At 35.0% G+C, this 144179-nt stretch overlaps 7 protein-coding genes and 3 non-coding genes across 10 annotated transcripts; 2 read left to right on the forward strand and 8 right to left on the reverse strand.

Annotated features, from left to right (window-relative positions):
• Window positions 1-565: 565 nt before the first annotated feature.
• On the reverse strand, window positions 566-1749 carry LOC132062523 (uncharacterized). Its single transcript, XM_059455073.1, has one exon. The coding sequence runs from the start codon at window positions 1591-1593 to the stop codon at window positions 1000-1002; it is 594 nt and encodes a 197-aa protein (XP_059311056.1). The 5' UTR covers window positions 1594-1749; the 3' UTR covers window positions 566-999.
• A 21113-nt stretch (window positions 1750-22862) lies between these two features.
• LOC132063358 (RAN GTPase-activating protein 2) lies at window positions 22863-26087 on the forward strand. Its single transcript, XM_059455865.1, has 2 exons — window positions 22863-23018; window positions 24162-26087. Exon 2 carries the CDS (start codon window positions 24173-24175, stop codon window positions 25832-25834), a length of 1662 nt encoding a protein of 553 aa, XP_059311848.1. The 5' UTR covers window positions 22863-23018; window positions 24162-24172; the 3' UTR covers window positions 25835-26087.
• Window positions 26088-26615: 528 nt separating this feature from the next.
• LOC132063357 (probable ATP-dependent DNA helicase CHR12) lies at window positions 26616-31700 on the reverse strand. The gene is made up of 7 exons (XM_059455864.1): window positions 31280-31700; window positions 29972-30231; window positions 29624-29842; window positions 29092-29299; window positions 28820-28973; window positions 27914-28516; window positions 26616-27619 (listed from the first exon to the last, which is right to left on the reverse strand). Exons 1-7 carry the CDS (start codon window positions 31580-31582, stop codon window positions 26973-26975), a joined length of 2394 nt encoding a protein of 797 aa, XP_059311847.1. The 5' UTR covers window positions 31583-31700; the 3' UTR covers window positions 26616-26972.
• Window positions 31701-31702: 2 nt separating this feature from the next.
• On the reverse strand, window positions 31703-39130 carry LOC132061923 (probable ATP-dependent DNA helicase CHR12). The gene is made up of 5 exons (XM_059454598.1): window positions 38909-39130; window positions 35622-35778; window positions 33405-33469; window positions 32352-32540; window positions 31703-32004 (listed from the first exon to the last, which is right to left on the reverse strand). The coding sequence occupies exons 1-5, from the start codon at window positions 39128-39130 to the stop codon at window positions 31849-31851; spliced, it is 789 nt and encodes a 262-aa protein (XP_059310581.1). The 3' UTR covers window positions 31703-31848.
• Window positions 39131-44025: 4895 nt separating this feature from the next.
• LOC132063359 (uncharacterized) lies at window positions 44026-51954 on the reverse strand. Its single transcript, XM_059455866.1, has 11 exons — window positions 51687-51954; window positions 50987-51034; window positions 50667-50843; window positions 50178-50244; window positions 48455-48519; window positions 47152-47230; window positions 46505-46623; window positions 46345-46424; window positions 45207-45276; window positions 44780-44857; window positions 44026-44653 (listed from the first exon to the last, which is right to left on the reverse strand). The coding sequence occupies exons 1-11, from the start codon at window positions 51888-51890 to the stop codon at window positions 44588-44590; spliced, it is 1053 nt and encodes a 350-aa protein (XP_059311849.1). The 5' UTR covers window positions 51891-51954; the 3' UTR covers window positions 44026-44587.
• Window positions 48845-48906, reverse strand: LOC132065872 (small nucleolar RNA snoR101). Its single transcript, XR_009416835.1, has one exon. It is a non-coding gene; the product is annotated as a small nucleolar RNA snoR101 (small nucleolar RNA).
• LOC132065874 (small nucleolar RNA snoR101) lies at window positions 49120-49180 on the reverse strand. The gene has a single exon (XR_009416837.1). It is a non-coding gene; the product is annotated as a small nucleolar RNA snoR101 (small nucleolar RNA).
• On the reverse strand, window positions 49422-49481 carry LOC132065873 (small nucleolar RNA snoR101). Its single transcript, XR_009416836.1, has one exon. It is a non-coding gene; the product is annotated as a small nucleolar RNA snoR101 (small nucleolar RNA).
• An 11896-nt stretch (window positions 51955-63850) lies between the features above and the next one.
• LOC132063360 (protein phosphatase 2C 70) lies at window positions 63851-76124 on the reverse strand. Its single transcript, XM_059455867.1, has 13 exons — window positions 75707-76124; window positions 71924-72113; window positions 71653-71850; window positions 71373-71548; window positions 71080-71238; window positions 67458-67598; window positions 67318-67379; window positions 66781-66916; window positions 66356-66450; window positions 64911-65026; window positions 64692-64821; window positions 64186-64240; window positions 63851-64104 (listed from the first exon to the last, which is right to left on the reverse strand). The coding sequence occupies exons 1-13, from the start codon at window positions 75908-75910 to the stop codon at window positions 63943-63945; spliced, it is 1824 nt and encodes a 607-aa protein (XP_059311850.1). The 5' UTR covers window positions 75911-76124; the 3' UTR covers window positions 63851-63942.
• A 56791-nt stretch (window positions 76125-132915) lies between these two features.
• On the forward strand, window positions 132916-134297 carry LOC132063361 (protein FANTASTIC FOUR 3-like). The gene has a single exon (XM_059455868.1). It carries the CDS (start codon window positions 133066-133068, stop codon window positions 134086-134088), a length of 1023 nt encoding a protein of 340 aa, XP_059311851.1. The 5' UTR covers window positions 132916-133065; the 3' UTR covers window positions 134089-134297.
• Window positions 134298-144179: the final 9882 nt, after the last annotated feature.

Below are 144179 nucleotides of genomic sequence, written 5' to 3' on the forward strand. Positions count from 1 at the left end.
AGTTTGCAGGGGATGATAAGATATATATTAGAGATATCCTATGGTAATCCTGAATATTATTCTTAATTTAGGATCTACATTAATTATAAATTATTTTATTTTATTTCTTATTTTTCTTGTCTATAAATACCGATCAGCTCTCTAATATTTTTATCAATAAATAGAGATATTCATTCGCTAATTTCTCGTGTGTTTTCTATGTTTCTAAAAATACGTATGCAATTGCTTGTGGTTTTGTGAGGTTCTTGGAATGTGGCACCCGATTGAGCTGGTTCTTCTAGTTTCCTGCCCGTTGGACACTGGTATATGCCTGTTATTATATTGGGGCGCTATATATATATTTCATTCTTTTAGCTTTAGCCATGTATATTGGACTCATCTAAAAGCGCTTTCATGATTGGAGGTCCCATAACCAACAATTGGCAGATACGGAGTAGAGATATTTTTAAAAAGTGAAAATGCAAGTGTTTGAATTTATCCCAGGTTAATTGGACTAGACAACTTCTTACACAACTTTATGAGTTAAGCCTTGCTTCCTTGATAATATAACATAAAATACCTAACATGGAAAAAATAAAATTTGGACATATACTACAATGCTGTAAATCCATGTTCTGCTTCTGGACCCAAAAGGGTAAAATATTCAGTCTTTTGAATATGATCGAGCTTGGATACATAATGCAGATAAATTGGACGATTTTACAACTGAAACCAGTAATAAAGAGTACTTTGATAAATTTCCGCTGAAACAAGAGCGTCATGTTTGGTCAAAATTCTTCTCTTTTATTCTCGTCAATGTTTGTTTAACAGTCGGACATATTGATGCAGAGTTACTTCGAAAAGAAATGTATTTGTGACCTGCTTTTATCAGTGGAAAAATGGAATATCTCTTCTACGTACAAAAATCCCGCAATGCCTCCTATATAGAAAATACTACTACTACTACTAGTAGCTACTAGTACTTAACGTCTGCAACTCTCCGGCAGTCAATTTGTATCTTTAATTAGCGAGTGTCTCATGGTATTGTAAATATGATATTTGTCTTTGAAGCTTTATTTGCTCATAGAACTTTGCAATAAACTCCTCAGCCTTCATATCAATTGCTTCATCGCCACCACCAGCACTGATCTCATCCTCAGACACCTCGCAGCTTACATACTCATCCTCCTCTTCATCATAATCATCATCCGCACCCTTCAAGAAACTCCTCCTTGGAACATTGTCATTGTTATGATGGTACGTTTCATCGTCATAATCATTATCGTTATCAAAATCAAAGTCAAAGTCGACTTGAGGTTTGATGCATGGAATATTTGGCATCTTGAAACGCAAGGAAGCAGGGCGATGCATTTTAACGTGAATAATAGGAGTTTCATCAAAGGAAAACTCACGCTCCCCATAATGTAGTGCCCCATAGTGATCATTGGTATGACGGAGGCTTTTAATATATTTAGGAAGCAAACGGAGATCCACAAGGTGCCTGTTCTTGAAAATGCCACCTTTTCTAGCCCATAACAAGGCTAAACGTAGAACGTTCCAAGCTCTACGAGCAACCACTGATCTCTTGCTCTGCATTCTCGACTTTTCCTGCATGGTTGCAGTTCTGTTTTAAGATTAGAAGATAGCCAGCAACGATAGTTTGAGATGACAGCGGCAAATTATAGAGAACTTGTGTGTACTTTTTGGAAAATCTCTTATGCTTTTTGTTCGAGGTGATCTTTATGAGTAAAGAGCTTTTGAAATGGTTGTGTTGAGAGAGAGGCAGAAGCTATAAAGCTATATATACCACTAATGCACAGCTAAGAAGTTTGAGAAATGAGAGTGAACTCAAAGTTACGCGGTTTGAGGGAACCATGTCAATTAAGAAATTAAAAAAAAAAAAAAAAAAGAGATGAATTGATAGGGGCCCCGCCCCCAACCCCAATTGACCAAGTCCAACTCCTAAGGCTAAAGCTGGCATAGGGAAGTGTGTGTTGTTCTGCGGGCGGTGCAAACTAGTGGGGCACACGCCTTATACGCTGCGGAATCAGGGAAAAACGAAAGAAAAAAAAGCTTACTACTCCTATATTAGTTAATTACTACTAACCCAGTACTACATGAAACTAATAAATACATAGGAAGTTCTTTAATGTAAATAAAATTCTATGACTTAATTATGGTTAATTAGTATATATGTATGATCTCATATTGATCGATTTAAGGTGGTCTATAATTTACTAAAAATTCGATGTAATTCACACGATTGTGTACAAACCAATACAGACGAAGTAACACGAATATTTTCTCAGCTGACCGGTGACTTCTACTATCCAGAAGTATTCAGAAAGTGAACAAGATGCTGCTTCCTTGGCCTTCCGTCTTTCTTTTCATGCTTTGCTAATCTTCGACCCTCAAACGTGGGTAAAGTTTGTTGCCACACGATAAATTACTGTAGTCTAGATGTGAATAAGTATTTTCTAAGGAATCAACCTCGCTCACGAGCCCTAAATTGTCTCTCCTACTTTCAATTGACGTGCATATCCTTCATTCTGTATTTCTACTTCCATAAATTTATCAACAATTTAATTGCTGCCGCTACTCATCTATTATGAGTACTACTCCCTCTGTCCCAATTTATATGACACTTTTCGCTTCCTGAGATTCATAGCTTGTTTGGCCTAGTTTTCAAAATCAGCTTATTTTAAAAAGTACTTTTCTAAAAAACATTTTTGCCGAAAAACAGTTTATGTTTGGCCAATTAATTTAAAAGATATTTTTGAGTAGCAATTTGTATTTGACCAAGCTTTTAAAAAGTGCACTTATTGAAAAAATAAGTACTTTTAGGAGAAAATAAGTGTGACCAAACAGGCTATCAAACTATATGAAATTTGACCATCATTTTAATATGTATATTTTCATCAAATTGATAAAAGAAAAGTTGCAATTTATAGTACTTTTCGTGTAGTTTTCAAATATATGAATTTTAATGTTAAAATATCGAGTTAATCTAATCCAATTTAGCTTCAAATTTTAGTCAAATTGACTCTAAAAAGCGAAAAGTGCCACATAAATTGGGACGGAGTGAGTATATAATCATAGTGTGACTTATTCTACTTATTAAGTATACATGAGGTAGAAATACCCATGCATAAATATGAATATTTAGAAAGATTTCTGTTCTTATTCTCTTTATTACTTCTGTTGTTATATTGAACAGAGTGAAAGTGAATCTTCCTCTAGAACTTAAAAAAAATTCAAATCAGCTTTTTACATAGGTCAAGATAAAAAATAACATGTCCTATATATTTTCATCAGGAAGATATTGTTACGACACGTAAGGACACAACTACTTTTTCTCTGTCTCTTAGGCGGGGATTCAGTTTATGTTCAAGAAAAGTATGAACGCCAATTGTTGCCAGCTACATCTTAATTTGTCTAACGTTAGGTAATCAATTATGAATACATTTTGCTCCAATCATGTATGTAGTAGCCCCATTACTGCCTTCACATTTGTTGGCTGAAATATTTTTGGCTCCCAAAATCTGTTGCATTTTTTGACTTAAGCATCAATAGCACCAAGTGACACATTATTTGTTTATTACTCTTAAAAGAGTTATACAAGATGAGATAGATTTAAAAAAAGAGAAAAAAAAAGGAAGGGGCTTAATTTGTAGCCCTTTTTATGTTGTTAGATTACTTTAGAATCAATTATAGGTAATTTGATATATTAAGTATGTATGACAACTTAACAGGAGGATAGATATTATTTATACCTAGCTAGCTAGTTAAATGAAGTTTCTTTAGTCAACATTTTTATATTGTTAGTATATAATTTAAATTCAAACGATTAAAGGTCAACACGGTCATTATGGGCGTTGCAAAATCAAAACCAATGATTAACTTAGGGCCCCAATGTTGATAATGACAAACTTTAATTTGATCATTTGTTATGGTGAAACTTTGTTTTCACACTAGATTTTTGTTCTTAAACTGCAAGCAAGTCGAGACAACGTTTCCCTCCTCCAAGTACACATTACGTACTTTCATTAATGTTTTGTTTGAAAAACACAACTATTAGTATGTACTTAATTTGGCTTGACTATTCGACGAAAACAAGCCGATTAATTTGCCAATATTTTCTTTGTGCTGGTTCACCTACAATTTAATTAAATGCTGGCATTGTTGTTTTGTAGTGGCTACTGGCTAGGAATGAATGATTGAACAACAAAGAGTATTTTAAAAAAGCGAATCTGTGGAGGTACTCAAGTCAAGCTTCACAGAAGTACGTAGGAATACCAATGACCAATAACAACCTAATTAAAAGAAACCAATACGTATAATTCAGCAACAAATTCCCCCTGAAATTAAAGAAGTAAGATGGTATTAATGATTTTGGGTTGTTGGAGGGAGTGTATGCAGTTGATTGTGGGTTTTGTTAGCTTCTTGGAACTTAGTATGTAATATGTAGTCCCTCACTTAGCCCTGTTTCCTGCCCACTGCTATGTTTGGAGTCAGATTTTTTGTTTAAGGTTCTGGAACATAATTATTTTTGCATACTCATTCTTGATAGATTACTCATTCGTGTTATATGAACTTTTAGCACAAAATAAAATTTGAGTCAAAATTATTGGTTCTGCTCAATCCGTAATTATTGTTGTGCTTGCGGCCCTGATGATAGAGTTTAACTGAGCACGAAATTAAGGAATGATTTCTTTTAAAGCTTGTGATTTTGAACAAGCTATAGACATTTGTGCAACTAAAAGTCATCTCATTAAGATCAAAGTGAGAAATTCAAAATTAATTAATTGTAAAATATGAAAATGCATATTCTTTTTGGGACAAAAATGATGCCATCACATAAATTATTTGACCATTTTAATATGACTTGTATTATGCACCATTTTAATGTGCAATGTAAGTGTTGATTTGACAACACACCACGCATGACAATTTCAGGAATCTATTTAACAGGAATGTTGGACCAGTGAAAAACTCATCAATTTCATAAGTCTAAGTCTTACAAGTCATTGAAAAAAAAAATCAAAGTTCATAGAAAAAATGTCTCAAAATGCTTCAACTGTTAGGGTTTCACTATTTTGGGATGGAGATATCGTTGAGGACAATTACTCCGTTCGTTACAGTATCAAACCAAAAGCCCATGTTAAATTTTCAACAACTTTAAATTATGAAACACTAGTCAGTTACATGCACAAACTATGCATTGATGGGTTTGCTCACTGCCGGCCAGTGATATCCGTAGATGGCACGCATGTATATGGTGCATATGACATCAAGCTCCTAATTGCAGTAGGAATGAATGCCAATGGGTCAATATTTCCTCTTGCTTTCGTAATTGCCGCTAATGAGAGCAACGACACATGGGGTATCTTTTTGACCCATTTGAAGACTCATGTTATTAAGGATCGTACGGGCATATGCGTGTTGTCTGATCGTCATAAAGGCATATTGCACAATATGGATAATTTGTCGGGGTGTCAGCCTTCCCTTGTTTACCATCGCTATTGCTTAAGGCACTTGAAGGCAAATTTGCAATCAAAGTTTCACAATGGCACTCTAAACAAATTGATGTGGGGGGCTGCGATGGAGCAACAACAAAGAAAATGGGTTTCGCAAAAATGGATCGATCGGGTGCGATTAGTGAACCCACATACATTTGGTTGATGAAGCTCGAAATTGAAAAATGGACGCTTCATGCTGATGGAGGCAAAAGATGGGGCATGCTCACAACAAACATCTCAGAGTCTTTCAATGGCTTTCTAAAATCTGCTCGGGGACTACTTGTCATCGCAATGGTGAGAATGACTTTCAAGCAGGTTGTGGAGTGATTTGTGGTTAGGACAAGGCAAGTCAGAGCGATATTAGCTGAAGGCGGGACATGGATGCCAAAGCCCTCCAAAAAGATAGAGCATTATAGAAAAAAATGTGAGCTTCACCAAATGACCAAGTATGACCCCATCCAACATGTGTATGAAGTTAGGATGGGTTATTACAACTGTAAGGGTCGAAACGTGCATACCGTTTATGAGGCAACAAGAACATGCACTTGTGGTAAATGGCAAACGTACCATATGCCGTGTTCTCATGCTGTAAAGTGCTTCGAGAGAATGAAAAAAACGTTAACAAGTTATGGGGCGGGGGAATACAAGGTCCGCAGTTACCTTAGAGCATATTCTGGCCAATTTCACCCACTTGGTAATGAAGCTTATTGGCCAAACGAGCCGTTTTCGATGGTTGCTATCAAGGATTACATCAAGAAATTGGGCATTAACTCACGGAGTCGTAGACCCATCAAATAGATGTTAGTGAAAGAACTTACTCTCGTAAGTGCTCTACATGTAAGCAATATGGCCATGACAAGCATTCGTGTGGGCAACAAGGCCGTGGTCGTACAACCACGTCTCGAAGTAATAGAGCCTCTAGAACTTGAAGATTGTATTGTTATTGTAATTTAGTATTGTATTGCTTTGAATTAGTATTGTAATTTAATGGAATGAATTATTTTTTAATTAGTATAAACCTCTTGTATTGGATGAATTATTATTAAATAAAATATTTAAATTTGTACATTCAAATATAATATTTAAACATAAAGATAACAAGTTTCCAAACAATACAAAATACACATTACATTAAAAAAAAATGCGGATTACACAATAGACATAAAAACAAAAAAGACAAAAGAAAAATAACAACATAATATAAAAAAATTAAAGGTAGATCAAAATATTTTTATTTGTACATTTGATTTGACTAAATAATGAAATACTTAAATCAAAACCCTATAAAATATGACACTTAAACTTAATGATGACAGGTTTTCAAACAAACAAAACTTACGTCGGGGCACTTTACAACCCCTAAAACGACGATCCAAACGTTTAATTATACTTGATGTAATGAGCCGACATTATTGTACGCAAAAAAAAAAAAGATATTAAGTTCTATATAAAATATTGATATTTTGGGGTTTTGAAACATGACTAATCTTTGCCCAAAGTATGGAAAAAAAGTGATTTTGATAGGTTAAAAAAAAAAAAAAAAAAAAAAGCAGCCTCTTTCGCCAAACTCAAAATGTTACAGTTTGGTCCTTTCACGCACAGATTATGTGCGTGAAACCTACTTATGTAATTTTATTTTTTTTGTGTTAGTTTGATTTTTTTTTTTCCATACTAAAAAATTCGCGGACTCAGAAGTTTGAGTACCAACATAAAACAAATACTGCTAACAAACACTTACAGTACTTTTTTTAAGGAAAAAAAGAAGATGTTGGTTTTTTATTTTGTTTTATTGAAGGGAGAATACGTATGTGTTATGATATATTAGAGATATTCTACATTAATTGTGAATATTTTTTTTCTTAGTTTAGGCATCATAGAATATTACGTTTGGTTCAATTTCTTTTTTCTTGTATAAAAATCGATGAATTTTCTCTTTTATTTTTTGTCAATGAATTGATTTATTCATTCTTTTGAATTTCTCGTTTTCTATATTTCTAGTATAGTACAGAGCTAGGACCCATAATGTTATGCACAATTCGTTGTTCGCGACCGAGTAAAAATCATCTTTCTAGTGAGAATCTTGGTTGTTGGTGAACAAATAAAAACTGTCTTTTCCGGTAAAAAAAAGGTTAGAAATCCTTTCCATTGTTAGTGAGCAAGTAAAAATCATGTTTTCGTTATTGGTTAGGGAGTAAATACATCTTAAACATTCGTGGTTAGCATGCTAATTCATACATCGGTGGTAAATGTTTCAAATAATTCTGGGAACTTGGTCAGTCTGATTTTCTATTGCATACTTGTAGTATCTCTCTCTCTCCTCTCTCTCTCTCTTACCCCTTCTCCCCAACGGTAACTTCCACCCCACCCCACCCCACCCCACCCCCTCTCTCTCCCCCTAACGGCATTACCGACCAGGTACCTCTCTCTCCCCCTCTCTTGACCATCGAGCATCGGCGGCAAGTTTCCGCCGCATCTCTCCCTCCTCTCTTCTCTTCTCTTTGCTTCTTTTTTTCGTTTCTGCAATCGAAAATCCCTCTCTAGTAGGTTTTCGGTCGGTTCAGCACAGGTACTCAATTTTTCCGGCAGAATTCGGCGTGAACAAAGAATCTCGGCGGTGAACAGTAATTTTTTTGCTGCGAACATGTTCTTTCACCTGGAGTTGGTACCTCTAGTGGCCCATAAAAATTCTGTACTTTAGCCTTGAATTTTTTTGCCTGCTGCTTTTTGCCTCTTGACTTGCATTTTTCCCTTTATTCCTCTCACTTATAGTGCTATCATTCTTGGCGTAGTGGCCCGACTTGCCTATAGTTTCTTGCTAACTTTTGCTTTAGTGTTTATTCCTATTTGTTTTAGATAAATTTTTGATCAACTTATTTTGCCTTAGTGGCTTTAGTGAGCGATGGTAGACTAGGGTCATGTTCTCGGTCGGGTTCGGGGGCTAGGGTTAGGGGTGGTAAGTGGGTTCAGGGAGCGTCTAGATTAAGAGTAGGGTCCTGGAACATTGGGACTTTGACGGGAAAGTCCATAGAGCTAGTTAAGATTCTTAAGAAAAGGAGGATTAATATAGCTTGCGTCTAAGAGACCAATGGGTAAGATCTAAAGCTAAGGATGTGGACGGGTATAAGTTATAGTTCTCGGGTAAGTCGATGTATAGGAATGGGGTAGGCATTTTAGTAGATAGTGAGCTAAGGGACCAGGTGGTAGAGGTTAGGAGAGTCAATGATCGGATGATGGTGATTAAGTTGGTCGTGGGAGGGTTTACATTGAACATTATTAGTGCTTACGCACCATAGGCAGGCTTGGACGAGGAAGAGAAGAGGCATTTTTGGGAGGATTTGGATGAAGTGGTGGGAGGTATACCGATCACCGAGAAGTTATTCATTGGAGAAGATTTCAATGGACATATTGGGTTATCTTCGGGGGTTATAACGACGAGCACGGTGGTTTTGTCTTCGGGGACAGAAACGGAGGAGGGGTCGCACTCCTGGATTTTGCAAAAGCTTTTGGATTGGTGGTAGCCACTCGAGTTTTCTAAAGAAGGAGCAGCACCTGATAACTTTCCGTAGTTCGACGGCTGCGACGCAGATAGACTTTTTGCTCCTTATGAAGGATGAAAAAGGTCTTTGTAAAGACTGCAAGGTCATTTCGAGTGAGAACCTTACGACCCAACATAAGCTCTTAGTGATGGATGTGGAGATTAAGAGGAAGAAGAAAAAGAGGGTCATGGATGATCGCAGATCAAAGTGGGAGTCCGACTTTGTCTAGTGCCCAGGAGATGAGGGAGAAGTTTATGGATATGGGGGCTTGGGAGAGTAAGGGGGACACGAGCAGTATGTGGGAGAGGACGGCCAACTGTATTAGGGAAGCAGCTAGAGATATACTGGGGGTCTCGAGAGGTCGTAGGCACCGAGGGGACTGGTGGTGGAATGGAGAAGTCCAGGGGAAGGTGGAAGCAAAGAAAGTGGCGTATGCGAAGTTGGTAGATAGCAAAGACGAGGAGGAAAATCGGACAAATAGGGAAAGGTATAAGATTGCGAGAAAAAAAGCGAAGTTGGCAGTTTCGGTGGCAAAAACTGCAGCTTTTGAACGCATATATGCAGAACTAGAGGACAAAGGCGGGGATAAGAAGTTTTTCAAGCTAGCCAAGGTAAGAGAAAGGAAGGCACGGTATCTGGATCAAGTAAAGTTCATTAAGGACGAGGATGGCAAAGTATTGGTGGAGGATGCTCTCATTAGACGGAGATGGCAATCATACTTCCATAACTCTTGAACGAAGAAGGTGACAGAGACATTGTGTTGGGAGATTTGGAGTACTCTGAGGGGCGTCGCGATTTTGGGAATTGTAGGCGTATAAAAGTAGAGGAGGTTAAGGGAGTTGTTCGTATGATGCGTAGAGGAAGAGCGACCAGGCGTGACGAGATTCCTGGGGAGTTTTGGAAGAGTGCAGGCAGGGAAGGTTTGGAGTGGCTGACTGGGTTGTTTAATGTCAATTTTAAGACGACGAAGATGCCCGAGGAATGGAGGTGGAGTACGATGGTTCCTTTGTACAAGAACAAGGGTGACATTCAAAGTTGCAACAACTATAGAGGTATCAAGCTGCTAAGTCACACTATGAAAGTGTTGGAAAGGGTGGTGGAGATGAGGGTGAGAAGAGGCATGTCCATTTTAGAGAACCAGTTCGGATTCATATCGGGGCGCTCGACTACAGAAGCCATTCATCTTGTAAGGAGACTTTTGGAGCAGTATAGGGAGAAGAAGAGAGGCTTACACATGGTTTTCATCGATCTAGAAAAGGCTTACGATAAAGTGTCAAGAGAGGTTTTATGGAGATGCTTGGAGGTTAGAGGTGTACCTGTGGCGTACATTAGGGCGATCAAGGACATGTATGAGGGAGCCAAGACCAGTGCTTAGAACAAAGGAGGAGACTCCGAATACCTCCCAAAATGAGATGGAGTTGCATCACGGATCGCCTAGCTTTTTTTATTTGCCTTGGTGATGGATGGTTTGACGCAGCAAATTCAAGGTGAGGTGCCATGGTGCATTTTATTCGCGGATGACATAGTCCTGATTAACGAGACCCGCAACGGAGTGAATGCTAAGCTGGAGGTTTGGAGACAAACTCTGGACTCTAAAGGGTTCAAGTTGAGTAGGACCAAGACAGAGTACATGGAGTGCAAGTTTAGTGACGAGACATACGAGGTCAAGGCGTGTTTAGGCCGATCGGGTACCTGGCCATCCAAAAGAAAATAAGTTTTAAGTATCTTGGGTCTATTGTACAAAGAGATGGGGATATTGACGATGATGTCACGCATCGTATTGGTGCAGGGTGGATGAAATGGAGCTCGCTTCAGAAGTGCTGTGTGATAAGAAGGTGCCACCAAAGCTTAAAGGCAAGTTCTACAAAGTGATAGTGAGACCAACTTTGTTGTACGGGGCGGAGTGCTGGGCAGTCAAGAACTCACACGTCCAGAAGATAAAAGTTGCGAAAATGAGAATGTTGCGATGGATGTGTATGTACACAAGGCGAGATAGGATTAGGAATGAAGATATCCGAGATAAGGTGGGAGTGGCATCAGTGGAGGACAAGATGCGGAAGCGCGGGCCGAGATGGTTTGGGCATGTGAGGAGGAGAGACACGATGCCCTGTGCGGAGGTGTGAAAGGTTGGCTATGGACGGTTTGAGGTAGAGGTAGGCCGAAGAAGTATTGGGGAGAGGTGCTTAGACAGGACATGGCGCAGTTGGGGTCCCAATGTCAAAAGGCTTACTTTTTATGCATGCTCTAATCAAAAGAGAAAAGTAATTTATTTTTATTATATAGGGGTGGTTTAGTAAAATTTACATTGCATGATTGATTTCTTAATATGCGTGTTTTTGGTTAAGGTGACACTTATTATGAGGCGGAGGGAGTAAGAAATGGTAAAGGAAGGTGCAGGTGAAATTGTTAGGGGGACCCACGTCCTAAAACTCCAAGGGCTGGGTTAGCCAAATGTTTGTTTGAGTGTGAACTCTGTGGAAAACACGCCAGCTGTGGGCTCTGGACAAAATTTACTTAATTACTTAAATACCTTATTTTAATTAGAAAAATTAACCCCACGTGAGTAAAAGTATGAATGAACTTTGGCTCCTACATTTCCTATCTCAGTGTTCATATATCCCTATCTTTTATTTCTGGATTTTTGTTTCTGTAAATTCATCAGTGAATTTTTTAATAATGTTCATAGTTTCATTTCAATAGGGAAAATTTTCAATGACACGCATAGAACCAGCTGTTTTGTGCTTATATTAGATGGGATTTCAAGTTATGTTCATGAAAAGTTTGAAACCCAATTGGTGCCAGCTAAATCTTTGTCTAAAGTTAGGTGCTTAAATATGAATACACTTTTGCTCCAATCAGTCTTAACAGTTGTTGGCGGACAGATGTTTGGCTCCCAAATTCTTTGCATTTCTTAAAATAGCAGCCAGTTATATTACTTGGTTTATTACTCTTTAGAGTTCCTACTTCCTGTACTAACGAGCCGCTTGGACATGATTTGAAATCATGAGATGAAACCATGATTTGAAATCATGTTTGGACATGCAATTTAAATTTTTTAAGTTGTATTTTTTCTTATAGACATAAAAACCCCATAAGTTGTGAAAACTATCAAAATATTCTCAATTCTTATACAATCTTACCAAATGAGGAAGTCATAATTCATAACAAAATTAATACGCTACTAGAAGACCTTTCTATAAAATATAACATCAATTGATCAAACTTTAATTTGGGTTTCAAACTAAAGTTTATATTACTTGGTTTATTACTCTTTAGAGTTCCTACTTCCTGTACTAACGAGTCGTTTGGACATGCGATTTGAAATCATGATTTGAAACCATAAGATGAAATCAGCGTTTGGACATGCATTTCATCTCATGGTTTCAAACCATAGCTTGAAAAATCCCAAATCATTCAAAAAGGCATGATTTGGAGTTTCAAACCATGGTTTCAAAAAATTTAAATATAAAACTTGACCCATAAATTTATATTTTGTAAAAAAGACCCATAAGTTGGTAGATATTTTTAACAATTACTCCCACCAATCATTTACCAACTTTTATTTATGTCTACTATGTGGGAGGATTATATTAAAGAGTAGTTACATTACTATTCATGTTAAATTTTCTTTTTTATTGAACTAAAGTTTGATCAATTGATGTTATATTTTTTAGAAAGGCCTTCTAGCAGCATATTAATTTTGTTATGAACTATGACTTGCTCATTTGGTAAGATTGTATAAGAATTGAGAATATTTTGATAGTTTTCACAACTTGTGAGGTTTTTATGTCTATAAGAAAAAATATAACTTAAGAAATCCAAATTGCATATCCAAACATGATTTCATCTCATGGTTTCAAACCATGTCCAAACGGCTCCTAAATTACTGCAAAATCAACTGTAGGCAATTTTGAATGGAGTATTAAATATAAATTGACCAGTGTTTTAAAAAGCGAGGCATGAGATTACTTAACGGGAGCGAAGCGTAAGCCTATGAATCTTTAAATGTTTGATTATAAGTTACTCCCTCCATTTACTTTTACTTGCCCACTATACTAAAAATAAATTTTCACTTTTACTTGTTCACTTTAGCATATCAAGGAAAGACAAACTATTTTTTCTTGTTTTACCCTTAACATTAATTACTCATTTCCAAATCATTCTCCAAGTTCAATGAGATTATACACCAGTTAATATGGATATTATAGTAAAATACATACGTCATTTATTAATTCTTAAAGGGCGTGCAAAATCAAAAGTGAACAAGCAAAAATGAATGGATTAAGTAATAAAATAACATATATTTTTGGAAATGTTATCAAACTACACATTTACTAATCCATAAACTTTATCATTATTAATTTAAAATATTGCACCTTCATAAATAAATACTTATTCAAATAAGAGAAATAGAAAAGGCAGGAAGACCAATAGTAAGTGAATATACAAATATCGGCTATCTTTCTAGAAGATGTTCAAATGATATTCACATTCACGAATCACAATGCTCTCAATTAGTACATATACAATACTATGACTCGATATTTGAATTGAGTTACTCACCATCTTCATGTTACTTAGATGCATAGAACTTTTGGATCATTTCGTTAATGGATTTTGAGGATCTACAATGTTAATTAGATAACTCAACATATGACTTTCAGTAGAACTGTTGGGCGAGCACCGACTGCTGAGTGTTGGACATATTTAATGTGCAAAATCAGGCACTTGTACATAAGCTTCAGAAAGCAAAGCCGCATACATGAGTCTTAGAACATTTTGCAAGTGCTCTAAAGTCTTTTGAAACATTGATAGTGACAACCTAAGAAGAATGACAAATAATCTCAGCCAAACATTTGCTAGTAGATATTTATACTATAGTGGATACAATTTAATTTCAAAAAATAAAAGGCAAATAGGCAATGGAAGGAAATGTCATTTCAGACATTGCAATAACCTTGGAGTACTCCTTCAAGGTTTCTCTCTCTTGGTGCACGTTAACTTCCACGAGTTTATCGTGCGCCCACCATGGGTAAGAGGGCGAAACCACCAGTGAAGACGGATCCAAAGGCACAAAAGGCCGACGGAGCCAAGGCGATTGCTCAGAGTGTGGGATGATTGAGTGATGAGTTAAGTGAGGGGGGAATCGAAGGCTCTGGTGTTCAATCCCCAGTGGAAGCAATTAAGAATCGGACTGACAGGCGGGCAGCTATGGTTAGAGCGAAGGAGAAATTAGGGGAGTGGCTTGATATTATCCACTCTCCGGTGCCGAAATGGAGTCATTCATGGGCTGATGAGGTTGAACAACAAGAGGAGTCCTCAGGTAAAATAGCTGAAACTCGAGCTTCTGTATGGGACAATTTTGACATTACGAAAATATCAAATGCGGGGTTTAAGTTGGAGAATGTAAATACAGAAGTTAGCGGGGGTCATCAAATTGGGGAAATTGAGCTAGAAGATATTGCTACTGAAATTGAATACTGGAAAACAACAGTTGTGTGTTATGTTTTGGGGGCTCATCCTCCATTTTCTGTCCTGAATGGATTTATCCAGAGGATGTGGGGAAAAATAGGCATAAATAAAATAGCGATGATGAAGAATGGAATTGTCTTGGTACGGTTTGAATCTGAGGAAGGTATGAATGAGGTACTGCAAGGGGTATTTTCCACTTTGACAATAAACCCTTTATTGTCAAAGCTTGGAACCCTGATATGGAGTTCTCAAGAGAGTAATTGTACACTATTCCCATATGGGTGAGGTTGCCAGGCCTAGACTTCAAATATTGGAGTGCCAGGGGACTTAGCAAAATAGGAAGTTTGGTTGGCAAACCACTTATGGTGGACAAGAATACCGAAAGAAAAGTGGGATTGAATTTTGCAAGACTTTTGGTGGAAGTGAAGCTAGGTGAAGCTCTACCAGAAGTGATTTATTTTAAGAATGAAAAGGGAAATATCATTGATCAAAAAGTCACTTATGATTGGAAACCATCTTTGTGTTCCATATGCCAGGAATATAGGCACACTGATGAGGTGTGTAGGAAGAATAAGATGTAGCAGAAGGACAAAACAGCTAAAGACGAAGTGATGCAAAATGGAGAAAGGAATTCTCAGAAGATGGCAATTGCAATTGTATCGGGCATCCAATCTGATACAGTGAATGTGGGTACTGGTACATCTAAAGGGGTGGCACAAGGGACACCGACCGACATATATAAGGGAAAGGTACCAGACAAGACGTAGAAGGTCGATTCAACTCGCTAAGATCGAAAATCTCCAGGTGGTCGAGAGGTGCTAGACGTGGGCTAATGCATTTCATGAATCGGGTAGGGATGGTGAACATGGAATCGTGTGGAGACAAATGGTGAGGTATGGAAAAAGGGTGGCACACAGATGCTATCCTCTAGTAATGGTTAACATCCTAAGTTGGAATGTGAGGGGCCTTAATGGCCCTAGTAAGCAGAAGGAGATTAAATTCCTCTGTAGTAAATATGATAGTGGACTTATAGGTCTTCTGGAAACAAAAATAAAGTGCAATAGGATTCAATCCATAGCACAAAGTATGTGTGTGGGGTGGAAATACATTACAAATCATGCACACCATTACAATGGTAGAATTTGGATAATTTGGAGACCTGATCTCTATGAAGTGAAGGAAATAAAGGGATCTGCTCAGGCAGTTGCATGTCTGGTTCAGTTTATCCCAATGTAGCTGGAATTTTTCATTACGTTTGCTTATACATTCAATGTAAAAGAAGAGAGAAAAGAGTTGTGGGAGTTCTTGACACAATGTAGTGTGGGGTGTGCTAGGCCATGGCTTGTGCTAGGAGATTTCAATAATGTGCTGAGAATGGAGGATAGAGTGGGGGGCAATCCAGTTGCTCATGCAAAGTTCATAGACTTTTTTGATTGTTTACAAGTATGTGAGTTGAATGAATTACCTAGCTCTAGGTGCCAACATACTTGGATTGATAGGCAAGACACAAGAATTTTTTCAAAAATTGATTGGGCTTTTATAAATGGTGACTGGTTGGATAAGGTTGATTCTTGTTCAGCCATATTCCTGCCAGGAGGTGAGTGATCATTGTCCACCGAGTGGTTCTTACATAACAACAGTAGGAGGAGTAAACAAACATTCGAGATATCAGTAATATTTGGGGAGAACATGCTTCTTTCAAATAGTTAGTAGAAGGGGAATGGAAAACCTGCATGGAGGGGTGTGAAATGCTGAAAGTTGTAAGGAAACTTAAAATGCTTAAATAGAAACTAAGAGGACTTAATACCACACATTTTAGAAACATCACAAAAGAAGCTGATAATGATAGAGAGGCCCTCCTTGCAATACAGATTAGATTACATGATCAGCCTTTTGATGTTTCTCTACTACAAGCTGAAAAGGAGGCTAGGATTAAATTCAAGAAATCCTCTTACTTAGCTGAATCCTTTCTCTAACAAAGGAGTAAAGTCACTTGGCTGAAGTTGAGAGATGATAATTCGAAGTAATTTCACTCAATCATCAAGCAAAAGAGGCTGAAAAGGGCCATTACTCAAGTGCAAGATGAGAAGGGTGCAACTGTGAACTGTCCTGATGCTATAGCTGAAGTGTTTGTTTTGTTTTACAAAGGTTTGCTTGGGACAACAAAGTGGCCGAGGAAACAGCACATCTTTGGAATTTTGACCGGTCCAAGATTATCGATGAGCAATACGAGTCTGAGTCCGTTGCGAGACTATAATGCTGTATGATGTAAAAAAAGAGTATGGAGTATAAATATGAATAAGAGTCCCGGGCCGACTTGAGCATGGGAGTGGATTTTATCGAGCCACTTGGGAGGTGATAGGTGGTGAGGTTACTGAGGCTGTGTTGACCTTTCTTAAAAATGGCAAGCTACTAAAGCAGCTTAATGCCACAATAATAGCTCTGATCCCTAAAGTTCACCAACCTTTAAATGCAAAGCTTCCGCATGTACCAATTTCATGTTGTAATGTCTTGTACAAATGTATTTCCAAGATGCTTTGTACAAGATTAAAGAAGGTATTACCAATATGGTGTCTAGTACACAAACAGCCTTTGTCCAAGGTAAATCTTTAATCCACCATGTACTCATTTGCCACCGATTTACCTACATTACAATAAACTACTTGACCTGAGGTGTATAATGAAGATGGAAGGAAGGCATATGACATGGTAAAATGGGGATTTTATTGAGAAAAATGCTTCAGGGTTATGGTTTTCCACATAAGTTCATCAAAATAGTGATGACTTGTGTCACAACCACAAAGTTTTCAGTGAGTTTGAATGGACAGGGGCACAGATATTTTGATGGAAGGAGGGGAATAAGGCAGGGGGACCCCATTTCACCATTACTGTTTGTCTTGCTGATGGAATATCTTTCCAGAACCTTGGGGAAAATGGCAATGCTTCCGGACATTAGATTTCACCCAATGTGTAAACAGCTGAAAATAACTCATCTTGTTTTTGCAGATGATCTTATGATTTTCTGCAAGTGTAATATGGCTTCTGTTTGTAGAGTCAATGGAAGCATTAAAACATTTCTCTAAAGCGACTGGTTTAATAGCAAATCTGGAAAAATCAAACATATACATTGCCGGGGTGAATGATGCTACTAAGCAAGAGGTATTGAATGTTACTGGATTTTCCATTGGAGAGTTTCCAATGAGGTATTTGGGGTTGCCACTATCCCTTAAAAAATGGAGCAAACAAGACTGCCATCAACTACTGGAGAAGATCACTGAAAAGATTACTCCTGTCTCCTCAAGGCACCTTTCATATGCCGGAAGTCTACAAGTAATAAATTCAATTCTATTCTCAATGCATAACTTCTGGGGTGCTGTCTTTATTTTACCACAAAGCATTATCAAGGCTGTGGATAAAATGTGTAGAGACTATCTGTGGGGAAGTACAAAGGATAGAAAGAAGACAAATTTAGTTGCATGGGAGCAGGTTTGTCTTCCAAAGAAGTTTGGAGGACTACATGTGAGGAGTTGTAAGATCCGAACTCGTCATTGGAAAGATGATTTATCGTTAATTAATACCAAAAAAGATATTCTATGGGTAAAGTGGATACATGGGGTCTATATGAAAGGAGGTGGAGATATGTGGGAATGGAACCCTCCAGCTGACTGTAGCTGGTATTAGAGGAAAATGAATAAGTTTAAAACTGTTATGGTTCAGTGGTATGGCAATGGAATTTTCTCTTTGACAGCTTCTGGTAGGTACTCTGTATCAAGAGCATATGTGGAGTTACTAGGCCCTAGAAGAAAATTGGATGTGGCTGCGTTGGTATGGAGCTCTATATTACTCCCAAAAGATAGGGTCATTACTTGGCTGGCAGTCCGGGGAAAATTATTGACCAAAGACAGAATGGCTGGAATGGGTCTCTCTTGCGATAATCCTTATTGCTGTCTATGTGAGGATGAGATTGTAGAGTCTCCATTGCATCTGTTTGTGCAATGCAAATGGAGTGCTCAGCTGTGGAAGGCTATAACAGGTTGGTTGGGTCAGGAACTACAACTAAGTAGCATGTTAAAGAGTTTGCAGATTATCAAAAGGAAGCATTGGAGACAACTTAAAAAGGAAATTATGGCTGCTGTAGTAGGAAGCATGCTTTATCATATGTGGGAAGCTAGAAATGGAAAGATTTTTAGGAACCAAAATGTAAATATAGAATACACTTTAGTACAGATACAACTTCAGATTAGGGAGAGAATAGGTAACTGCCAGAACTCTAGGAAATATAAAAGGTGTAGAGATTTCATACACAAGATCATGTAATTAGTTTTGATTCCAGAGGCTGCATTACTTAGACACTCTTCCTAGAAGGTGGTCGAGGTGTGTAGTGCTCTTTAGGTGTATTTTTATTTGTTGGTATGGTAATATTTCACAGTTGTTACAAAAAAAAAAAAAAAAATTTAGACTTTGCATTCAAAATCAATGATTCACACAGGCCCTAATTGATGGTGATATTGACAGCTTAAAAACATTTGTTTGGGTTTGGGTTCAGGGCAAGCGTTTTGTTCTGTATGCAAGCGCTGCATTTTTTCCATCCCACTCCAAGTGCACGTTACTATTTTCTTTCGTTGTTTGTTAAAACAAACTGCTTAATTTGCTAAGATTTTCTTTATGGTACTTCAATTAACTACAATTTAATTATATGCTAGGATTGTTGTTTTGTAATAGGATGTTTAATGTGTCGATTGATTGAACAAAAAAGGAAAGTAGTGTTTCAAAAACGAATATGTGGGGCCAAATGAATACGAACACCAATCTGTGGGGCCAAATAAATACGAACACCAATACTTACTATAATTTGAGACACTCAAAAAATAATTTTTCCCTAAAATTAAAGAAGACAAAGGTGGGTATTGATTTGGTTTGTTGGAGGGAGGGTATGCAGTTGATTATGAGTTTTGTCAGATTCTTAATGTAGAAGCTGCTTCTTTTGGTTTCCTGCTCACTGCTCTGTCTGTGTTATATTGTGGCAATATATTTATTCTTTAACTCTGTCGTGGACTCACCTAAAATGTTTTCATTCCTAGAGGGACATTATATCCGCATATATAGTTTAGAAATGATAATACCTATATATAAAGTGTCATATAAAGCATTCAATTTGTATTAATTTGTTGAATTGTCCTTTTGATGATTAACAAGCATGATATTTGTATCGGGTTGGTTGTTACAAGCTGAAGGATCTAGTTTCATTAGGTGATTCTTTATGATGTCTGGCACTTAATTTTAGCAGATCTACGGTTCACTTTCACGCGTAACATTAGTTTATATGATATTATATGACCGAGTAGCAACCCAAGTAATAGAGAATCTCGAAAGACCTATATTATCAATGATGAGTCTAAGTTTATAAGTAGAGTAATAATAGAAGTTTATTTTAAAGAAAGACGCGTGTTTTCTATGTACTTCCTTTATTCTATATGTTAAGATCAACTTTATTCTCTTCATGTTTATCTCTCTAACCTTCGCTACTAATTGTGCGGCCAAAATATTGTTTGAGATAATTTCCTTGCATATTTGCGCATCTCTATACATTGAGAGCGCTGCGAGAGTAAAAGCAAGAAGATAATTTCTATTGAGCAAGAGAGAGATCAAATTGAAGAACCAAGTCTTACTATTGATGCTCCTTTTAAGTTCTATTGTTTGTCTAGAATATAATCTTGTAGTTGGTGTTTTTGAGTTGTATCCTAATTTGCTTATTCTAGAAACAATTTTGTTAGATATATAATTCAAAGAAACGTTGTATCTTTGAGCTAGAGTTAACTTGAAGGTGTTTGTACAATCACGATGATTGTAGGTAGAAGAGTGACTAGGATTTAGTTTCTTAGGTTACAAAATTTGTAATTTGTAACTGTTCATTATGTTTTATGAAGTTTTCAGAGAAATCCCAGAGATGGATCGTGATTTTTACTCCCTTGAATAAGAAAATGTTCCATGTAAATATCCTTTGTTGTTTATTTTCGTACTTTATTTACAAAGGGAGTAGGTTGAACCAGTAAAAACATGGTCCTTTGTACTTAAATTCAACAATTGAGGGATTTATTCTCGAAAAATGTTTCATCTTTCAGAAAGTTGTTAGGCCTAAATCTGTACTCACTGTGTGGTTGAATTGCATGGGAGGTTACTACCAATTAATAGCTTGATCAGTTGGGGCATATTTATGAATTCCAGATATGCTTTACGCGAAGAATATGATGAATTAAGGGACCATTGAGGTGTGGACAATGATTATGCTATGGATGCAGAAGCATAGTTCATACCAAATGTTTGCTAGGAACATCATCTGAAATGGACTATTAAACAAGCTAAAGGCGAGTCATAGAATGTTAATATCTTCAGGATAGTAATATGCTGAAGTTGTCCATAAATATGAGCATCTTTGAGAAAGTATACAGAGGAAGTGAAGTAATCACAAGGGAGTAGTATATATGACAATGTACGAGCAAAGAAATTGCACGGTTTGCCCTTCAATAGGCTGGTCCTTAATTTTTGTCCTTCAAAATCGAATTTATACCCAGCAGGCATAAGTTGTTGTTGGAGTCAAGGACTTTAGTGCAGGAAATATTTTTTAAAACTGTAGAAATTTAATAGATTGTTGCTATAGGCTTTTGTTTTTTCTTATTAAAGATAGCTGGCTTAATGAACTAGCCAGGCTATGGTTTTGTACAGATTCACTGGCGATTAACATATGAAAGTTAGTTTTCAAAAGAAATTCAAGTGGTGTTTGGGCACATATTTAATTTGTCAAAAATAGAAGTTTTGTGAGCGTGGAAAAAAATTACACTTGGTTGTTGTTGTTGGAAAAAAAAAATTCACTTAAAAACTTATGAATATCACTTTTTCAAATTTAAAACTTGTCTTCAAAAGATCCGTCCAATGTATAACCAAGCGTAGTTTTCAAAATTAATTTCAGCAAAAATATATGTCCAAACGAGCCTTAAGTATTTTGGTTTTACTTCACCGTGTTCGTAAGGTCAATTGATTTATAGTCTTTTATAAATTTGTTCGTTTTAGTTCTTTGTACAAGAAATTTTCATTTTTATGTGTAAGGAATCTGAAAATAACACACAAGAGATCTAAAAGATTATTTTATTTTTTTCAAAATTGCAAGTGGTGATAAGAGATCAATTCCTCTATTCTATTCAAGTGTAAGGTGGAAGTGAAGATCAAGAAACTAGTCATATCCAAGAGAGGAAGCTTCAAGTATCTTGAGTTCATAATTCAAGGAGACGGGGATATTGACGATGATGTCGCACCTCATATTGGAGCAGGGTAGGGGAAATGGAGGCTCGCTGTGCGATAAGAATGTGTCACCTAGGCTTAAAGGTGAGTTTTACAGAGTGATGGTTAGACCAACTTTGTTGTGTGAGGAGAAATGCTGAAGAGTCAAAAATACTCACGTTTAGAAGGTGAAGGTAGCGGAAATGAAGATGCTCAGATGGATATGTGGGCATACCCAGAGAGATATGATTAGGAATGAAGTTATGGGGGGAAATATGGGAGTGACATCAATGGCGGACAAGATACGTGAAGCGAGATTGAGATATTCGTCCATGTAAAGAAGAGGTGTGAGGATGCGCCATTAAGGACGTGCGAGAGGTTAGTGGTAGTAGGAGTTAGGAGAGGTAGGGCGAAGAAGAATTAAGGGAGGTGATTAGACAAGATATGACACAACTTCAGCTGATTGAGGACATAACCTTATATAGAAAGGTATGGAAGTTGAGGATTAGGGTAAAAGGTTAGTAGGTGGTGGAGTATTGTCGCACTCTCTATTTGTGGGGAGAGGTGGGCGGGGGGGCTAGCCTCCTCGCCTCCCCTTTTCTTTTAGTAGTAGTATTCAATTATCACCTAGTCTCTTATTCTTCTATGTGTATTTACATGTATTGCTGCATTTGTTTTGCCTCTTGTTATTAGCAATATCATTTACTCTACGATGTGCATTACCCGTTGTTGAACATTTGCGTTTTATCTTGCTATTTTGTTGTTATATTTTTTGTACCCGCTTCAAATTACTTTTCTATTCCTTTCATTTTCTTTTATCTTTTTTCTTCTCTTTTCTTTTCTTTGAGCCTAAGTGTCTTTCGGAAACAACTTCTCTGCCTCACAAAAGCATTAATAAGGTAAGCGTACATCTTACCCAAGGTATGTGTACATCTTACTCAATTCAGTTGTGAAATTACTGTTGCTCTATTCAAGTGTAACGCTAATTACTAACTTGGTCGTGTCGTATTCAATTAAAATGTGCCATTTTTCATTTCAAACTAAAATATTCTAGAGAGTTTGCGTAATAGGTTATCCCCCAGTAGAAAATATAAAACATTGTTCCCACTTCCCACACACACACTGGTCACTTCACTTCCCTCCCCCAACTTGTTTCATTTCAGATTTTCTTCATTATCCCTGTCACACTCTCTTCGGCGGCGCGTCGAACTCACGCATTCTCACCCGCAGTTTTCCGGTAAGTCACAACAGATACTCACACCAAACATGATTTTTATTTTTATTTTGCTCATTTCTAGGGTTTTGCGCATATGTTCTGTTTGTGTCTACTTTTTTTTTTTTTTTTTGTCATCTGTTCATTGCTAAAGTTCATGTTTTTTTTTTGTCATAGATCTGTGCTGGATTGTAGTAATTTTTTGTTTGTTTAATGTGCTTTTCATTTGTGGTTTTATTCATGTTATTATTTGGGGTTTAGAGATGAATCGATGATTTTAAATTAGTGGGTGCCAACATAATACCATTGTGACAATATGTGCAGACTTAGTAAAAGTATTTATAAAGTTTTTGTTTTTTTGGTGAGGTTGTTTGTTGGGGAAAAAGAAGGATTTTGTTTATTAGTACAAGTTTTTAATGTTTTTTTGAGCAGCTTTGTAAATTGTATATTTATTGCTCTGCTCATAAATTTTTCTGTGATGTGTAAGCATTTTTGTATCCAAGAAAGTTTCAATGTGTTATAGTGTGGTGAAATGGAATACACCTGGTGGTGAATATGACGTTTTTGGTTTTGAATGTTTTTACATTGTTGGATATGATTATGGTCCATCGCAGGATGGTTTATCAAAAGATTAGAAAATTTAATCTTCTTGTTGTTGTTGTTGTTTTTTTTTTTGGGGTAGTGTCTGGAGTTTTTAACCTTTTCTCTGTAAAGCTTTTTGCATCTTCTTGATGCCTTTCTATATAAAAACTTACTTCATCAAAAAAAAAAAAAAAAAAAAACACTAATGTTGTTTTCGTTGATGGATGACTGTGGAATACTCAGATTCAATCATATAAACAACTTCGTCATTCGTTTGACACTGGCTTGGTGTTCTGCAATAAAACTATTGACTTACCAAAAAATTATATGTCATTTCTCTATTAGAAAGAATTTGAACTCTTGAAGTTTGTGTTTCCGTATGATTTGCATTAATCTGTTTCATGTGAAGTAGGTCTGCAAAAATTCGTTCCTGCCCTGCTACTTTTTTTTGGTTGTTTTGTCCGTAACTACCAGAGATGAGTCTTTTTAGAAGTTACCATTTATTGAAAGAGAATAACTACTTTATTTTTCTATAGAAATCGAGGCATGCTTCACTATATTAACTTATGCAGTTCTTGATTTTAGGTTTTCTTGCAATGGATGCCACAACACCGAATTCTCAGCGCAGACCATTTTCAATTAAACTGTGGCCTCCAAGTGAGAACACAAGAAAAATGCTGGTGGAAAGAATGACGAATAATCTTTCTAGTCCAACTATTTTCACCCGCAAGTACCGCAGTCTATCCAAGGAAGATGCTGCCAAAGATGCTGAACAAATTGAAGATGCAGCTTTTACCATTGCTAATCAGCATTATGAGAAGACGCCAGATGGTGATGGGAGTTCGGCTGTACAACTTTATGCCAAGGAATGCAGCAAGCTTATCTTGGAAATTCTAAAAACTATCCCCAGATCAGAGGACAAGGAGACTTCAATTTCTGAGGTGGTTCCTACTGTTCAGGTGACCTTTTTCGATATCTCCAAAGGTAAAAGGGATTTTATTGGAGCGGAAGAGGCTGAAGAACTTTTAAAGCCGTTAAAAGAGCCTGGAAACTCTTACAGCAAAATTTGTTTAAGCAATAGAAGCTTTGGTATAGATGCAGCACGTATTGCTGCTCCTATCTTGGCATCCTTGAAGGATCAATTGAAGGAAGTTGATTTGTCAGATTTTATTGCTGGAAGAATTGAGGCAGAAGCACTTGATGTCATGAATATATTCTCAGAAGCTCTGGAAGGTTCTAACTTGAAGTCTCTGAATCTCTCTGAGAATGCTCTGGGTGAGAAGGGAGTTAGAGCATTTGGAAAACTCCTTCAATCTCAAACCAACTTGGAAGAACTACTTTTGATGAATGATGGGATCTCACTGGAAGCTGCAAGGGCTGTTAGCGAGCTAGTTTCTTCCACCGAGAAGCTTAAGGTTCTTCATTTTCATAATAATATGACAGGTGATGAAGGGGCTGTTGCGATTGCTGAAATTGTGAAGCGCTCCCCTTTATTGGAAGATTTCAGGTGCTCTTCTACCAGGGTAGGCTCTAAAGGAGGGAGTGCCTTGTGTGAAGCACTTGGGATGTGCTCCCATTTGAAGAAGCTTGATTTGCGGGACAATATGTTTGGTCCAGAAGCTGGTCTTGTGTTGAGTAAGGCACTCAACAAACATGAAAATCTTGCAGAAGTTTACCTGAGCTACCTTAATTTAGATGATGAAGGAGCAATTGCAATAGCTAATGCTCTTAAAGATTCAGCCCCTTCACTTGGTGTCTTGGAGATGGCAGGTAATGATATAACTGCTGAAGCTGCTCCAGCAATAGCTTCTTGTATAGCTGCAAAGCAGCTTCTTTCCAAGCTAAGCTTGGCTGAGAATGAACTGAAGGATGAAGGTGCAATTCAGATTGCTAAGGCTCTGCAAGGTCACAACCATCTGATTCAAGTTGATATGAGCATCAATGCACTAAGGAGGGCTGGGGCTAGAGTACTGGCTCAAGCTGTGCTGCAAAAAGATGGGTTTAAATTACTAAATGTCGATGGAAATTTCATTTCAGAAGAAGGCATTGATGAGTTGAAAGACATGTTTAAGAAATCTCCTGAAATGCTTGCATCCTTGGAAGATAATGACCCGGAAGGAGAAGACAATGATGAGGAGGAGGAAGAGAAGGAATCTGGAGATGAGGGCAAAGACGATGAGGATGAACTAGAATCAAATCTCAAAAACCTTGATGTCAAGCAAGACGAGTGTCCTGACGCACCAGATAGCAACAATTAGAATCCAGTACTTGTTGACTTCTGCATGCTGCAGTTTTGGTTTTGCCGTTTTCTTTATGCCAAGCTGGCCGTATTGTGTTCCTCCAGCAGGTGTTCTAACATATAGTTCCATCAGTCATTTAAATTTGGTGGAATGAACTGTTGTCCTTATTGGTCAAGTTAGGTCTAGCTAAATTATGTAGCCTACCGGAGAGAACAATTATTTATGTTGAACTCTTTTGTGTTGTTTAGACTTGATAATCTTGCCCTTCTTATCCCTGTGATGCATTTGACTTGTTTTATTTTGTTGGGGAAGGAAGTACGTGTGCCAGTTTTCGTCCCTTATTTATGAGTATGGTTTATTTAAATGACTGGCAAATCACCGGGAAAATAAGATAAGCAAGCTCGCTATTGCTGAACTCACTATTGCCAGTGACATTTTTCAAATGCTACTTTTATTTGAAAATTGTTAGTACTATTTGAGAATGCTTATTTTCATTATTCATTTCTTATTGTGATTCTTGCCTTTTGTGGATTAGGAATTAATTGAGTTGGAAGCACTTTTGTGGATTTCCGCTATGTACCTCGTCTCCCCGTGAATTATCTTGGTAGAAAGTTTAGGTGAATCCACTCTCTCACTCAAGTTCTGCAAGCGTGATTCAAGGCCATGACTTTTGCCCTGGGACCAATCAAAAGCTCATATTACGAACTTATTATGATTATGCTCCTTTTATTCAGTTGGTAGCACTGCAATGCCACAATTCTGTGTCGGTTAAACACTCAACAGCAAGTACAGGGATTCGTTGCCCTTCGAAATAGTAAACTAGCTCATAACATCAACTTGAAAATATACTTTACATGGCTGCCAAGTTGCTGAAACTTGATCCAAATAAGAATAATTGGGAATTGTAGCAAAAAGGTTATGGTACACCAGTTGACATCTCCAATTTTCCCACTACTGCACAATCAACTAGTAGCAAATAAAAACCTAAAAACTATGAGATGCTAATATACATGTAAGACACTGAGCCGAACAGACGACTAAACCCATAGTTATTAGCTCTGAAATGCCTGTAGCCAAAGCTGTTTTCTTTCCCTACGTCCACCACCACTAATGGCTTCACTGGCCAAAATAATTCCTAGGTTCTAAAGGGGCAACCTTAGGATACTAAGCTTGATCTCTTTCTCTTGTGGGCCTTCCACGATAATCCGTCCAAACAACTGCCAGTCAAGTCGTGATAATCGTTTCTCATGGAACTTGCACTCTCGGATTTGAACCTTTGGGGAGTTATTCCAAAGGTATCTTCACTTGTTGCCTCGCTCACCACAGACACAGTTTCAGGCTTCAAGTCCTGTCCATTCCTCTCCGCTTCAGCAATGCCACTACGCAATTCACCATTTGAGACTGACTGATGGTCCCTGTTCCTACCTTTACCTGATTGCTTAAAGAAATCATCTCCATTCTCCACAGCCTTCATCCACTGTACGTCACTTAAAGTATCAGCATAAACCACTTCTTTTCTACGTCGCTTTCCAGTGAGATTAGCGCTCTCGTATAAAAACCCTTTTCCCTTTTCCTTAGAGTCAGGTGTAGCATAAGCCCAGTCTGGTACCTCGTGATCTTCCATGAGACGAGATCGGTAACACTCTTTTTGCCTTCTCTCGTGATCCATTTTCTCAAACAGCCAAAATTCCTCATCTGAGCGGGCTGCAAGACGATTAATCTCTCTTTCGCTTGGCACATCCGTTCCAAGGGTGCTTGTACCTTTACGCATGATTTCTTCCAACATCTCCCTTCTTTCTTGAGCTGCATAAAGAACAACGAAAGTCAAGTTGGAATTGATTATGAAGAGGGTCAAGAAGCAAGACCATGGATAGAAACGTCAGTCAGCATTCAAAATACTAACACATTGAAACTACACAGGTGGAACTTGGTAAATGCAATTTTTTCTTGTAATCCATCCTGATTTTAACGTTCAACCTTAGGAAAATAAGGAACTGGTGCATAACTATTTGTTTCTTTCCCGTAAGAAAAGTACAGAAGGCTTGGGCCTGAAGGTGTGGAGGATTCTCTAAAACTAAATTAGTGTACACGACAAACCTGTAGAAGTTGTATTGAACAAGCCAGCCTGGATGACCTTAGCATCAATGCCCATCTTCTGTTTTGCACGCTCCAATATGACCTCTTCAATTGATCCAACACTAACCAACACAAAAACCCTAACTTCTTTTTTTTGCCCAATCCGATGTGCCCGATCTTCTGCTTGCTGGTCCATTTGAGGATTCCAGTCACTGTCAAAAATTATCACAGTATCTGCTGTTTGCAAATTCAGACCGAGTCCTCCCGCACGAGTACTCAAAAGAAACATAAAGTAAGGAGAGTCAGGAGCATTAAATTGCTTTAGCAAAGTCCCTCGTTCCTCTGTTTTGGTTGAGCCATCAAGTCTAAGATACTTGAAGTCATGAACCTGCAGATAGACTTCAAGAATGTCCATGAGGCGGGTCATTTGTGAGAAGAGAAGGACCCTGTGCCCAGCTCTGCGAAGTTTGGGTAGTAAACGATCAAGAAGCTCAAATTTTCCAGATGCTCTGACTATCTCCTCCTTTCGATATATATTGTACTCGCTCACAAATAGGTATGGATGATTACAACATTTCCTTAGCTGCATGGTGAGATTTTGCAGACTCTTAGACCTCCCAGTTCCTGCGAAGTCACATTGTCAGCAATTTTATTCTATTTGGCTAATATCAGTCCCTGATTGCTGATTTTGCAAAAAACCTTATCGGGGGGACCCAAAATAAAAGAGCACAAGAGTTATATAAGGCATCGGTGAGGATGTAGATTTCAGAGCAGTGCATCTGTAGAGGCCCAAAAGAGAGATAGAAGAGGGGGAGGGGGAGGGTACTATACAGTTTTAAAGCACAGTTGTTTATCCCCTCCCCTCTCCCCATGTATAAAGAGGAACAAATTAAAGGCAATACTTTCTGGAGGGCAGTTACTACTCACCAGAATCCAATCCAACCCTCCCAACATCCGTGACCTGCTGGTAGTATACTTTCTGCCATGCAGACATATCACATTTTAGAACAACTTGTGTTTTCCCAGGAAGAAATTTCTCCACTTCATCTTTCTTCCTCCTCAATATAAACGGCCTTATCACCTAAAAGTAGTCAAAAGCATTAGATGAGGCAAGTAGAAAAGTGCATTTGTAAAGGTGCAACAAACACTAAATAGGCATGACAGAAGTGTATATTAGCGAGTAATTAACCAAGACCTACATGGTGCAACCGGCGAATAACCAATAATTCCTCTTCATCAGTTAGAGAGACATCACACTTATCCGCAAAGGGGGCATTAAACCACTCCTCAAAATTCTCCACTGAATTAAAGATGGTTGGAAGAAGAAAATTGAGAAGAGACCACAACTCCTGTAAGCTGTTTTGGATTGGGGTACCTGTCAATAGGAGTCTCCGTCGAATCCGATAGCTGCAAATATTATTTATATTAGAGAATGCTTCCAGCATCCGATTTTTTATCCTTGAAAAATTGAACTGCCAAGAATAATGATTTCCAGATTTTGGCATATTCCACAATTATTATTTTTAAGATAAAACAAATTACTCATTTAATTATGTGTCAGTGTGTCAGATTATACATTCTGCAGCTAAGATGAGTGCTAAAAATAAGCTGAGAGGAGTAAATCTAAAACTCACAAAGAAAAAGATTATCATTAGCTATTATCCCTGCCCTTTTTGGTTAACACTCTTATACAGTAGCAACTTGACAAACAAAAAACTACATCTCACATACCCTGACACGAGAGTCCGTGCAAGAGCACATTCATGATTTTTCAATCGGTGCCCTTCGTCAATTATCAGATAGTTCCAATGAATTTTCTTCAGAAATGCTTTGTCTCTCATAATAAGATCATAATGTGTGATCAGCACACTGAACCTCCCCTCTCCTATCAACTCCTCCCGCAGTGCCTTTCTTTCCTCCAGACGACCATCATAAAGAATAGCAACAATGCTGCAACAAGGAAAAAAGGTCCCATGAAATGTGATGCACAGTGCACCTATTAACAGACAAAATCCATGTGTGTGTTTCTGTGTTCCCTGCATGAGAGAGACAGAGACAGAGACAGAGACTGGTGCATACCTGGGAGCCCATGTTGAGAATTCAGTAATCCAATTAGGTAGTACAGCTTTTGGTGCCACAATCAAGTGGGGACCACTTACACCTTTGTTTTCCAAGAGGTAAGCAATTAAAGCAATTGTCTGGATGGTTTTCCCGAGTCCCATTTCATCCGCTAAAATTCCATTTAAATTGTTATTAAACAACGACAACATCCATTGAAGCCCCTCCAGCTGGTATGATCTTAATTCTCCACCCTGAAGCATAGCCGGTTGCTCCGTTACCTACAAATACGAATACTACATTAGATTTGCTGCATCAATAACACAAAACAAGGGATGGAACTACTAATAAGATTTCAGTAGTAGGAAAGGGAAAACAGCTAGTATATTGCAATTGCCACGGGGTTAGTTGGTGGAGATCATATAAGATATAGATCCTTGTACATCAGCATTAAGCCATTCAGCTGAGACAAGAAACAAATAATCGACATGCGAACATTTTATTTTGGGACTGGAGAATAGAAATCAAAATTGAATGTACAGTGGTATGAAATTAGTACAGATTCTTAGCTTCTTAAAATTAAAGAAAAATATATTATAAAACCTGAATCGTGGTGCGGGGATGGAGGAAAAATAGGATGATGCCACTAACAAAAAGAGGTAAGGCATTCTTCGCTTTTGTTGGCTCAGTTCCACAACGTAAAGTGGCGGTGTGGGGATGGAGGAAAAACAGGATGATGCCACTAACAAAAAGATCTATGCTTTTGTTGGCTCAGCTCCACAACATGGAAGTGGTGAAACGTAAAAATAATCTCACAACAACATATCAGAATAGTCATTCAGATAATTTTGGCATCTTGCTAAGGTCTAATCTTTCCATCAATCAAAGGAAGTGAGATCAGAAACTCAAGGGGTGAATCAGTTTAACGATGTATTCTCATCACACGATAGAGCTGCAGAATCTAATTACTTCCACTTAAATAACATTTGTAATTACATTAAAAATGGATTATCTTTTGTAATAACCAAACACAAATCTTGAGTAACAAAACACTGACGAGATCATCTGACATAATCAACACCAAGTCCCAAAATATGGAAAATCTGCTGTGAAATGAGAAGATACTCGGTCGCAATCAATAGGAAACTCAAGCACATTGACCAAAGACCTAGAAGAAAGGATGAGAATCTAAATCTAGAAAACCTCTGGAAGGTGCAATTTTTGCTACTAAACATCCATTTTATATCTGAAACTTAGGCACAACTCTTCAATAATACTCCCTGGAAAATTAAAAGAAAAAGATAACACAGAAGAGGCATGCCTCTTTACCTTCTCCTGGATTGAATGTACAGCTGAATTGTACTTCCTCTGACCTTCAAGTAAGTCACTAGTCTTCACATCATGAGTGGATCCATCATCAAGTACATCCTCTTCTTCCTCAGGAAGCGATTGCCCAGGAGTACCAGTCTTAGAAGCGGTCATTTCAGCATCCGAGCCTTCCAAAGATTCAATGCTATAATGATCAGCATCTTTTTGCTGTTGAACAGCAGCTCCCAGACGACCCAGGAGCTCATTTGTTTTCTCTAGAAGCATTTTTAACCTTCCGTTCTTGCTTTCTTCCACCATCTTCATGTAAGCTTCTTGATCATCAGCTTTCAGTGCTTGTAACCTCAGTTTCTCAGTACGAGTAGCCCGTTGCCTTTGCCTTCCATGCCAAGCCTATGAAATAGAGATTGACTTCATTTCAGCCAAGTAAGACGAAATCCAGCGCATGTCTAAGAGTATAACAGGTGAAGACTGCATCAACTCTCTAGGTCACGCTCATGGTATTTGTCAATTATGCACGGGGAGTTGAAACATGAACAGACAGTAGAATAAAAAGGAGAAACTAAATAATGTCATGCCTGAACGTTATCATTTCTCTGTTTCCGCCGCTTCTGAACAGCCTGTACTTGTAATTGGAGTTCACGTGCTGCATTGAGTACATCCGCAAAGAACCTTCTTTTCGTAGTTTCCACACGGTTTCTTTCCTCTTCTTCTAATCTTGACAACCTCTGCAAAATTTTGTTGTTATTACCAACAGTCTTCTGACATCAAATTCTGTAAATATGCATTTGAAAGCTTCCTATCAAGGAGTCACAAGAATGAAAGGCAGTGGACTGATTCTTAAGATCCTAAACTGTCAGCATAGCTCTCTTCTCAGCTTTACCAATAGATAGCAGACATGACTAAAGACCGTTTGTACTTAACCATATCAAGATCAAACCTCCATCTCTGAAATTTGGAGGAAAAAGAAAGCATCTAGCCGGTTGTGCGTAAAAACATTAACTTGACGACTGTAGATATCATATATATGGCACAATTGACAAAGGCTCCGAGGCGGAGCCATCTATCACTTTACCTGGGCATCACGCTTCTTCCTTAACGGATCATCAGATTCGACAGCAAAGGCATCTCCTATACCATATAAAGGGCGTCGCAATCGTGTCATCCCCCAGTCAAACAATTGCTTGTCAGGATGAGCACAACGCAGGCGAAGCCAGTATTCAGAACTCACTTCAGACCGAACTTTGTGTTGTAAATCTGCTAACTGCAAAGTAGAAATAACGATGAGAAAACAATCCGTTGCTAACCACCTACACCACTTCTACAGCCAAATGTTAGAAGCTCAAATAGGTGGTGGTTAGACTGTCCACACGCGCAGATGATGCAGAAAACAGAGAAATGCTCCCAGGGTATTTGATCCTCTCGGACCAGCTACTGATTATTTGATCCTCTTGGACCAGCATCATCGCCTTGGTAAGCTATTGTCTCACCAACTAGCTAATCAGACACGAGCCCTTCTTTCAAGCACTACCCGAAAGGCTTGCTTTCTTTGAAAAAAGCTTTTTTTTAATCAAGATTCCTTTCTTACCCCATGTTGTAGGATGGATCTAAGAAAGATATGAAAGATCTCATTGGTAGACATCAAAGCTTTCAGGAAATTCATTAAATCCCACCCCCCCGCCCCCCAACCCTCAAATTTGTGTATAATATCCCCATAATTATCAAAATTTCTGTATTTTCATTTTGTGCTCACAAGTCATATAGAGTATAACAGTTGGATCTGTATCATGCTACATAAGATAACGGCTTCATATACTGCAGCAAATCTTAATACTATTTTTCACCGCGGACATATTTCCAGTAAATCATAGTTAGAAACACACATTTATGCTTTTAAAATTCAACAAAGAAAAGTCAGAAATAGTCCTGTTTATTTCACTGGCAAGTATTCCCTTGAAGCGGCAAGGATATCCTGAAATTGATTTGCAAGATGACAGGGTGTCGTTGAATACAATTAGACGAAAATGTAAATCACAAAAGCAAAACCCTTATACATCTTTGCAATTGACAGATCATGAATAGCAGTCATATGTCTTATTAGACAACACCACTTCACATGTACGTTTACCTTTAATTCATAAAGTTCAAGCAAGCACTTTGATTGCAAGTCCTCGCCTCTGCTGGTTGGCAAATCTGGTAATAGATGAAAGAGTAAGTTATTTCCACATGTAAGAAGTGCTGGCATAAAGGGCATACAACATTACTGAATATAAATATATCACAACATGTTGAGTGATTACCCTTCATATTTGTTTATCCTTTCATATTAGTAGTCGCATTATCGCGATATAAGTTCTTGTGCTTTGATTTCTGCTACTATCTGTTATTTCCTGTACTTTGATTATCTTATTTTATCTGTGATAGCTCCTGCCCTTTGCAAACTGCTTCATCATGGCTTAGTCGCTTCCGTTATTTTCATTTCCATATCGCTTTGAATTTCTTGGCTTTATCTGACCTCTTTTTATGCTTTCTATTAAGCCGAGGGTCTTTCGGAAACAACCGTCCTACCTTGGTAGGAGTAAGGTCTGCGTACACTCTACCCTCCCCAGACCCCACGTTGTGGGATTTCACTGGGTTGTTGTTGTTGTTGTTATTGATGTTGAGTGATTACCCTCTATAGTAAGCAAGAAATCCTAAATTCAATTTTTGTGCTACTAACACTTGGGGGGGTTACTTATAACTAGAAATAAACAGTAGAGAAGTGCAATTGGGTAAATTTCAGCAAATACCTATACTGACAACAACCAAAACCTACATTAAGTCTAGTAAATGCATAACCTGCGTCAAAAGACTATGCTCAAACTCATATACTCCATAGTCTTATATAAAAATTAACAACGAAGATAATCAGGGTTTTAGTATCAAGAGCTGTATGGTTGCCATGTTCAAAGAGAGCATCGGTAAAAGCTAATGACGTGGTCATATATATATATATATAGAATTTAGCTAACCTGCTACATGAAGGTAGTAGGTTAGAATTGTGCCCACTTTTGATTTTCCTTATATACCATTAATAGTAATTTAAGAATATATTAGTGTGAGGGGCTTTGTGGTTTTTCCATCAGAAAAATAAACCCCTTTCCTGTTCCTCCTTTCTCAATCTATCGTTTGTAATTTCTTCGATCTCTTCTATCCAAGAAGCTTTCAATTTAGCAATGCAGCTTAAAGATAGAAAATAAGCCTCGATCTTCCATATGAATTAGCAAGTAATCTCTATGTTTAGATAATTTCATGAAAGAGCGAATATAAATAATGAAATGGAGTATCTTTAACAAGAAATGATTAATTGACGTCGCAGTATTTTCGACTAGATCGAAGTAACGTGTTCTGTACATATTTTTATGAATCAAAAACTGTTCACCCTAACTTTTTGATTTATGATTAAACCTAATCTTTCCATTTCTGCAATTTGATTTGGAGTCCTTGGAGATTATTAAAAAAAAAAAGGTTAAGGGGCTTCATTTGTGGGGGCTTAATCCTCACAGAAAACGTGATTTGGAGTTAGGCCCCTTTTTCCAATTTATTCTTCACAAATAACTTTTTGATTATGACAAACGGGTCTCCTTATCTTTACATAATTAACTTCCAAATTTCAAAAGCTATCTTCATTCATGGTGCTTGAGAGTTAAGATGAAAAATCAAAAGATTTGAAATGTGTTGAAGTCATGAACGTGATTCTTGGAGCAGTAGTATGGGACTTGCTATGAACGAAAGAAACGGAGAGAGATTTCTGATGGTGGGTTTAAGTGAAAAAAAGGCCCAACTAAATAAAAAGGTAGCAAATATTGATAAGGGTAATTTGGGAAAATCAAAAGTGGGTACAATGCTAACCTACTACCTTCATGTATTAGGTTAACAAATGCCCCCCCCCCCCCAACTCTCTCTCTCTATTTATTTATATATATATATATATATATCCTTTTTCTCATAATCTAAGTATCTAACTAGATTGCCTCTGATGAATACTATGACAAATCAAATCTATAGAATAATATATCTACTTTTTTTTTTTTTTTATAAGGATAGAATAATATATCTAATAAATGGAGTATACGTACTAAGCATTTGAATAAAGCTAATATTATATTACTACCAAGAGGATTCAGCACCTCAAGTTCTATAATCTCAAAACGGAAGGCAAAAACATTTCTAAAAGATATGAACGCAACACAAAAAACTAATGATGCTATGAAAAAATATCCGCATCTTTCTCAAAACAGCCTTGAGTATACGCAGAACCATATCAAAGGAATCTAGGGGAGCCATCAGTCTAAGCTACAATTACCTTCAAGTTCAGTTAGGCGATGCTGGATATGGCTTCGGAAACGATCTTCCTTTAATTTTGTCAAACGAGAACCTGATGCACAACTTGACCGTTGCCTCAACAACGATTCCTCAAAATCTGCCATCAGGTCTCCATAACTTGCCATTGCTGGATCATTCTGCATAAAAAGAAAAACATATTGGTAGCATTAAAAGCTAATTTAAAAAAGTGAAAACAACCTCTTTCTTGATGCAACTCAATCATGCTCCAGATCCCAAATCAAATAAATGAACAATATATAGCTTGAATACTCAGATATGCTTCATCAAAAGCTTCAATTGTGCAAAATTTAAAAACTCATCCTCTAGGAAAAAAAGGTTCCTCTTAAACAGCATACCTGGTTCATCATGCTTACACATATAAAAATCACATATCAATCAACACAACTGCATAATTTAGTACTTCACAACTCAATTTATTAACTTTTACCCAAATGACCTGTATTGAGACCTTTACCAAAACAACAACAAAAGCAAAAATCTTGGAGAAAAATAACTTAACTTTAATAAGAAAAGAAAAAAGGTAATTGAAAAGCAAATAATATATCAAGACCTAGTATTGTTTTAACTTCTCTAAAACCTTGAGAAAATTATACTTTTTGCCTATATGCATCTGCATCTAAACGTATAGAGCGCTGTGCAACTACATGTATATAGTCTAAAAGTATAGTTCACATGTACAAATGTGTGTATGTTGCGTGTATAATATATGTATGTATGGACAGGGGAAGATTATGTAGAAGGGTGGGGGTGCCACGGCACCCGGACACCTCGATTGAAACTCTGTGTAAAAGTATACATGTATAAGATATTGTGTAAATACTAACAGTGGCACCCGGAGTAACAAGAGGGGGACGGTGCCAATCGTAAGAGTCAAGTTTTACTAATTTGGGAGGCGAGTTCGATTCGCTTCTGGTGTGCTTTTGAACTTTTAAAGTGTATGCACTTAGGAAAAAAAAATTACTCTGTGTGGCCATTATACCTTCGACACCTAGATTTATGTGGACCCTGTCTCACAGTCCTCCCTTCTCCTTACTCTCTCTAGCTTATTTATTTTGGGAAAGTAACTTCTTTTGGGACCCACCACGTTAGAACACTCTCACCTCCTCTAATCTTTTTCCTTTCTTTCAAATTTTCCCATTCTCCTATTTTCTATTGTGGATCCTATTATCTGTAAATTATTTTTCCAGAAAAAAACATCTCTATCTGTCCATGTACACAGAAATTTTACTTCTTTTTTTTTTTTTTTTTTTTTTTTTGGATTTTCCATAACACCTAAGAATATATAAATTTCTCTTGGTAGAAATAAATTGACAACAACTGAATATATAAAGCATTAGCCTAGTACTAAAGTTGATATAAAATTGAAAAGTTAAGATTCAAGAACTGGAAATTAATTATGTTAAGATAGAGTTGCGTAGAAGCTGATTTAAATCCTTTATTAGCAGTTACGATAGTATTAAAAACGTACAAGTCCTATTCGAATACATAGCATTTTATCAAAAGAAAATAAGAGAATTATAATACTAGAGGGTCTTTTGGGCATCACGTTGTGGAGCAAATGGTGACGATGAATGTTCAAATCAATCTATAATTTTGCAGATATCAAAAGCTAGTATTAGAAGGGAAACAAAAAAGCATTAAGGTTGTTTTGCTTAGTAAGAAGACTTTGGAAGGAAAAAGTGAAAAAGTGAGAAGAAAAAAGTGGAAATACCTCACGATCAGACTACAATTCTTTTTCTTTTATATATCTCTACCTAATTGTATGTGCATTGTGTCTCTTTTGTATATTAATAATTAATAATGTTGAAAAAAGAACAATAAGAAAAAAAAATGAGGTGTATGCCACTACACACACGGATAATATATTTTCATTTAGACATCAAACGTTATTCATTGGAAGTTACTTCTTAACGCGATGTTTAATTCCTATTTTTAACCAATTAATTATTACTAGATATTAACCCTTCATGTGAACCATCTGACCTTGTGGTGTTACACTTGAAAACTTCTATAAGCACACAAATAAGGTGCCTCCTGAACTAATAAATAATTGTTTAGTTTGTTACACAGAATGTGAACTATTTATGAGTATAAGTAATTAAGCCATCATTGAGTGTTTCACAAAAAAAGGAAAACTTGTGATTGCGATTATAAATGAATGATATGTATATTTGTGACATTAGTAATATTGTCAGAAGTACTTTGTTTTGCGCCATGTTGTCCATATAAATCGAAAAGACAAAGACTCCGAACAGAAGCTCAAAGTTGATCAAACCGACCAAACATTTACCATATTTGGACCGCGTAAATAACAACTTGTCTATGTTCAAAGCAGTGTGGCACTCGGAACCTTAAAATCCTGGATCCGCCTCAATGTATGAATATGAAAAGTAAATAATGTATCAAGCCCTAGTATTGCTTTTCTTCTCTGAAACTGAGAAGATCATACTCTATGCCCATGTATCTACATCTAGCATCTAAAAGCATGGGCTGATCTAGGGTACTGGGAGGGGGTCATCCGAACCACCTTCGTCGAAACATTACACTACATATACAAGGTCAAAATTACTTTTTAGGTTTCTATAGTAGATGTGAATCCCCTTAACTTCTTTGTATATTTACTTCTTCATATTTTTTTAATCGCCTTAGTGAAAATCTTGGCTCAAAATTACTTTTCTCAAAATTACTTTTTAGGTATATAAAGTAGACGTGAATTCCCTTGACTTGTTGGTACATTTACTTCTTTATATTTTTTGAATCCCTTAGTAAAAACCATGGCTCCGCCACTGTCTACAAAGTATAGTGAACTTACACTATCCTTCCACAAGTAGAGCGTACATGTACAAATGTGTCTGTATATAATAAATATATTACTATATGTATATAGATATGGATATGGAAAGTAAATAATGTATCAACCCCTAGTATTTTTATTTTTTGATAACCATGGTGTCCAAACCAGCTTGCGCGCACCTCGACTAATCCCAAGGTATACCTACGACCTCCCACTCCCACCAGCAACAGGTACCAGGTAACTCTATCCACCAAGGCTAAGGCTAAGAACAGATGCTGGAAATTGCCCTAGTATTGCTTTTCTTGTCTAAAACTGAGAAGACCATATTCATGTATCTACATCTAGCATCTAAAAGTATAGACAACTACAACAACATTCTTCATCAATCACCATAATTCGAACGATTAATACAAAAAAATAAAAAACTCAATGAGGAGGGACAAGAAACTCACAGTCATAGACATGTTGTCCACGTCAGCATCAACATCGTCGCTGGTATGGTAGATTGAAGAGACGGCATCGAAGACATCAGGCGGTAACGGAAGGTTACGTGAGAGGAAATTGAGAGCGCAAATCAACGTTTTCGTCTTCTCTAACTGACATTCATCAACAGCGGCGGCGGCGGGCGGAGAACTACCAACTCCTCCACCGCCGTTCTCTATCTGAGCCACCATACCGGTGCTGTGAGCGCGCGAAAGAGGACTCTTTTTGTATTTCTTTTTCGAGGATTTTGAATTTCTTTTTTGTTAATTAAAACTACTATATATTAAAACGATAAACTTTAAAACGAGCTTTATGTTTTCTCGCCTTGTTATCTCTCTCTCTTTTTCCTCTCAAACCCTTTCTATTCGACTCGGTTTGGGCTTCTCATTTGTTAAATCTATATCAGATATGTAAATTTACCTTAAACTCCCTGCCTATTTGTCTAATGCCGCTCAGCTCCTTTTATTACGTAATGACTAGATTAACCCCCCCACCTCCTTTGTGGTACTACTTTACAATTTATACTCTACTGATATCTTTTTTTCTTTTAAATAGAATTTTATAAATCCCATTACTTGACTACTTCTTTTATTGATGGTTTATTTAACCAAAAATTCTGTAATCATCAATCACATATATTTGATTTAAATAATATGTACTTACAAGACATTTAATAAAATTGAACCTAAAACATACATGAGATAATGTTAATGTTAGCGAGCTTGATAAAAAAAGCAAGTAATTAACGTGGTTCGATCAATGTGATCTAGCCCACGAAAAGGCCGGCATTTTTATCAACATCAAAGGAGAAAGTAAGTTCAAAATTGAATCCTCTTAGGTTCTATGTTCTGTCCTTGTTCTATTTTATTTAATAAATCTTAATTAGCATATATTTATACTACTATGTCTAATCATTTCCTAGAAAGGATCTAAATCTTAATAACACTCAAAAATCAACAAAGAAAAAAAATTCATTTTATTTTTTTCCGCTTTTGAGTAGGAATTGACTTAAATATCTTCTCAACTTCACAGTTAACTTTTTGGGTGGATTTGACCTTCACATTTAACTTACAATTATCCTCCATAATGTAGATCTCTGTTTTGCACTTTTTTCGTAACCTTGTTTATTTTTAAAACGGCATAGTATCATGTTCTAATTTCTATATTTTTAAAATTCAAATACTAATTCTTGTAATCATCAATTGCCAAAATCCGACTTAGATAATATATCCTAACGAGGCATTCGATAAAATTAAAACGGTACCTAGAACATATATGAAATAATGTTAACTTTTTTGGGGGGATTTGACCTTCACATTTAATTTACAATTGCCCATCATAAATGCAGATCTCTGCTTTTTCTATACTTTTAGAATCTATACTTCTAAATTCTAATCATCAATTGCCTACATCCGACTTAAATAATATACTCTTGCAAAGAATTCCATAAAATTGAAACGGCACCTAGAACATGCGTGAAATAATGTTAACTTTTTTTTTAAAAAAAAAAAAAGAAATTTGACATCACATTAATTTACAATTGCAGCACTCCATAATGCAAATTTCTGCTTTGCATTTTTTCATAACCCTATTATTTTTAAATCTAGTACCATGTTCTTATTTCTATACTTTTAGAATCCAAATATTATAACATAAAATATTTATCAATTTTAACTGGTCAGAAAATAATGCTCGTGAAAAAGATCTTTTATAATGAGTTAGTGACTTTGTCTAGTACGCAATTCTTTTGTTTTAAAAAAATATTTTATTCAAATTTTTACTTACAATAAATTCTTGTTTCTATTGCAATGACATTAAAAAATAAGAACAAATAATGGATATTTCTTTATAATGGTCCTAAGTTAAAAGTTGATGCAAATGAGAAAAAACTCTCTATTTTAATCTTTTTTTTTCTTTTTTTTTGGAATGATAATGTATCTTCTTCTCTCCCCTCCTTTTGTTTTCAACCATTACAGCGGAATGTTACAATTAATTTATATAATCGACTTCAATTAGTTTAAAATTAAAGTATAACATTGTTGATCTATTAAGTATTAATTCATAGGTTTTTTGGACTCTAAATGAGGAAATAGATAAGTAAAACAACATTAAATCTTAAAGTTCATGCCTACTAGCCTACTATTTTCCCATTTTTATTAAGATGATGCAGTAAGTGCCTTATATAAAATTTACTAGTCTCTACGAACGTGCTTTGCACGTTATTTCCTGAAAATCATTACCAAGCAAAATTAAATTATAAGAATATCTTTCAATTTTAAGAATATTTAGTTATTTATTTTAAATAAATTTAAGTTGATTACAAAAGTAAATAATAATATATATGTTTTTTTAAAAAAAAAAAAAACCAAGCCGGAGAAGCCCTCCGTCGTCGTAAATTTTCCTGACTTCATGGTAGTTTTCATGATGAAATATTTATACAAAGATACAGTTTCAACTATTTTGATTTTCTTTCAAACATAAAAATTATATCTTCTGACTTGCAAGATAATCAATTAATTTTATGATAGTTATTCTTGTTTTTCCCCATATTACTCATATTTGATTTAAGTATGTGTGTCTTGATTCTCATAAAGACACCCTAATCGATGGTGATTCAACTTTGAGTTTGTCACTTTTGTATTTTTTTCTTACATAAAAGTCATATAACTTAAGTTTATCATACAAAAACACGTTTCTATTTTTTGTTACGTAAAAGTCTTCCAACTTAAAGTGTCATGTCATATTTTAAGAACACGCTATAAAAGTTCAAGTGAGATTACTCTTTTGAGATAACTCTTTTGTTAGCTTGGCCCAAGTTGGATGACTTTTATGTAACAAAAAATAGAAAAATCACTTTCAGGTGATAATCTTTATGTTAGATAAATTCTATATAAGAAATAATAGAAAAATGACTTTTATGTGCTTCAAAAATTATAATTTTTTTTATTATACTCATTATCTTAAAATAAACACGTTACTTAACTTTAATGAACTCTTATTCTACCTTTTAAGACCAAACATTTGAGGTAACTTAAAGATACCTAAACCTATTAAAAATATGAACTAATAATAACCTAATCACTGTCTATAAAAATCACTTTCGTGTGATGTAGAAAAATGACTTTTATGTGCTTCATTTTTTTTTAATTATACTCATTATCTTAAAATAAACATGTTACTTAACTTTAATGAACTCTTATTCTACCTTTCAAGACCAAACATATGAGGTAATTTAAAGATACCTAAACCTATTAAAAATATGAACTAATAATAACCTAATCACTGTCTATGTTAAATTTTTTAGTTTTAAACGGATAAAAGCAACATTTAATAACGAAATTACTCATAGGCAAAACTACCACTGGTTGGATATTTCCAAAATATTTGAACTTCATAGGTAAAGACTCTTTAATTAATTAGATTTAGAATCGGAATACAGACGTAGTATTTGTTTTAAATTCTATTTTTATTTATTAATATTTTTATATTTACCAAAATAACCAATAGAAATATGGTAGAATTAAATGAAATGGGTAAAAAAGCCGTTCAATATTTGAAACATTTTTTGGTCAACCAACATTGTTACTCATGTTTGGATGGCATAAATCAACACTTCGAAGATTTTTTTGTCCATAGGAAAATGACTATCAATTCAATTAATCTAATTCATAATGAAATAAAAAAAATACTTATAATCACACAATTGAATGACAAATCAAAGATGCACACCCACAATGGGTGCGTTAGCATTTCTACATAAGAAAAAAAAAAAAAAAAAAAAAAAGACAAATCAAAGGAGTACATTAGTGGACGATACTTAAAGGGAAAGAAAAATGGAGATTTACAATTAGCTTGATAGACAAACAACTCCCAGGTAGAATTAACTTTGTTTGGTCGGTATCCAAGCAACGTGAATAAGAGGAATACATGAATCCTCATTGGAATCAATTTGACTTGCTAACTAAAAGCAATAAAAAATTGAATTTTAAAAATCTACCAAAATTCTCAATGAACGAAATTCTAGTTGAATCCAACTCTACTATTAGACAAAGTCTAAGACATTATAATTTTATCCATCGTTCAATTGTTTTTTAAAGACATAATTTAGCTTTGAAAGGGTATAAAAGTTGTTTAATATTTAAAGGATATTTTGGTCAACTAACATTTATATTCATGCTTTTATAATATATATACACACAAAATAAACAAACCTATTACTTTATTGCTATAAATATTTTGTTAGTGAATCTTCAATCTAGTTAGAAATCTACAAGTAGAAACTTTTAGAGAACTTATAGTATTAGAGAAATTAATACTAGATTTCGAAAACTTAAATAGAGCAACATGGACAAAATGGTCGTTCAGTTAAAATGCGAAGGGATTACAATACTGAAATAAAATGTGGGTTAAAAATCTCATGCTTGGTAGATATTTAAATTTTGGAATTTACTATATTGAGATTATTTATACCACAATTATGTCATGATTTTATACCACATTGTATGTGATTAATAGTCCAAGGGTACTAATCTCGGAATTAAACAACAAATTGACCCATTTGCCATTCTCCAAAACTTTTCTCCCTAAGTCTTCTAAAAAAGCCAAGGTTAAAATTAAAAATTAATATTTATTCAAGTTTATCTAATTTAAACCAAATTCATGTTTTATATTATAAACTATTAATCCGATAGACTATATATCCATGCATCGATAGACTATATATCCATATATCCTTGTGCCGAGGGTCTCCTGAAGACAATCTCTTCCTCCCAAGGTAGGGATAAGCTTTGCGTATACTCTACTCTCCCCAGACCCCACTATGTGAAATTTCACTAGGTATGTTGTTGTAATTCAGTAAACCAAACATCTACCAATAAAAGTATATCCCTTATTTAATCCTCATATCATAATCCTCACCTTATGATCACAATATAACTTGTTCACAAATTAAACGATACCACAAGAGTTCTAATAACCGACCCCGCCCTGGATTTGGGCCGGGGGGGGGGGGGTTGGGTGTTAAGACGTCGTTGTTGTTGATGATGTGTTATTATACCACCAAAATATTATTTATGACACTTGCTAATTTCCGTTCATTCAAAACTCCATCAATTTATAAATTACAAGAATTATATAATGGAAGCTCCCAGCTACTCATGACGTTTACAAAAAGAGGTTGTCAATCAGTTCAGCTGAACCTGAATATCAACTGACACAAAGCCTACCGAACCCCAGAGCTCAAACTTCTAATCATGTTCCACCTACCTTTTGTTAGATTTATGTCAAAAAGAGGGTACAGAAGAAGAAACTATTAATTAAATGGGAACTATGGTCCGAAAAAGTAACAGAACTTGAGGACCGGACAACTCGATTTTCGCAAACAGGCTTTGAGGTTGGAAGTTTGGGTGGGCTGCCATTGTCAGAAACTAATAGCAGCATCGGCAGAAGAGTACAGTCAGGTGAATTCTCCTTGACGCATTCAAAACCAACTCAGAGTGAATTCCCCAAACCAGGAGGAGCCACCACCAACTGCAATAACCCGTGATTTCCTCGCTTTGAATATCTTCAATATCTCAGCTCAGAAGAGGTCATACAGAAGACTCATCATGTATCCTGGGTTCTTGAGATGGTTGGTAAATTCCAAGGTACTAAATCTTCTGCAAAACACCGTTGACTGGCTCTTGTAAGTATTGCAGAGAAATGAAGATGGCTTCCTGTTTGAGGAAAGGTTGGAAGTACAATTAGTCGACACATCATTGGTGGCAAAAGAGTTGCTCTGATGTAGAAACTTGAGACACGCGGGCACACAGATACACATACAAAATAGCCTGAAGAAGTACCTCTGTTCGAATTGTCCTGCTTCCTTGATGTGGACATGTATTCAAATATATATCAAATATCTCCTTCGCTTTTTTCCCCTAAACAGTAGAAGAGCAAATTAGTAGCAGCTCATCTGCTTCTACCCCCGACTACACGCTTACAGTTCTATTAGCACTCTAGCAGTTAATGTCCTGGAATATATTAAATATGGCCTCTTTAACTCTATATACGTGCTCCAAGTTGATCCGAGAGTAAGTGTGACCTAGAAGATAGTCACAGAAACTACCACTTGCCACAGAAAAAATACTTCTATGTTGATGAAGTTATTAGGATATCATTTGAAAAAATCTAAAACAAAGCAACACCTTTATCCTTTGTTTCATGATAAAGATTCAAACACTTGGAGACTTAGCATATCCACATTAAAGAAGTTTGCATAAATAGTACCTTTAAGTTATTGTCTTCTTCTATACACTCTTCCAACCCCGCAAGTCCACCAAAAGCAATTAGCAGGTGCCTAAAGAATAAGGTAAAACAAGACAAAATCCAACTACATTAACAGATGAAACACAAATATAATCCCAATGTTCACATCAAGTGATAAGCCAGTTACATGAAAAGCATTAAGGAAAGGAATCAAGAAAGCATGGAGCACTTCCGCATTTCTATTTAATGTGTTGATATGAAATAGGGCAATATGAACTGATAACGAAATGAACATTTGACATAACTCAAAGATAGAGCAATATGAACTGTTAAATAGATGAATATTGCACATAGCTCAATACTAAAAGCTAGCCCATGAGGTGAGGATTGCCCAATGCATATAAGGAGACAACAACAACCCATACCCCATACCCTCAAGCAATACTGGACGCTCTTACGGCTGTACATCTGGAGTGTGTACCATGTAACATAAGATCCCAACATACATTGGGTAAACCGAGAATAGGAATGAATCTAACTACGATACCATGTTAAAAATATAGATCTTGAACCTATCTCACCAAAAGCTAGCTCATGAGGTGAAGGGAGACAACAGCCTGTAACCTTCCCACAGTGTTAGACCTCTAACATGAACAACTAGCCAGGATTGAAGAAAAGAGTCCTGGCTGCAAAGCTCACTAGATTTTAAGTTGTGAATTGGTAGCCCCAAAAAAAAAAAAAAAAAAAAAAGGGAAACATTACATAGAGAAATAGGATAATTGTTAATAGAAAAGATTTTGGTTATGACTTGATTTAAGAAACTCAAAGGCCGGACCTATTTGAGTGACAAAAGAACCCAAAACCTACTGTAGTAGATGTCCTCTAGTAAAAATTCAGCATAACACAAATGGCATTTAAGAAGTTCTCTGCTATCATGTCCCAAAAGTGGAGAAGTTATCTGTTCTCACTTTTTTTTCCCTGTAAGTCATTGCGGTGAAAATGGCTCTCCACGTGGTTAAAATGCATTTAAAATAGCATTATTCGATAAAAGACGAGATGGAACTGCTTTCCAAGGAACATATTCTGATTATCCATTGCAGAACAACTACAGGGTGACTGCTTACGCACAAAAATTTCACCACCAACTATTGAAGCATACCTGAATGATGGGAGAGTCAGATCTGAGGACTTCATTACAACACCGTGCTCTGAGGTACCAATCAAGTGATCATACCCTTCCTAATCAAACAAGAGACATTACACAGTTATTATTTATGCATTGCTTCTCAAAAAGTGGTTTACCACAAAACCACAAATACCTTGTATGGGCAATTCTTGAATACAGAACTGATATTTGGAGCATATCGTACTTTATAACCCCAATACATCCCTGCATCTTCCCTAGGTGTGGAAGAAGAGACGACCTGATGCGGTATGTCTGAGAATTGAAATGCGGAATTGTGAACTTAAACAGCTAACAGCCATGTTAAGTAAATAAAACAGTTCTTGTGGCAATATTCTAGGTTTGAGACTGTTTTCTGGAAATATTACTATTTGCATTCTTGGTTGGTTTACTAAAGCATCATGTAAGCGAGTTCAATAAATATGAGAAATCGAGGATTTTGTAACATTACAGCACATTGTGTTGGGGTTAGCTACAAACTATATTGAAGTCCACAAACATCGAGAAGGTTTGAGAAGGTGCCCTTTCAAACCACATATCAGTGTTGGGAAAAAAGATAAAGACAATATGTCCAAATTAGAGAGTGCGGAGCAAATATGTCTAGAACAAATACCAACAATGCAAAAACAGATTTCATTCAATCAGATGACTTCATCAATACCTCCTAGGTAGTCACAACGGGGTCGGGATTGGAAATTAAGGTAACAATTAAATAAAGCAGAACTACTGTTGAAAGGAAAGCAAGATATACAGCTATAAAACTCGTATGATTCTGATACGAACCTGCATTGAAGTTTCTCTCTGTTCCCATGGATACTGTCACCCTTATTCCTGGGTCAATGACTTGATCAATTGCAACAGGCTGCACAGTACTAGCAATATAAACTGATGGCCAACAAAAACAAACTTATAATTTTGATAAGGATAGACAAACTTATACTTATAATAAAATATACCAACAATATTTCAATTTCTTGATCTTTTTTTTTTTTTTTTTTTTTTTTTTTACAAGATCAACTCTTGTTTATCAAGGCTACCGACATCAGCAAAATGCTTTTAATTGGCACACAGCAGTAGTAGTTTACTTGAGGAGGAAACAAAATTCCAACATGTTATTAATGACAAATAGAACATTTTCTTTTCAAGTGACCACACCATCTTGTCAGCGAGTATGCAAATAGGAGAGGCAGCGACACCCATTGAAAAACAAAGGGCAAAGGAAACAGCAACGAAGCACTGCATGCCCCAATAATTCAGTCATACAGTGTTGCAACCTCATGATTGAACATCTAGTCAAGTGAATCTATACTGAGCTTCACATTCCTTAAAAAACGAGAGAGAATCTAGGTGTGCAAACCATATGGGCGGACCATGATCCTACTCTTTCTAGCAAACTTTACATTTTGAAAAGAAAAGAGCTTGGAGATGGTAAAGTATTACCTTTTGAAAGCAAATATTGATCAATAAATGGAAAAAGAATAACAATACCTAATTTCATCACAGCTTCTATCTGGTTCTTTCTCATAACCTATATCTTAATACCGTGTTACCAAAATCTTTAAACTTCATTGCAGGTCAAGTTGTTCTCCTTCATATCTAAGCCCATCTTACCAATATTTCATTAAAAAATGATAACAAAGGGAGCATTCTAAAGTCCCCGAGAAGCCAATCGCATTCCACGAAAAAATCTACATACTATGTGGTACAAGGGATTCCCAGCATCTCGTAGAAAGAGTATGTAATGCAGAATTTGAAGAAGAGTATTTGACTTTCATTATTTTTATTTTATATTTTTAATAGGAGTCATTACCAGTTACAAATCATATCTATAACAGCCAATCTCGAGAATATGAACAGAAAAATATGAGAGTAGCTCCATTTATATTACTGTTACAAAGTCTGCAAAAGAGAAGATTCTTCTTTCATTTGCATACATATGCTTCTTAACATGCAATGTGAATCAGGATAACTACAGAAGAAACTATATGAGTCATGATAACAACAGCTACGCTACAAGGAAAAAAGTAGCAACCACATGAGCGTTATACAAAATAAGACAGTATGTTGAAATTGGAAAATAAAATACCTTGCTAAGCCCAACGTCAACAAGTGTTCTCCCAGATGTTAAATTTCGATCCTTTAGTGTGACACCTACAAACAGAAAAAGATGTCTCAAGGTGTTACCTATCCATCAAGAATGTCAAGCTGATATTTAGATCACCACACAACATGATCAACAAAAGGGACATAACAAGATAACAAAAGTATTTGAGCAATTTTATCAAAGAGGCTACAAGAACAAGAAGGATAATTTAATAGACAGATATGAAATCAGACATTTAAACATCTAATGTGAGATTGTATTGTCAAACAGGCCCTTAGTTTTTAATGTAGCCATCTGGAACACTTTTGTGTAAATTTAACAGATAGATGCAATTTTTATTTTTTTAAATTAGGTAAATAGGTGCAAAGTTATAGCATCAGTAATATGAATTTTTCAACAGAACTTACCTGAAGTTCAGCGATCAAGTGTAAGCCATCATATGCAGCAAACTTGCACCATATTCCATTTATCATATATATTTGAAAACAAACCAGAAACATGTTTGGTTTGTTAGATCTGGATTTGTTCTTTTTGTATTTCAAATCTTATACTAAGGTAACTATATAAAACAACTAGTACAACTTCAATCCCAAACCAGATAACTATTTTTCACATTAACAAAAGACAATATATAGGTGCAAAGTTATAGCATCAGAGAAGTAAATTTTCAACAGGACCTACCTGAAGTTCAGAGATCAAGTGTAAGCCATCATATGCAACAAACTTTGCACCATCACACTATTATATAATGATATTGTATATTTGAAAACAAACCAAAAACATGCTTGGTTTTTTTAGATTTTGATAATAGTCTTCTAGAATTTTTGTATATCAAATCTTATATTCAGGTAACTACACAAAACAGCCACTACAATCTGAATCCCAAACCAGATAACTATTTTTTGGCCAAAATACGTTAACTAAAGACAATCTATAGGTGCAAAGTTGTAGCATCAGTGAAGTAAGTTTCAACAGGACCTACCTGAAGTTCAGAGATCAAGTGTAAGCCATCATATGCAACAAACTTTGCACCATCACACCATTTATCATATATAACAAATATAGATATTTTCGAAATATAAACCAAAGCCATAGAGGATGCTAAAGTGGCAAGAATCCAAATCCCCCAATAATCAAATGTCATTGCAATAGACAGAAGCAAGTACATGCACACAGCCATGCAAGCATCATTATTTACGTATAGGCCAAAGAAAAGGCCATCACCTTCATGTATAATCATTTGAATATTCACCTTCCTGTATGATCATACTCTTGCAAAGAGCAACAACATTATTAAAAAAAAAAAACGAAAAAAGATTAACGTACTTATTATATCAGTACCATCTGAATCGGACCGTTGCTGATCCAATGGTCAAAATTATGTGCGCCAGACCTCCCCCAATGGAGGATGCTGGGAAACGGAAATCAAGATACTGATATTCTGAGCTTCTATAAGGAGAGCAACATGAACATAAAAGATTTATTTGCTCCTCTTTCAGAAATCAAGATTCCGAATTTGTAGCAGGTCAAAGAAAGTTGAGGATGAGCTTAAGCTTTATATTGAAACACATTCATTGTAGGAGTGTTTAGTAAGAAATGAAAGCAAATAACAAGCGATTGAGAGCAAGGTCCTTTTAGTTCTTTTTCTGAGTGAGCTAAAGTGTGCTTGACATGCAAACGATAGAGGTATTCTGTAGGATGCTACCTTCTCGATAGGGTGCCCATTCATGCTTCCGCAAATGATGTGGGGCATCAAGTGGTGGCAACGAACCCTGAAGACAATAGTATATTTGAGATCAGAAATCACAACATTGAATCAATTTAAGCATGTTTGGTTTGGACAACTTCACTGAACTGAATTAGTAAACCTCATCAAAACAGTATATTCTTTTTATCAGTAAAATAGTATCGTTAATCATAACTGCTGTTGGTTTACTGTACTAAAATAAATCAACTAACCAAGTCCCAGAGCTAATAACCAAGCACAAGGATAATTCTGAAATAAATAAATTCGACTACACAATAGCAACCTTTTTTTAAGAAAGGTAAATATGTTATATATGCAGCACTAAGAAAATGCAGAATTTGTACAGGTGAGCAACACACCAGAAAAAATGGAACTAGCTTTCATATCCAAGCTAATCAAACTGTTAACAATTAACATTTCATCATAATTTCGAGCGGTGATCCTCACCACATATCTTAAATTGTTGTGCATGGGGAAAAGACTCTTCCGAAGATATTGAGGTGTCTCCATATACTTCAAAATCCTTAGAAGAAATGCTGCGCCACTTTCATCGTCATGTGACCCGTCCTCCATCGTCAGATCTGAACTGTCCACTGAACTACTTAAGTTGTCAAATACAACAACCTGTTCAACAAAAAACCTTCCAACTCATTTCAGCACTCAAAATCACAATTCATTTCTCTCTTTTGAAAACACTTAAGCCTGTTAGAGAGTTTGTATTGTATGCATGTAGTCAAACATATAAGTAATGATGGAAACATGAGCACCTCATCTATCCGAAAAATGGTGGAAGCACGAGCAATCTGGCCAGCCAACTGTCCAAATAAGACAAAGATAATACTAAGTGATAATAAGATGAGTAAGACAATAAAAAAGACCTGGATGATAAACACTCATAACTTGCAAACAAAATACGCACTCTATGCGTTAATCAGTTGCAACTTTTTGTTTCATCTCAAAAACATCATTTCTTCTAACTCCATTTGTGTGAGCTTGGTATTACCAGTCCCAAACCCAGAGAAAGGAGGTGGGGTGCAGCACTAAAACTATGAAATTAGCTGATAAGCAAGCGATCATCTAGGCACACACAATAACCTAGAAATGAAACAGGCCAATGGAGCGGAATAGCTACAAATTAAGGACCCGTTTGGCCATAAAAAAATATTCACTTTTTTCCAAGTCACTTTTATTTGAAGTTGTATTTAAGGATTTAAGTACATTCAAACATGCACATAATTCCAAGTATTCTTTGCAAAAAGTATAACCAAATACAAGTCCATCTTCAAATCTATAAATTACAAATAAAGTGAAAAATATTAGGAATCTATGGGGAAAAGCCTAGTAAGATAAATACCCATAAATGAAACAGGTCCAAATGAAGTGGAAGGGATAAGGATGATTCATATACTCATAGTTGTTGCGTGCATTAAAGATTGTGTAATGTGAAAGAGAGTGTAATGAAGTTACCCTAGTAGCGAGTTCGAGTGACTGAGTGTTGTCAATGATAGAGCCAGGTAGTGCTATCGAAACTGTGGGTTTTTCCTCCTCTTTCCATTTCTTCTTCTTTTTCTTTTTCTTCTTCTGCGAATCCCCGTTCAGATCATTTTGCTCTTCTTTGATGTTGTCTGTATTGAGAGGTTCCTCTTCGGCTCTCTTCTTCTTCTTTCCCATTTCTGCACTCAAGATTTGGAGAGGGTTTAGGGTTTTACCCCAATGACTGCTATTTATGTCTTTCACTATGTTATTCCCCTCTATATTTTCCGACCCTTTTTAATGGTTTATTTATTAATTAACCAGGGGCGGAGTTAGCCTTCTGGTGAGTTCGGCCGAACCAGTATTAAATTTTTTGGTCAAATATGTATAAATTATTAATTTAGAATTCAGTAACTTTAAGGAATTAAAATTCCGAACTCACAAGCTTCAAATCCTTGCTCCGTCTCTATTTATTATAGCATGTTTGGTCTATAGTACAAGACAAGAGCCTGTCTAGTAAAGTCTCGTAGATCGGTACGATGAACTCTCTACTTATCTACGAGAGGCTATAGGACATTTAGGAAACTTCGCATTCTTTCATTCTTTTGTGCTACCTTATTCTAATTGGTATTTGGAACAATCGAATTGGTATCTGATTCTTATCTCTTCTCTCGCAGATGGTGAGGACTCGAGCCACGATAGCCAGAAATCAGGTGCCGGAGCCCGCAGCTGCGGCTGGGACCAGGGGACGAGCGACAGTTAGAGGACGCGATCGAGCTAGGCGGGGGGTCGCACCCGGCGAGGGCTCACCGGTTGGGCGGCGGCGTACGGGTCTCCGTCTCTGAGCACGAGCTGAGATTCGGTAGCAGTACGAGACCAGGCCGTCGGGGATGATGTGGCTCCTGCACGGGCACACCCCGAAGCCACTTCGGATCGGACATTCGGGACACCGCGACTCGCATTATTTCATTTGGATGCCCGGCGGTGCCGTGGTGTGCTTTACTCCGAGCGGAGGATCACAGACTAGAGTTGGGGCACAGACCCCTGAGCAGAAGCAGACTCGTGTAGCGCACCCTGTTGCAGCTTTAGCTCCACTGATAGATGCAGTGCCGGCCCCGGGAGATGATCTCAGACCCATGGCAGGCCCTGTTATGACTTTGACCGATCAGGGGCTGGTAGGGAGGTTCAGGAATAAGGATCCGTCGAGATTCGCTAGTACTTCTGGAGAGGATGCATATGAGTTTATATTAGACATGCACGAGTTATTGCACAGGATGGGGATTGTTGAGATCCACGGGGTTGATTATGTGTCATACCAGTTTTTCGGAGACGCGAAGACATGGTAAAGGTACTTCATTTCTGGCAGACCAGAGGGTTCTCCTCTACTTACTTGGACACAGTTTTATCGGGCCTTCCTTGAGAAGTATTTGCCCCGTGCCTTGAGAGAGGCACGTAGAGATGAGTTCCTCCACTTGCAGCAGAGGGGATTATATGTTGATGCTTATGTTGCTATTTGCATTTGGCTCGTTATTCAGCACCCCTGATTCCTACTAAGCCCGACAGGATTCGATGATTTGTTGATGGGCTCATTACTCTCTTCAGATTCCATGCCTTCAGCTTGAGGCCATGGGTGCTTCCTTCCAATCCATTGTTGAGCATGCGTTATTAGTTGAGGCTGCCAAGGCCCGCTCGTTTGGAGGGGTTAGTGAGAAGAGGCAGAGATAATTTGGGGGTTATAGTGGTTCCAGCTCGAGAGGCACGGACGATTTCTAGGCGATGTCGGTCTACTCAGCCCGCCTATACGGTCGACATTGCGGACTTCTTCTAGTAGGCTATCCGAGCGAAGAACACGAGAGCTCGTTTTCTCGACCGATGAACATGGTTGCTCCAGCTGGATCTTCAGTTTCGGTTCATCAGGCTTCGCTTTCTAGAGCTTGTTTTTCGTGTGGATCGCCTAGTCATTTTGCTAGAGAGTGTCCTCGACCCGCGGGGGTTATCGGTCTCGGAAGGATTAAGCGTCTTCGGGTAGGCGGAGGTGGTGCTTCTCCGAGAAGTAGTGCTCAAGCCGCGGTGATTCACAGACTTCTAGGGGTAGGTCCCAGTCTGGTAGAGGTGGGTCCCAGAGTTCAAGAGGTGGATCACATTCTGGTCGTGGTGGGGCCCAGTGTTATTCGTTCCCAAGTAGACCCGAGGCGGAGGCCTCGGTGCGATCGTGAGAATGCTTGTTTCGGCGTCGGGGCATAGGCGAACTTATGTTATTTTGATCCTGGATCCACTTATTCACATGTGTCTCAATATCATGTTGTTGGTTGGGACTTGACTTGTGATAGTATAGCCGTACCTATTCATGTGTCTACTTCAGTCGGAGATTCTGTTGTGGTTGATCGAGTCGATCAGTCGTGCTTGGTTACTTTTATAGGTTACGACACGTAGGTAGACTTGATGATACTTGATATAGGGGATTTCGATATTATTTTGGGTGTGACCTGGCTTTCTCCTTATCATGCAATCTTGGACTGTCATGCCAAGACAATCACTTTAGTCATGCCGGGCATTCCTGGACTACAGTGGAGGAGTACTCCTAGTCCCGCTCCAAGAAAGATTATTTCCTTTCTTCAGGCAAAGAAATTAGTCAACAAGGGTTGTTTAGCTTATCTGGCTCAAGTGCGTGACACAACTGTTGCATCTCCACCCCTTGAGTCCGTTCCAATTGTGAGCGAGTTCGCGGAGGTATTTTCGTCCAATCTGTCAGGTATGCCACCCGATCGCGATATTGACTTTTGTATTGACTTGGAGCCGGGCACCCGCCCTATTTCTATTCCGCCATATCGGATGGCACCCTCCTAGTTGAGAGAGCTAAAAGGGCAATTGCAAGATTTGTTGAGTAAGGGGTTCACTAGGCTGAGTGTATCCCCTTGGGCGCTCATGTGTTGTTCGCAAAGAAGAAAGGTGGATCTATGAGGATATGCATCGGTTATCGTCAGCTGAACAAGGTTACTATTCTTAACAAGTGTCCTATGCCTCGTATTGATGATTTAGTTGACCAGCTTCAGGGTGCTTCAATGTTCTCGAAAATTAACTTGCGTTCAGGCTACTATCAGCTGAAGATCAGGGCCGAGGATATGCCGAAGACAGCTTTTGGGACGAAACATGGGCATTATGAGTTTTTGGTTATGTCATTTGGGCTTACTAATGCCCCGACTGCATTCATGACCTTGATGAACGGCATCTTTAGGCCATTACTTGACTCCTTCGTGATTGTGTTTAACGATGATATCTTGGTCTATTCCAAGAGTAGAAAGGAGCATGAGAGCCATCTTCGTACTGTGCTTAGGTTGTTGAAGAAGAATAGTTTGTTTGCTAAGTTTTCGAAGTGCGAGTTTTGGTTGGAGTTGTGGCATTCTTGGGCCACATTGCGTCTAAGGACGGGATCATGGTGGATCCTAAGAAGATTGAGGCTGTGAGGGATTGGGCGAGGCCCACTACTGTGATCGAGATCTATAGTTTCGTGGGTTTGTCCAGTTACTACCGTCGATTTATGAGGTGGGTTTCACTGCTATTGCTTCGTCGTTGACCAGATTGACCCAGAAGCATGTTTTTTTCCAGTGGTCCGATGATTGTGAGGAGAGCTTTCAAAAGCTCAAGACCCTTTTGACTTCAGCCTCGATTCTAGCATTACCCGTGGAGGGTAAGGATTTCTCAGTCTATTATGATGCATCCCGTGTGGGTTTGGGTGTTGTTTTGATGCAGGAGGATAGTTTCATAGCCAATGTTTCCCGTCAGTTAAAGATCTATGAAAGGAATTACCCCACCCATGATTTGAGTTACTAGATGTGGTCTTTGCTTTGAAGATCTGGAGGCTTTACTTGTATGGCGTCCACTGTGAGATTTTCACCAATCACCGTAGCCTTCAGCACGTGTTTACCCAGAGAAATCTTAATTCCAGGCAGCGCTGATGGATGGAGCTCCTGAAGGACTATGACATATCTATTCTTTATCATCCAGGGAAAGCCAATGTTGTTGCTGATGCCTTGAGTAGCAAGGCCGCGAGTATGGGGAGTTTAGCCCGTTTGGTTGTTTCCGAGCTGGCCAACAGTTTCGTTCGCCTTGATATTTCAGCTCCAGGCAAAGTTTTAGCTTTTGTGTAGGTGAGATCGTCCTTGTTAGATCAGATCAGGACTCATCAGTTTGAGGATTCTTAGTGGAGCAAGATTCGAGATAGGGTTCTGAGAGGTGAGGCCACGGAGGCCATGATTTATTCTGAGGGTACCTTGAGGATTAAGGGCGCGTGCATCCCTCGTGTTGGTGACTTGATTCATTTGATTTTGACTGAGGCCCATAGCTCTCGATATTCCATTCATCCAAGGCTGATGATGGATATAAATTATTCATGTATTTCAGTATAAAAGTATAATATTTTAAAATAAAATATGAATAATATATATCAAATTCTCGCACTTTTCTAACAAATATTGCAGGAAAAAGAATACATGGAAAAAGAGAAAGAAACAAGAAATAAAAGTCAAGAAAGGAGGATGCATTCATGACAACTTCACCAAAGACTACAAAAAGTCAAGAGATACTAAGTTGTAGCAAATTGTCACCAAGATTTCATGACAAATTATCATGCCAAATTCTCACCAAGATTATATGATAAATTGTCATGTCAAATTCTCATCAAGGATATAATATTATATTGATATTCTCTTGCAATTTCTCACCAAAGCCTTGTAGGAATTCTCCTATAAATAGGCATATGTTTGTAGAAGAAAAGTAACCAATCTTTCATCCTATTTGCATCCAATAGTGAAGAAGACACAAGAACTAGTCTTGGTGTCTCTCTTGGCTCTTTCTTGTAGTAAAAATATTCTCTTAGTCTTTATTTCTATTTAGTTTTTCTACTCCATAATGGAGTAAGTTTCCTTGGTTGGGATACTAGATAAAGCTTGATGAAGCTAAAATAATAAACATCTTTATTTTATTATCTTCTTATGTTGGGATTTTCTCTTTATCATCTTTATACACCAAGGTGTTTGATATTAATTATATCTATTATTGGATATAATTATATCTCTTTACAAAAATCTTTATCTTGTTATTTTATTTCTTATTCGGGAGAAGAGAACGATTTAAACAAGTTTATTGATTTAAATGATCTTTATCTTATTTCTTTTAGTCCTAATTCTTGCGGAGGGATTAACTCAAATAAGTTTATTGATTTAAATTATCTTTATCTTATTTCTTTCAGTCCTAATTCTTACAGAGGGATTGATTCAAATAAGTTTATTGATTTAAGGGATCTTTGTCTTATTTCTTTCAGTCCTAATTCTCACGGAGGGATTGACTCAAATAAGTTTATTGATTTAGCAAAAGCTAATCGAAAGAGGCTTTTGTTCACTTGGTGCACTCAACTAAGATAATTCTTGTTTGAAGCCATTACTTTAATTGGTTAACTACACCAATCGAAAGAGGTGTTATTAACTAATTATTGTTTAATGTCACTAATTAATTGTCAATAAATCAATAGTATAAGCGAGAGTGGTGCTATTAACATATTGTCGTTATGTGGAGTGATTGTATTAGAAATAAGCAATCATGCTTTAAATAGAGAAATAAATAATAAACTTTTGATTTTATTATAATAATTTTATCTTGCCGATTCAAAATATCCCAACCTCTATAATTTATTAGAAAAATCCAAAAATATTTCTTATTTTGTTATCATAATTTTCAAGACTTTTGAACAACTCTCTTTTCATCAATTTGATCTTCTCAAATAGTAACAAAAATAATATAAATCTGTAGCCTAGGTGATTCCAATCTCTGTGGGACGATATCGTAAACTTTACTATCATTTGACAGAATACGAGCAGAAAATACCTATGCACATTGGTCTTGTCAGCTGACTAAGATGTATTGTGATTTGAGTGGCATTACTGGTGGCATCGTATGAAGAGGGATATAGCCGATTTTATGGCTAAGTGTGGAAATTGTTAGCAAGTTAAGTATGAGCACCAGCGACCCGGTGGTGTACTTCAGAGGATGCCCATTCCCGAGTGGAAGTGGGAGAGGATTGCCATGGATTTTGTTGTGGGTCTTCCGAAGACCCTGGGTAAGTTTGATTCGATTTGGGTGATAGTTGATCGGTTGACTAAGTCCGCTCATTTCATTCCAGTTCAGGTTTCTTATACCGCGGAAAAGTTAGCCAAGTTGTACATTAGTGACATTATGAGGTTGCATGGGGTTCCCATTTCTATCATAACTGATCGGGGTACTATCTTCACTTCCTATTTCTATAGAGCCTTTCATGATGAGTTGGGTACGCGAATGGATCTTAGTACAACTTTCCACTCTCAAACTGATGGGCAGTCCGAGCAGACCATTAGGTGCTCGAGGATATGTTGAGAGCTTGCGTTATAGACTTTGGTGTTCATTGGGATCAGTACTTGTCGTTGACAGAGTTTGCGTTTAACAACAGTTATCACTCGAGTATCGACATGGCGCCTTTTAAGGCTTTGTATGGTAGGAGAAGTAGATCTCTCCAGTTGGTTGGTTTGATGCATTTGTGGTTCGACCTTGGGCCACAGATCTATTGAGAGAGTCTCTTGAGAAGGTGAGGGTTATTCAGGCCAAGCTTTTGGCAGCTCAGAGTCGACAGAAGATGTATGCGGATCGGAAGGTCCGAGATTTAGAGTTCGCCGTTGGTGATCAGGTTCTACTGAAGATTTCACCCATGAAGGGTGTTATGAGATTTGGGAAGAGAAGTAAGTTGAGTCTGACGTATATTGGGCCATTTAAGATCCTTGATCGTGTGAGCGATGTTTCTTATGAGTTAGCCTTACCACCAGGCTTGGCAGGCGTTCATCCAGTTTTCTCCAGTTATTTTTCGATTCAGGTACTTTCCTATTCTCTTTCCCTCGTCGCTCGAGGAGGAGTGTTTATTTAATTGGTATCTAATATAATGATCAGTTTGGTCGTTATTGCTTTTTCGATGCTTTCGACCTTTTCCCGAGCTTGGTTAGCTCACATTTGACCCGAGGGGATCGTTGACACGCTTCCCGAGCTCTTTGGATATGATTTGGGTGATTTTGTGGGAAATTTGGGCTTAAAGCGGAAAAGAGTTGACCCAAAGTTGACTTTTGGGTAAACAGACACCTTTCGGGTGTCCGTCGATTCCGAGAGGTCTGGATGGTCTTTCAGAATTTGTGTGTATATTCGGTTCGATTCCCAATGCACTCGGGTGCATTTTGGGACCTAGGTTGGGAAGTTAGTTTTGAGGTATCGGGGTTGATTCGGTCAACGAGACTTTCGTTTTCAATTTTGAGGCCATAAGTGCGTTCATAGCGTGTTTTTATGTATGTCTGCATGTATGGTTTGTGAGCAGATGGTCTCGGGTGATAGTCGGAATTTCGAGTTGAGTTGATGGAATTTGAGGAATTTCTGGAGTCTGGTGACCCGCTATATCGGTGACCCTGCTGCTGTAGCGGCATTGTACATTGGGCATGGACCGCAGAAGCGGTCTTGGGACCGTTGAAGCGTTACAGTGAGAGCGAAAGCGGGTGACGGGCAGTTAGATTCATTAAATGTGTGTTAAAATCCCTAAGTTGTTCATTCAATACTGATAGTTCCAAGTGCATTCGTGTTTTGATGATTGTCGAACTGTTTTACAACCAGTCAGAGACCTGGTCTGTAATTTGCTCTATGTACACCTTGCACTGTCGGCAGAGACAGTTGTAAAGTCGAGCCACTTGCTGCACACAAGTACACCTGTGAGTTGGCCCATGCTTTAGGTCAAAGTGAATAAGTGGTCTCTATCTATCTCACATGCTCCCACTATATATACAATATGATGGCAACACATTGAGTGGACTTGAAAACCTAATCTAAATCGTGCAAAGCTGCCGACACAAGTTCTCAAGATCTCTCAAGAACAAAGTTACTTTCAAGCTGAAGAAGCAGATCCTGACATGAGTTTAGTCTATGTTCTTTAGGTTGTTGTAAATCTCTGTTCATTTGTGCTAAAACTGAAAACCTACTCTTCTTGTTTAGAAGTTGTTTGTAGCTATCTTAAATTCTCAAGGTTGCTTCCACAAGCTCTTAAGTGGTACACTAGGCTAGAGTTAGCTTAGTTGTATTAGTGTGTGGCTAGAGTTAGTCACTGTGGTGAATTCTCAAAAGGTGCCATTGAGTGGTACACTAGGTTGGAGTGAGTCTAGGTGTATTAGAGTCCTTGGCTGGAGTTAGTCAAGTGGAGGTGCTTGCAATCGGAATATTGCAAGTATGGAGGGACTACAGGAGTTAATTCTTAGGTTGCATAAGCGTTATTGTAAAGGTGAGGGATTATGGGAGTTAGTTCCTAGCTTACGATAGAGTTGAAACCTGAAGTTGCTCATGTAGTGGAGTTGAAATCCTATTGGGATAGGTCGTGATTTTTAATCCCTTGAGCAAGGAGTTTTCCACCTAAAAATCTTGTGATGATTCTCGCACTGCACTGCATAAGGGAATTGGTACACAACCAGGTCCCTCCATACTGTTTGGTGAACGCACAACCTCTATCAAATACCATTCCGACTTAGAGCTTTTTGGGAGTATTCAAGGTTGTTCTTCATAGAAAATCATTGTGGTAAGTTCTTTCACCTTCCTTTCCATTCCATGTTACATTAATCACCTTAGGAATCCATTAAACATGCTAGTTTCCTTAAGAAATGGTGGATTGAAAGAGAGTTCTATGGGTTCTTCATTCTAGGCTATTAAATCTCAAATTAATGGCTGGGTTAGCTCCTTTAAGCATGGGACTGATGATTAGAGTCTACTATTTCATGATCACTTCATTATTAGTATGTAATTTATGAAAGTGGAATCCGAATTTAATGATTTGTTATTTCTTCTAGATTATAATTGATGGGAATTGATCACCTAGAACATTAATTTCATGTTGAGACCTATAGATTCCTAATTTCATCTTTTTAGTTCATAAACCCCATTCCATAGGTTGGGATTTGGGTCTTGAATAGAAGTAAGGGTTGAATGATGTTTCTTCTTGATTCTAATTTCATAATTCGGATATGATTAGACTTCCATTATCATGAGACACAAAGGAAGGGCAAGACTAAGATTTAATTGTTGGAGATTTGTTGTTCGGCTTTCCAGTTAGGTTACGGTTTACCTTATGGTGAGACTTCGATTGGCAAAGCATATGTTTAGATGATATTGTCGGAGAATGCATGTAAACCTTCGGGTATGAAGTTGGGTTGGATATTGCCTTAGGTTGGGGCTTGTTGAATGATTTGGGGGCTAGCCACCCCGTTGCGTTATCGACTTATCTTGTTAGCCTATTTGGTCGAGCTTATTGTTTTCACAATTTTTTTTTTAATAAGCTTTTATTTTAAAAGAGTGAGACGTTTGATCAAGTATTTTGGAAAAAAAGAAGTGTTTTTTGGGAGTAACAAAAGCTAAAAAAGTTAGCTTCCGTCCAAAATCACTTTTTTGAAACACTATTGAGAAAATCACAATTACAAATACTTTTTGAAAGCTTGACCAAATACTAATTTCTCTTCAAAAATATTTTTTAATTAATTGATCAAACACAAACTTTTTTTGCCAAAATAATTCTTTTTTGAAAAACACTTTTAGAAAAAGCATTTTTCAAAATAAGCTGATATTAGAAGCTTAAAAAAATTGGTTATAAATGGATTGATTTTTTCCTTTTCTGAAAGGACTTAACACTTTTTTTTGGAAATGGTTCCTTTACGATTTGTTTTTTAAGAAAAAAAGATCGTGTAACAAAAATTATGCATTATTTTAAAAAAAATTACGTGAAAAAAAATACATAAGATTAAAAATAGATTTGTAAAGGGCATTGAAAAACTTTTCTATGGTACTAATTACACCATATAAAGTTGGGAGAAAGTCCAAATGTGTAAATGTACTATTTAAAATTCTCAAGTTTATCGTACGTTACACTTTTTATTTATTTATACTCTTATTTTTAGTAAATTATCTCATATTTGCCCTTGCTATAAATGGAGTTGCAACGAAAAAATAATGAACTACAATGCACTTTCACCTAACAATAATTTTTGGAAAAAAAGGATCAAAATTTACCTGTCAATTTCTTACTGTAATTTAAATTATTCTTACATTGAAACTTCATTAAGTGTCAAGTACAAATTTAAGATTCTTTTTCTTAAAGGTGGGTCATATTAAATCAAAATTTTAACATGAAGCATTGCTCAATTTCAAATAGAACATAGCAAATTTGATATATTTCCTAGTAATATTTTATTAAAACACTGAACACCACTTGATATAAAAGTGAAATATTTTAGTGAGAGAGAGAAACATAAAGGACATGTGCAAGTGTGCTCAAGAAAAATCAAAAACAGACTTATACTAGGTTTAAATTGACCTGATTTGGCATTGAATAGGAAAAAATCGAACCAAATCGATATATTATCACGATCCATTTTCGCTAGTTACAATTGGCACATAACGAACTACTCTCCTCCTTTTGGCAAGCTATTTTTCATTATTAAACCAATATGAATGCCAAATCAAAGCATTAACATTGCAAATAATAATATCTCAATAATTCATAAACAGCGGAAACCAAAGCAATGATAGTACAAGTCTGAAAGTCAATTCAAATATCTCACATATGTAGTTAAGGAGTTCTTATAGACTATGAATACATGGACAATGGATGCATCCCAAAAACATGAATAAACGAAAGAGAGCAGAGACATAATCACAATCCAAGCGGTTGGCTCACATCGGTTGATATTGCCCAAACTAAATCAATGGTGCCCCACAGTACCCACTAGTAGAAGGATCTGAACTGAGTAGTAAATAGATTTGGAGAGCATAAAGTCCGATAAAATCATAAATTTGTACCTTCGTCTTACTCCGTGGAACTAATCTTCAAAATAATGCATGAAAGAAAAATACAGCATAATAACAATAATTATAAACAATCATAACAAGTATAATAGTACATCGAGCATAGTTCGTAATAACAAACCGCATAAACATGTATATCACATTATAGTCGCGAGAGAGTATAACATAGAGTAATAGCTCAAAATAGCATATATGTTCTAATATGCGCTCGCCCTACAATATACTAGGTAATTACAAAGCAATTATGCAAGTTTTAATTCATGCTTTTGGAAAAACAAGCAACTCCAAGGTAAAAGTCTCAATCACCTTGAAACCGACAACCTTTCTTAAATCGGAATGTGAAGATCTCCTCCAGAACAACCTCCAACACTTTCAATCTATGCATAATATCGATTGACGGTGTCAATTACATTAATCGGAGCAATCATTTCATATATCTAGGTCAAAATCAGCGGAAAGTTAACAAAAAGTCTATCCATAGCCAAACTAGTTGAATCCCAAAATAAGTTCTAGAACCAGATTACCCATACGCTTACAATCTCAATTTTATAATCAAGTATCGACTTTGACTTGATTATCAAATTCCTAAATTTCCTATTTAAGAAACTAAGTCAAAATCCTCAAATTGATCTCTTGAATCTCATTGAACTTATAAAGGTTTGAACCCCATGAATCCTTCCTTGGTTTTGAGCTCCATAAAGCTTTCCTTGGATCCCACTTGTTAATCCTTTAAATTTCAGTAGCATTTGCTTTTGTCCAAAGCTTTTTTCGGGTCAACAGAGTGGCTAAATGCAACTTTTAAATAGTAAGCTAATATTTGATATTAAGTCTTAAAAGTAGCTATTGACCTATTTCGTCCAAAAGGTTTAGAAGAATACCAGGTATTCCTAGGCATATTTTCACGTATCATAACTTCATATGGCAAATTCAAATTTTAGACGCGGTGAATTCTGCTTCCGCATTAAAAAGTAGGTTCTAAAACGCACATCCAAAAAAAAAAAAAAAAAAAGGCACATCCAACTCTATATGTTTGTTTTTCAGACATATAGAATTTGTTTCTGAAACTACTCAAAGTTGTTAGAATGTGAAAACCGGCATTAGGATCCACCACTGTGAATCATATTCATCTCATTCTGTCGAACGAAACAAATAAGGATCATCCAGTTGATTGTTGAAGTTTGAGAATTTACAGAGCTGAGCATTTATCAATGACAGGAGGGTGGGGGGGCAAGTATATTAACAGAGGGTTAGAGATAAAATTCAGGGAACTGATCTTCAAATTTTTTAAAAAGAAAGAGAGATAATCATATATCATTGTAATTATAATATACTAAAGATATGAAAGTCAATCCTATGAGTCAAGTTTACAAGAAAGAATTCTATTGGTGGTGTCAAAATCTAAGAAAATTATGGAAGTATTATCTTTTGTACGCAATGATCTGGCCTCGCTCAACAAAGAGTTTGCTATTTTCTCTGCAGAAATCTCTTCATCTGTTGAGATTCTCTCTTTTGCCTGCACATCATACAATATTGAAAATGGGTAAAGAAGCCATAACTTGGAAAGAATCCACAGGAACCACCAAAATGCTTATACCTGTTGGACTAGTTGGACTGCCTTTTTAACATTAATAACATCCCAGAAGCCATCACTGGAATAACAAATCCACAAAGTTAAAGCATCTTTTAAGCAACGGCAAATCACAAGAAAGTAACAAATACTCCACTACGTTTTTTAACACCCAAACTCCACTACGTTTTTTAACACCCAATATTGGGCCGAACTGGATAAATCGGAAAGCATATATAATTACAGTATATAAGGTAAATGCAAGATTACTGCTTGGATTCCGCTATAGGTACCCAATAAGGGTGCGAGTATCTGATATAGAGTGGGCTTTTACTAATCTTTAACATGTCTTGAAGAATCCGGAAGAAATGTACTTATCGATGTCCTATCCGTTAGACGCAAGCATGTAAACTTTTTTCGGTTAAGTACGGTAGAGGGTGGATTTGGGATATGAGAAGGAAAATCAGGATTAAAGAGAGAATGAAACAGCTCTGCAGCAATACAAGAAATGACTTCAAATAAAGTAGAATTACCTAGCTATCAGTGCAAATCCTTTGCTAGCTTGATGTATGTACACAACTTGACTAATATAAGGTTCCGAACTGAAGCGAACATCTTGCTGTTTAAGAAATTTGTCTCCGAGCATACGAGCAAGGTTTAAACCTATTTAAGAGCAAGCAAATAAGTTGCTGGTTGATCTTTGAAATATACAGCGGGATACAAGCACAATAGAAACAAGAGATTCTACTCACCACATAGTCTTGTTTCCCCTTCTTTTAAAGGCTCCCCTGTTGCTTGGATACGCAGCCTTTCGGAGAGACTAGTTATTCTGTGATCTTCACTCATTTTTGTCTGCTTCCCATCAATACTGCCTCAAACAAAGACAGAACAGATGAGTTTAAGCTAAGTAGTTTACAATACCTATATATCTCTAAGTAATTTCCCCCACCTTCCATGGAATGAGTTGACAAGGCATGGCATCACGACAACTTGTAGCTACATATAAAATAGCACTACAGCCTAGTCCCTACAACTATGTACTGTCAATCAATCAACTATTAAGCCTAAACTAAATGGATCAGCCATATAAATTCTAGTCATCCATGCGGTCTATTCAAACCCATTTTCTAATACTAAATAATGTGTTTTATAAGGTACATTCACGATGCTCTAAAAGCAAAGGTTCTCTAAATTGCACACTACCTTAAAACTAACAATTTCTTCGATAACAGTGGTGGTCACGCCAATTTATGCACACTTCAACTACTTATACTAATACAGTTTTCAGGTTACTATACCCACCGAAACATAGGCAGATGGGGACAAAAAATCACCTAGTTTTATATAATTTCCTTGTTGGGATTCAAACTCTGATCTCCCGTGGTCTCCTAAAATTTAACATAAGTATCATAGCACTTCATGAAAAACAGTGGACTCCATGCCAGATACAGCGATTGTGTGGTGTTCTTAGAGTAAGTCCACATCAAGGATTAGTGTTGCACCTACTGAACCAATGCGTTCTAACATCCATATAGGGCACGGTGAAACCATTTCCGCGAACTATTCCTATTTAATCCTATATGCATGTCGTATGCACCTTTTGTCGGATTAGATCATCTAACCTTGTATGATACACCCATCTTCACATCCGCATTTTTTACGACAATCACTTAATGAATATTTTGAGCTTTAGACGCCCAATATCTACACTCATATAACATTTTTTATCTCACAACATGTAGATGAAATTTGTAGAACAAGTGTCGGGTAAATCTGCACACTAAAGATGGAGGCATGGAGCATATGAGCTCACACACACATTGAATGTTGTATCCAGGATTCAAATATGCGATCTCCAGGTTTTTATTCCTGTGTCTCAACCACTCAGTCACCCCCCCCCCCTCTCCCCCGAGACTACCCAACCGATATATTTTAGTGTTGGATTAGATATTAATAAAAATTTATACTAACCAATCAAAGAAAATTAGACTATAGATCGATAAATCCGAAGGAATTTTCCAACAGAAGGGAAATTTAAACAAAAAGGTTGGTAACAGATCATGCAAAGCAAATAAAATCATTATTAAATACAAGACAAGAATGAAGAACGTCAAAAGCAATCAAATGCCATATTTAACTGCAGCCATGTATTTAATAGTTAGCAAATGAAATTACTGATGGAAGTGTGAGGACGCACTTTACAACACAAGCTGAATCTCCCACATTTGCACATTGCGCATAAAAATTTTCATGACCATCAGCCCAAACTAGAAGCACTGTTGCAGTACATCCCTGACAGATTAGTTGAGGCAATAAGGAAGATATTAGTAAATTCAACAAACTAATACCTATAACAGCTTTCACTCTTCCAAAGTAAGAGCATGTAACTCTAACAGTGATGTGCAGCATGAACTTAATAATCAAACAATAAAGGCAAGAAACATGAGAACAAGGGAAATCTGCAAACCACAAAATTCTGTTCCTCAACTCACAACATTCATATAATTAAACTTGAGACACACACAGAGACTCAGGCTTACATACTTGCTACACACTTAGAGATAAAGCTTTAATCAGCCGAATAAGGCTTATAAGATTTACAAAATAAGTCTAGGTAAAAACCTCATAGTGGTGATCTATACTTGCTTCAGTTTGAGAAAACGCCTCTCTAAGAACATCTGAAGCATCAGACTGTGATAATACCCTCTCCCTTCTATATGAATCTGATAGGATGCTAGCAACCATCTGAGGCATTATTCTGTATAAGGCAAGAAACCACGAAGATAAAATTAGCACACAGCTGCGACGAAGAATTTGCTAACTAGCAAAGACCAAAAAACAATGAATTCAGGAAATTTAATTAAAGATTTAATTTTTAAAGTTGATTCCAAAATTTCAATGACTAAAGAAGATGTGCTATCATCCAGAATCTAGAATGCTTCTCAGGATATTTTCTCCATAAACCAAGAAAATACAGCCTATATCATTGGCGGAAAAAACAACCAATTGCTTTGTGACTGGTAAAATTGAAGAAAACATCATCTATGATCTCTTTGGGTCAAGATTAAGTTTTATTTTTAGTGGTGAAGTTACATAACATAGTGGTTTTTTTTTTTTTTTTTTATATAAAGATTACATAACATAGTGATTATTACTTACTTGCTGACAGACGCTGCAGCATCTGCTCCTCCGTGTCCGTCGCATATCCCAAACAATCCAAACTACAATGTCAGATACACAAATCTTTTGGTCATTATATTTTGGCCGGTAAAATAATATAAAGCTTTCAATTGTAAAACCTTATCCGTCCCCGGAAGAGGCCAATGGTAATAGCAAACATCTTCCATAGGCAGCTTCTTTCCTCCTCGACGTACGGCCATGGCATCTGATGCGACACCAATCCCAAATGGGACCTGATCAGTTTGGGATCTAATTTGTACCTGGAAGAGAAAAAAAATGAGATGACAATGAGCAACTATATACACGCCTGCAATCATACATTAATTGCGTTTCACATTTATTACCATTTTCTAAAGGTGGTTTGTCCGGGAGACATGTAAACTTTTCTGATATAGCATCCATTTAAACAGTTCAATGACTTAAACCAAGCATTTCGTGATTAATTGACTCCAATACACTAGGTTTTCCTTCCTGAATATTAGCAACTTTTTAATCAAACAGCTCAAACTTTTCTTTCAATTCCTAATCAAACCAGACCATGTTAAATAGCACAGAGGTAACAGGTTTTTACAGAGATTTTCTTCTTTATTGTCAATGAAAAAATTGATTGACTCAAATAACACTAGGTTTTCCACCCAAATATTAGCAGCTTTTTGATCATACAGCTCAAACTTTTCGTTCATGATGTCTATCCCTAATCAAACCAAAGCATGCTACATAGTACAGTAGGTAACACATTTTACAGAGATTTTCTTCTATGTTGTCAATGACAAAATTGGAAATTATGATTGCCAGCCCTTTTTTTATAACCGTGGTGTCCGGGCCAGCTCTCGTGCACCTCGACTAATTCCATGGTGTACCTGCCACCTCCCACCAACAACAAATACCAGGTAACTCTGTCCACCAAGGCTATGACAGATGGGAAGAAATCATCTAGTGTTTTTGTCTTAGTGGGGATTTGACTCTCAACCCACTTCATTGACCACTAGGCCACACCCTTGGGTACTATGATTGCCAACCTTTTAGCTCAAGGAATGGAAAAAAGGCTCACTTCAAATAGAAACAGCCGGGATAACACTCGCCAAAATAAACGCCATTACAGGATCGCAACAGCTTAAACATGAATAGATGTACAAAGAGTGAAGGTTGACATAACTAAGCAACATTTGTATAAAAAAATTGACAAAGGAAAATGGTAGGTGGCTTGAAGGGTCATGGTTGTTCACTAACACTCTAAGTCTATAGAATAGCAATGACATACTATGCCAAAATATTGTTCATCTTCCTACTACTGCCTCCTCACAAAAGAGCTAAATTGGATTGCAAGGGCAAAAGTGACCAACTTTGGTCCAGATTTAGGTATTGAGCAATTTACTTTTTTGATAATAAAACATGTAAATTTTGAGCTGTGTATAAAGACGTAACCAAACCCTGGCCTGGATATCACTGTTTGTGCGCACCTCGAGTAACTTACTGGATATCCGCTACCTCTCACTCTCTCAGCAATACCAGTAAAGGATAACTATGCCAACCAAGACTTAAGCAAATGCAAAGAATTCAACCAGTGTCGCCTCTGCTGGGATTCAATCCTTGGTTCCAAGGCTGTGACTGACTGACTGCACCTCTTTGACCACTAGGATAAGTAGGAGTAGGACAGACACAGGCAATACAAGTTTAGGCAGCGAGATAGGAGTGAAGCTGAGGTGAGACAGATATTAAGGTAGCTAAATGTAGATTTTAGATATCTGGGCTCAATGTTCCTGAAGAATGGAATGATAGATTAACACACACAGTATTAAAGTAGGATGTTTGAAATGGAGGAGTGTCACAAAAGTATTATGTGATAGAAAGCTACGTACCAAAGAGAAAGACAAATTCTATAGAATGACTGTACGACCAACAAAGTGGTAAGGGAGTGAATGTTGAGGCTCTAAAGCTCAACATGTCCAAAAGGTAGCTAAATGTAGATTTTAGATATCTGGGCTCAATGTTCCTGAAGAATGGAATGATAGATTAACACACACAGTATTAAAGTAGGATGTTTGAAATGGAGGAGTGTCACAAAAGTATTATGTGATAGAAAGCTATGTACCAAAGAGAAAGACAAATTCTATAGAATGACTGTACGACCAACAAAGTGGTAAGGGAGTGAATGTTGAGGCTCTAAAGCTCAACATGTCCAAAATGAGTGTTGCAGAGATGCGAATATTTAGATGGATATGCAGTCATACAAGATTAGATACGATCGTAAAAGATCACATCCATCATAAGGCGCAAGCAACACATAAAAATGATAAAATGAGAAAATTCTTGAGATGGTTTGGCCACATGTTACGTAGGCGTCTAGATACACACGGGTTCTTACATGTGAAACATGATCATTGAAGGTGTTAACAGAGGAAAAGTTAGACCTAAATTCACATGGAAAGAGATTATTTCAACATATTTAGGGTATTTCTGAATACAGGCAGATCTAGCAAAAGATAGAGAACAATGAAAGTTGAAATCCGTATATGTGGTACCAACTAGAAGACTAGTGCTTACGAGAAGACTCAGTATATTAGAAATATAAGCACCAGAATATATATGTTGGACCAAGCGTAATCTTTAAGTACGAAGTATTGATACATTTTGGACCCAAACAGAGCATTTATGATATCATTCATACTGCCGACCCCAGCTAGCTTGGGATTGAGGCATAGCTCTTGTATTAGATCAATTTTTTAGTAAACCCATGCTCGGTCTCTACCTTGCATTTGTATCATACTAAAAGGCTACTTTAATCCCTTTCGAAATCCAACTTTCTTATTCACCTTGTCGTGACTGGTTTCCACTCATTTAATCAGAAGAGATCAAATTATCCATGTTCAGTAGAATAAAGAGCAAACTGCAATTTCCGTGGTCAATCTGTAGCTCAGTCCTTATTTTAATACATATAGCACTTAGAGCATTCAAGATTCTGCCCACATGAAATGAGCCATTGGTTTCTTCACGTGAAATATTAGTTTTGGAAAAGAACTTAAAGGCTTCATCAACTTCTATCGCACTCCATACCTTTTTTAGTTGCTATTTGGGAACCCCGCACCCTACATCATACAACTTATACCATCATCCCCAGAAAATGAGTTCAACCCAATACAAAAGCTGCTCGGATTTCCACTAATTTGCAAGGGGTAGATTTGGAGCAAGGAGACAGAGGGACAGAGCACGATAGAAACAGTGGATGGATAGCATCAACGAGGGAAGCCATGGAGAGAGCACAAAAATGAAGTTTCAAGGAGGTTATATATCTGGCATTTTCTTCTCCTTTTTTTTTTTTTTGATAAGTAATTACCTCGAGCATACAATTCAAATATTGTCATCAGGACACCTTTTTCTTTATGGGGGTGATGGGAAGGATGCTAGAGCACAGTGTATCCATTAGTGCCAATGAGTTTCCCTTCTTGCTGGTGCTCCTTGACTGTAGGTATCCTTTGTTTTCATAGCAACTCCTTGGTCGTCAGTTTTGCAACAAATAAATTTTATTAACTTTTAAAATAGCCAGCCTTGAATACAGTTACACATGGAAGTATTAGAAAGCAAAGATACTCTGTCTCTATTAAAATTGGTGCCTTTATGTAGGGGGAAGGATCAGCAAGGAATTCATTGTCTGTTTATTCATTTATTTTGTGGGAGGGGATGGGTCCATCTCAAACGAAGAACCTTAACATAGTGCCAGCAGTACAAAGTCCATTGACTTACAAATATTCTCGAAGTTGTGCCAAGCGTTATTATGTCTCCATTGGCAAGCTCAACTGGATCACCCCACTGTCTGCTCCCAGAATGAGGATTATGCACAGCATGGGAATTTACTAGTGTGCCATTCAAGCTACCCATGTCAACCAGCTCCCACCTCAATTTCTGAAACAATAAAGGTGAAATGTGTCTTCTATTTAATTTTCTTTTGCAAATTAATAACTGAGAAACAATATAACATGTTAATAATAATAACATCAGCCAAGATCCATAAGAATCCATAATTTCGAAGGACATACATTTATATTCCAGTTTATCATTGCATGCTTGCCAGAAACCTCTGAATCCTTCACCACGATATCACTAGGTGTCACTCTTCCAAGAGTAAGTGGAAGCCTAGATGTATCTGTTGACTGCATGGAATGCTGAAGACCTTCACAGGGTCCTGAGATAACCTCCAGCATGAGGATGCTTCCTGCACTTCTAAAAGAAAAATATGATGACACTGTTTACACATGCTTCCAATCAAAAGAGTGTGAAAAAACATCAAGCACTTGTCATAGTGGTAGAAGAAATTACTTTGATCTTTAGTATCTTTTGAAACAAAATCTCCGAACTTCTCATTCTGTATTGCCGAATTCGATCTATACTTTACATCTTCTGGTCTGATGTGTTTCTGTTCTTCTGCTAGCTGATTAAACACAAGTGGACGCTTAAGCGTCTGGCCAATAGAAATATCTTCTGAAGTATCACAAACATCCAGAACAAAACTGTCGCCTGGAAAAAGCAACTGAAGTTATGAACCACAACGAATAAAAAGCCAATCAACAAGGAAGGAAGCGTTACATACTATGTGATAATTGAGGATTTATGGGGGCCAGCCTTTGTTTATGAACAAGTCCCTGTGTCCAGGGAGATCCATAAGCCCCTTGATTCTGGTGACCGCCTGCATCATGAGCATAACCTCTAGAATAGTCATGACTCTGGCTTTCAACTACATGCAAATCATCTGAAATAAGAGGCCTCTCTATATCTTCAGCCTACATAAAAGATAATTACAGCAATTTCAAAAGAATGAACCAGAAGGGGCGCAGGGAAGGTAGAGCCAAACTTATTATAAACATGAAGAATGAACAACTAGGAAGACATTTAAGGTAACCCCAGAATACATAGTAGCTCCAGTAGCATCCTTTGAAAGTCATTCATATCAGACAGTGAGTCAAAAGTAACATACACCTGCATAGGAACAAGATAGTCCACAACCTTTCTTCTTCTTATCCAAATCTTTTGTAAGGACTTCACTTAGATACGGAATGCCCAAAAAGATCAAAGCATGAGAAGGTTAGAAAGTTTATCTATATGCGTTTATATGTTAACAGCTGTCAGATTCTAGCAAGTCATGACACTGGGACAAGGCTAGTCTAGAATTATAACAAATTCATAGACAGAATAATGGATATTAACAACAAGAAAAGAACGTGGAAGACATGGGCAATAAAGTAAGAAAAGTATAACGCGGAAAATGAACGAGTATCATAGACGTGATCAAATACCCTCACTCAAACTTCAAAGTCAATACACAAATTCTTGCAATCTATAGAAGCTCTATTTCATCTTAAGAAGTTCTAACAAATTACATACAGGAGTGGGAGAGTGCAGAAGAATTAATCCCTTATGTTGAGTAATCTACAGTCTCTAGGTGCTATATGATCTATCAAATCATCTAGAATCTAACATTTCCTTTTTTTATTGAAAAAAAGAAGATGAAATCCCTCCATTTAAAATTGAATGGTGTCTGACTTTCTTAGCATCAGATAGAAATCTCCAAATTAATACTACAGCCATTATGCACTATTAGTCCAATATAGCTTTACAACTTTGCAGTTACATATAGATTAAGTTCCCTGTTTTGTAGTGCAAAGCAGAACAAATAATAATTAATATTACCATAAAAGTAATCCATAATGACCTTTAGCATTCAACCGTGAGATCCAGTTAGAAACAAATAAAGTATCAAGTGTTTTTTCAGTAACAATAATAGAAATATAGTCAAGGACAAAAAAAAAATCCCTTCCTTAACACTTTAACCTTTTGAATGAAGTGATCACACAATTCAACATAATAGCAGAACAAGCAAGATCCTAGATTCAAGTCTCGCCGTCACCCATCAAAAAGCTTTCCACGTGCCAATAAAATAATCCAACCACACATAAAGAGACATCTTGAAGATATAATTAAATAAGTCCACCCCCTTCACCAACTTAACCTTCAAATGAGATGTGTAAAGCCTTGTAAGAGTCTATGCTTTGAATTTTGGTAATAACGGGTTTAATGACGTAATTAGGGTGCCCCGAGGCGGGATCCACACAGCCTAATAAAGTGTTTGGGGTATACCAATGTGTGCATGTTATGAATTAGAAGTGGTAAAGTGGCCATATGAAGCTAAAATCAAAGTTGAAAATGTTAACGGGAAAAACGCCCAAAGTAACTCATGGCTTTAACTTCAAAATAGCATTATTCCCAATGTATACGAAACTTGGCTATAGTTATTATGAAAATCATATCCAAAAAGAGGATTACTCTCAATGTAAAAGGAAATTGGCTATGGTATATATATATAAATTGTAGTCCTTCAGTCTAGTTTCCAACCTTCATACAATCTGAGCTTTGTAAAAAAAGTTATGGCCTTTTTATCGACGAGTGGCATGAAGCCTCTAGCGCTCCAGATAGGTCCACGATGCGAGCTTCACGGCAAGGACCCCTGGTGTATAAAATGGCAGTTATGGGCAGTAAAACCATTTTACTTGAAAGGGGTTATGGTTGGGAGCTTCAAAGTAGGGACTTTGAGCTAAAGCAAGGTTGTTAAGAATGATAATTTGAGTTTAAGTATAGTCAATATACATGGATTCTAACATCACCTTTACATACAAAACATTAGATTTCTTCATCAAATCTTCAAGAACTCAAAAATCACTCAAGTTGTGATTTTCAAGATTTGGGCTGCAAGATGTAATCTCACTTCAAGTTTTGATTATGATGCGTAAATAAGCTTATTGAGTATGTTTATGAGCTAGATTCATGGATTAAATATGGTATTGAATAACTCCAGAAAAGGATGTTCTTGACATTGAAGAACTTAGGGAGGAAGAAGATGAATAATAACTTGGGGTTAAGAAATTGAGTTAATTATGGACACTAATAACTCAATTGAGTTAATATATGCTTTGCAATGGAATTTTGTACTTGAATCATGGGAGTAATATGGGAAAAGAGATTTGGATAGCTTATAGCCGATGTTGGACCCTAAATGGGTATTGATGGATTCAAATGAGTAAAGATTGTTGGAAATAGAACATCCTTGTGTAGATGGATTGTTGTTGCACGTCATTAGGCGTGTTGGTGCATTGATTGAATTGATAAAGCTAAATGTTGGAGGTAAGTTAAAGGGACAAGGCATAGAAACACACCTAAACTATGATGAAATTGCCAATTACACACCTAAACTATGTCGGGGTTCTATGAGGCTATGACACCCCTGAACTTATTTTTTTCGTATTATTTACCATCTTCACCGATTAGCTGGTAAAAGAAAATGTTAAAACGCGGCATGTGCAAATACACGCTTAACCCTAATGAAGTGCAACAACAATCCATCAATTCAAACATGTTCATAGGTTAGGTGTGTTCCAATGATGGAAGAAGTAGGAAATAGCTATTTTTTTTTTTTAATTAATTTTAGTAATTCATATGTTTCCTCCAAAAGCCTCAACTGTACCTCAAGGTCCTGGACAGATACAACCATGTCAAATATCATAATAGGGCCCACAAAACAGAAGTTCAACTACATAACAAGTGACATATCATGGGAGGTAAGATAAATCGCCTCTTAGAACTTCCTAAGTAACCACTGAACATGACATAATGATGTAGTTAGCTCTTCAAGAAAACCAAATAAGTACGACACCCCTGGAACTTTAATTGCTCGGTCATTTTGGGATCACATTGGCGTTCAGTTCCTAATAGAGCAAAAGAAACTTTTCCAGGACTCAAGAGTTTCTCCTCTGTCCAAGCTTGCTCTCCTAAACCATGTGAAAAACATAGTATCCCTAAATATACAAACCAGGCTGAGCTGTCCAACATTCAATTCAGAAAATGCACTAAACTAGGCAACAATACCAGCTCCCTAAACCAAGAAAGTTTCAAACTTTGCCATCCCCAAATACAACCAAACATCATGATCTACCATTGACATCTCCCATCTCATCATGTCATTAAAACTATAATCAATCAATCAACTACACCTCAATTCAAAATAAAGATGGGTCAGCAACATCAATTCCTCTCTATCAGCCCACAAGAACTATAAACCCTAACAAATTTAATCCAAAGCAAGAAAAGTTTCAATCTTTTTTTACATTTCACCATATTAGGAGCCAAAAAGTTTTTTTTCTTTGGGGTCAGGCATAAACAAGAATCAAAACCTATAACCAAAATTACAGAAAGACCATATATTTGCATCATCCAGCAATTTTGAGGCAAATTAAAAACAATAAGCAAAACCCCAACAACCCAATTGCAGAAAAGATCATTTCTTGACTTAATTTACATCAAAAAAAGAGAGTGGGGGTCTGACCTTGATGTTGTTCTTGTTGTTGCGAAAGACAGAGTTGGAGGAGATGGGAGATGAGTAAAAGAAACGCCATGGTTTATACTTGCAGGCGATGAGGATAAAAAAGAGGATGAAAAGGAGCATAACAAGAAGAGCTATAATAAGTTGTTTCGATAAGAGAATGTTGTTGGTGGTCATGGTGATGGTATGATCAGCAGCCTTTACCATCGGTGAACCGTGTGATGATGATTGATGAGAGAGAATTCTAACTCACTCTTCCCTAACTATCTTTCTTTACAACCAACCCCTTTCTCTCTATTGGCCTTTCCGACAACCTCGCTTTGAAATGGTCGCATTTATATTTTCTTTGTTTTCTCCACCCCCTTTTCATATAATAATAATAATCTTTTCTCTTCTTTTTTGGTACAATACTATGATCATCTGACTTACCAGCAATACTAGTATTATATTTAACCACTACTGCTCCATCCGTTCCAGTTTAAATGTCATAGTTTATTTGAACAATAATAAAGATTTTTTATTTGTGAGATTTTTTAAATTTGTGGACCTTAAACTTCATTAAAGAATTAAAAAGTGTATTTTTGACATACCAAAAAAAAAAAAGTAAAACACTTTAAAATTTTTTTTTGCCAATTTTGTGACCTTAAACTTGTCATCTACAATGTTGGAATTAAAAAGCTTACTAAATATAGAAAGAGATGTTATTTTTGGGACATACCAAAAAAAAAAAGTAAAACACTTAAATTGGGACGGAGGGAATACCTTTTTTTTGCCAATTTTCAGCTATTCCATTTTTTTACTTAAAAAAAACTAGATATGTTTTAATACGTAAATGGTGATAATTCAGGAAAAAAAGAACAATGGATAATTGGTCTAATCAGCTTCGACATATATCTTAATATATAAATGGTAATAGTTCCGATAAAAAAATGGAACAACTGATAGTTAAAATTTAAAACTCGCAAAAAGAAGTGATAGTTCAAGTGACCACTAATTTCTATATTTATGAGTTTGTGTTCTAACTATGGAAAAGTATATGCAGACACGTATATTATAGCTTGTAGCAGAAGAGAGCGTGGTTTCGGGTTTTGCATTTATATACACACATGGACCTGTCAATTGTCAACGATCTAAATCTGATAATGGACCTTACTTAGTAGATGGGATTTGCCGCAACTATATCTGTTATCTTACTCTTTATCTTGATCATTATTGAGTGTTTTTGCTAATGACCAATTGATCCTTATTTACGCAATAAATTTGTTTTTACCTAGTTCCAATTTCATTAAATATTCTTTTGACATAATGATCTAATAAATAGTAAGTGTACATCTGTTACTAGGGATATACAAGTTGAACGATCCAAAAATATATTTAGTATTCGGTGTTCGAGAGTCCCAAATCAAAAAAAAAAAAAAAAAGGTCCCAATCTCGCGATCTAAATAGGCTTCTTCAAATGATGTTTTTATTAATTACAATATGCAACATGCGTTTCAATTTTCAAGTTTAAATCTTCAATGTTTCAATCACACGAGAAAAAACAGCTACGCCTGAATTGCATAAAAGTTATCTGCATAATAGTCGTGAGTCCTGACACGTAACTCGATCACTTAATCCACACACATCCTACTGCTCCTCAAGCGCTTTTTGTTGTTGTCTTACCCGTCCCTCTCGTGCAAATTAGTTGTTAATATCTTAGGTTGTTTCCTAAAAGTGTCTTTTCTCCTTTTTATGTTGACACTCAAGGGTGTGGCAAGTTTTTTTCGAGTCGACGATTATCGACTTAGTTCATTAAAATTGAGAATATCGACAAGTATTCTCTATTAGTTAAGGAATATTCTAAATAAAAACATATAGATGCTTTAAAATTTAAAAGGAGCTATCGAACTTCCCACGTAAATGCATTCTCTCAAAAAGGAAATGAAAGTTGTACGAATTCTCCTTTTCCAAATGTTTTTTTCACTTGGAATTTACATTGTCTAGCAGAGATGTTTTTGTCATACATGATAACTCTACTCTATATCAATGTTGTGCAAACCGAAAGAAAAAGATAGTTTACGTGGTGGCTAAAATTAGAAGAGAAATGTGAATTGGTTGCAAATCACATGTATTGTGTGAACTTTCTATATTTTATTATGTATAAGTGCCAAAGGAGGACCAACATAGCATTAACAAATTATACATAGAGCATTCCATGTTGTACCCATCTATTTCTATTATATTCTATTCTATATTATATATATTATATTATTATATATAAATGCCAAAGGAGGGCCAACACAGCATTAACAAATTGTACATAGAGCATTCCATGTTGTACCCTATTTCATTGATGAAGGACACATTAGATTGTATAATAAATTTTGCCAATTTCATTAATGATGAATGGACACGTGTTTGTATAAAAAGATTCAATTTTAATTCTCCGACACATTTATTTCCTCCGTGCACTTTTATTTATTCACTTTGGACTTCACGTTCTTTAAGAATTAATAAATGAAGTACTCCCTCCATCCCATATTACTTGGCTTTAAGAATTAATAAACGGAGTACTCCCTTCGTCCCATATTACTTGGCCACATTACTAAATATATATGTCTACTTTTCTATTCTATGTTTTTCTTATGTATAATAAACGTCTAAGGTGGACAAACACAACAACAATAAGTTGTACAAAAAGCAACTGAATTCAGAAGTTGAACATTAATTTTACCTCTTGTGTATTTATTTTTAAGTCTCCACAGGTCCGCAGTGTCTAAATTGTCCTTTCATTTCCTTCATTTGGCATATACTCCCTCTGTCTCAATTTAAGTGCCTACGTTTGACTAGACACAAAATTTAAGAAATAAAGATAGACTTTCAAATCTTGTGGTTCTAAATTAAAAATGTGAATAATATAATAAAATATTCTTTTAAATTTTGTGATTATAAACTTGACATGTAGGATATTTGAATTGTCAACTTACTAAATATAAAAAGAGGCAGGCATAACCAAAATAAGATGATTTTTTTTTATTTCTTATATACATTATCCATATTATTATTTTAAAAGCATGAATATAAATGTTGGTTGACCAAAATAGCCTTCAAATATTGAACAACTTATATACCCTTGTAGTCTAATACTACCATATTTCTAATGGCTAATTTAGTAAACAAAAAAAGTATCACAGTCGAAAATAGAGTTTAAAACAACTACAACTTCTAAATTTTGATTCCTAATCAAATTGATTAAATAGTCTTCAGTATAACATGTTCAAATAAGATCATATCAAACGAGTGGCCTTATTGGCCTGGGAGTATATTTGTGATTGAGGTTGCTTTTGTGTGTTATAATTTTGATTCCAACATAAAAAATGATTATTTAATTATCACACCATACTTTAATAATTGTAGGTGTTATCAGATTACCTTATGTGTTTGGGCTTAAACGATAAAATAAGAGTAAAGAGTCATTAAATTAATGTAGGGTATTTAATTTAGCCAACGAGTAAAGTATATATATATAATAATATTGAAGATTTTATCATTCCTACCATTGGTATATTATATATTTGTATGCTATAGCTATTACTTACTATATATTGAAAATTTGAACGTGTTATTATAAAATTGAGAATGTTAAATTTCTAATAACATCTTTTACCACACTATTAAAATTAGAGTCTGATAACATTTTTGCACCTCATAAAACAACTATAATGTAAGCACAAGTAATATTACCTAACATTTTTTTGTGACAAATTGATGGGGAATAACGTACAGCATATGTTCATAGAGACTAGTATTATATGTAAACGCCTAAAGTGGACGAACACAAAACAATAAGTTGTACAAAAAACAACTGAAATTGTACTCTAAGCATGGACTAATATGTGTATATATTTTACTATCTTACCCCTATCTCTCTCCAATAAATACATTCTGATCAAAATTGACTATTTTCAAGAACATTTATTACTAAGGGTAAGATCGCAAAGATTGAACTAATAAAATCTTTTACCACACTATTAAAATTAGAGTCTGATAACATTTTTGCACCTCATAAAACAACTATAATGTAAGTACAAGTAATATTACTTAACATTTTTTTGTGACAAATTGATGAGGAATAACGTACAGCGTACGTTCGTAGAGACTAGTATTATATGTAAACGCCTAAAGTGGACGACACAAAGAACAATAAGTTGTACAAAAAATAACTGAAATTGTACTCTAAGCAGGGACTAATATGTGTATATATTTTACTATCTTACCCCTATCTCTCTCCAATAAATATATTCTAATCAAAATTGACTATTTTCAAGAACATTACTAAGGGTAAGATGACAAAGATTTAATTAATTTTATCTTGGTTTTGTAAATGAACAAGTAACTCCGTCCCATATTACTTGACCACATTACTAAACTGCTTTTTTATCCCACGTGGACATATGTCATAGTACTGAATATTTATTCTCTCCTCATGTATACACATATGCACTTTAATTTTAATTCTCCGACACATATTTATTTCCTCCGTGCACTTTTACTTGCTCACTTTTGACTTTTCATGTTCACTAAGAATTAATAAATGAAGTACTTCCTTCGTCCCATATTACTTGGCCACATTACTAAAAATATATGTCCAAATTATTTGTTCATTTATAAAACCGAGATAAAATTAATTAAATCTTAATTTTAATTTCTCTGTAAAAAAATCTTTTTATCTATAATTGTTAATATAAAAAATTATAATGTAACTAATTTACCCCTTATTAACATATTTTTTAATTAATTTTATAAAAATATTTTATTAGTTTTGCTTTTTTTAAAATCCAATATAGAAAACAATGGTTCTTATGTTTGGATCTAAACAGTTAGTTAATTGAGATGGATCGGTATACATATAAAATATTAAAGAATTTAAAATAAAAAATCTATAATCAAAATATTAATTTCCCCTCATATTCTTACTAATTTTCTTTTTCACATCGATGAACAACTTTCATTGTGTCCGACTCTTTCCATCTCAAAGACTTAATTCCATCATTTTTTAATTATAACTAACGTGATGGTACATAAAATACATTTTGTATATGTTGCTATATATAATAACAATTATAATATTTTTAAAAGTTATCTACAAAATACAAACCTTAAAAACTGGCTAATTAAAGTGACGGAATTTAAGAAATAAAGATAGACTTTTGAATCTTGTGATTCTAAATTAAAAATGTATATAACATAATAAAATATCTTTGAATCTTGTGATTATAAACTTGACATGTAGGATGTTTGAATTGTCAACTTACTAAATATAAAAAGATGCGGACATAACCAAAATAAGACAAATTTTAACAATAATTGAGAAATTAAAGGGAAAAATAACAGGAAAAGAAACAAAATATGGAGACTCACTACGGAGAATCACGGTATCTTTGCAAAATATACAAACCATAAAGACTAACTAAAAAGAATAACCAAATTAATCATGTTGGGCCCGTGCATCGCACGGGCATAGTTTGCTAGTAATTAAATATATCATGATAACAATTCTCTTGTTTAAATTAAACATTGTTTGTCCATTTTCTTCATAATGTTTATCAGTATTTTAAAACGCAGGGACATGAGGCGAGATGTTTTACTTAACATGGGGCGAGGCGTAAGTCCCTAGGCATGGGCGTAAGCCATATGGATCTTTAAAATTTTAAATTATAATGTAGTAAAAATATGTAAAATAGTATAATAACGTAAAAATTATATTAAAAAATACATTAATAGTTTAAAAAATTAAAAACATTATTAAAAAAACTCATAGAAAACAAAACTTCTAACATGATTTTACAAGTATAAATAATGCAATGGTATAAAAGCTATTATGAGATGCAAATCAACTTTTACATCTTAACTTTGAAACGATGAAATAATCCTAATTTTTTAAAATATATATCTATCATACTATACAACTTACCTCCCGAAAAGAAATCAATAAATTTTATCAATGTTATGATTTAAGCATCACTCCTTCATGAATAAAAACAAAATTACTTTCAAATAGCGAAATAATAAAGTATGACAATTTTGAGACATAGGAAAAAACATGAAGACCCATAATAAGTGAAAATGTAAAATTCAACTATGTATTTTTAGAAAAATGTTAAGTGATATTCACCCTCACGGTGTTCTCAAATAGTAAATATGCAGTACTGCGGCTAATTTGAGTTACTCTCAATTTCTTATTTCTATAGATGAAAAAAAAGTCATTAAGCATCATTTATTTAGTAAAGAATTATGAGGGTTAACAATGTTAATTAAAGAATTTGAAACATAATTGCGTAAAAACTGTTAGGCAGATCCCAAGACTGCCCTTTAGAACACTGATGCTTATTATAGACGTAACTTCTTAACTTTTAAAGAATTTAATAGGTAGAATGATAGGAATAATTTCAAGAATGATTTCTCGATTTTACTTTATTATATCAAAGTCATCAAGTTACCTTTATGATAAGAGTTTACTTAATTTGTATAAGTATCACATAAAGTCATTAAATAATTTTTTATTAATACAAAAAAATGTCTCAGTTGTTCCTCCTATGGGACTTTATGTGCACGTAAGTAAAATTAATAATTTTTAGCTCGACAAACTTAGTGAATTTTGAGATACTCTAATAAAATTAAGTATTCTTTTATTATGAAAAATAATTTAGTAACTTGGTGCAATATAGTGTAAATTGGGTGACCAGCCATGAAATTGTTGAAGAAAGATAGATATATTAATCTTATAAAATTCATTTACATTATTGTTATGTTTTTCAACATTATTTTTCCAAATCCACCCTCAAAATTGGGGGGGGGGGGGGGGGTGCAGAGAATAGACGAAAAAATTAAACTATCCTAAAAGTGAAAAATACTCTGATTAAGAGCCCGTTTGGATTGGCTTATAAGTTGCTGGTTGTTTTCGAAATTTTTTTTTGTGTTTAGGTAAAATTAAAAAGTCATTTTGTGCTTAAAATAAGCCAAAAAAAAAATAATTGGGCCGTTGCTTGGGCCTTATCTAAAGAACATAAGTTCATTCTAAGTCCATCCAAACAGGCTCTAAGTTGTTTGGCTCTAAGTTAAAAATTGATTTATAAATTTATTCATTGAAAGCTGAATAACTAATTTTCTCTTCAATCAAAGTTTGCTTCAAAAGTATTTTTGTACAAAAATATAAATACATATTCTAATAAAAGTAACAAAAAAAATATTGAATAAACAACTAATAGTTCTTCCTTCGAGCACAAGATGTGTGTGGGGTTTTTTAAGGTTTTTTTTTGCGTTGTGGGGGGGGGGGGGGTGTGGCGGAGGAACTAGAAGTGGGGAAGAGATGAAGAGAAAAGGCCAAAATTATTTAGATCAACTTTTGACTCACTAAGTGGATTATCGTCGGAGAATAACATATTTCCACACTTTTTTGTTTTATGTTTGATGTCTAAGGCTACTATTTTCTTGGGTAATTAGACACTTTGTCTCTTTCTTTCTTTCTTTTCTAATTATTACTTTAGGAGTCTTCCTTTGTTCATAATTCGCGTATTTTGAGAAGACATTTTCATAATCTCATACCGAGGACATGACCTTAGATAGAAGGTTGTGTAGGACTCAGATTAGGTTAGAAGGCTAGATTGCTTATCCTTTCATCCTAGTGGTTGTAATTTTGCTCATTCGTTTATTGCCATTTGATTTCTGCTTATATTTGTTGGGCCTTGTACTTTGATTATCTTATTTATCTGCGCGTAGCTAATGCTCCTTTTTTTCCGTATCGTTCTATCATGACTTTCTCGCTTATTCCTCGTTTTCATATTGTTTTTGATATCTTGTCCTTATCGACTTTTGTCTTGTTTTCTCTCTTGAGCCGAGGGTCTTTCGAAACGCCCGCCCTACCTTTCGGCGCGGGTAATGTCGCATACACTCTCACCCTCCCCGCACCCCACATGTTCTACCGCATGTTGTTGTTGTTGTTGTTGTTGTTATTTTCATAATCTCATAAAATAATTTGGACGTGGATACTAAAAAGAGAAGAAGAGGAAAGAGTAGATACATACAAACACAAAAATAAATATGTAGAACTGCCTAGACGAGAAGAAATCCTCATATAAGATATGATCTTCTAAGAATAAGAGCGATGGTGATCGATTATGAAAGACATAGTGGAAATATGAGAACTTTTATTTAAGAAAGGAGTATATTTTGTTGGAAATATCTCTAATTGAAACGTGACTTTGGACTTCTAGCCAACAAATGCAGCATTGAGCTAAGCATCATATGTCGAGACTAAAGCAAGAAAAAAATGATGTAAAATGTGTTATCATTATTAGTCCAATATATTCTCTCGCTTCCCTTTCCTCTTGTCGGTGTGTCTTATTAGAAGGATTGCCATGATGTTTGGTTTGAGCAAATATCAGGTTATTCGTGTCTATCTCAGCCTTAGTCGGAAAATTCTTGTAATTCCTAGAATGCAATATATTTAGATATTTTTTCAATAGATTTAGCTTTTTCACAACCCTCGACATTAAACAACCTGATATCTAGACCTCCCAATCCTTCTTGCACCACTTTTTGAAAATCTGGGTGACTGCTCCAGAAGTTACAATACTTGAAAACTGATCTCTTCCTTGACTGGTTCTGTAGGAAGGACAGTCAAGCTGGATAGTGATTTCTCACTCCCTCTGGCAAGACGACGTTCTCACATAGGGACATATTGTCAATCCAATCTCCATTCGACCGCACCTAATCTATTATCGAGAATATCCTATTGTGCTTTCTTGTTTATCATATGTAATGACTATCAGAACTAGACAAATGAATATAATATTTGCTATCATAATCTGTGAAAAATATTTTTTGTAATGACTCCACCCTTAATTATTATATAGATCAAGCAACTTCATTTTTATATTTATTACTTTAAATCCATGATTGTGCAGTTTTGCAACTAAGTAATGAGCTTTTTAATGCCATTATATATAATAAATAACAAATGATAATAACATAAAAAATAATTTTACAAGTGCAACTTATACATTAAACGTTGTAAAAAGTAAAATGTTGTCACGCCCCGAATCATGGCCTGGCGGTAACACGGCATTCGGTGCCTGCCTGCATGTGACCGAGCGAACCAACTGGCTGGCTGGATCAACATGTGGTATAACTGTAAACTGAATATAAACACAGAACATGTTGATCTACTAAAGAGTCTGGCTGAAACATCATAAATGCGGAAAGTACTGAAAAGTCTGCAAGTATAAACGAGTAGCCGACAAGGCTAACACGTAAAAGCCTTCTAACATGTGATTGATTGGACTATAATCTACGAAGCCTCTAAAGAATACTGAAATGCTAACTGTTAACCGGTTGCTAGGACTGACTGAATGGGCATTATCCCTCTTTTTCAGTCTTTATAGTATTTCAGTTACCAGGACAAGCAGTTCGCGAATAGGGAGGGGTTGTTACGGTTCACTTTTACACGGGTGCATAAAAGCTACTAAGAGGTTATTGGTGCTCTAAATTGAATTTTAATATTTTTAGAGTCACCACCTAATTTATCAAGGGAAATTAGGAAAACCGGGTAAAAGGATTTTTTCAAGCAAGAGAAAAATCCTTTTAGTATTCTGGTGATCCCTTAGGGAAAGTTTTAAGCATCCTAGTATTAAAGATCCGTAGAATACGGTTGACCTACGAGCTCTAATGTGTGATATATTGTGATTATTTGCTAAATGTGTTTATTTATTGCTAAACTTGTCATGCTAATCATAAAATTCAAAACTTCGGCAAAAGAGGGGTTTTGGTTCCAAAAATCCATATAAGTGTTCAACTCACTTTATTGCCGGACTAAGACACACTCAGAATTTCTCCCAAGTAGAGTCAATACTATTTTGGTTCTAATAAAATTAGTTTAGTACTTAAAGGTTTGATAATACATATATAGGAGCATATGGAGTATATCTCCTATTTTTATACATATATATAAATGAAGAATTTTATTTAAGTCCACTCTTTACACATTTTGAAGCTCATATGTCAAACATATTATACACCAATGCCATCTTTCCTTAAAAATGGTCTAAGTAGATTTCTTTTTGATTTTTGTCCCTTGAGTTTTGGGCTTTAGGCCCATTAAGATAGAAAACCTTTGAGTGTTTGTACGGACTTAAAGTCCAAACCAGTTTTATAAAGGGGAAGTCCATTTTAGTATTTTTGAAGAAATATAATTTTTATCTTAAGTTACACAATAACAGACCCAGTTATGAAAATTATATATACAAATTCGTTTGAGCCCAATTCATTTAACAGTTTTTAGTGAAGTCAATCCGTTTCAGTTTTTTTTTTTTTTTTTTTTTTTTTTTGTTTTTTAAAGTCCCAAGTGGGCATAAGGCCCAAAATCTAATTCATCTGTTCCCTATATCAATTTTTTCTCAAAAAAGTGCTGGAGGCCCAAAACATAATTCTACTCCCATTTTCCAAAAATTCTTTCAATTTTTGATCATATTGCCAAACCATTTTATCCTTGAGAAGAATTATTAGATACCGATTTATGCACACATTAGGGATTAAGTGGGTTTAAAAATCATTTGGGCGACTTCCTAGAAATACCAATTACTCTTCTAGTTTCTAACCTCTATGGGGTTCCAATAGTTCATACGGTTGTTTACATATACAATACATATACACATGCAAATAATATATGAATATAAATGTATATGAATATAAATGAAGGAGAAAGGAAAGAGATATAAGCTGGTGGGCCTACCCTAGTCCACCAGTGTCCATTTTTACATATGGATGGGCCTTCAATAATATTAGCTTCCCATCAATGAGGCCCAACAGATTTGATAGAAAGGATGGCCCAACTGGCCCGAGATGAGATCCCATGCAAACAAAGAAGGAAAAAGGAAAAATGGTTAGAGGGTATCTATCCTTAACGATTAAATTAGCAAGAGCTTAAGTAGATACAACACCACATATAAATTGTATGTATGTATATATATACACACACACACATATTTACCAAGTATATGTATTTATACTTCAACCCAGAATGCAAAAGAAAGCCAAAACCGAGAAGAATTTATAAGTCAAAAGCAGCATGCCCAAGGCATAAAGTCGATAAGCAAAACAGGTTTTGTCCACAAACCAAAGGAATAGGCCCAACAAGTAAAGCAGATAAAGGACCAGGCCCAAATTTACACTACAGAAATGCACGAACACAAATCTGAATTCCAAGGGATAGTATACCACACGTATACCAGATATACAAGTCCATATATACCGTAGGTATGCAGAGCTAGTATATACTTGGTATATTCTGGTATACCCTATGTATACCCAGGCTATATTTAAGTTGAACAGGCCTTTAAATGCATGGAAGCCCATCCTTTACCTACTTAGTAACTTGTTAGTATTTAGAGGGATATATAGAGATGTTTTCTAAAGGGATAAAGGGCATGATACAAGACTCATGGATATTCAAACAGTAAGCCTAGATTTTGATCAATCCACACACTCAAACATTAACAGAGAGAAGGTGCACTTTCATAATACCTATTTATGAGACTTAGTTCATTTGACAAACAATTGATTTCTTGTTTTTTCATAATGCAGACATATGCTTACCTCATTTTTTAGGACTGCCATAGTTAGTAGAATGGACTTAATTCTACACTAGTTATAATATCAAGGCCATTTAAAGTTGGCTTGAAACTTACTTTATCCTGTTGGGTACTAAATGATCCAGATAACTCATATCAGATAGCAAACTTACCATTTTTAAATCACAAATTGTGTGGGGGCACTAGTGACCTTCTGTGAGGTTAAAACAAACAAATCTTGTTACCTTAGTTAATCTTATGCCATTTTTATCGACTAGTATTATGTTAGGGGTGGACTTCTATTAAGGGATTCAAATAGACAAACACAATTTGTCACGATGATGTACACAGACCAGTTCTTATACATATTTAGTAAAGGGTAAACCTAGACTGAGCTAGTAATAGACTTATACAACACATTGACATCCATAAAAAGCATATTAACAAGAAAAGCAAATGGGTAAACATGAAGGAGTAAGCAGATCTTCCCAGCCTAGTGTGTAGAAACCAAACCTCAAACATTCACATCTTACTAGCAACATGATTTGATCAAATAAAGGCATCACTAATTTCACTTAGTATTAAACCAGTTTCAGTAGTGAATAAAAAGTATAGATTACACTAAGCCACTGCCCATAAGGCATTTACTAGGTGTCATTAAGCCTGGCAACCGGTTCCAACCGGACCGGACCGGTAACCGGTTAGTAAACCGGCCAGTTTCCGGTTTACCCGTTTCAAACTGGAAACCGGAACCGGACCGGTCCAAAACGTTAGAAAACCCTTTTTTTTTTGTTTTTTGTATAGTGTATATATATATATATATATATTATAGTATTTATTAGTATATTTACATATGTTATATAAGTTTATAAGTAAAGTTTATATATTTATCGACTAACAACATATACATATATATATATATATATATATATATATATATATATATATATATATAACTTAAGTTATATATTAAGTTATATATATATATATAAGTTATATCTTAATATACTTATATATATCAATATACTCGAGAATATACTATATATATATATATATATATATATATATATATATATATATAGTATTTATTAGTATATTGTAGGTATATTTACATATGGTATATAAGTTTATAAGTAAAGTTTATATATTTATCGACTAACAGCATATACGTATATATATATATATATATATATATATTAAGTTATATGCTTAAGTTATACTACATATACCTAAAATATACTAAGAATATACTTATATATATCAATATACTTAGGTTATATAAATTATATATATATATATATATATATATATATATATATATGTGTGTGTGTGTGTGTTTATATGTATATATATGTGTGTTTAAGTTATATGTATTATAACTTAAGTTATTTATAGCTTAAGTTTTTTCTAAGTTTATAAATTCCTATTTTATAAATTAAGTATATTTATATCATAAGTATATTCTTAGTATATTTTAGTTATTTTTCAAGTATATAGCTTTCTAGTTTTTAATTTAAGTAGATGTATATTATAAGTATATTCTTAGTATATTTTAGGTATATTCCTAACTTAATATAAGTAAAAATATGAACACAAGTAAATAGAAGAAAGCTCAATGAGCCACATATTTTATTCATTCATGGATAACATTTATTTGCAAGTTGTAGTTTTTTTTAACTTGCAAATAATACATGAGTTGCAAAAAAATAGTAGAATAATAAAATCAAAAAGTGTCAATCATTTAGCTAATATCCGCCATATCATATTCGGTCATGGAGATATCTTCAAAGTCTTCCATTTGGTCCACTCCACTTGCTATCAAATCTTCAATCTCTTCCTCTTCGCCTTCCACCGCTTCTAAGTTTTGATTTCGTCGCTCCGATCTAATCCAATTGCGAATGCACACTAGTACTTGCAAGCTAAATCCGGATAATGAGTGTCTATGGTCTCCAATTTGTTGTCTTCCTCGGCTAAATGCACTCTCTGAAGCCACGGTTGATATTTGAACCGTAAGGATATCTCGAGCCATTCTTGAAAGTATCGGATGACTTGCCTTGTATCTCTTCCACCATGCTAAGACGTCCAAATCATCTAGTTCCTTGATATCCACATTTTGCTGCATCAAATAAAGGTGATATTCATCAAAGTTTGCATTATAAGAAGGAGTTGAATGTGAATGTAAAACTTTTAAATGCGATAAACCCGACAAGCCTTTTTTGCTACTTTGAAAAGTAGTAGGGCGTGGAGCAACGGGTGTAGCATTTTCTTCCAAATTAGAATAATGACTAAAAACTTTTCTAAACTTGGCATCAATAGCGGGCTCGGCTTCAGTTAAAGATAGTTCAACTTCCTCTTCAACTTCTAAAAATGTATAAATTTGATTAACCAATGCTCTAGTATAAGACATTTTTAAACAAGGATTTAAAAGAGAATCCAATATAAATAAAGTTGGGATGAGAAAAAAATACTTCTTAAATTTTGTTGTCATATTAAAAATAGCCGCTTGATAACCGGATTTATTTTTATACTCTTGTAAAACTGTAGCTATTTCCGCTAAGTAGGCTAAAATTCCGGTTACCGTGGGATAAAATTGTCTAGAAAAAGCAAAAGTTGCATTATAAATTTTTTGTAAGAGTTCAACACATTCCTTAACATCTTCCCAATCGGTAATATTTAACCAATCATCACTATTCGTATTAAAATGGTTGTGAACTTGTTATATGGGAATCCTATAATCATATTCTTGTTGTAACATAATGTAAGTGTAGTTCCACCTGGTGTCAACTTCTACTTGAATTTTCCTAGGTCTAAGGCCATTTTCCACACAAGAATTTTTAAAATCTCTCAGTTTTGCCCTATGAGCATTACAAAAAAGAAACGCAACCGCATTTCTAACTTTTGGAATAGAATCTTTAAAACACTCAAGGCCATCTTTAACAATCAAGTTTAAAATGTGACAATTACATCTCACATGAAAAATATTTTTTAGCGGAGGATTTAATTCCCTTTTTAAAAGACTAATCGCCTTTGTTTTATTAGAAGCATTATCTAAAGCAATACAAAATATTTTTCTATAAATGTTAAAAAATCTCATAATAGTAGGCATTGAATCCGCTAAAATTTTCTATCGTGACGACCTTTCCCTTCATCATATAAAAAAGCTATAATTCTTTTTTGCATCACCCAATTATCATTAACCCAATGACATGTAATAGTAAAAAAATCTAACTTGTTAAGACTAAGACCCAAATCGGCGGTAAGAGAAACATTACAATTTAAAGAATTAAATACATGGCGCAAATAAAATCTATATTTTTCATACAAATCTATAACATCCGCTCTATAAGTACTTCTAGGAATACCCTCAAATAACGGATTATAACAACGTTAAATATAAGTAACAAACCCCAAACCCGAAAGAAAGGAAAATGGTAGAGCATTAAAAGCAACCATTTTAGCTATTTCTACACGCTCTTTTTTCTTGTCATACTTAAATTTTTTACCGGTTCGTGGGTCTATTGTCATTTGAATACCCCCCAAATTTGAACCCGTTTGCTGTCCCCAAACATCCTTATGTTTACCTTTCATATGATTCGTTAGTGTACCCGTTCCACCATCCTTACTAGTTTGTTACTTAAAAATAAATTCTTGTCTACATATATTGCATGTAGCTGTTTGTCTTTCCTTATTCTTAATCATAAATTCCCAGATTTTAGCAGTTAGCTTATGAGTTCTTGGAGGTTTGTCTTGTGTATGTGATTGTGCAGGATCTGTACTCCTATAGAATTTTCGGGGGCTTGTGTTTCATCCTCATCATCATCATCAATTTCATTAAAAGTGTCGGTATAATGTTGTTGCATTGCCTCATGATCTAAAAGTGGATTATTTTCACCAACATTAATACCTAAATTAGGTGTTTCGTTCACAAATGTTTCATTAAACCTACCCCTAACAATACCACTACTACCGGCACCACGTCTAAATCACTTCGTCATTATTAAATAGAATTAATTTAACTCACACTGAAATAAATCACAAGAAAATAAATTGCAACAAATTAAATTGCGTAAATTAAATAGCGAAAAATAAAGATAGAGTTGGAACGAAGGTACCAAATTACCGGGCTAATTCCAACAAAGTGAAGGCGACTAGAATTGCAAATCTACCAAAGCTACTTCGAATTGTTGCAAAATCACCAACTCCACCAACAATATTATAATTGCAAAATTAATAATTGAAACTAGAATAAAACTTTATAATATTTAATTGAGAGAAATTTAAAGTGGCTAATTGTTGCAAAGTAGCTATAATTGAGAGCAATTGAGAGAAAGAGAAGAGTGAATTGGTGTGGATTAAAATTAGAAATGAAGAGGGATTTATATATGGGTGGAGGATGGGTTAAAGTGTTCAAAAAAAAAAAAGTTTTGGTTGGGGGGGGGGGGTGGGGGGTGGGGGACCAAAAGGGGCGTTTGGAGCCGTTGGCAACGGCCATTTTTGCAAAATGGACCGTTGCTCAATGGTCCAGCCCACACTGTTAACGGCTATATTTAATTTTTTTGACCGGTTAACCGGTCCCAAAAAGTCAAAACCGGATCGGTAGGTTTTTAACGGTTAACCGGAACCAGTAAACCGGTTCCACCAGTTTAGGTTTTACTGTTCCGGTTACCGATTTGAACCGGTTAAACCAAACCAGTTGCTAGGCTTAGGTGTCATTAATCAACTAGAAACCACAGTGTCATCTTAACTATACTCATAACTGTTAACAACAAAGAACTAACTAATCACAGACTAAGTATCTATTGATCATAAAACTCTTTCAATTAGGAGATTGCCTCTTTCAATGGGCATACAAGAAGGATTTAACTAAAACAAAAATACCAGAATATTTAACCAATAACCATAAACAATGCCTACTAAACCTATTCATTATTAACAACAATTAACACTCATAGCCATTGCCTATTAACAAGCTCAAACTAACATTATCAGGAAAAACTAAACTAAGCAGCACACAGGGCATATAATAAACTTAAACACAACAACTAACATAGTAGAAAAACAAACTACACACAACTAAAAACTCCAATACCTGCCTGTCACTATGCCAAAAATGGTGATGATGACGAGGAATAGCCTGGCGGCGCTAGGGTTTTTCTCTCTTATTTGAGAGGAAACCTTAAGGTTCGTTTGGTGAAAAATGAAAGGGAGAATGGGGGTTCATCCCCCTTTAAGGACGAAGTGGGCCTGGTCGGTCCATATGTGGACTGGGCCTTGCCAATTAAAAAGGAGGGGGAATTTAAATTCTTGTATACATGATATACACATGAATACGTGCATATGCATGTATATATGTGTATACGTGTGTATACCCAGGGGTAGAAATCACAAATTCTTAATAAAATGACCACACTTGCAAATGTCTATTAATTAGACACTTCAATTATAACCCAAAACTTGACTACTTAACCGAGTTAATTAAATTAGGGGCATGATTATTTATACAAAAGCCTTAAATTGCAATTATGGCCTTAATTGACTTAAACCATGAAATTAGTCATTTCAATTATGACCACATTTAATCTAATCAACCAATTTAAAACTAATTTTGCACAAATAGCCTTAATTGATTTAAACCATGAAATTGGCTATTTCAATCATGGCCATAATTAACTAACAATTGATTATTTCAATTGCAGCTACAATTAATCACATAGCAAACTATTTTCAGATAAATTAATTCAAAAATTGCAAAATGCAAATTGGTTATGCAAAGTTAAGAATTGAGGGGTAAAATGATCAATTCACTTAATTAATCAGACTTCTTGAGTTAAACGGAGTAAAATGTTTACTAATTGATTTTTACGGAAATTTTAAATAAATAATTGTTTTATATTATCTTCTTGATTAAATTTAGCAAATACAACAACAACAACAACATACCCAGTGAGTCCCACGATGTGTGGTCTGAGGAGGGTAGATTGTACGCAGACCTTACCCCTACCTTAGGTAGGGAGGTAAGCTTCCGGAAGCCTCGGCTCCCGGAAAAAGCATAGGAAAGGTTAGATACAGGTAAACAATTCAAAGCAATTATGAAAATGAAAACAACGAAAATAAATAAGCTATGATAAACTATTCTGTGCAAACAGATACTCGCAGAAATCAAGGGGTAAGAAACTAAAGATCAATGCAACTACTGGCAAGAAAGGATTAACGCGACTACCTACTAGCCTTCTACCCTGATCTGAGTCCTCCATACTCTCCTATCTAAGGTCATGTCCTCGGTAAGCTGAAGATGCGCCATGTCCTGTCTAATCACTTCTCCCCAATACTTCTTCGGCCTACCTCTACCTCTTCTGAAACCGTCCATAGCCAACCTCTCGCACCTCCACAGTGGGGCATTTGTGTCTCTCTGCATCGCATGCCCAAACCATCTCAACCTCGCTTCTCGCATCTTGTCCTCCACCGAGGCTACTCCCACCTTGTCTCGGATAACTTCATTCCTAATCCTATCGCTCCTAGTGTTCCCACACATCCATCGCAAAGATTCTCATTTTCGCCACTTTCATCTTCTGAACGTGAGACTTCTTGACTGGCCAACACTCCGCCCCATACAACATAGTCAGCCTAATCACCACTTTGTAGAACTTACCTTTGAGTTTTGGTGGCACCTTCTTGTCGCACAACACTCCGGAGGCAAGCCTCCATTTCATCCACCCTGCACCAATGCGGTGTGTGACGTCATCATCAATCTCCCCATTTCCTTGTATAATAGACCTAAGATACTTGAAACTATCTATCGTCTGTATGACCTGAGTGCCAAGCTTCACTTCCACGTCAGCCTCAAGCACTATATCGCTGAACTTGCACTCCAAAATATGTATATTAACTATAAAAATATGTAAATTAATTTATAAATGATTCATAATATTACTGAAGTTATTTTGCCAAATGAAATTGCAAAATATTGTCTGAACAGTTTCATAAAAATCATTTTGACTTGTAAAAAAACATACACATTTTGCTCTGTTTGACATCCAAGGACTCTGAGCAATTAAAATAAATTATGGGAGGTCAAAAATTAGGTGTCAGCGGGGGTGTGTTAGGGAATGAACCCCAAGCTTAAATATATGTTAAAACGCGAAAATATGAGGTTTTGACCCGAAAACCCAGCCCATCTGTATTGAGCCAGCATCGCACGTCTAACGCGGGACCCTCTGCAGACTTTTGGTTAGATAGCATGATTTCCCACACCGGGCCGGCAATGCGGGGCCAATGCACGAGCTCCCCACGCGCAACGCGTGTCCAATGCGGGTGGCCCATGTTGGCTTCTGCGCAGTGTTTGGTGACATGGGCATAACTTCTTGTACAGAGCTCCGTTCGGGCTCCACAATATACCGTTGGAAAGGTATTTCAAAGGGATACAACTTCATGTTTCAAGTTTTCTCAACTTCTCAATGGATTTTCACAAAATGGAATGGAAGGCAGACCTGCTATGAACTTAGCCGATTCTATCAAATCTTAAGCACCTCACTATTCGTCTTGATTTCAAGACAACTATTTCCACCCAAACATATCCCGATAGTACTTCACATGTCTAAAATTTTACATTAATACTCATTTGATACATCCACCCTATTCCAAATTTACGGAGCATTACATTGACGCACGACTAACGCGCTTGGCCTGCTGCTCTGAATGTTTTTGTGACGATCATAACTTCTTGCTCCGATCTCTGTTTGGCGATCTTTATATGGATGGAAAGGTAGCACTTTTTCAAATTCCTAACTAATCAAGGGGTTATTATTGCTCAAAGTAGGCCCCTCGGCCACTTTTGCAAAAACGTGAAACCTTCTAAAGTTCGTTTAACTCTCTAAATACGAGTCGTAACTTAGTCTGAGGACCCGAGATGTTACAAATGTATAACATTAACTACTTACTTAAGTATAAGTTGAGCTAATTGAACTGCCTTGATTTATATAGTTTTCAATTTGCATAACGTTGCTTGATAAGTTTCTTTGCTTGAGCTCTCGTTTGTTTTCAATTATTTTCTATTGTTCTCCTATTTATATAAGGCTCACTTGGTTATTTTCGAAAATAAATAGTAAGAAGGAATCTACTACAATGAATCTTTTGCTCCGGTTGCTAAGGTGGTACTTGTTCGGGTATTTTTGGCTATTGCATCTGCTCGAAATTGGGAATTGCATCATATGGATTTTCATAATGGCTTTTTGCACGGAGATCTCCAGTAGGAAGTCTATATGAAATTACCATCGGGATTCCATGTCTCCAGTTCGGGGAAGGTCTGTCGTCTCCGAAAATCTCTATATGGATTAAAACAAGCTTCACGGTGTTGGTTTGCTAAGTTATCAAGAATTTTGCTAAAGTAGGGGTTCAAAAAGTCGTACTCTGATCACTTTCTCTTTACTATGCACCATGATGGTGTACATCTCAATGTTTTAGTTTATGTTGATGACTTGATGATTTTCGGAAACAAGCATAGTGTCATTGAACGGTTCAAAGACTACATCCGCAAGTATTTCCACATGAAGGATTTGGGATCCTTGAAGTATTTTTTGGAAGTTGAGGTTGCCGGGGGTCGTACCGGGATTTTCCTGTGTCAACGGAAGTATGTCTTAGACATTATTTCTGAGACCGAATTGTTAGGAGCTAAACTCATCAGCACTCCAATGAAACAAAATCATAATTTGGCACTTGCTGGTGGAGCCAATTTGGGAGATCCGAAACCATACCGTCGATTGGTCGGAAGACTGATATATCTATATTTTACCCGACCAGAGTTGTTATTACGTGCATGTTTTGTTTCAATTTATGCAGCAACCGAAGAAAGCACACTGAGATGTGACTCTCTGGGTGGTGCGTAACTTGAAGAAAACTCGGGACAAGGAATAGTGATGAGAAAGGATTGTGATCTCAGTTTGTACGATGGTGTGATTCAGACTGGACAGGTTGACCAATGACTCGAAAATCCCTTGCGGGGTGGTTTATCTCACTCGTGTCTTTGAAGACCAACAAGCAATGTCTCCCGCTCTTCAGCACAGGCAGAATACCGATCGATGGCATTGACAGATTGTGAATTGAAATGGTTGAAAGGAATTTTGCGTAGTTTGGAGTCGAACATAAGAATCGGGTTAATATGTATTGTAATATTCAAGCGGCATTATATATTGTCTGAAATTCGATGTTTCACAAAGGGACCAAACATATTAAAGTAAACTATCACTATGTCTGAGATGAGCTCCAGTTTAGTACTATATCCCCCAACTATGTGCCAACCGTGGGCAGTTGGCTAATGTGTTTACGAAGGCATTGGGAAAGTTGCATTATGAATATTTACTCGGAAAGTTGGGAACTCGGGACCCTCGTGCTCCAACTTGAGGAGGGTATTATGATCGGACGGTCAGGTCGGTGCGAGAAAACCCTAAACTCTATTCTAAGTGTAATATTCTAATTAAAGTACAATTGTAAAAGTGATAGTATAGGATTTGTAGTCCTGTTATAGAGTTATCTTGTTAATATAGGGTTTAAGGAGGTGACTAACTTGTATATAAGGAGGTCATTATTAGAATACAGAGGCAGAAAATTCTCCCAAAACATTCTTGTTTCTTTACTGCTTTCATGCCACATTGATTTTAGCAATCCTGGATGAAACTATACATATACTATGTGATTTAATTTGGAATCCTGAACTCTAGGCATAAACATTTTAAGTTGAGACATTTATGCCTAACTCAGAAGTAGGTCTATGGCATTATTTTCATTGTTGTAACGAGCCCTTTGGTCGTTATTGAACTTTTGAACCATTTACCCTCGTTGACCTTTCCCTGAGCCTTGTTAGTATGATTTAGACCCATAGAGATGGGTGGCATGATTTTTGAGGTAATCGGGCTAGTTTTATGATAACTTATGAGAAATAGAACCTTTAAGTGAAAAATAGTTGATCGATAGTTGACTGTTGGGTAAACGGACCTTTTTCGAAATTCTGTCGATTCCATGAGGTTCGGAGGGTAGATTATGACTTGGTGAGATATTCAGTCCGGTTGCCAAGGCACTCGGGACCGATTTGGATTATTGGTTGGAAAGTTGATTTTTGGCCATTAGGTGTTGACTCGGTCAAATAGACCTCCGTTGGAAATTTTGAGACCACGAATGAGCCTGTAGCGTGTTTTTATGTATGTTTACATGTCTGGTTTGCATCTGGAAGGTCTCGGGTGATTGTCAGGTTTGGAAGAAATTGGTGAAAAACCAGCAAATTGCTGGTGCCTGATGTTTTGCCCCAGCGAGACATCGTGTACCACAAAAGAGACCCGTCTAGGCGAGACCTGGTCCACTGGATTGGGATCGAGGTATTCTTTGGGAATCCGCTCCTGCGGACTGTATTCCGCTGGAGCGGATGCGCAATGACGGAAGTATTTAATGCTAAGTTAAACCCTTCATTTCCCATGCCCAAAATTATTCTCCTAAGTGTTTTTAAGGCGATTTGAACTGCTTCTTAGGGCCTTCTTCTTTGGCTAAGTCTCTCTAACCTTTCTTCCCTTTATTTACCTTCCCTAAGCTTGAATCAATAGTAGAAAATCTATAGAGTTAAAGGAAGAAGATGAGTTTTGACCTATACCTTGTTATTTGAATTTTAGTCTTCCAATATGAGATTAATTGATGGATTTGACTAATCTAAGCATGGAATTTCATGAATTAGTAATAGGCTTGAATCTTCCATTCTAGTGAGAAATTGAAATATCGAAAGTTAGGGTTTATACCCAAATTGGGGGTTTTGCCTTGAATGATGAAATTGACCAATGCTTGAGCTAATTTATCAATTGGAGAGTAGAATTGAGCTTCTAAAATGTTGGGTTACCAATTTCATCTTTGAAATATCCGTTTTACCCTTGTGGGCCCGTTTTTCCTCTTTTACCTAGTTAATTTTGAATCAAACCAATGTATAGCAATATGGGTGCCACTTTTTCTTGTTTCTAACTTATAATTCGATAATGGCTAGACTTTGAGTATTTGGAGGGTCTTCAGAAAGGCAAGGCTCAGATCTGATTGTTCATGGCTCCAGCTCGGTAGCGAGGTAGGTTATGGCTTACCTTTATGTTAGACTCTAGTTAGCAAAACATATTTATAAGTTAGTTATTGACGAAGAAAGGATGTTGAGCCTTTGGGTATGAAATTGGGATGGATATTCTTAGGTTGGTATTGTTGATGACTTGTAGGCTTGTCACCTCGTTTATTGTGATTTAGCTTGTTGCCATGTGTGTGTGTTGGGCTTGTTGCTTAATTGCTATGTTGTGGTTGCAATACGTTCATCTCTGACTTACATGTTCATTTATTATTGATAAAGGAAGAACTGGATTCAGTACTGAAATTGTGATATGTGCTCATGTAGAGGCACGAATGAGATTGGATTATGATTTACACTTGAGATTCATATCATGCATATCATTCAAACACGTTCTACATGATTCATTGATATGAACTGTGATTTGATATTAATAATGATAAGAGGGAAAGTGAAACATCCGAGGCTTCATATTATGGTGTTTGCTACATACATATTTCATATGACATCTCCTACATATATATTAATTGGTGTTAACTATGTGGTCCGAAAGAAAATTGTTCCTGACGTGGAATTGAACAGATTTGGGAATAACCTGGTATTGGTAATTGATTTACGGATGTTGTTATGTTTATTCACTCTCTTAATTATTGTTGAATTTGACATTCATGCATGCGCTTCATCCTGCATTTCTCATGATACTGTGATGTGGTTCCTATGGAGCAAGTGAAGGAAGAAAGTCATCTTGTGGCTGTGTGCGGAGTGAATTTAGGCACATTGATATAGTAGCCATCTCTGGGTTGTGTAAGGAATGGCTGGTGTTGTGAAAGTCATCTTTGGGTTGTGTGTAGAGTGACTGGTACATAGACTTCGCGGGTCCCTCGTGGGTCATGACTATCGAGACGTGAAGGTTTTCGTCCGTAGCATGTGTGTACGGTATGAGACAGTTGGCCAGTGCATTGCATTGCATCGCACATGCATTCATATTACATCCACTCATATCTCTGATTCTGGTTGTTCCATTTATTGTATTGCATGGTGCGTTTCAGTATTGATTCCTTGGTTGATGATTCATTTGAGATGCTACTTGCTTGTTAATCACTTACCTAGACACTTGATGGATTCAAGGACTAGAGGTTTCCGCCTAGGCTATGACTGTAGACTACTGAGATCTGGTGTGGTTCACATTACTGCAAGTCTTACGTGGATGTGCTTAGTGACTTTATTTGACTGCTTATATGCCTATCTTTCAGTTTCTTTCTTTTGTATATGTTATCTAATTGTTGTCGGTCTATGATGCCAACCTGTACTTCTTGTTTGTACTGATGCTACCTTGCTGTATTCTTTTCTGAGTTTAGAGTTTGTACAGATTCCACTACAGGCCTTCGTGGGTGAGTTCCTGAGGCAGTCAATTGGAGTGTCCCGGGTTAGCATCTGACCAGTCCCCCGCCCGGAGACTCCTCTATCTTCCATCTTTACTTATTTCCATTTAGACAGACATTTGCACTTTTTGGACTTGTATTTCTAGACATTTTACGCGGGTGCTCTTGTATGATTCAGATCAGATCAGGGGGTTGTATTCAGATTCCGCACTTATATCTATCTATGATTTAGATTTCTATTGCTTTTATTTATTATATTTATTATTTTGATAAATAATTAAGGGATGGGTTCGCCTACCAAGTGAGAAAGGATAAGTGCTCGCACGACTAGTGATTTGGGTCGTGACAATTGTGCATCCCCTTAGACAAAGTTGTTGCTTCATGTTCTCCGATATGCACAGTGCATATGATTTTTTTACATGTCTATTACTTTTTAATTTTGCATTTATTTACTGTTGTTCTTTATTTTAGAAGGAGATATTGGATAAACCAAGGCCTAATACATAGACAGCCCCTTAAACTTGTCGTTATTTTCTATTTCGACACCTCAACTGAGGCTTGTTCCTATTAGACACTCTAACTTCAGTTAATATGTACCTATTAAACCGCTCATGAGTAACCAATACAAACAATATATTGGTGAACTTCACACATCCTGACATGGCAAAAGTAACGAATGAAAAAAATGCCACTTAGCCTTTGAGAGAAATAAATAAATAAACAAAATTGTTCTCACCCCTGCCATAGCCCCATCACCATTTTCCAAAGAATTCTCAATGTTCTTGATCTGTGACAATAAATCTTCTTTGTACAGAAAATACATCAAGTAAGCAACCAAAAACAAATAAAATTTGTGAAAGATCCCCTAGATATATATGTTGAGATTAAAGGATAAAAAAAAATGAGTAGCATCTCTATTGATCTTTAGCTTTTACAGCGATGTGCCACCATCTCCCCATGTAAACCAAAAAGCTATAGCAGTAAAACTAAGTCAATCCCATTGTAATTCCCTTAGCTTTTAAAGGCATGATTTTATCATTATATACATTCTTAAATGAAAAAGGACTTTGTTATTATGTAAGAAAATGATTTTAGAAATTTTGTGCTTCAAATCTATGAACAATGGTTGAAAATGAGTGGAAGGTGAGAGAAACGGTGGTGTTAGCGAGACAGTGAAGGAGACAAGCGAGTTCGGTGGCAAAGGGGAATGTTGAAATTGACGTGAAACTGGTGGTAGTCAATTTTCGCTAGAGGGTTTGCTAGTATCGGTGTCGTTTTCCAGTGAGACCCTGTTTGGTATTTGAAGAAAAATAGAGGTCGGATATTATTTTAGGGCGGAAGGAAGGATAGTCTAGACAGTGGTTGGAGAATGGTGTAATAGTTCGCTTCTTACGCGGTGTTAAGGCATAAAAGGCTACTACGAATTTGTTGGTGCTCTTTTGGATTTTGTTTTGAAAAAGAGTAGCCACCTAATTTTTAGGAAATTAGGAAAACCAGTAGTGAAGGGTTTACTCAAATACCATGAAAAAACCTTCGTAATCAAATTAATGGATGAACTTTGTTCTATTTGGTGTTAGGAAGCTTCCTTTCACATTTGGGTTTGTTTGGATTAGATTTGAGCAAGTTGGTGTGATTTTTTTTTCAACTCCTAATGAAGATGATGATGATGATAATGTTGATGAAGATGAAGGAGAATTGGGTATGGGTTTTCAGATCCTTAATAAAAATGGAGTATGGAAAATTGAGAGATTTTTTTTTTTTTTTTTTGAAGAAGAAGAGTAGATGGATGGAGGAAGGGGGAAATTAATAAAAAATGGGGCAAAATTAAACACGTGGCACGTGGGCCGGCGCGTGTGGACAACCGCCATTTAATATTTGGGGGTTGGCGATTGATTTGCCACATCAATGAAAAAGGGGGCATTTTGATACCGAAAAAATTTGTTCAGGGGGGTAATAGGACCCCCGCAAATGTTAGGTGTGTAGTTGGGATTTTGGTCAAACGTTGGGGGGTATTTTGAGTATTATCTCAATTTTTTACCTCATTAAACCAATTGAAATATACATTTTTTTTTTAGAAAATTGACATGTATATACCACTCCAAAAAACTATCAATACGATTTTAGTCAAAGACTAGGCTTCACAATCAAAGCCTAAAACAATTCACAATAGATAGCAATCTTACCAAACAAACTAAAAAATGGAATGCAATCCTAATATCACACTTGTCTCCTTTCGAAATTCATATTCGTCCCAAAACAAAAACAAAAAAAAAAAAAAAAAAAAAAAAAAATAGCAAACATTAACCAAATATGCAATATCACAAGTTAGACTTTCATGGCAATAACTTGTATATTATCGTATCGTATATATCTGAGTGTACCTATGTATATCACTATTACAATCATAATAGACAAACACCTGCGACATGTATACAGGGGAGGACCCACATGGTCTCAAGTGGATTCATATGAACCCACTTGTCAAAAAATTACAGTGTATATATATGTATATTTATTCAGTTTTTGAAAAAATAGAATGATATATTTAATATTTGACTCCACTGTAACCAACTGCAATGCTCAGCGCAGTGGCAAGTGGGTTCAAAAGTTTCTGAATGGTCGCGAGTTCAAAACCCATCTACGACAAATCAGCGATCTGTTTTTTCTTTTAGTCATTTAAAATTAAAATTTCACCACACAAGTAATATTATAAGTCATTACCTACTTACCACAATTATTTGTTTTCTAATTTGGGTCGTTTCCCACTGTCCGACTATAATCATCACCTATTATTTTATTATTATTATTGTTATTGTTGCTATTATTAATATTATTATTATTATTATTTTTTATTATTAATATTATATTTATTATTATTGTTATTATTATTATTATTATTATTATTATTATTTTATTATGCTGCAAGCACTTAATGTTATAATTATTAATGTTATTATAATCGCCGTCTTAATATTATTACTATTGTTATTATTATTATTATTATTGCTATTATTTTTTCATCATACTGCGAGCACCTAATATTATAATCGCGATAGTCGCTTTTAACATTTTTCTTTTACCGTCTTATGTAAAACGCATCACATTTATTTTATACAATTGGACAATAGGATTTACTTACTTTCAAACCTCATTTATTACTTACTTATATTTTATTGAATTACACCTTATTAATTCTAATGGCTCAATTATTATTAATATCACATATACATATATGTTCCTTATTTACCACTATGTTAATTCAGCCAAAAGAAAAATTGAGGCCCAATCTGTGTAAAATCAGCCCACATTTATTCATTTCAGCCGAGCCCGACTCCATTATATCCGACCCGGCCCACTTCCTTCCTCTTTAGTCATTAGGTTTTTCATTTTCATTTTTTCTGAGCAGCCACGATCACTGTCGTCTTCCTCCATTTCCTTTTCCACGAAAGCTTCTTCCTTTCCATCAAACTTAGCAGATTTGTCTCGCCATTTCGGGCAAATTTTGTGCTTTTTTCCGCATCCTTCATCTCGTGACTGTAACGTCTTTTTCTCCCCTGTGTTCAACGATTTTTAGTCAACGCAAAGGGCCAAAAACAACTTTGATTTTCTGAGAAAAAATCGACTTTTCAGAACTGAGACTTGATTTCAAACAGCTCTTTGATCTTCGTTTGGAGCCAAAATGGAGTTTGAAATTCGAGAAACCCTACTCCTATTCTATAAATACCGAGTTTCGAAACCATTTGAGAGGAGGTTTTTTTATGGTTGAACGGCGACAAGCGGATCCCTAAAAAAAAGGGGGCTTTTTCCGCTCCTCTCCTCGGTCGACTTCAAAATCTTCTATTAATCTTCAAATATTAATTTCAAAACCGTCTTCGCTTTAGGTCTCTGCCCACATTCAGCTGTGGAGGAGATTCATTCGGTTCTAGTTGTGTCACCTTGTTTTGAATTCGAGCTTGAAGTGGTTAGAATCCGAAGATCCTGCACTCAGCTCACTGCACCCGGAGCAGGTAATTTTCCTCCATATCTTAGTTCGTGTTTTCATTCAACTTTGTGTTAAGTCATGTTTGGTGTGTCGAGTATTTGCCCTGTTTTGTTTATTTAGATCAGTTTAAAGTAATGAAGCGTTTAGATGGTTAGGAAGAACATGATATGTGCACTATTCGATATGGTTTTAGTTTAAGCTTGAAGAACTAACAGTGCCCCATGTTGATCCATCTGCTGAATATAGTGTAATTTCTGATGTATTTCGTGGTGATTAGTCAGATTAAGGATAAAAACAAAATCTGATTTGTAAACCAGTCTATGATTAGGCATTAAGAATATTACTTATAGCTGTTCGCCTTTGTTGGGTTCAATCTTATACGGTCGTGTCTAAGTTTGTTTGTTCCTTGTTTATCCTAAGTTTGATGGTCAGAATGCTATCGCTGGTTTTCTTTCCTCTGGTGTCATGTTTTCTTCAATGTTGGCGCTACTAATCATTCTTCCTGTAGGTGTTTAGTTTCTGTTTTGCCCTGGTTTGTTGTTGTAATTAATTTGTTGCGTGCTTTAGTGGTCGATTAGTTAATGGTAGCTTAAGCATGATTAATATGTATTTAGTTGTTGTTTCATTTGGTTCTCTGTGAATAATTGCTAAGCATGATTAATGTGTGTTTCAAGGTTTAGTTAGGTTCTGACCAGTCCTATTTCCTCAACGCTTTAAGTTCAAAGTTAGAGGATCAAATGTTCAACAACATTCCAATCCTTCTCTTTCTCCTTGGTTAAGCAGTTGTCTCGTTAGCATCCCTTAGACACTTGTTTCCTATTGATTATGTGAATGATTCTTGCTTCGTTTCATTTCCCTTCAGTTAGTCCAAAATTAGTAGTTCGTTTGGTCTGAATATATATTGTTTTTGAAATAGTCAAGCAGCTTCATATCCTATTTAAGTCAGTCCTTTAAATTTTTATGGAGTATTTCAACTCGTCAACAGCATTCCCCCATTATAATAGTAGTTTGGATTAAATAACATTTCCCTATGTCAACTTGGGTATTAGCAACTACTCAGTTATTCCAAAACAGCAGCTGACCAAGATTTTGTTTAGCTAAATTGCTTCTTGTATAAAATACCTACTGTTTCAGTTGTATCTAAAAGTGGATCTCTTTTCTCTTTCAAACAAACTGCAATCTGTTACCATCATGTTTTTGTTTTCCTTTTGCTGGTTTAATTCTGCCCTGCTATTTATAGTACTTGATCACATGTTCCTTGTTTGGTTAGGATTGTCCTATTTAGTAAAAATGTTCGATTTACTGCCTCTGTTCAGCCTGCTTAATGTGAACTTTAGCTTCTTTGCCTCATATAAGATCAATTCTATCATGCTTAGTCTATAGCTGCTTAAACTCTCGTTTCTAGGTTTGGTTTGGTGCATCCGGTTTAATTATAGTGTTCAGTTGTTCAATGGTCTAGTTTGTGTCTTGTTTGCTGTGTGGTTCAGCCATATGTCGGCTTGTTTAGCTTGTTATTACTGGATCTTATGAATATCAAATTTACATTCAACCTCTCATGTTCTACTAATGGGAAAGAAGGGGTATATTACATAATAATTTAATTAAAGGGAAGAGATCACTGATGATATAGGTTCATGTTCATAATCAGAAGTGCAAGCCGTGTAGTTTCAGAACCAATTTGATTAGCTCAAGAACCAGAAGATGATTAAGATAAGTCAAAGTGATTAGATTAGGAGGCTGGAGCTTATGGAATCCTCTAAAAGACTTAAAACAGTTAGGGACCTGCATATATATCATGTATACTGTGGGAATTGGCTCTGTATATCGTCATTTAATCGCATTTGGGGTAAAAGTTTTGAACATTTAAAGACCTGATACATCCTTTATGTTGTTGACTCTCTGAGTAATTGGTTAAGATTGACATATTTCACTATGCAATGAATGTCTCGTCCATGTATATCATTAGCGTGGACTTGTTGCGTCTGTTGGGCTTCGGATCTGTTCTTGCATTTTAAATGCTAGGCCTCCTCTTATATGCCAAATGTGCTGCGTCTTTGGGTTGAATGCTCCCGATTTTGTTAGGCAACCCATATGGGCCTTGGATTTTTCTTGTGTTATTTTGGGCCTTAACTGTGTCTTTAAATGCCATGCTGTCGTTTATTAATGGGTCTTTGACATATATATACATCTTAAGGAGAAATATTTACGAAACGTGACGATAGTTTTATATTTACAAAACATAACATTACAAATCCTATACAAAACATGCTTTATATTTAAAAAAAAATATATTTTTTTTTAAATTATTTTTTATTTTTTAAAAAAATATTTTTTTTAAATTTATTTTTATTTTTTAAAAAAATTAATATTTTTTTTTTTTTGCTCAAAAACTTATGTATGAAAGTTGTATGAAATGTGTATATCTCGCTCAAGACTTAAAAAGTTTGCTCAAAATTTAGTGTATGAAAAATGTATGAAATGTGTATATCTCGTTCAAGGCTTAAAAAATCCGCTCAAAATTGTGTGTATGAAAACAATATGAAATTTGTATCTTGCTCATGTCTTAAAATTTCGCTCACATTTTCATGTATAAAGTTCATGTTAGATTTACGAAAATTAATACAACTACAACAACGTTGTATATAACTTTGATACAACATTCAAGACTTAAAATAATCGCTCAAATTTTTGTGTATGAAATGTGTATATCTTGCTCAAGGCTTAAAAAGTTCGCTCAAATTTTATGTATGAAGAACGTATGAAATGTGTATATCTTGATCAAGGCTTAAACATTATGCTTAAAATTTTATGCATGAGAATGGTATGAAATGTGTATATCTTCCTCAAGACTTAGAATTTCATTCACATTGTTTGTATATAAATTTCATATTAGGTTTACTGAAAATTAATACAACTACAACAACATTGTAACAATTTTCATACAATATTCAAGGCTTAAAGTTTTCGCTCAAAATTTTGTATATGAAAATTATATTAAAAATTTTGCTCACACATACACATTTCATACAACTTTCATACACGAAATATGAGGTAATTTTTTAAGCCATTGAGCAAAAAAAAAAAAAATTAATATTTAAAAAAAATATATAAAAATTATTTTTTTAAAAAATAAAATTATTTTTTAAAAAAAAAATATTTTTTTATAAAAAATATATATATTACGGAAAAAAAATAAAAAAACGAAAAATATATGAAAATCCGTCATGTTTTGTAATATATCGTTATGTTTTGTAAATAAGGAAAACTATCGTTACGTTTCGTAAATATTTCTCCTTAACATGTATATATACGTAGTTTTCCCTTTATTAATTTACTTGTTCAACTTGTGTGCTTGCTTAGGTCAAATATAAATTGTTTATGCCTTAATACAGATGCTTAGACATATACTAATCCTTTTCCTTTTCATTCATTTTTATGTATGACCACCGCGTGCAAGTCCGAGGGACTCGTCTCCTCCCGCATTCAATGTTGGGTTAAAGCCCAACGAAACACCTTTATCGAGTCAGCTCCTCATCAGTCCATCCGCAACAACATATAAATTATTATTGGGCCAAAGCCCAACAGCAGCCCAGATTGCCGCCGTCTTGAAATGGGCTGAGCCTATTAAACTTACTTGCTCCTTATTTTATCGTTTTGCATTTAATTTGTATCATATAACTAACTCTTTGTTTGTTTTTGTTGATTTAGATGAACCCTAATGAATTAGTAGGTTTAATTTCAATAGTGGGTAGTTAGGTTAAGGAAGACTAAAAATTTAATTCCTTAAGTTTTATTCTCTTCTTTTCATGTTTAAAATTATTTATAATGTCTAATATTTATTTTATTGGGAATAATTGATTTACAAAATAGCATGACTATATATTTAAGTAAAGGGAATCATATTTTATTCTTACTATCATATACATTTCAAAACGTCACTAATACGCAAATATAAACTTAAGTATATTTTATAAACATTGATTTCAAGATTCATCTAATTATACATATTTTAGCCAAATTGTTAAGTAAATTAGTAAAAAAGAAAAGAAAACTCATCATATTTTGCATTCTATTTATAAAATAAGTCTAGATTTTCTACACCACTATACCCACATAATTAAATTTATCCTGAAGTTAAATTGGCTAGATCTTTTTCTTAAAAAGCTTCTATTTATATATGAATCATTTGTTTTGCAAGTTTCATTTTCAAAATAACATTATTATGTAAAGTTTAGCAATATTTATAGCTTACTTTAAAATAACATTCGAAGTCTCTTTTTTGTGCAAATCTTGTTTTAAAATGGTATTTTTACTTAAAGTCTTAGCATATTTTTAAATCTTATTTTAAACAACGTTATTATATTTTCTTTAAAACCTTAGCTATTTTCTTAAAATTCAGGCACCTTATTTAACCTTAATTAATTAACCTAAGTTTGACCGGTAAACCGTAGTTAACGGATCCTAGAGGATGCCTAACCCTTACCTAGAATTGAAAATTAAGCAGACCGTTAACGGAGGTTTAGTTAACTTTACCTTAGTTAATAATTAGGTGCCCTAATTCACCTTAAAATCAATTAGGTGGCAACTCTTAAAATAAAGAACATAGAGAATCTCCAATATGTTGTCTTTCAATCTTTTGGCCTCAAATGGATAACAAGCACAGCGAAGATTCGTCCCTACTCCCTTTTCCCTTTTTTTTTTTTTTTTTTCAATTTCTAATATAATAGAATTAAAATACAAAAGGACCCAAATCCCAATCTAAAAGGGCAATGAAAAGTGAAATCCCCAATCTCAAACTCCCCACTCGTCTCTCTCAAGTCTCGGTGGAAGCAAATTTCATCATCAAGTTCGGCTCTTGCATCAACACAACACCAAGCATCGATCAAGTTCTTTCCTTTTGTCCTTTACTCGTACTTCATATAAATAAAAATTATCATGTGAGTCGTTTTTTGATTTCTTCACTTGAGAAAAACCCTACCACTTAAAATTGAAGAAAATTGATTTTGGGATTTTGGATGCTAAATATAAGCATGTAATGGAAGGAATAGGTAGAATGAAAACAAAGTTTTCATAATAAAATAGTTCTCAAGCATGATGCCATTTTTTCTACAGTTACAATAAAACTCTATAATAGAATAGAAGAGTTAATGATAATGAACCTTTGTCCTATGTCTTAGCTTTTTGTTGCTGCCTCTCTATTCTATTATATTATTGTTCTAACTTCTAATTAGAAATTTAATTTGTAATCCAGTTTCAAAGTCCAATGAAGAGATATTTCTCTACGGTATCGTCCAAGTTTCCACAACCAAGTTCATCCGCTCAAAATGTTCCTCGTGTGGAAGAAAACTTGAACCGGTTAGAAGAAAATCATCATTCGCTAAAAACAAAAAAGGAGTAGATTTGGATTCTCTACCAGGGATCCAAATAAAAGAATACCCATTCTCGACTATCATCCGGATGAACGTGACGAGATTAGACGAGCACATATCCAAAGGGGTCCTCATGAACCTCGACTTCCTAGGTTTCCTATCAAATTTTTTACGGATATAAACGTCGTTTTAATCGTAAATGGTATAAAAAAATACCATGATTGGTTGGAGTATAGTGTGGTAGAAGATCTCGCTTATTGTTTGTGTTGCTATTTATTTAAAGATGAAAGCATTCATCAAGGTGGAGGCGAAGCATTTTCAAGTATAGGGTTCAAGAGTTGGCACAAAAAGAAAAGATTAGATACGCGCGTTGGTGAGTTGAACGATGATCACGACCGAGGCAAAGAAGGGTGTGAAGATCTAATGCGACAAGAATGTCAATTCAAGTTGCATTTGTAAAGCCGGATAATAAAGCTAAGCTTGAGCACAAAATTCGTTTAAAGGCTTCATTGAGGTGGCGAGACTCCTCGAATCAAGGATTGGCATTTTCGTGGACATCGTGAGATGAATCATCATTAAACAAAGGTAACTTTCTTGAAATTTTGTCATGGTATGCGAAGCGGTGTGATAAAATTAGTGATCTTGTGTTGAAGAAGGCTCCAAAAAACAATCAGTTGACTTCTCATAAAATTCAAAAAATATTAAAGCTATTATGGAGGACCTAAATGGTGACTATTTCTCATTGCTAGTTGACGAATCTTGTGATGTGTCATGTAAGGAGCAAATGGCAATTGTTTTGCGATATGTTGATAGATGGGGATCTGTGGTGGAACGCTTTATTGTGATTGTTCGTATGTTCGTAATACTAGTGCTCTATGTTTAAAAGAAGCGTTGTTAACTACCTTGCTCAACATTTCTGAGTTTATCTAATATACGTGGACAATGCTATGATGGAGCAAACAATATGCAAGGGCGTCTAAGTGGCCTTAAAATTTTAATTCAACAGGAAAGTAGATCAGCTCATGTGATTCATTATTTTGCTCATCAACTTCAATTGACTCTTGTCGGGGTATCTAAAAAATGTCTTCCGGTTGGAGAACTTGTATTGTTGGTTTCTAATGTCTTAAATGTAGTGGGAGGTTCTTTTAAACGTGGATGAACTTCGAGAATCTCGAGCAAGAAAAGTTCAAGAGGCACTAGCTATGGGCGGGCGACGTCAAACCGTGCGGTCAATCAAGAGCTTGGTCTTGCTGAGTCGCCGATACTCGTTGGGGTTCACACTACAAATTATTTAAGAACTTCATTAGTATGTTTGGCTCTATTACGATGTTCTCGATACTATTGTTGATTAATTCCGTAATGAAGATAGTTCTAAGGCAACAGGATATCTTAGAGTTTGTCAAACATTTGAAATTGCTTTCATATTGCACTTAATGAGAGATATTTTGGAAATTACAAATGAGCTTAATGAATCCTTACAAAAGAAAGAACAAGATATTGCAAATGCCATGTTACTTGTTAAAGTGGCGAAGAAACGATCGCAAGATCTGAGAGAGGAAGGATGGGATCCACTTATCGAGAATGTGTCCGCATTTTGTGTCAAGTATGATATTTTGATACCTAATTTTGATGAGTTCTATATTAATTTTGGAAGATCTCAACGTAAAGTTGCAGAGCATACTTTCTCACATCACTATCATGTCGATATATTTTTTAAGATTATTGATTGGCAACTTCAAGAACTCAATGATCGTTTTAACGAGGAGAGAACGGATTTGCTTATCGAGTTGCTTGCTTGAATCCAACACTCATTTTCTAGTTTTGACATCGATAAAATATTGAGAATGGCTGAATTATATCCCCCGATGATTTTGGTGAAGATATAATGGTTACTCTTAAAAATCGACAGACTTATATTGTTGATTGCCCGTGATGTTGATGAAAGGTTCTCCAACTCTCGAAAGGACTTGGTGATCTTTCTAAAGAGCTAGTTAAGGCAAAGAAACATTTAAATTATCCCCTTGTGTTTCGCCTTGTAAAATTTGCATCGTTATCCACCGTCGCCACGAAGCTACGGTTGAAAGAGCTTTTTCGGCGATGAAGTTGATAAAGAGTGAATTGCGAAATCGAATGGATGACGACTTCATGAGCGGTTGTATGGCGTCTTATGTAGAAAAAAATATATTTAAGACCGTTTCTGATGAGAGTATTATGAATAGGTTTCGAAAAATGAAAACTCGTAGAATACAATTGTAATAATATATTTTAATTAATCAAACTTTATTTTGGTGCTACTAGCAATCTTATGGTCAAGAATTTGGAATTCTCTGTAACTTTCTATAGCTGTCTGTTTGGAAGTGGAGAGCCTGCTAACAATTCTCAGACTACTCTCAACCAGGAAAAGGCTCCAACTAATGATCGTGCCCCAAAGCCACTGCCTAACTACAATGAGCGCATCCTGATTCACGGTGGACAAACGAGGAAGGAAAAGTCCGCCGTTCATAAGCTTTACTAGAATGGTATGTCATTTTTACTTTTTTAGTCCTTGATGGAGTTTGTTATGTGAAAATATAATACAACTTGGTGAATCTGGCATATCTTTTTAGATTGCTCTATCATGACTTATTCGCTTCCGTTGTTTCTTTTATTTTTTTGTATTGATTTGAATTGCTTGTCCTTGTGTCGAGGGTCTACCGTAAAATAATATCTCTACCTCCCATTTGAATGTTTTTGTCCACTCTATTTTTTTCATATATTGAACCTGCTTAGTGAAAATCCTGGGTCCACCACTGCATGTATATACCACTTTGTATATCATTAAATCAGTGCATAGACACATAGATATTTCTGGATAGGAAAAGATACTCATAATACATGTGGGTATACAAGGAGATGTACACTTATATATTGTGTAGATACACATAGATGTGCATGAAGACATACACAAATATAAAACCACTATAACCATCAAAATCTGAACAAACCATATCAATCTTCTCCAAATGAGCTCAAATTTTAGATTTATCTCCCAAAGATGTTCTCAAGCTACTGCAACAACACCTATTCAATTTAATAACATTTTTTTGGATTTTAAATTTCAAACCCTCAACCTTCAAACTTGAATAATGGAGTTTTCAAGTTTTTGAAGTTCTTGCTCACCGGTGATGTATGGCTTATGTACGAGAGGATGGTGAAGGAACCTTGTGTTCTTAAAGCCCCCTAAGTTGAGAGATGTGTGCTTAATTATCATATATGTTTTAGAGCCTATTTGGATGATGTGTGTTTAATTATGGCCAAAGTCATAGATGGACCCCTGAACTTGTCCTGATTTTTCATCTAGACCCCCCAACTGAAATGTTGACCATCTGAACCCCGAACATAAGATAAATGTGCCATTTGAACCCCTACGTGCCAGGGCACACGTTGAAGCTCACTTGCCGGTGACATGGAAAAATAGACCGGTGACATGGAGCCATGTCATGTTACCTTTTTTTTTTTTTTAAATAAGCCATGTCAACAAAAACAATTAATTTTAACAAAAACTCTATTTTAAAATCTATTTAAATAATTAAAAAAACCCAACCCATCCTCTCCGATAGCCCACTTCGCCGCCACTGCCTCCGCCGCTCGCTTTTTTTTTAAAATTTTTAATCATTAAAAATTAATTTTAACAAAAACTCTATTTTAAAATCTATTTAAATAATTAAAAAAAAATTGAAAAACCCAACCCATCCTCTCCGATAGCCCACATCGCTCGCTCGCCACCGCGCCGTCGCTCCTCCCGCGCCGCTTTCTTTTTTTTAAATTTTTAATCATTAAAAATTAATTTTAACAAAAATTTTATTTTAAAATCTATTTAAATAATTAAAAAAATTGAAAAACCCAACCCATCTCTCCGATAGCCCACCACCAAAAAAAAAACACGCCCCCGCCACCGCCGCTTCAAAATCTATTTAAATAGCGTTTTTGTTAAAATTAATTTTTAATGGTTAAAAATTTTAAAAAAGAAAGCGGCGACGGCGGCGGCGGAGGAGGCGGCGGCAGAGGAGGCAGCGGCGGCATTGACGGCGGTGAAATGGGCTATCGGAGAGGATAGGTTGGGTTTTTCAATTTTTTTTAATTATTTAAATAGATTTTAAAATAGAGTTTTTGTTAAAGTTAATTTTTAATGATTAAAAATTCAAAAAAAGAAAAAAATTGATCTCTCATGCTCGTTTAAAGCAAGAAGCACGCGTGTCTTAGGCACGAGGGGTTCAAATGGCACGCTTTATCTTATGTTCGGGTTCGATGGTCAACGTTTCGATTGGGAGTCTAAATGAAAAAATCGGAATGAAGTTCGAGTCCATCTATCACTTTGGCCTTTAATTATCATATATGTTTGAGAGCCTGTTTGGATGAGGTTATAACTTATGGCTTATAACCAAAAGCTAGGGGTGTCACTGGTTTTATAAAAATCTACTTAACCAACCGAATCGAACCGTACCGAATCGATTATTAGGTTTTGTGAATAAAACCGATGGTTTTTACATAAATTTCTAATCGTACCGAAATATTGGGTAGATTATTTATTCGGAAAAGGGCCAAAATTACCCCTGAACTTTGAAAAATAGTTCATTCATACCCTTCGTTATACTTTAGGGTCAATTATACCCTTACAATTATACTATGGGGTCAATTATACCCTTCTGTGTAACTATTGCCACGTGGCATCATCCCAGCCCTTTAAAATTATTTTACCCTCAAATAATTTTTTACCCACTAAAATAACTCAATCGGACCCCATTTTTTTTTTTCCAGCCCAAACTAGTACGAAATTATTTTTATTTTTTTTGCTGGAAAAATTATCCATATTATTTTTTCTGAAAAAAAAAAATTGGGTCGGATTGAGTTATTTTAGTGGGTAAAAAAATTATTTGAGGGTAAAATAATTTTGAAGGGCCGATGATGCCACGGCAATAGTTACACGTGGCGGTATAATTGACCCCATAGTATAACTGTAAGGGTATAATTGACCCTAAAGTATAACGAAGGGTATGAATGAACTATTTTTCAAAGTTCAGGGGTAATTTTGGCCCTTTTCCGTTATTTATTTTATAAAAATAAACCGAGAAAATGCCGAATCGTACCGAATACATTTATATGTGTAATATATATTTTATAAATTAAGTTTAGAATTAAAAATATAAAAAAAAAAAAATTCGACTTGTACCTAGGGTGATGGAAATGACTACAAGTCAGCAATAAGTAATTAACACTAATGTTCCAACTCCGAAACTTGTTATGTTACCCCTATTGAAACTAAATTAGTTCTAGCACCTCGAATAGTAACCACTATATTACAAGCTATTCCAACAAACTTGAGTAGCAAGCCACAAGGTATTAGATATCTTTCCTATCGTATGATTTAAATTCTTTTATTGGATATATAGTAAGCTATAAGGTATTAGACTCAGTTCTTGTGTCTCATCTTGATTGATTACTTTCCGCTTGTGTGATCTAAATTTTTTTGTCCTTATTTAATACGGATTAGTATCTTACACAACTATAAAATAGTGGGATAAATCTCTATTCTTGTCGTGATTCATATTTTCTTGATTATTCACCTTTTAAACAATAACATGTCTAGAGTTTTCGCCAAAGTCTTATACAAGTATGCATGGTATTGTGTACAACTCCTACTTGTGACTTTTATATGACATTTTTCTATATAAAATACCAAAAAATTAACCGAACTATACCGATACAGAAGAAAAACCCAGATGATGGGACGGTTTCGAAAAGTCTATTTTTGGTTATACAAAATAAAATAACCGAAAAATTGGTATGATCTAAATTTTATAAAATAACCGCCCAAACCGTACCATTGACACCCTTACCAAAAGCCATAAGCTAGGATAATCCTAACTTATGACTTTTGATGTAGTTTTCTTATTTTGGCTTAAAAACAAGTGCTTAAAAGTACTTTTTTAATTTATTCAAATACTACAAAAGTGCTTAAAAACTATTTTGGTTTAAAAGCACATAAAATAAACCAATCCAAATAGGCTCGTAGCTTTAAATGTTGGTAGTATACTATAACTAGTGAATTTGTCCGCGCTTCGCGCGGTCGTACTTAAAAAATGATAGTTTTATAAATTTAATTGAGACAAAATTATTTCATATATCTACTTACAAAATTATTTTATAAGTTGATCAAATCACGAATATAAGTATCTTAATTGACTTTAGCTTTTCATGGTGCAACTTCCATTTTTCAAGCACCGTACATGTTGTTGTATTTTTTTAAACTTCGATAAATGAGCTAATTAACATATGAAAAGTGGTTTCGTATATATTAATTAGTTTTATTTCTAAAAAAATGAAAAGAAGTTTGAATTGTTGTAGTAATAAACTAAAATTGGTAAATATAATATAATTTCATTGAGAAAAAAGAATATGAGAATTCACTATAGAACGGGGAGAAGAAACTTTTCTTGGCTTATAATATGCCAGATCGTTGAGTTCAACTTTGCAACACCTTTCTCACTTGAAGTATCTATAAAAAGAACGTCCTATTATAAATTTCTGTCATATTTATAAAATACAGATTTGAAACTTTCCAAGTTAATATGAAACAACTCCTTAAATCATATAAATATTTTTTTAATACGAAATACGAAAAAATATAAAAAAATATGATATATATATATATATATATATATATATATTAAGAAGTAATAAAGAATATTAGAAATGCATACCTAAGATGTCACCCACTTTTTATTTTTCTTCCTCTAAAGCCTAGCTTACTTTTAGTATTTTGTTTCTTAGTATAAATTATGCACAATTATGTTTCATAATACTTAAGATCATTTTCATTCTGTCAAATAAAATGATAAGAAAAGGAAAAAGGACAAAAAAAGAAAAAGAAAAGAAATAAAAAAGGTAAAAGATAATATATGTGTTCCGTCTTTGATGGAATCAAATTCCTTAATTTCTAATATTTTCCCTTTTTTCCCCTTCCATTTATTTTTTTTCCTTTCTTTAGTGTAATCTATTTTTTCAACTTAACTTAAGAAATTATCTCATTTGTAAAGCATTTAAACAATAAAATAAAGAATTAATACTACAAAATAGATTTTTATATTTCATGAATATAATACTAATTACTAAGTAATTAACATAAAAATATATCCTCTCCTTTAAACAAAGAAAAATAAATTAGCTTAAAAATATTAGATGACAAGAGAATGGTAAGTTATTTAAGATTTTGTTGTCATACTTTTTCCATATATATACATTATTGAAAGGAAACTAAAATTAAAGAGAAGAAAATTTTGACTTCTAAATACCAGAACCCGTCAATGACGAAAGTAATTTTGTATCTTCTGTCTTACTCCTATTTCGTATACTTTCTTTGGTCTTCTTCTTTCTCTCTTTTTTTTATTTCCGTATATTAGTGCTTCCATCTATATTCTTTTTCCTTTTCCATTTGCTCTTTTCCTTATTTTCTCCCATCAATTCTGTTTTAGTTACCCAGGCAATTCCTGTTATTTGTCATCCTAATTTTCTGTAAAATTCCATAAATACTTTTCGTACCATTTTAGACATATTATACATTTTCTATATGACAGAGGAGAATGAAAAGAACACAATTTGCAAGGAAACGTACAGAGTTTGTATTGTTCATCGTTCGTTGTCGGTAACTTGGTGCAAACTCCTTACTTATTATAGCCACTTTGATCAAAGGATAAAGTTCCTTTCTACTCCACCCAACCTGCAAGAATGAGCACATGAACATTAGGCTGTGTTTAGCTACCATACTTTTTGGAATGTTTTGTGATTCTCTTTCACTTTAAATATTTTTGCCCTTCAAATTGATCTTTTATGTAGAAGACATAACTGTCGGTCTCCTCAGGTTATGAAGCAACTCTTTATTTCTCTTTTAATTCTTTGTCATTTTAATGTTGTAACTGTAGCTATTAACAATGTTATAACTGTAGCTAAATTAAAGATCTCTTTTCTTCCTTTTATTTCTATGTAGAAAAAACTCAAAAAAATCCCAAAAAAAAGAGAGAAAAAAGATAAATATGAATGCTGGCCATAGAGAGGTGCCACATCACCTTGTCTATTCCTAACTTTATATTATATAGATTCTGATTCGAGAGAGTGAGCGAATGTGTGTGAGAGAGAGGACTTCAAATAGAGCAACTTGGGCAGGAAGATAAGTTTCTTTCTCCTTTTTTTCCAGGTTTCCTTCCACTCGGTTGTAGGTCGCCAAGTTTTGGACTAAAAATATATTTGGGGTTTGATCTTGTTAATAATAAAGGCTTAAGTCATTGATAAACCCTCGAACTTGTCCGTATAATTCATTTAGACCCCCCAACTGAGGCTAGTTTCAATTGACCACTCCAACATAACTTTTACTGTGCCATTTAAACACAAAATTAATATGCAACCAAACACAAAAAGTGAGTGCAATTCACGCACCCGAACGACAAAAAAAAGGACGACACGTGGATTTTAACTTTAAAAAAAAAAAAAATCTTTATCTCTCTTCCATCTTCTCAGCTACTGCCGCCACCATCTCCACGCCGCCATCTCGTCAATACCACCTTCATGCCACCAACACCAACACCATTGTAGCTTTCAACCCAATTTTAACCCTAAACAAGTAGCAAAACCTTATATGTACCAATTTTTACCCAATTTTCGTCACTAATCCATTACATATCTTCATCATAAAAATCATCAATTAGCAAGGATTTTCGCGGGAAAATATGAAGTTCCACAGCAAAATGATTTCCCCAGCACCTTCCTCTTTTCTTGTTTTCTTCTTCACTCAAATTCATTGTTCAGCCAATCAAGAATCAAATCAGTTAAAATTAAAAGTTAAGATCTGTGAAATAAATAAGATAGAGACAGAGAAGTGGTTGATCGGGAAAAAAAATTCCGGGCAGAGCACAATCTTTTTCCGGCAACAAACTCTTGTTTGCAGAACACTGTTAACAATCTGAGAAGGAGAAGAAGAAGCTACATTTTTCTTTGCCAAAAAAAGAGAGAAAGTTAACAAGAAAAATAGAATTTTTAAAAGTTTTCCGTCCATCTCAATTTTTCCACCGACCATTCAAATTGACGACTTCACTTCCTACCTTCAGACCTCCATGAAAGTTACCACCATTGCAACCCCACCTCCACTTCACTCCCCACCTTCTAGGGTTTTTGCTTGGGGAACACAAGATAAGAGAGAGGAAAATATTGAGTTTTACAGAAAAAATAAAAATAAATTGATCTTAGATACATTCACGCACTTAAGGCCGTGAAACACAATCTTTTTATTTTGTGTTTAAATGGCATAGTAAAAGTTATTTTGGAGTGTTCAACTGAAATGATACCACTTGGAGGTCTAAAATTATTTTATCGACAATTTATACCGCAATGATGACTTTAAAGCTCAAAGAATAAATGAATTGACCATTTTACCCTAAATATTCACCCGTTTGGTACATCTATGCCAAATTCCCTAATTTTTTTGTGCAGCAGTGTTTGCAAGTCTCCAGCCCAAACCAAAAGTTTTCATTATGAGAAATAGTCATCATTGACAGGCCCATAGCCATTTGATTTGGGTTCACCTGAAATCAGCTTGAACATACATCAATCTAATTTATGGGAAAATCTTGCTATTCTACTTCGTTTTTTCTCCAAATTTGCTTGCCCTATTTTGTTTTTTGGCAAGAGTCGAATTTTTATTTCTCTTTTATTTTAAGCTTATTCGTTTGTAACTGTGCAGAACAAATTATGTTCTTCTATAGACGTTTTTGCACAATGTAAAACCATACAAATGAAGAGTATGTACTTTTATGTAATTTGCATACAAGCATAGATAAACTTCTTTTTTTTTTTTTTGCTGGAGAAGAGGAGATTGCATTAAAATAAAGAGCGGAAACCAAATCGAATTGATGTTGTTCCTAAGAGGTCTTTGCTAGTAAAGAAGGAAACAAAGGTTGGAGATTTGTTCCAAAAAAACATCTTCTTCCCTAGCGATTACATTTGAGTGCAATTTTCTCCCATGGTTAGCTAGGTGGTGTGCAACCGAGTTCGCTTCACAGTAAATGTGGTTTACTGGTGGTTGCCCAATTAATAATGGAGTAAATTACACCCTACGTTAATTAGGGTAGCAATGTTACCAAAATTGACCGATTTTTTTAAATCTTTCAAAAAATGAACCACTCCGTCCTCCTTCCTCTCTCTCTCTCCATCCACTCCATCCTCCTCCCCCCTCTCTCTCTTCTTCGCTTTGCTGCCATCCCAACGGTGCCGACGCCGGCGGTCAGCACCATCGGAAAAGACAGAGAGAGAGAGAGAGAGAGAGAGAGTTCGCCGCCCTTCTCTCTCTCGCTCCCTTCCTACCCTCCCCCTCTTCTCTATCTACCACGCCTCCTTTCTCTCTACCGCGCTTCCTTTCTCTTTCTCCGACGAAGACGATTTTTCGGTGGCTCAGATCTAGCCGCCTCCTCCCTGCGGTGGCACAGGTCTGATTAGAAATTACCTTAGACCTAGATCTAGCATCTATCGAAAAACTCATCGAGGTGGTGGTGGAGTGTAGGTGACTACAGTGGGGTTCGCCAAAGGTGGTTGAGGTTGGCGATGGAGAAATCGGGAGGGATAGGGATAGTGAAGGTATAATAGTGTATAATATGTATATGTATATGGGTATATGCGTGTAGATGGGTGTATATGGGTATATGAGTGTATATGGGTTTATCTGGTTATATGAGTGTTTATAGGTGTATATGGGTTATAATAATGTATATGTGTGTTTATGTATATAGGCGTATAAATATGTATACACCTTCAAACAACTATATCCATAATGTACTTGTCTTTTGTACATAAGTGTATAATACCGTATAAAAGTGTTTTTGGATTAAAGCTTTGCAATGTAAGTTTTGGGCTATTTTTTTGCAATATGAGTGAGCAAATTGTATTTTTATAAAATTTCCCCAATAATGGAATCTCTGTATTACCGGGATCTCAATATTTTCCAAACTACACAAAACAGATGATGTATTACTAAAGACTTAGAATAAATAAATTAAAATGCCATGATACGCGTTAGGAATTTTGTAAACCAAGCCTGATGAAGGAACGGGACATTATTCATCGATCTCCCAAATTAGAAACAATAGATTATAAAAAACTAAAATAATAATTGAAGCATATTACATAATTCAACAGTCCAAACCAACTACAAATCTTTGTAAGAAAAGAATGGCATTATATACATAGAGTACACTAAAATATTGAGTCTCAAAATAGGACATCCCACATTCCTAAATAAAAGAGGAGTTGACAGACTAGTGTGCTAAAATAAAACAACTTTGACAACTCAAAATTAGCAAGCTACCATATATGGTACATTTTTAAAAATATAAGAATGGAAGAATCAGTACTCATTTTAAATTATAACATGGTTGACAGCCCAAATAAGCAAAGTCCTATATTTGTTCATTGGAACTTGATCTGCAAATTGATATGTATCCAAATATGTCGATTTCGTCGTACAAATTCACAAGTCACAAACATAACATTATTCTCGCTGTCTGTTACTTTCCCTAGATATAGTACCATTATTCCTTCATTGATTAAACTATACATAAATTTAAAATATAAAATATTGTCTAGTTGTATTTAGCAAAACAGGAATTTTAAAAGTTCTAGAAGCTCTTTTTAATACAGATTTGCACAACATATTATTCATAATGGGGAACCGCTCATTACGACATTCCTCTTATGAATTTTGTGGAACTTAAGCACTCTCTACGATATTCCTCTCATGAATTATGTAGGAAACTTTTATAGTAAGTGGAACATATAGAATTGTGATCAATTAAATATTGAGACGCCCTCTATTTGTTGCCGATTAGAATTGGACCATAAAGGAGAAATTTAAATGCTTTAGGATGGAAATGAGGAAATATATGAGAGTTAATGAGACACAATTTGAAGGATCTTGGAAGTTCATTTGATCAAGGTTTGAAGTTCTAACAGAACACCCGTTGCTTTTATCTATTGTTAACATAATATTATTCTCGTTGTCTGTTACTTTCACCGGATAGTACCGTTATTTCTTCATTAATTAATTATACAAAGTTTAAAATATTGTCTACTTGTGTTTAGCAAAACAAAGAACTGAAAAAAGCTCACTTTTTTTTTTTTAATCATTCGATATTTGAAAAATTGTGCTGCATGGAGTTTTTTTTAAGGGGAAGAGCTCCCAATAAACTTCTATAGTAAATTACTACTATATAGAAGCATGGGTTTGCACCCATGCTTCGTCGTCCGTTAAGCATTAAAAAAAAAAAAGTGTGGTCCCCATATTAAACACCAACCAATATTAAAAAAAAAAAAAAAAAAACACCAACCAATATTAAAAAAAAGAAGTAAAAAAAGTGGAACTCACCATCTCCAAACTCACGGGAAAAAAGTTGGACCCCATATTACAAAATCAAGCAATATAAAAAAAAAAGTGAATCTCATATTAAAAAAACAAACAATGTCAAAAAAACAAGTGCAAACTTTGTATTCGTAGCAAACACTAATATAATAAAGTTTTAGATACGGAGTACAAACTACTACTATATAGAAGCATGGTTTTGCACCCATGCTATATATATATATATATATATATATATATAAAAAAAAAAAAAAGTGTGGTCCCCATATTAAACACCAACCAATATTAAAAAAAAAAAAAAAAAAACACCAACCAATATTAAAAAAAAAAAAAAGTAAAAAAAATGGAACTCACCATCTCCAAACTCACGGAAAAAAAAGGACCCCATATTAACAAAATCAAGCAATATAAAAAAAAAAAAGTGAATCTCATATTAAAAAAACAAACAATGTCAAAAAAAAAAAAGTGCAAACTTTGTATTCGTAGCAAACACTAATATAATAAAGTTTTAGATACGGAGCACAAACTACAATGTTATATTAATCGTGTTTTGAATATATATATATATATATATATATATATATATTATATGCATAAAAATAGTGCAAACTAATAATGTCCAAAAGGGTGGGCCCCATACTAAACAACACCAAGCAATATAAAAAAAAAAAAAAAAAAGAAGAAACTATATAAAGCATGGGTTTAGACCCATGCTTCGTCGTCCGTTGTCCCTAATTTAAAAAAAAAAAAAAAGGGGGGGGGGGGGGGGGGGGGTTGGGCCCCATACTAAATAACATCGAGCAATATAAAAAAAAAACTAAAAAAAAAGTGGAACTCACCATCTCCGAACTCATGGGAAAAAAAAAGGGGACCCCATATTAACAAAATCAAGCAATATAAAAAAAAAAAAAAAAAAAAGTAAACCCCATATTAAAAAAAATATAATGTTAAAAATAAAAAAGTGCAGACTTTTTATTCGTAGCAAACACTAATATAATAAAGTTTTAAATACGGATCACAAACTATAATGTTATATTAATCGTGTTTTGAACATAGTATATGTATATATATTATATGCATAAAAATAGTACAAACTAATAATGTCAAAAAAAAAGTGCACCCCATAAAGGGTGGACCTCATACTAAACAACACCAAGCAATATATAAAAAAAAAAAAAAAGTGGAACCCACCATCTCCAAACTCACGGTAAAAAAAAGTGGACCCCATATTAACAAAATCGAGCAATATCAAAAAAAAAAAAAAAAAGTGAACCCCATATTAAAAAAAAAAATTGCAGACTTTGTATTCGTAGTAAACACTAATATAATAAAGTTTTAAATACGGAGTACAAACTACAATGTTATATTAATCATGTTTTGAACATAGTGTGTATATATATATATATGCGTAAAAATAGTGCAAATTAATAATGTCCAAAAAAAAAAGTGCACCCCATATTTAAAAATCAAACAATATTCATGTAATTTCCAAAGTATCTCATTAAGTCAATAATGATGAATTCATTACGTGCGTATCAATCCATTAGTGGGAGCAAATGAAATTATTTTCTTCAAAAGGTTAAGTAGTCAAACCATACAATTTTCTTTCTTTTTTTATATTAGCCCGAGATCTAATCTAGATATTAAACTCGTATTTGCTATTCCGCCATGTCATTTATTTGTTATGTTTACTAAAATAAATATACTTAAAATATTTATATTTTAAAATAAGATAGAATTTAATTACTTTTTTATTTTTATTCTTACTGTAATAAATGTGAAAATATATCAAATGGAGATCAAATAATGAATAAGGTAAATTAGTCAAATTATAATTCTAATCGACGTTTTCTTAAAAAACCATGCAAAAGACAACATGACAAGTAATGAGCTAAACCGAGAATATTTACCAAAAATTAAAAAATAGTATTTCTTCGTTTAAATAGAAAATCAATTTCTACTTTATTTCGTTTTAAACATGTAAAATTAATATAATAATTTGAATTAGAATTATCCAAATCAAAATTTGATAAAAAATAATAAGTATTTTACACCTTTAAATTAATCGAATTAAAATTGAAAGTATCAACCGATGCTTAAATATTCTTTATTGTTTTATCTCAAAGAGAGGAAAATAGTTTCTTTTTAAACAAGTCTACTCTTTTAAAAAATATTAATAAATTTGCCGATTTTGTATTCGTAGCAAACATTAATATAATAAAGTTTTAGATACGGAGCACAAACTACAATGTTATATTAATCGTGTTTTGAACATAATATATATATATATATATATATATATATATATATATATATATATATATATATATATAGATATATATTTTCACTATCCAAACACAACTACATACACATAGATGCACTATAATCTAAAGTGTTGGGCACATCGTGCGCGCGCGGCATAGGCCGTCTAGTGGAATATATAGAATTGTGATCACTTAAATACTAAAAAGTCCCAATATTTATTTTTGATCAAGATTGAACTGTAAAAGAGAAATTTAAAATGCTGGGGTCGATGAAAATGGGGGAATATCTAAAATACTAGATTTAATCATATATACAATTTGAAAGATTTTGTAGGCTTATTGCTCAAGGTTTGACGTTTAATAGGACTCCTTATAAGTGTTGGTTCTATCTATGTTATCTAAAAATAATCAAGTCATTAATGACGAGAAGAAATAAAGAATTAACTCTTCACGTACGTAATTATAAAAGATTCTCACATGACTTTCTTCATTCCGAGGACTCAAACACAAAAACTTTGGTTATGAGTGAAATAATATTGATTAATCCATCCATCCCCGTTTACTACATAATTAGTACATTTAGATTGAAAATGACAAGACTTAGAATAGCTCAATATAGCAATAATCATAATGTGGTGGAGATTCGATCCAAGTACCGTGAATGTATCTGTTGTAAAGTGAAACCTAGGACCTATGATGTCAACTTGCTAAGTATATTCTAAATTACATATTTTTGCTCCCTTCATTCATGGGCTCGATGCCATCGAACTTTAAATTATTTCCAATCGCAGCTTTTTTAGGACAGCCCTAACTCTATAAACAAAAAAAGGGAAAATTACTAATAGTAGAAAGTGAGGGTTAGGCACTAACATGGTGGTCAAAAAGGGTTGCAAGATGCGCATTATTGATTATTTTTAGTTGCCTGTGTAAGTCCATGAACTGGATTCTCTTTTCACAAAAATAAGAAAATAAGTAAATGGGACTTGGCAAAAATATCAACATGGCAAAAAATTTAATATTACAAACAAGGACAAGGGCAAATGACGCATACTCAGCAAAATATTCTGCAATTGGATGGCTTTTCAGCAAAATGAAATGAAAGATGGAATGGATTCTGATGCACAAGCTTGTTTGATTTGATTTAATTAATACACTGTCAATCACTCCCAAAACCTTTTTTTTCTTATACTATAAATCAATTCACGAAGCGCATAGCAAAAAGTCGAAAAATAATCCTAGCATGTTTGTCGTATGAAAATAGTTTCCGATTTTTTAATTTTTTTTTTAATTTTTTCATATTTGATTGTTCAAGATATTTTGCAAAATATTTTCTCTTAGAATATAAATTACTTAAGATATTAGAAAAATGACTTTTCGAGTGGAAGTAATAAAAACAAGTTCTATAAATTGACATTTCACTTTAGATTGTTTCCTCCCAAATCTCCAAACCCACCCCAAATCCCTCCCCTCTCCATATCTCATTTCATTAGTGTTTGCCTAAATTATATATAAATGCTCTTGGCTTACTTAGCAAACACAAGAAATTAAAATAAGTAAGAAAATTGCTTATTCTCTACGAAAGTATTTTCAAGAAACTATTTTTTGTGGAAAACATTTTTCTTCATATATATCAAACACACCACCTTTTTTTTTCCTTCAAATTTCAAGCCAGTATAATCTGTGTATAATCAGTGTATACATCAGAGAATGTTTATGCAATTAGTATACATTTGTCATATACTAAGTATACACCGGCGATAACTACATGTACAGTTACGGTTATTTCAGCAGCCACAGAAAAAAGGAAAAAAAGGTGGAAAAACCAATAAAATGAAAGAAAGAAACAGCAGAATGGGGTGATATGCTTTGCATTATCATTATTCAATATCAAATAAGTTAGTTTTATGCCTTGCTTTATTAGCTCTTAAGTGGGCTGACCTAATATCTTTATGCCTTGCCAGTGAAGAAAACTTTTTGTTGTACTTGCTAGAAAAGGATTGAAAAGTATGCTCGTTTAGAGTCACCAAGGGTTATTAAGTTTATTTATTTATTCTGCTTTCATGGTGTGTAACTTTTGGACCACCATGGTCGTTTAAGCTCTTTCATCCTCATCCAAATAGGAGAGAGACGGGAAAAGCCACTAAAATTAGGTCCTCTAATTAGATATATAATGTAAGTACAAATAAAACTTTACTCAAATACATATAGTGTTTATAAGTAATATCAACTTATTATGGTTAAGTAATTTAATTAATGATCGTTGAATATATACTAATTGATCATAGTTAAGTGAGAAGTCTATGTGCAAACATATCTCATACATTTATTTGCTTGGTGTAAATAATGATATAGGTGCAAATACTGCTAGCCAATGGTACGTACGTCAATAGTATTTGTATGTTTAAATATAAAAGTGTAGAGTTATGACATTATAACATTACACAAGTATAATCGTATTAATTAGTGGCAGAATATATGAAGGTAATCGAGCTGTACCGAAGTTTAACAATAGTAAACGGAATTGAAGAACTCATTCTAAGCTTTGAAAATGCAGATAACAATTAAGCTACATAATGGGGCGATATTGTATTCCGTATAATCATGCGAGTATAAATTAGATAATAAAAGAAAGCCTTAAACAAGTATTTATAGTAAAAAAAAAACTAATCTAGATTAAAACGCTAAACCACACAACTGATCCTAAACAAAAGGAGAAGACTTGTAAGGATCTGATTATCTAGAAAACAATAAATTATCTGAATCAAGAAGTGTCAGTCGATCACTATGTTCTTCATATTCGTCGGGTGTAATTAATTTCTTGATTGATATATAATCCAGTGAAAACTAATTAAATTATGAGACGTGGAGATGATAATTATATAGCACATACTTAAAAGGTCAGTATTATGTTACTAACATTTTATGACGAATGAATTAAACATTTCCATTTTTAAATGCCACCAAAAGAACAATGGTAGTAATGCTTGTCATAATCATGCAAGCAAACTAAGCCCATTATTTGGTCTCCACTTCATATTATAATTAAGCCTTTTCAGGTAAAACCTTGATGCTACTTTTTTAATTCCAAAATTAAAGACAAAACCGTGACGAACGACTTCCAATTCCTTTGAAATATCATCTTCATCTCTTGTATTAAATATTATACGTAACTTTGTAATATGGATATATAACAATAATATTCTTATGTGACATAAGTTATGTCTAATCCTTCACCTTTAAGGTTTCGTAGGAACACCAAATATACGCCTTTTTCGAAAAAAAAGAAAGAAAAAAACTTAGAAGGTTAATTCCTAATAAAAATGTAATGAGCTGAAAGGCTCAACCTCGAAATGAGACTCCCATGAGTTAAACTTAATGAGTTCGACCCATGAGGTTCTTACTACTGAATTTTATTATACTTTTAATGGTATGGATTCAGATATAATACTTGTTTAAGTTTTGACATATTAATATATATATATATATATATTTCGTATTGAAAATAATAGGAAATAATAGGTTCAAATGAATTTGATGCCAAAGTGCTGCATCTGCGCCTCTTAAAATTATGAATATCTGGTGTTTCTTACTATTTTGATGAGATTTATCTTAATACAGTTTTCTAGGTTTTGGCAAAACAATTATCAGGATGTACAAAAAGCAATTTCTAGTACGCAAGTTAAATCAATTATAATATTGCTCGATTCTTCTGTTATTTGACCCCGAAAATCTATTTGGTTGCATCATTATGTATTATCTCAAAATTTCCTCCACTCGTTGACCATGACAAAATATTATTTTAATTTGATATTTAGTGAGGCTTATTTAACTAATAATAGTAGCAATAATAATAAGACGAGTCCATCCAATCATTTCTGGCATATAAGCCATGTTTATGAATATGATGTCATGGACTTGTGGACAACATAAGACGGATAATACATGGAATTACGTAGCAATATATCCAAACTACATAATAATCTCGATTACATGAAAGTGACGTTGAGAGTGTCTAACGGCATAAAATACACTTTATTATCTTTTGTATAGATTGGAATCACAATGAAACTCTGTTGCCTCACGCATTACAATATTAATTGGAAGAGGACAAGCACATCAATTTGTAGTTATTCCACAAAATTTCTTCAAATGTAAACAAACCAATGATTTAATTGTAGTAGCAAAGACGAAACGCTTGTATATCATATTATCATGTGCGGGGCGTTAGGCCAAACGACACGCGTTGTAGGTTCTACAAATATTTTCTTATATTTATTTTAAACTACGATTAAAGAAACTTGTTAAATTAGTTTAATCTAAATCTTTAAAAAATATTTCTATCTAAAAAAGTACAACTGATCCAAATCTGCAAGGAAGGGGCCTCCTAATATGGTCCATATATGCTCAAGTAAATTTTAATTTCTATGCGAATCAGTTCAAGCTCAAATACTCCATATATTTCCTCTTATGAGCAATAAATGAATGATTAAAATCTGAAACGGTCAAATCCTCACCATATCGTTTGGTGGTTACTTTAAAGAAAAGGAATAAAAATAGACTCGTAAAACATGGAGAGAGTACGTTCGTACACATAAAAGAATAATCATAACAGTTAGCAGAATTTGTGATCATAAGAGATTGTTGAAATTAACAGTACAAGGAATAACTGTGTTGATGCAATGATGCTAATGAGTTATGCCAGCTGCAATATGCCTTTATTTTTTCTATTTTCTTAGACCTCTATTTTTTTTAATTAAATTAACACCACCTTAGATTTCCATCATGGAACATTATACTAAAACAACAAAAGGGTAATTGTGGTATGTGAATCTTCATGACATGTGCAAGTCCCTTTTTTTTTTTTTTTTTTTTTTTTTTTTAATTTCTTTCTAGTGAAATGAGCCTCCAAATGGGAGGATCGCTTTTTCTAAAATAATTATTTTAGGGTAGGTTATCGCTGTTGTAATGTCTACTCATTTCACATGGCAAGGAGCTTATTATTAAAAGTTAATAAAATATTAACAGCAACAAAGTTTCTCTTACAGAGAGAAAAGAAAAGGGGTGAAAAAGGAATATTTTCCCCTCATTTTCTTTGGGTACATTTTTTCCCCTCTCAATGGTGGTTACGTAGGTAAACATCTAGCCGACAAACCAAAAAGGTATGGCTTAGTGGAAGATGATTTCATTTAACTTTCTTTCGATGTGTCTTTATGAACTATTAGGTGCAAAATGAGAAAAGAAATGACAAATTCAGAATTTTAAATTAGTAATTACAGAGTATATACATACTTATATATGTTTTAAATTCGTAATTACACAGTCATATATTTTGCTTCTATCGTTTCATCTTATTTGGTACTATTTTCTTATTAGTTTGTTTAACAAGTATGGCATATATCTCTATATATATTTCTTGAATGAGAAGCTTTTATTACCACAAATGTTGTGACATGTTTAAACTTATAAAAATTTAAAAGTTTTACACCTATACAAATATTATGACATGTTTAAGCTACAAATTTTAAAAATCTTCCTTTATTTTTTAAATTTGTCAATCAAAATTACATTAAAAAAAAAGTGCAATGAATGGAGTACTTTTATAACAGCAAGCGCAAATGCACTTCAAACATAAGTAATACCAGCCTATCAAGGTGGTGGTGGGTTGGATATGAATATGATTCCTCCTGCCTTAATCAAATATTTCAGGTTCGAGTTGTTAGAATTTTTTTATTTTTATAGGGAGCGCTTTTCTTTAATGAATCTTATTCAACATGAATTTAAATTAGTTGGATTCCAAATCGAATATCGAGCACGGGTTAATTTTTTTTTTTAACAATATATATGGTGATAATATCTTTTTAGCTATGCATCGTTCTATTCTAAGACTGTTAATGCCAGTGGAACCTTTTATAACATAATAAATCTGTCATGGCAGGAAAACGTTTTTATTTATTTACTTATTTTAAGTTTTCCCCAATCGTCCGTACAGTTAGGTAACGAGGTCACTAATTACTTATATTAAACTAAACGCTGCCTGATTACCGACAGCAACAAGGGTAAACACCATTGAGTATGTGTCAACTCAATGTCGATTGAATTGTTCAATTATGATTTACGAGCAAAGAAAGGTTCTCTTTATTAGGTAGTTTCGGGGTAAAATTTTATTCAGCCATGCAAAGTGAGTTAAGAAATGCTAAACCTTGTCCTCTGATTAATGTGCAGAATAATTAATTAATTAATAAATAAATATAAAGAAAAATGCCCTAGGACTAGTATTTTCCGACTAATTTTTTGCTCTCACATGCCACAAAGAGAATGAAGCCACTCTCTATGTCAGTTTGCTCTCCAAGGAATTTTTAAATATAAAAAATATAGTTGAGGAGGGTACTGTGAACAACCACAATTTAAGTACGAAAAAAACAAAATATGAATAATTTAATTAAGGATTTATAATATATTTTTTCCTTTCTAATTTCTAATACTATGGAATATTATCGAGATATTCTTATCTTTTAGTCTGTTCCTATATGCTAAGGAAATAAACTGTTATTTCTATAAATCATGATCTTGAACTGTCTTCACCTCATTATATATAAAAGACACTTTAATGGTCCTTTTTGCTGATATAGGTAATAGCTGGAAGCACAAATGAACAAGGATACAGCAAGAACAAAGAAATAAGTATTGAACTGCAGAGGAGAATATTTAGGGCCGTGTGGCTCGCTATATACCTATTTGCACAAAAACAGTTAAATTGTAGAGTTTAAGTATATACTGTTGATATAAATAATAACGGTGTAAAAAATTATTTACAGTAACGATATATAAAACTTAAACTCTAAATTAACGCCGGAAACGAAGAAGAACAAGGAGCTCTTCAACTAACCAGCAAAATGTAGGCGTATTTATTACGATGGCGTGCAACTGAATGGTTGTAATTTCTTAATCTTAATAAGAAAATTTGACTTTAGACTTTGTAGGTAAATTAAATATTTTGATAGGATGTGCTTTAACCTTAATGAGTTTACTATGATCAGCGTTAATCCAAATTAATAGGATCAGGTTCTCAAAAGTTTTAAGAAGAATAACGGACTACATATTAGTCCGTCGTCATATTAAGTAGTATTTGATTAATCTCACTAGTAATGAAAAAGATTTAAGCACATCTCCTGAAAGGCTGAAACAGTTCTCTATGAACTATTTGATTAATGCATAACGAAAATGATACTGAAGCCTCAAGCAATTATTATATGTTTATATATATATATATATATAATTTTCAGACTAAAGGTGTTTACTACTAAAATATCTCTATTTTCCCACCGATTTTCCAGTGAAAAATATAATATTCAGTGGCTATTTTCCACTAAATGCCGGCGGAAAAAACTTAAATAATAGTATTTTTAATCGAAAAAAGTATAAGTTTCCCAAATAAGCTTTCGGTAAACCTATTTTGTCAAACGGATTTAAGTGGAGGTGACCCAAACACCCTCGGCAAAAAATTACAATATATATATAGGATAGTTTTTTTGTATTTACGTACATATATTAACTATTAAACATCCTGAATATATGCAAAAGGTTCGCTCAAGTGGTCTAGGGTGTTCAAAATTGTCTCTAGAATCCTAGGTTCAATTCCCATCAACAACATTATCTTTTATATTTAGCTTTTGTTGTTTTTCGAACCCCCTGAGTGAAAATCCTGAATCCGCTCGCTTTCCCCACTACGCGTTTTCCTAAAATAACCGTTTTAAAATGAGGTGAAAAATCATATTTTATAACATAAATTTCCCACCAAAAATAGGTGGAAAAACTATCTTTTTCCAGTAGTGGTTTAACTAGTCTACCACTATGCGATTTATGTTGTTCTGTCACTACCTGCACTATATAGCACTGGCTATATAAAGGAAGGAAAAATCAAGAAAAAGTCCAATAACTCGTTTTGACTAGTATGACGTAATGACATTTTTATATTTTGCTTGATTTAAATTGTTTCATGGCTTTCTGCTGTCGTCTGCAACTCTGTTTCATAATTTTATCATTTAATTTCTTGGAAAATTTTAATATGTGCCTTAGATAATTGAGGCTATTTTTTATGAGACAAAAAAATGAACCTAAAGTTTGTGAACCTATTAGTGTAAGATGGGGCTTCATTTTTTTGTTTAATAAAAAATAGCCTCACACAACTATTAGTCAGTTGTGTAAGGTAAAACTTTTCTAATTTCTTGGCTTCAATCATGCAAAACTGAAGGGGATATTTTGGCCAATAATGCACAAATGCATGGAGAAATGAATGATATATATAAATTTCACTTCCAAGAAATTTCAAGTTGCGGGGGCTGTGATGTTCGATAATCTACGGAGATGAGACATGGATTTTGACTCTCAATAAGTATGAAAAATTCTATGTTTATTTATTATTTTAAAAAATATGAAGTCAAAATTGCTGAAGGGGTTGCTGTCCTTTTCAAAAAATATATGGGAGAATCCTTTTATTTTCTGTCTATTTGTATCTTTCTTTAGGACATATTGGAAAATTACAAATTAATTTTGTTTTTATTTTGAGAGCAAATGATAAAATCGACGTGTCCTTGTTTAGAATAACATATTTACATGCGCGCACTTCGAAACATCCTCACGGATTTTCATTTTTCTTCCTTTTTGGTACTACTATATATACGTAACATACTAACAGGTAACACAGAATGGGAATACTACATTGGAATAATTACATTCCTTTGAACTTTTCTATTCTATGTTTTTTTCCTTGTTTTTGACATCAACGTATATTGTAATCACCCAGGATCACGAATGAATAAGATTCCTTCACCTTTAATAAAAAAAATTTAAATTCAAATTTTGGAGGTGAATTTCTTCAATAGAAATTTCTATTTATTGAATTTTACCCGACACAAATTTAAATTAATCAAGACTTAAAAGCAAATACAAACACAGAATGAAAGGAATAATACTATAGTAGTAAACTGTACAATTCAAGTGGTGCAAAAAAGCACATACCCCCACACCCCTAACATCCCACCCCCTCTCCCCTGTCTGTGGAACTTTTTGAGCACTACAAATACACACCGACCCCTTCACTTATCCTTCATTCAATCCTCTATCTTCTCTCCTTCACTTCTTGCCTCTCCCTCACAAAATCAAAGAACAAAAAGTACTCACAACTCTATATAACTATCTCTTACAAGATTCTTGATATTTCTCTCAAATCCCTTTTCTTTCATCACCATGTCAACGATAGTATATCAAGGCACTTTGCAATCATGTTTTGAGTCCCAAATCATTGAAACAACTACCCTTAAGCTCAAAGTCCCTTCTACTGTTGAATTTGGCAGAGGACCTTGTATAATTGACAACAACATAGACAATCATCTTAAAGAAAAATGCAATTATCAAGTTACTAACAAGCCCTCCACAACAACTAATCCTGATTTGGGTGGTGGTTGGAGTTTTCTTCAAAATCTCTCCAACAACATTTCTAAAGACTCAAACTTGGAGAAAGAAAGTGGCATTTATGTCCACCCTTTATCCAAGCGATCCTCATATTCATCAAGACTCAGTGAAAAAAGCCTTCAATTATGCACTGAAAGTCTTGGAAGTGAAACTGGAACTGATATCATTGACAGCAACATTTTCTCATTCTCTTCTTCTTCTTCTTCATATTCACCAATTGAAAAATCATCATCAACTAATGATGACCATGTGATGACTCACCAAGCTGAGTCATCATCCACGTGGTCAAGAAAGATTAGAAGTAATAATAATAAGAAATCTTGCAGCAAATTTCCACCTCCTTTGACAACAATAAGGGGTTTGAATTCTATGCAAATTAGGCCCCACCGTGAAGATGGTAGGTTAATAATCAAAGCTGTTGAGGCCCCACTTACACATAATTATCTTCAAGCTGAAAGAAGCAATGGTCGACTTAGGCTCTCTTTTTTCAAAGATGAAATCTCTGCTTCCAATTTTGAAGAAAATGAAGACTTAGAGGAAACTGAAAGTGAAATTAGAGATGAAGAAGAAGTAAAAGAAGAAGAAATTGAAGAAAAAGAAGATGACATTAAGGTGGAAGAAGAAGAAGAAGAAAGTGACATGCACAATATGAAATGGGATATAGATGGAAATAAATTTGATGTTGAGGGTGAAATGGGAAAGGAGAAATGTCAAAGGCTAAGCAGGTGCAAGGAAAGTGGACAGGGGAACAAGGTTTTTTGTGATTGGAGGAAGGCCTTATGGGTGGCTACTTCCTAATATTTTTTAAGCTTTATTTTGGATCACTTAATTATAGTTTTTGACATTTCCATATACTCTCATATGGTTTTGTTTCCCTTTGTCCGTTTAGACTACCGGCTTTTTGTGCCCCCACTTTTTGTTTTCTAATTAATTTCTTTCTAATGTTTCTGCCAAAGAGGACCACTCATTAATGGGTCTGACTGTATAAAACTTTTTCTTGGGCTGAATTTTCTTGACTTTGTTATATATAGTAAATTTAAAGATTATTATTATTATAATTTTCAAATTGGCGAAAAACAAGATAATGGTTCAAGCAAATTATAACCAAAAAATAAAATTCAGTGTAATTCTTCACCTATCCTATCAGAGGCTCAATGAAATACCCGAACATAAATCTCCGGTCATATAAGTAGTCGACAGCAGTTTGTTTATTTTTTTAAGAAAATATTATTATAGTTTGGAGAGTCAAATAAAACTGTAATTATAATTTATGAAATATTATTTTAAGTATTTTAATTATAATAGCTTAACTTTAGCACTTTATACTCCATAATGTTTTTCTCCAAGGGAGGGAATAATAGAGATGCCCTGTAAGCTTGTGGTTGGCAGTTATTATGGTTATTAAACATGGCCTTTCAAAAGTTTCGCGAACTCCTATAAAGTCATCTTGTCTGCCTTAAAGTAAAAAAGAACAAAAAATGAGAGTAACAAATGGTAAGCTGTACAATTGTGAAAGGGCACAAGAATGATGACATTAAATTGCTTAATTTAGAAGTGGCCTTAAAGATTTTGGTCATTAGATGCATATGGCCCACTTCACTACTCATTTTGGTACTTCATATATAGACTGTAAGTTATTGTAGTCATAGTTATGAATTTTTTTGGGATACTCTAATCATGCCCAATCAAGAAATTAAAGAATTATATATGAATATATAGTTAATGTCCGCCCAGTTAAAAGTAGCCTGATTAAGGTTGAAACTAAATCGATATAGAACAGCAGAGCAAAGTGTCCATAATGATTTTATTCTTTTTATTTTTCGACATACTAGTATCCTTTTTAAACTTGACTAGTCCAAATTTACGTCAAACCATGTTTGAGATGAGCACTGATGGCTTTTTAGGTTCAGGGTTGGGGGTGGGTTGGTGTGGGGTTGATTTTCAATAATTTTTTAAAAATGTTCTTGTGATTCTATTTGGTTTAATGTGTAAAACATACCTAAAAGAAATTAAAGATAATTAGAGAACCGATTGTTCTTAAACCTATATCTGAGTGTCGGTACATATTAGTGTCACACGCATAGGTAAGAAATGTAAAGAAATGGGTTTGGGATCTAACTCAACTCCAAAAGTTAAGTTATGAGGGGAGGATTGCCCAAGTCCATATAAGGAGATCACCCATCCCTTTTTCATCCGTTGTGGGACTCTTCAACACCCCACCTCGCGCTCAGGGCACATCCAGTGCAAGGACAATTTAATATGGGGCTAACATCGGTACACAATAATTGAGATGGGCCCTGCTCTGATACCATGTATATAAATGAATCTTGGGCCGAACTCAAACCAACCAGGAGCTGCATGCCCAGATTCCAGAAGGTTAGTCAGTGGTTACAATGTGCTCCTGGGAAACAATCCCATAAGCTGGAAGTCAAAAAAGCAAGAGACTCTATCATTGTCCCTAGCTGAAGCAGAATTCAAGTCTCTTAGGAAGATAGCTGGAAAGATTACTTGGTTATGCAGATTGTTTGAAGAATTGGCTATCTCTTTTTCTACTTGTTTTCATCTTTTGTGATAGTCAATCAAGCTTACATATAGCCAAGAATTCAGTGTACCATGAAAGGACCAAGCATATAGAAGTGGATTGTCGTTTTATTAGAGACAAGTACGCAAGAAGGCTTGACGTCCTTGCATCACATTGGGAAACATTCTCAATTGTCTGATAACTTGACGACTAACAGGAATTAAACATTCAACAGTTTTAGGAAAGTTTGGTTGTGCGAAGTCCACCTCCAACTTGGGGGAGGGGGGGGTGTTGAGATTATGTATGTTGTATGTATTAAAAAGCGTACAAAGTCTGCGTAGCTTAGAGTTAGTTGTGCAGTTTGTTAACTTTGTTTATTGAGAGGCGGTTGAGAAAATAGAGAGAGAGAGAGAGATCGAAAGGAGATTTCATTATTGACAAGAGGAAATGAAAATGTACAACTCTAATTACAAGTGCAGTAACCACCTATATATAACTAAGTCAACTAACTAACTCACTTATCACTAATTAACTTAATGCCAGTTGTCAATGATCAGGGGATAACTGTACACTTCTCCAACTGCTCAACATCCCCCCTCAAGCTAGGAGTAATGAAGATGTTTTGTCATTTCTAGCTTGGATACAAGGTAAGTATGATGGACATGTGTAAGACCCTCGGTAAGAACATCGACTGGCTGCTCTGCTGTTGGCAAATAATGAGACTGAACAAGGCCAATTCGAGTTTTCTCACGAATGAAATGACAATCGACATCGATGTGCTTGGTGTGCTCATGAAACACGGGGTTAGCAGCAATCTGTATAGCAGACTTGCTCATAATAAATTAGTACAATCAGTTGCAAAGAGAGCCCCAGTTCCTGAAAAAGTCCATTCAACCAGATAATTTTATCAATAGTAAAAGCTAAGCTTCGATACTCTGCCTCAGCTAAACTACGAAACATGGTGTTTTGCTTTTTCGATTTCCAGGATATCAATGAGCTACCAAAGAAGATCAAGTACCCAGTAATGAACCTCCTAGTATTGATGCAGGCACCCCAATCAATATCACAATAAGCAATGAGCTGGGGTGCTGCCTTAGAAGACATAAGAATCCCTAAACCAGGGCAATGTTTGATATACTTAACCACACGAACTGCAACTTCCATGTGTGAGGCTTTGATGAATGCATACACTGGCTTAAATTCTAAACAACAAATGCAATATCTAGCCTAGTGATGGTCAAATAAAGCAATCTTCCAACTAACTTGTGATAAGTAGAAGGATCAGCTAACAATTGATCATGAGAAGAAGTAGAAGGAAAGTAAGAATCAAACTCAGTATTGGTGAGCTTTTGATTGAGCTCAATAGGAGCCCTAATTGGCCTAGAGACTGATAATTCCAAATCAAAAATTAATTCAAAAGAATATTTGCGCGGATGTATTAGAATTCCATGATCACTCCTGGCAAATTCAATCCCCAAAAAGTACCTCAAATCACTCAAATCTTTGATCTTAAAGTTAGCCTTCAAAATCTGTTTGGTATGCAAAATTAGCTTATGGTTATTGCATATGATTAGGAGGTCATCAACATATATAAGCACAATGACCAAACTGTTGCCTTGATACTTAGTGAACAAAGAGTAGTCTGAATGACCTTGTTTGAAACCAGAATCCAAAAAAGCATTATTCAATTTAATATTCCATTGTCAACTAGCCTGCTTAAGCCCATAAAGAGACTTAAGTAATCTGTAGACTTGTCCTTTGGTACCCTGATCAGTAAAACCCTGGGATAATATCATAGATACTTCTTTATTGAGATCACCTTGAAGAAATGAGTTGAACACATCCATCTGGTGGATGGCCCAACCATGAGCAATAGATAAAGAAATCACAACCTGACAGTAACCATTTTGACAACATGGGAGAAAGATTCTTGATGATCCAAGCCTTCCTTTTGATTGTATCCTTTAGCAACCAATCGAGCTTTGAATCTCTCAACTTCACCATTAGCATTATACTTAATCTTGGAAACCCACTTACACCCAATGGCCTTCTTCCCCATATGTAGCTGAGTGACTTCCCAAGTATGATTGTCTTCCAATGCTTGAATTTTCACTTTGCATTGCTTCAACCTATCTTTTATCCTTGACTGCTTCATTATAGCTATTGGGTTCTTGATCCACAGAGAGCTTAGTAACAAAACTCTTGTAAGAGTCTGAAATGTGATCATAAGGCAAAACATCACTAATAGAATATAAGCAACTACCAACATTTCCTTTCTAAGGTAGAATATAATCTATATGCCTAATAGGTGGCTTAACAGCTCTAGTTGATTTCCTAGTTGCAACTTGAGGATTCAATGGAGGTTGAGAAGTTGATGATGTGGGATAGTCAAAAACTTCAGTTGGAGCATGGATTAGATCATCATTATCTGTAAAAGATGAGGGAAAAACACCTTCTAGAGAGTTAGATGGTACTATGGTATCATCAGTGATAGCATTAACCTCACCACTAGAAGTAACTGGAGCATTGATGGTTGATGTAGAGATGGACTCAGGATAATAAACAAGTGCAGGATCCCGATTCTCCTCAATAGAACAAGACATGAGAAATTATTGCACATCATAGCCATCAGAAGTAATTACCTCAGACTGAAATGGATAAACATATTCATGAAAGATCACATCCCTACTAACAAAAATATTTCTAATTTTCCAATCATATAGCTTATAACCTTTCTAATTAATAGCATATCCAAGTAGCACTTCTTTCCTTGCCTTAGGTGCAAATTTATCACCTCTTATCAAATTTGTAGCAAAACATAAACAACCAATGACCTTGAAATGTGACAGAGATGGCAACTTTCCATGTAATACCTCATATGGAGTCTTATTTTGTAGCACAGACAAAGGGATTCTATTGATAATAGAAACTGCAGCCTCTATACACTCCCCCCAAAAGCTGTAAGGAAGATGACCTTGAATTTTAATGGCTCTAGTAGTTTTCAAAATATGCCTATGTTTTCACTCCACGACTCTATTTTGTGTGGAGTGTGTGGGTAAGAACTTTGATGAATGATGCCGTGCAATTTAAAAAACTCAAAGACAGTTAGCATTAAAAAATTCTCCTCCATTGTCAGACCTAAATACTTTAACAATTTTGCCAAACTGTGTCTTTATCAGTGCAAGAAACTGCTTAAGGATCACAATTACATCAGATTTCAGTACAAGTAAGAATGTCCATGTCCACCTAGAATAGTAATCTACTAATGTAAGAAAGTATCTCATACCATTGTAAGTAACTACTTTGTAAGGGTCCCAAATATCCATGTGCACCAAATCAAAAATTGCAAGGGCCTTTAGGGACAAACAATAATACACTGATCAATAGTAGATTTGTTGCACATACGGAATTTTTTGTTCTTTTAAGTACTACCATTGGAATATGTCCTAACCCCTTATGCCATAAGTCAAGATCAAGGTTTTTATTTGTGACTGACAGTGTAGTGATCTTTCCATCTCTATTCCTTCCATCCTTATTCTGTTTATTCTGCTGATGTGCTTGTGTATTCAACACATACAGTCCATCCTCAAGACTACCAATCCCCTTCACCCTCCCAGAGAAGAGGTCCTGAAATACACAAGATGTAGGAAAGAATGTGACACAGCAATTCAATTCTCTTATCATTTTTTAAACTGACAAAAGTATAAATCTGAATGGTGGTACACATAAAACATTCCTAATGAGATCACTTTCAGTCAGCTAACAGTCTCCAACATGAGAAACTGAAGCTGAATCACCTGTTGGCAATTGAACTTTCCCTGCATTTCCTACCAATATCTCATTATGTAAGTGATTCTTGTTACTTAGCATATGGTTTGTTGCCCCGGAATCCACAATCCATTTTATCAAAGCTAATTTATTTTGTGTGAAAGTACCTGCCATATTTGCACTTCCATAAGTGTTGGTGAAAACATTGCTGCTCAGCACAACTCTCATCTGGGAAATCTGCTCCTGTGTTAAGCCACTCAGCATTTGAGATACCTGCTCTTGAGATGTAACTGCCATATTTGCACTGCTATGAGTGTTAGTCAAATCAAGCGTGTTCAATATAGCCATAAGCTGAGAAACTTATGCTGGTGTCAAGCCATTCAACAACTGTGTGAATTGATCTTGTGTTGGTGTTTATACTCCCATAACTGCATTTGATTTCTTCTTGGATTTGAAATCCGGTGGATAACCAATCAATTGGTAGCAGTTGTCGATCACATGGTCTGTAGCATGACAATGGTCACATGTCATCAGTTAAAAGCATCATCCTCTTGTATATCCTTTCATGTGAGAAGTCACAATACATGTTATTATAATTGGCATAAGTCTTCTTCTGAAAGGATTTACTGCTTTGAAAGGATTTTTGACCATTGTTGTAACCACTGTTTCTCGAAGTATATAGAGCTATAGGCTCCAATCCATCATGAATCAATCCAGCAATTCCTTTCTGGTTTTCATCTTGAAGGATCATGCCATATATTTGATTAATGTTAGGCAAGTTGCTTTTCATCAAAATCTGACTCCTTACTTGAGCATAATTGTCATTTAGCCCCATTAAAAACTGCAAAAATGCGCTGATATTCCAATTGTTCAGTGTACTCCTTAGATTTGGGACAATCACATCCTGGTGGGGATAGAATTGAGTCATACTCATCCCACAAATTCTTAAGTTTTGTGTAATAAGTTGACACAGTTGATACTCCTTGTGTCAACGTGAAGATTCCTTTGTGTAACTGATACAATCGATTAGCATTCACCTTATCAAATCGTTCCTTTAAATCAAGCCATACCTGAGTGCACTCGATGAGAACTATATTCCACTCAAGAGATCCTTACTCACATTGCCTGTCAACCATGAAGTAACAATCGCATTACATCGATTCAAAATTTTCTTCATTTCCCCTTCATAGTTATCCCTAGAAACAGTCCTATCCACAAATCCTAGGTTGTTCCTTCCAAGCAAAGCTAGTTCCATTGCTTTGCTCCATAGGGTATAATTCTCCATTCCAATCAATTGAATTCCAACAGATACTGCTCCAGGTATATCTGATGAACTCAAATAAAGTGGATGATGATGATCGATACTTGTGGTTACGTTCCTGTTGTTCCATTTCCTGACGATTCCTCCGTAATCGTCATAGATTTAATCACAAAGAGAATTTACACTTGATTTTCAAACAAAAAAACAATCAATTTCACGAAGCACAAGGATTGTGACACAAATTTGAACAATGAAAGACAAAATTTGATCGATTTCTCAAAGAAAACAAGGAATTACAAATCGAAATCGAACAACAAATGAATAAAAATTGCAAAATTTCAACCGCAAACACAACCAGAATCCTTTTATGAACAAATCCTCTCGATTTTCTATCACAATTCTCGAGATAAAAAATCCTAGATCCGTTCAAAATCGCTCTGATACCGTGTTAACTTTGTTGATTGAGAGGTGGTTGAGAAAATAGAGAGAGAGAGATCGAAAGGAGATTTCATTATTGACAAGAGGAAATGAAAATGTACAACTCTAATTACAAGTGCAGTAACAACCTATATATAACTAAGTCAACTAACTCACTTATCACTAATTAACTTAATGTCAGCTGTCAATGATCAGGGGACAGTTGTACATTTCTCCACAATACAAGAAAGTATAGAAATGGCAACAAAAAATTTAATATTTGGCAACAACTTAGTTTTATTGTTGGCAAAGAATTTTTTTGTTGCCAAAGAATTTAATTTTGTTGTCATAGTATTGATTATTGTTGCAAAAAATACTTTTGGCAAAAAAAAAAAAAAAAAAAAGTTGTTTCACGTTGTTGCAATAACAACCGTTGGGAAAAACCTCTGCAACAAAAAGAAAATTGCCAAAAGTACTTTTTGCAACAATAATCAATCTATGGCAACAAAAATAATATTGTTGCCAAATATATTTTTTCTTGTAGTGCTAACTGCTTAGACTAGATATTTTATCATAGCCGGTTAGTAAGTTTCACCTTTCCTTAGTTGTCATCTAGTTGTATAAATACTTGTAGATATTTTTGAATGAGATTGAGCAGTTCAATTCTCCAATTCATTTCTCTGACACACTCTCTTTCGTTTTTCTGCATCTGTGTGTGCATTGCTTCATTGTAGCTTGAGCATTTGCATGGTTTGAGTTTAACAAAAAATATTAGGTTAATTAAATAGAGAAACAATGACCATGTTAAGAAAAAGCTTATTTATTGCGAGCTGGAATCTAACAGATAGATTGTCTGAAAAGAAAAAAGAATGTATTTAATAATGTGTTAAAGTTATATACACAAACAATGTGAGAAATTTTATATTATCAGATTATCTTTTACTTGCTACACAACAAGTAACTGATAAATTTGGTTTTATATTCAAGATATAAATCTCATATTGAAGAATTGGAAAATAATAATCTGTTTGCCTTTTTCAAGCACGATTGTTTTAGCCGTGTAGGTAATATATTTTTCCAGTTAGAAATCTGCCCAAGGATTGAGTTAGAATCTCCATGTTGGATAAGTTTACTTGTATTTGTTTCTACATTGTATGAACAACTTGTAATTATATGGTAGTTCTAAAATTTGCATTAATTAAACGTTTCCTCATTACGTGTTACTTATATTTCCATTCCTTGGCTTCATTCAAAAACTACAAAAATAAATAAAAAATATTAAACTCATTGTCCGTCACACTTTCTTCTTAAGAAATTGTTTCCTCTATGACATTGGAGATGGGGAAAAGGACACCAAGAATCTAACATGCATTATTTTTTTGTAAGATCTGCTACTATAGTTTGGGGTAATTTCTCAAAATCATCATCCACCTTACAATTTTTCTTTAAAAGTCATTAAACTAATTGTTGTTACTTTAAAATATCCAACTAGTGTATTATTGTACGAAAGTCGGTGAACTAATATTTATAACTTTAAATTGTCGAACTTACAAATTTTCCTACAAACGCCACTAAACTAATATTTGCAACTTTAGCACTGAACTTATGGTTTAGAAAATAAATACGCTAATAATTAGTATATGATAAAATGACGATTGATGCATCCAAGGGTGTGATCTACTGGTCAAAGAAGTAAGGTTAGAACCATGAGGATTTTGGTGATAACATTTTGGCAGAGGCAAAAACATTAAGTGATTTTTTCGCATCAGTCCAAATTTTAAAGTACAGTTACTCGATACTTGTGTTGATGGGAGGTACCATGCAAAGGCGGATCCAAAATTTAAAGTTTATGGGTTCCTATAGTGACCTCAATCAAACATTTATAAATGTTTTATTTTATATACAACGTATGAGAAAAAAACTACTCGGATCTTGTGAACTCGTAACTATCACACTGCATCCGCCACTAGTAACAGGTACTCGTGGAATTAGTCGAGGTACGCAAGCTGACCCGGATTCCACAGTTATATATATAAGTGACAAAATATAAATTAGTGATTATTTGAGAAATTAACTTAGTGAAACGTGGAGGGTGTCACTTTCTCCTTTTATGTTGGAACTAGATGCCGGTGGCCCGTGCTACAACAATTTAAGTCTTCCTGTTAAATTTAAAGCATTTTCTAATTATAATATTAATATGTGTTTTTAATTTTAACTTTTTCTTTACTAACTATGTATGTGATATTTGATTTTAGAGTATTTTCCTTGTTCCGTTTTATTAAGGTAATCTTTGATACTTCTATGCAGAGATATGATGTGAAGGCTTCGATGAGATCGGATTAGTATAAGTAACCATAAAGATTGACTGAATTTTGTACTAAAACAGTTAGGGGTCATTTGGTTTGGTTGTTGATTAGAGTTATCCTGCGATTAATTATGCAAAGTTTAGTTATTTATGTATGAGTTATTTCATCTTCTACTATGGATAGAATAATACATAAATTGACTCATAACTAATACATGTTTTACTTGTGTGGGATTATAAAATGGTAAGTAAACATTGCATGGCGTGCTAAATTTTACAAAAAATAACTAAATGCTGTAAAACATGATATTAGTTGTGCTAGTTTAATTACATGAATAACTCCATTCCTAACCAACAATCAAAGGACCCCTTAACTCTTTCAAGAGTGTGCTCGCCAAAATTCTCCACTTACCTTATTTTTTATTTTATTTTTCTTTTCAAAAGAGCCCCAACCCACATATATAATAAAAATACGCCATGTGTAAGAAAAAGTATATAGTTGAGAAAATCATGGCTTCAATAGTAAATAATTTCAACCCCTAAAGTATCAAATGGATCAAAAAAATAATGACCATCATGTGAAATTTCATTGCAGTATAATGGAGTTTGAAACTTTT

This window comes from Lycium ferocissimum, chromosome 7, assembly GCF_029784015.1.
Source record: "Lycium ferocissimum isolate CSIRO_LF1 chromosome 7, AGI_CSIRO_Lferr_CH_V1, whole genome shotgun sequence".
In the NCBI taxonomy this organism is placed as follows: Eukaryota; Viridiplantae; Streptophyta; class Magnoliopsida; order Solanales; family Solanaceae; genus Lycium; species Lycium ferocissimum.

Excerpts from the sequence above, each read along its gene's own strand:
- LOC132061923 (XM_059454598.1), bottom strand. The coding sequence starts at position 39,130 with ATGGTGGCTCAGATAGAGAACGGCGGTGGAGGAGTTGGTAGTTCTCCG. Across the intron at positions 33,470-35,621 it reads TCGCCTAACTGAACTTGAAG|ATTTGCCAACCAGCAGAGGC; the intron begins GTAATTGTAGCT and ends ATCTATTACCAG. Across the intron at positions 32,541-33,404 it reads TTGAACTTTATGAATTAAAG|TTAGCAGATTTACAACACAA; the intron begins GTAAACGTACAT and ends TCTACTTTGCAG.
- LOC132063358 (XM_059455865.1), top strand. The coding sequence starts at position 24,173 with ATGGATGCCACAACACCGAATTCTCAGCGCAGACCATTTTCAATTAAA.
- LOC132063361 (XM_059455868.1), top strand. The coding sequence starts at position 133,066 with ATGTCAACGATAGTATATCAAGGCACTTTGCAATCATGTTTTGAGTCC.
- LOC132063359 (XM_059455866.1), bottom strand. The coding sequence starts at position 51,890 with ATGGGAAAGAAGAAGAAGAGAGCCGAAGAGGAACCTCTCAATACAGAC. Across the intron at positions 50,844-50,986 it reads CCATTTTTCGGATAGATGAG|GTTGTTGTATTTGACAACTT; the intron begins GTGCTCATGTTT and ends TTTGTTGAACAG. Across the intron at positions 44,858-45,206 it reads AAGAAGACAATAACTTAAAG|GGGAAAAAAGCGAAGGAGAT; the intron begins GTACTATTTATG and ends TCTACTGTTTAG.
- LOC132063357 (XM_059455864.1), bottom strand. The coding sequence starts at position 31,582 with ATGAAGATGGTGGAAGAAAGCAAGAACGGAAGGTTAAAAATGCTTCTA. Across the intron at positions 29,843-29,971 it reads TTCTCAACATGGGCTCCCAG|CATTGTTGCTATTCTTTATG; the intron begins GTATGCACCAGT and ends TCCTTGTTGCAG. Across the intron at positions 29,300-29,623 it reads GCACGGACTCTCGTGTCAGG|CTATCGGATTCGACGGAGAC; the intron begins GTATGTGAGATG and ends TAATATTTGCAG.
- LOC132063360 (XM_059455867.1), bottom strand. The coding sequence starts at position 75,910 with ATGGTAAAGGCTGCTGATCATACCATCACCATGACCACCAACAACATT. Across the intron at positions 67,380-67,457 it reads CTCTTCCGGGGACGGATAAG|TTTGGATTGTTTGGGATATG; the intron begins GTTTTACAATTG and ends CTGACATTGTAG. Across the intron at positions 66,451-66,780 it reads GTATAGATCACCACTATGAG|GGATGTACTGCAACAGTGCT; the intron begins GTTTTTACCTAG and ends CTAATCTGTCAG.
- LOC132062523 (XM_059455073.1), bottom strand. The coding sequence starts at position 1,593 with ATGCAGGAAAAGTCGAGAATGCAGAGCAAGAGATCAGTGGTTGCTCGT.